Source organism: Dendrobates tinctorius, unplaced genomic scaffold (assembly GCF_039654945.1).
Source record: "Dendrobates tinctorius isolate UK_male_01 unplaced genomic scaffold, ASM3965494v1 ptg000116l, whole genome shotgun sequence".
In the NCBI taxonomy this organism is placed as follows: domain Eukaryota; kingdom Metazoa; phylum Chordata; class Amphibia; order Anura; family Dendrobatidae; genus Dendrobates; species Dendrobates tinctorius.
The window spans coordinates 25,838,026-25,982,204 of record NW_027361784.1 but is presented as its reverse complement, the minus strand read 5'-3'; the positions used below and the strand labels follow the sequence as shown (position 1 = coordinate 25,982,204).

The window sequence follows — 144,179 nt, the reverse complement described above, 5'->3', positions numbered from 1 at the left end:
ACCTGACTCTGCTACATTTCATTCGGTCGATAATGTTTTTTCTGCCCTCGGGCTCATTTACGATGACCCTGACCGACTGGCTCTAGCGGAATCTAAAATCCGCGCCCTCCGCCAGGGGGAGCGCTTGGCAGAAGACTATTGTTCGGAATTTCGCCGCTGGGCTGTAGACACACAGTGGAATGACCCAGCACTGCGGAGCCAGTTTATTCATGGGGTATCAGGGAGGGTGAAACAAGCCCTCCTGATGTATGAGACTCCGGCATCATTGGAGTCTGCCATGAGTTTGGTGATACGTATTGATCGCCGTTTTCGTCAGGGGGCACAGGAGACGCTACCTCTGGGGGAAAGCAGAGGTGCAAGTGTGGTTGAAGTAGATGAGTCCCCTGAACCTATGCAGATTGCTGGCGTGGCACAGGTTCAGCCTCGCGCTCCGGGAGTCCGGAAGTCCGGAGCATGTTTCTACTGTGGTAAAGGAGGTCATTATGTTAACATTTGCCCGGTACTACCTAAGAGGGTCACACCGGCGGAAAACTGTTAAGCTCAGAGGGTATGGAGGAGACCCAACTGAGCGTATGCATATCCTCCATGATGGTATCTCAATGTATGCTCCCTGCCAAGGTTATTGTCGCCGGCAGAGAGCTACCTATATCAGTGTTTGTGGATAGCGGTTCCGCCACCAATCTCATAGATGAGGAGTTTGCACACACCGCCGGGTTTAAGATTGAAAAACTTCCTCACCCCATACAGGTGGTGACCATTAATGCTGTTCCCCTCCCTCAAGGGGAGATTACTGAGGTTGTGGCAGAGGTGAAACTCCACATTGGGGTCCTACATTCTGAGTCGGTTACATGTAGGGTCCTCCGTAATCTCCCAGCTCAAATGGTCCTGGGTTTTCCATGGCTGTCCAGGCACAACCCGGTAATTGATTGGAAAACTCAGGACATAGTACAATGGAGTGGTTTCTGCCAAGACAATTGCTTGGCCACATGTGTGTCCGCCGTGACGCCCAGCCTGCCGGAGGCTTTGCAGGATTTCGCGGATGTTTTCTCTGAGAAGGGTTGCTCAGAACTGCCTCCACATAGAGCCTATGACTGTGCTATTAGGTTAAAACCCGGGGCCAAATTACCTAAGGCCAGGATGTTTAATATTTCTGGTCCTGAGAGACAAGCTCTGAAAGACTACATCGCGGAGAGTCTGAGCAAAGGTCACATCCGGCCTTCGTCCTCGCCTGTAGCCGCGGGGTTTTTCTTCATTAAGAAGAAAGATGGGGGGTTACGCCCGTGTCTGGATTTCCGAGAGTTAAACCAGATTACTATCCGTGATCCCTACCCAATGCCGTTGATCCCGGATTTGTTCAACCAGGTAGCGGGGGCGAAATGGTTTTCCAAGCTGGACCTCAGGGGGGCGTATAACCTCATAAGGGTCCGTCAGGGGGATGAGTGGAAGACGGCGTTTAACACTCCTGAGGGTCATTTTGAGAGTCTGGTTATGCCGTTTGGGTTGACCACCGCGCCTGCCGTTTTCCAACATTTTATTAATGATGTCTTTGCTCATGTCCTGGGGAGATTTGTGATTGTATACCTGGATGATATCCTCATTTATTCTAGCGATAGGGACACTCATTTGCAGCATGTTAGGCAGGTGTTACAGTTGCTCCGGGAGAACCAGCTCTATGCTAAGCTGGAAAAATGTTTATTTTTTGTCCAGGAGTTGCCCTTTTTGGGATATATTGTGTCCGCAGCTGGTTTTAAAATGGACACCGCTAAGGTGCAAGCGGTGTTGCAATGGGAGAGGCCGGAGAGTCTGAAAGCACTCCAGCGGTTCCTTGGGTTTGCGAATTATTATAGGAAATTTATAAAACACTTTTCGACTGTCGCCAAACCGCTCACGGACATGACAAAAAAGGGTGCCGATCTGGCGAACTGGCCTGAGGTGGCTATACGTGCATTTGAGCGTCTGAAGAATAGTTTTGCTTCAGCCCCCATTCTGGTGCAACCAGACGTGTCTAAACCTTTTGTGGTAGAGGTTGATGCGTCGGAGGTGGGAGTGGGGGCAGTACTGTCTCAAGGCTCGTCCTTGAGCGAGATGCATCCATGCGCCTACTTCTCCAAGAAGTTGTCGCCGGCCGAACGGAATTATGATATCGGCAACAGGGAGTTGTTGGCCATCAAACTGGCTTTTGAGGAATGGCGACACTTCTTGGAGGGGGCGGCTCACCAGGTCACAGTTATCACCGACCATAAGAATCTGCTCTACCTGGAGTCGGCCAAGCGTCTGTCTCCTAGGCAGGCTCGCTGGGCATTGTTTTTTACTCGTTTCAATTTTCTTGTGACGTACCGTCCCGGGGCTAAAAACACCAAGGCGGATGCTTTGTCTAGGTGTTTTCCGGGGGGAGAACCTCGGGAAGAGCCGGTACCCATCCTCCAGAAAGGGGTAGTGGTCTCGGCTCTCACGACTGAGGTAGAGGCGGAGATTGCCGAGGCCCAAGAGGAGGTACCACCAGGACTTCCCGCCAACAAATCATTTGTACCCCTGCATCTTCGGCCTAAGGTGTTGAAGGAACACCACGATTCGGTACTGGCTGGTCACCCAGGGGTGAAGGGCACCTTAGAGCTGGTATCGCGTCGTTTCTGGTGGCCCAAAATCCGGCAGGACGTGGTCTCGTACGTGGCAGCTTGCATCACGTGCGCTAGGGCTAAGTCACCCCGAACCCGTCCTGCTGGCACGCTACAGCCTCTGGGGGTACCCAATAGGCCATGGACAGAAATCTCCATGGATTTTATCACTGACTTGCCAGCCTCGGCAGGGAACACGGTCATCCTGGTGGTGGTTGACCGTTTTTCAAAGATGGCGCATTTTGTGGCGTTGTCCTCTTTGCCCAATGCTAAGACGTTGGCTCAGGTATTTGTGAAGGAGGTGGTCAGACTCCACGGAGTACCGTCTGACATAGTATCTGATAGGGGTACGCAATTTGTGGCGAGGTTTTGGAAAGCTTTTTGCTCAAGGTTGGGGATCAAGTTGTCACATTCATCGGCGTTTCATCCACAGTCTAATGGACAAACTGAGCGCATGAACCAAAATCTAGAACAGTATTTACGATGCTTTGTGTCCGACAACCAGGAGGAGTGGTCTACTTTCCTTCCTCTGGCCGAATTCGCATTAAATAATCACCGCCAAGAGTCATCAGGAGAGTCTCCATTCTTTTGTGTGTACGGTCAACATCCTCAGTTTTGTACCTTACGTCAGGGTGACTCCGGGGGTGTCCCGGAGGAGGATCAGCTAGGAGCCCAATTGTCATCAGTCTGGAGGCGGGTGAAACAGCGTTTGTTGAGCATGAGTGCCAGGTACAAACGGGTGGCTGACAGTAGACGCGTGCCAGGTCCGGACCTGTGTGTGGGTGAATGGGTGTGGTTAGCTACGAAGAACATAAAACTCAAAATCCCTTCTTTAAAACTGGGTCCAAGGTTTATTGGGCCTTTTAGGATTTCTGCCATCATTAACCCAGTAGCTTATCGGTTGGAACTTCCCGCGGTGTACAAGATACACAATGTGTTTCACAGGGCTTTATTGAAAAAGGTGGTAGGCTTGGTGGACACGACGCCGATGCCACCTCCAGTCATGGTGGATGGCGAGTTAGAGTTCGAGGTCGCCAAGGTAGTGGACTCTCGAGTAGTACGCCGTACTCTTCAGTATTTGGTGCACTGGCGGGGGTATGGTCCAGAGGAGAGGTCTTGGGTTCCAGCCTCAGACATACATGCGGATCGGCTGGTCAGTTCTTTTCACCGTCGTCATCCGGACAAGCCGGGTCCTATGAGTCTTGAGGGCCCTGGGGTCCCTCGTAGAAGACGGGGTACTGTCATGTCGGACGCTGTTCACACCACAGCATCCGGCAGGCAGAGGTAGTTCCACCTCCAGCCACTATAGCCTCAGTGGCGCCGGCCTGATCTTCAGGCTCTCGGGGGTTAATCCTGCTGGAGACCAGGTTGGATGGTTAGTCACGCCCACGGTCTTTAAATAGTCATGCTGGCCTATGGGCGTCGCCGATTATAGCTTGTGTTTCATACCAAGTGGTTCCGGTCTGGAGTGGAGGTGTTCAAGAGAGAGAGATTCATATCTGGTGTCGTATGATCCGTCGTTATCCTTTCTCCTTCCCATATTTGTGTTTAGTTGTGCCCTGTTCACATTACTGTTTATTCCTGTGTGTGTGCGGCGCAGTGCAGTTTAAGTTCTCCCTGTCTGTCATTATTTGTGTGGGAGCTTTGGTGGTGACTTCTCACTGGGTGGAGGGTGGAGGGTTAAGTGCAGGGCTGAGCAGGAGATAAGGAAAGGTCGGAGGCTCAGGCATTTGCACCTTCAGCAAAAACCCTGGGTTGAGGGTCAGACAGGGTTTCCCCTAGTAAAGGGACACCACAGGGGCCCCGGGTATTTCAGCCTTAGTTGAACTAAGCCCCCGTGACACTGAGAGATCTTAGTGATCATTATGATTTGGTCTTGGCAGGACATCCCAGTAATAATGCTACCACAGATCATCTTACTCTGCTTTTTTTGTGGTCAGGAGTACATCAGGATGTTCGGGAGTATGTACCCGCCTGCAGTGTCTGTGTGCGTTCTATAACCTGTCATACTCTTCTTTCTGGGTCTCTCCAACCACTGGCGAATCCTAGTAGACCTTGGAGTCATTTATCAGTCAATGTTATCACTGATCTTCCCAAGTCGGCAGGTAATACTGTAATTTTGGCAGTGGTGGACAGATTCAGTAAAATATCACATTTCATTGCGCTACCCGCTTTACCTAACAAAAAGATCTTGGTGTAATATATCCCAGTTTGTATTACCTTGTTAGTCTGATTGATGCATTACGGTACACAACTACTCCCCTGTTCCCTGGGTGGGGGATTGGTACAGACTGAAGGCGGATTCAGGAGCTAAGGCGAGGTATGTGGCCCCAGTGTCTTCACCATCAGAGGTAATCCGGAGAACAGGGCGAGCTAGGACGCCCATAGCTTTTAGGACAGTAAAGGAGCCCCTGGTCCCGGGTCACCCGATAACAGAGTCATGACAATTATACTCCAGAGCTGCAATCACTATTCTGCTGGTGCAGTCACTGTGTACATGCAGTACATTACTGATCTTGAGTTACATCCTGTATTATACTCCAGAGCCACACTCACTATTCTGCTGGTGCAGTCACTGTGTATATACATTACATTACTGATCTTGAGTTACATCCTGTATTATACTCCAGAGCTGCACTCACTATTCTGCTGGTGCAGTCACTGTGTATATACATTACATTGCTGATCCTGTACTTGTGGCGCTCCCAGGAGTATGGCCGCCACAGTGGCTTTGCCTTCCTCCAGAGAGGGTAATGCCAGGCTTGGAAACAGTGAAGGGTCTCTCTTGCAGTTAACCTATACATGCAACACAGTTCCACTCCAGGCCAGCAGGGGGGACTCTGAACCGGATTTGAAGGGAGGAGTGCTCTCTGAGGGCCAAGAGGAAGGAGTGGTTAGTTAGTGTGAGGAGGTCCATGGGTCGCCCTCCCAGGGCTGTGGGGTACTCGTGCCAGGCCGGTGTCAGGGGAACGTGTCACAGCAGCGGTGACCCGGTCCGTGGCCCCGGGCGCCCAAATCAATGGTGGTTTGTAGTTAATGGAATGGAATAGTTTGTGACGCCACCTGTGGTGTTTGGCAAGCAAGATGTTAAGCCAACGCTGCGTACAGATCCTCTGGGGCTGATGGTGTGTTGCAGCATAGATGGTGTAGCTCCCCACAGGTGAAGCTGTAACCCCAGGGCAGTGTAATTGCAATAGATGAGAATAGGCGCAGGTGGTGTGAGGAATGTTGGTACCCAGATGTAGCAGTGCTGACGGTGTTAGCGCACAAATGAATGGAAGACACCAGGGCTTGCAGTTCCAAAGCTTTACTCACAGTTTGTGGTACACACTGGTGTTCGCTTCCATGCCGTGTCCTCCAGGGCAGAGACTCAATCAACCTCCCGGGCAAGTCAGGATTCTCCTCTCCAACACTGCCAACATGTACCATTCCTGAATGACTCCTCTATTGTGCCTTAAGGTGTGAAGAGCTCCAGTACCGTGGTACTCTGGAGTTCCTCCTGTCAGATGTTCCTAACAACTCTACTCGTATGGCAGACAGCTGTAGCCTCTCTCGGGGACTCCCTTCTCCGGAGTCCTGGCTCTCTATTCAGTTGCTGTTGTGCCCCAAGTCTTAGATGGGAGTAGTGGATTTACAGCCAACTACTCCGCCGGTGTCTGCTGCAGAACCATAAGTGTCCATACAACCTCGGGGACCGGGCCCCGGCCTTGCGTTGAGAACCTATAGGCAGGGTTCCTCTTCCAACCCACGTCTCCTCTTTGCTCTCTACTCCTTCGTTCCGTACTGATCTTTCTCTCTCTTATGGAAGCTTAGGTTGCAGTTCTACGTCTTTCTCCTTCTGTTCCTTTCCCGTGCCAGCTGGCTCAGATCACTGAGGCAGCTGCAGCACTCCTTCTTCTCTCCCTCTTCTAGGGATCTCCTTCCTCTCGGACCCGTCCTCAGACTCTCCTGACTGACTGTCCTTCTCTCGCCTGACCTCCCGCCAGACTAAACCTGTAATTCTAAACCTTCCCCACCTTTTATATGGATCTCAACTTCACACACCTCCCAGCACATCCAGTGTTCCATGCAGGGAACCACCAGAGGTGCTCTGCTCTCTAAGCACTGAGCCGCAATGTGGTTGTGCAGAACTACCCTGTTGTGTGGGGTGCGAGTGTTGGAGTGTGGAAAGGAGCTCCCAACTTACCTAGGCGGTGGGACACTACACCTTAGGAGAAGGTGCAGTACCTCTGTGGCGAATGAGCCTCAGGGGCGCCACATCCACGTGTGCAGACGTGTGGAGAGAAACTGGAGGTTGAGCTGAGGAAAGAGAGCTCCCTCCCAGTGAGAGGAGAGCGCATGAACTGGAGCCTGGTCTCCACGGTTGTACGCATACTAATGGTCCTGCAACAGACACCAGAGGAGTAGGAGGCTGTAAATGCCCTACTCCCATCTAAGACTCGGAGGCACAACAGCACGGAGTGAGCCAAGAGAGGAATAGTGGCTACAGCTGTCTGCCATACGAGGAGTGCTAGTAGAAGAGAATTAGGAGGAACTTCAGTGTAACTCAGTACTGGGAGTACTTCATTCATATAAGCGCTAAGAAGGAGACTGCACAGCCCATCTGCTGAGAGAGAATCCTGAGCTGCTTCCAGGCTAGCCTGCTCCGGTACCATCTGTAATCAGGACCCTGGACTGCATTTATCAAGTAAAGGTACAGAAATTGCACCCCGCTGTGTCTTTGTCTGCTTCCTACCCTTCCAGCACTGCTACATCCCCGTGCCGACCACATCTACACTGCCCTGGGACTACAGCTCCACCTGTGGGGAGCTTTTACATCTTTGCTGCACCATACCATCAGTCCCAGTAGATCTGCATGCAGTGTCGGCTTAACATCTCACTTGCCGAACACCACAGGTGGCGTCACGAACTATTCCATTAACTACATTCCACCATTCAAACTTCCCCTATTAATTGGGCGCCCAGGGCCACGGACTGGGTCACCGCTGCTGTGACACATCCCGCTTACACCGGCCCGGTACCGAGTACCCCACAGCCCTGGGAGGGCGACCCATACTGATCCTGAGTTACATCCTGTATTATACTCCAGAGCTGCACTCACCATTCTACTGGTGCAGTCAATAAGAAACATCTGCTGCGTACTCATGTGGCATGGCCAGGAGTAGATGCAGTGGTCATATGCAGGTGACGCATGAGAGATAAAGTCCGTCAGAAAGTCCTAGATTAATTGTTCTTTATGGTTCTTGAGGCGTTGGTCCAATTACATGATGTACGTGTTTGATATGTCTACATTATGTTGATGGTACTCACACAGAAATCAATAAATTGTTATCTAGTGATCAGTAAAGTCCCAGGTAATGGACTCCAGAATCACAACTGGAGTAATAGGAAATCTTCACTGTAAAGCCGGCGTCACACTAGAGAGGAATACGGACGAGTGAGAGGCGTTAAAAAAACGCATTGCACACGGACCAATGATTCTCTATGGGGCAGCTCCCTACAGCCGTATTTTTGTCGTGTATTTTATATGGTCCATGCCAATCGCAGCATGCTGCGATTGTCAGCGTACTACGATCGTAGTACGCCAATGCAAGTCTATGGGTGCGCAAAAAATACGCATTACACACGGACCACACGTGTGACTTGCGAGAAATACGCAGGACTTCTCCTGGTGACAGGAAATGTTCCAAGCAATTATCATGAAGCTTAGACATGCTAATTAGCGCAAAAAGCGCTCCAGACATACAGGAAGTACGCCTCCACGGAGTACAGCATCATGGCACCCTACCTGAATCTGAATGTGGAGATGCTAATTGTTCTTGTGCAGGATCTCCCGGAATTATGGGACCAACGGGATGCACATTATGCCGACCGGGCAAGAAAGGAGGCTGCATGGAGACGCATATGTCGCCAAATGTTCCCTGATTTTGGTGATCGGCCACGTGAGGAGCAGCAGCACATAATAAGTGCCCATAAATTATGTATGTCAAATTACCTGCCATCAAAAAATTATTTTACAAGTAGGCCCCCCCACATCCTGTGCTTCTGATATTGGGCTCTTGTGGCTTGTATATTATTTTTGGACCCACTGTTTGACCCTGAGAGAATGTTACCCTGTCCCCAAGCTCCTCATGATGCCGAGCAAAAACAGTTTAAAGAGTTGCTACTCGCCACATGAGCTACTGTGACCCTGTGCATCTGGCCTGGTTGCACCAATGCTATATGCCACCCTGGGTAGAACTCACACCCTAGTAGGCCACATGACTTTGATACTAGTTAAAAAAAACTTGTTTTAGGCAAATTGTAATTTTTCATTGTTTTATGTCACATTGCAGTCGAAGATGTGATGAGACGCTGGCGCAGCATCCGTGACCAGTATCGCCGTGAGCGCCAGCAGCCGGCAAGAAGTGGTTCTGTGGCCCACACAAAGCGGAAATATATTTATTTCGACCGCCTCTCGTTCCTCGCTCCAATTATGGATCTCAGACCATAAGTATACCAAAAACACCACATGACACAAATGCTTTATAGGGCCTGATCCAAATTTTCCTTTTTCTACATGTTATATTTAATCACAGAACTCAGTCTAACATCACTGAAAGGGAGACAGGGTCTGATTCAGAGGCCATCCTCGATCCTGTAGGTGGAGGGGTTGAGGTGTCTGGCCCATCTTGTGACCGTCCAAGGAGCCAGGCCCAAGTGACTTCTCCTGCTCAACCTGATCCTGCCCTAGAACCTGGGCCGCCACCAGAAACACCATCACCAGGAACAGAGCCACAACAAGGACCGTCAGCTGCAGCCCCACCCGATATCGAGGATGAACAGGGCAACAGCAGCAGCCCAACTGTTCGGCTAGAGGGCTCCCCCCAGCCTGCTGTGCCATACCGGCGAGGTAGACGAAGGCGCCATATCCCTGCCACTGATACCAGGACCAATGTGGATACAGGGGACCAAAATTATCTTACCAGAGTTGCCACTGATGATGGGGAGGAGGAGTACTCACGCAGCCTTGCCCATTATCTTCATTCCCTTCCCCGTGAGGTGCGGCTACATGTGCGAGGATCCATTCAGATCCTAATTGACGCAAGCACACCCCCCAATACCCCTTATGAGGTGTTTGAGTTTCTGGAGAGGTGGCAGCTGTCACCCAGGAATCTCATGCGTCTTAACCCACACCCCCAAGTGCTTGCTCAATCAGGGTCTGAGGATCCTCCTACACGTGGGCCTACACCTCACCCCCATCCTCCCCCCTACCAAACATTGGCAACATCATTCCCAAATGTCAGGGTATAACCCAGCACACCAATATGGACACTTGTTCCCAGCCAATGTTGGAGGCTGGTCCCAATCTGGTTGAGGACGACATGGCCATTTTGATGGTTTAGACTCACGGCCCTACCAGCCCCAACAGGAGAGTCGTCTCCAATATCATAGTGCCCAGTATCCACCTCAAGCCCATGAGCCGGCCCACTACCTCCACCATGGGCAAGAGTATACCCTCACACAGGCCGAGGGACAAGTTGGCCAAACTAGCCATCAGGCAACACAGGCTGGGCTGCCGCCTTCTCCCCCCCTACATACTACAATTTATAAATTTGTGGGTTTTTTGTGGTTAATGCTGTATTGTAACATTTTATCTTTTTTTTTTGTTCTAAGGCCAATTATGGCCATTTTGCTAAATAACATATGGCTCGAATATGGTTTCACAAGGCCTTGAAAAAAAGGATACACAAAAAGTTTTAACTTTCAATTGTTGTTGTCTTTATCAATGATGCACTTACATCACGACATGCTGCCATATGCTTACACAGTGATTTAGAAACAGAGAAAAGACATAAGGGGGTGTAATATATCTACTTTCCCAAAGGCCAAAAAGAAAAATTTACAACATAGACACAGCATGCTCTTGCCAAGAAGTTTCCCCCTCATGTGACAAAGTAATTTGTGAAAATATCACACACTTTGAGACCAGAGAGCGGTCTACGTTGAGGGTTGATAGGTGGTCTCGCCCTACGTACATTGTCTGACCCACGCACAACACCAGAAGAGGAGGAACAATCATGTATCCTGGTGAAGTTATGAAGAACCACACAGGCTTTACCTACTTCATTAACATTTTGTTCACTCAGCTGAATGGCAGACTGGAGGAGCCACTATTTGGCCCAAAGAATGCCAAAGGAACACTCCACCAGTCGCCGAGCATGTGATAGGCGCAAGTTAAAAATTCTGCGCCGGTGGTCAAGGTTGCGCCGGGGATATGGCCTCATGACATTGCGCGTTAACTGAAACTCCTCATCTGCCACAAGGACATAAGGGACTGATTCTTGAGTGGATCCTGGTAGCTGGCGTGATGGTGGTAGATCCAACTGGTTGGTGCGTAGCCGCCGACCCATAATGGAAATACTGAAGACTCTAGAGTCTCCCGTCCTTCCATAGGCCCCAATGTCAACAATTATAAACTTGTATTGAGGGTCGGCCATAGCCAACAATACAACAGAAAAGTATTGCTTATAATTGAAGAATTGGGAGCCAGAGTTCGGAGGCTTACGCACCCGGATATGTTTCCCATCAAGTGCCCCAATACAATTAGGAAACTGGCATTCCTCCTCAAAGTCCCTTGATATCCTCAACCAGTCTTCCATCCTGGGCTCGGGCATGACGACTTGATGTAGTCTTGACCAGATTTCACTACATGTCGACCTGACTATGCCAGAAATGGTAGATCTTCCAATCAGAAACTCATGGTGGAGGGCGGCATAAAACAGGCCAGTGGACAGGAAGCTGAAGAACAACAGAAATGGAACATTTTAGAATGCACAAAATAACATAACACCACGTACATACATACCAAACTTGTTAGTGATTCAGATCTTCTAACACACATATATTTGGTCGCACAATCACTATGTGATATTCAGCACATATTACACATAACATTCTGGTCTGTAAGTTTATATATATCTGGAATAAGATGAGGGCATTAAACTTAGTAAAAAAAAAAAAATACATACTTTGGGCAACACATCATGAACATAGAGAATGTGGTTGTGTAGTACATATCGTAAAGTGAGTAGAAGTCGCTCCTCTGCAGATATAGCTTTGCGCATCCTTGTGTCCTGAAAGGTTATCCCAGGGCGCACTGTCTCCAAGAGTAGATCAAATGTTGCAAGGCTCATGCGACAGTATTGGTAAAGTTTTTCCGGATAATCCCGCAAAGAATAATAGAGGCAGTGAAAATGACCTCTTGTGAGTCGTTGCCTCAAAAGTGGATGCACCCACATGCGTCTCCTCCGCGGATCCACAATCACTGGGAATGGCTGGCCAAAGCGGCGTGACAAAAGCCAGTTGAAGAGAACACGGTCAGTTGGGGTGAACTGAAGTGTGTCTGACATGTTTGCTACCAACCACCAAGACACCAACACAAACAGAGCACCAAAATGGGCAGATTGGAGGCTGCCACCTGATGTTGAGGGAATAAATAGGGTTGGTGCTGATGATTTAAATTATGTGCAGGCCTCAAAACCGTTAAATGTCCGTTTGCAAGGTTGCGAGAAAAAAACGCTATACGGATCACATACGGATTACATACAGATGCTTACAAGAGAAAATACGCGACCACACCCTGACAACGGATGACATACGGAGCACTGTTTAGGAACCATTTATGCGTATTACGGCCTTACAATACGGTCCGTACTTTTCTACGTTGTGTGTGACTCCAGCCTAAAGAGGAATATGTCTATCACTGCGGTACAAGGTCTGATCTCAGCTTATCACAGGTATCTTCTCCATTGATGTCCCAGGAAACTATGACCTACAGAAGGGGAATTCTCGTCAACAATCGGCCCTTACTCCGCCGCTCAGCTCCAGGTGTGCAATCTACATCAAAGCACCTGCCTCACCTACCCAGCACTGTAGTGTCTGTACCTCACCCTCTGTCTATCTTATCTTATATCCAGAATATCTATAATTCCTTTAATTCCGTTCTTCTTCCTGTTTAAGGATGTCATCAGTGCACATAATGCTAAGTTCACACCTGCATATAAAAAAATAGGTCTCTTTTCCACCAGAAAAAAAACGGGTGATTTTTTATCTGCATTGTCATCCGTACGGCAACCACATTTATACATCAGCAATGAATACAATTTACAAAACCAGAACAGTTTACTATATTAAGCATTCCAAAGACATACTGATAGGGAATTTAGATTGTGAGCCCCATCAGGGACAGTGATGATAATGTGTGCAAACTGTAAAGCGCTGCGGAATATGTTGGCGCTATATAAATAATGATAATTATTATTATTAAGGCTACTTTCACACATCAGGTTTTTGACGTCAGGCGCGACCCGTCTATTTTTTGAAAAACCGGACCGGCGAAATGTAATGTCAGATCCGTTTTTTTTCCCCATTGACTTGTATTAGCGCCAGATCGCGCCACATGGCCTTGCGTTTTGTCAGTTTTTTGCCGGATCCGGCTAAACTTTGCATTCCGGCATCTGGAAAAAACGGCAACAGTAACGTTTTTTGTCTCTGGCGAAAAAGCCCGAAACTCCGGATCCGGCGATTCCAGCTTTTTTCAACAATGGAAGTCTAAGGACGCCTCAATGCACCGGACAGTGGTGGATTAAGTGGACCATGGGCCCGGGGCTGTTCATAAAACCTGGGCCCCAGTACCCCCCTTCCCAGGAAAACATTTTCTGTCAAAATTTTGTGGCTCTTCTCACAAAAACACTGCATATGCTGATTTTTAGGTATACAAATTGTAACATTTATTAGACCATAAAAATAAAGAAAAATTACTTTTTTCTCACAAGAAATTGTATTGTATGGTCAAACAATATAAATAATATTAAATATTCCTCAAAATCAACAGTCCAAATATATAATGTGGTATATACTGGCCTGTATTTCTTCATACAAGGTAAACATAAGGCTACATTCACCGTACCATATGTAAGTGCAAATAAGAACATGTAAACATAATATTAAACAATAATTCAACATAATTATTTATATATACAGATGTATATCTGTGTGGGTGGTAGCCTAACAGGAAAAGTGCAATGAGCACAGGCAACAATTTCTTAATGGACTAGAAACTCGGATTTTTTTTGACACTGAAGATCAAACTGCTCACAGACTTTTTCGGCGAGATTTTTTGGTGCTAAAGTCGTCGATGATTTCTGAGAGGTCTAGACTCTTCAAAAGCTCTTGTTCAATGCTCATTAAAAAGAGATGATTGAGTCTGTCTTGTCCCATTTGACTCCTCAACTCATTTTTAATTCGTTTAAGTTTTGAAAAGGATCTCTCACCTGTGCAGTTTGAAACCATCATGCATAAATACAGCTAGCTGAGCGCTGCGGTCCCCGTGCGGGAATTGACAGCCGTACGGACCGCAGCACTTGGTTTGCTGCGGGTCCGTACGGAAAACCCGCCACCATTCCGCCACGTGTGGACATGGCCTAAAAAGACGTTGCACATAAGCTGTAGGCCTACGGCCAATACGCACAAAATCGCCCAACGTAAACCTGGTCATAGGGGACGTGATGTGAGGACCTGAATGGGTTACGTTACATAATGCGTGCAGTGCACTGCTCACTGGTCCGAGGCTGTTCCTAAAGTCAGGACACCCGGCACCCCTCTTGACCAAGGCCCCCCCCTGCCCACCCCCCCATGCCCCCCACATCCACATAAAGTAGGTGAGAGAAAGATGTGGTAGGCAACTAAGGGCTAAAACACGTGTGCCGGCGATCAAGGACGGAGGCCCAGATGTTATGCGGTGTACTCTTAGAGGGTAATCATCAATAGGCAGGAAATGTACATTCAGTTTATAATATTTAATGAGCAATCAACATAGGGCTAAAATACATGTATAACAAAGAGTGTTTTTCCCCACATCCACATGAGTCAGTCATGACATACCTCCGCCCCACCCTGCTGCGACTTACCCCCAAGTTCGGAGAGGTGAGGAACAGGCAGTGCTGCTGCTGCTGCTGCAACACTGTCCACCAGGCACCAGAGAGTTCTTCTTCCTCCTGTGATACACGGCGTCGGCTGGGCTGTCAGTTGCCGGGCCCCGCTGTATCTATGGACACCAACGAAGGGGAGGGAACAGAGGAGCCGCTGCCAGAGTGTGAGTGGCCAGCGTCACTCTGATGCAGCCACGTGATGCCAGTTGCTGGCCGGAATGAGCGTGGACGCTGCGGAGAGGGGAGGAGGATCAGGTGACTGAGCCAGCCATTCAGCGCAGCGCAGCCGCCGACAATTGCCGCGACACGCGACTAATGGGGAAGCCAAAATTGTGCTGCGGCGGCTCCGGATTGGCCCCTGGGCCCCCAAAAAACCTTGGGCCCGGGGCGACCGCCCCATCCGCCCCTATTAAGATCCGCCACTGGCACCGGATCCGGAAAAAGAAGGATCCGGTGGCCGGATCCTGTTTTTACGTCTGAGCATGCTTAGAAGTTGGCCAGCCCTCAGGAAACATTTAAGACCATGCCAGTGAGGCCCTCAGCCATTACCATGCAGACTGCCAAGCAGAGAGGAGCAGCAAGGTGATCAAGGCATCAGCCTTCAGCCAAGCAGCTGCAGACGCCGCCCAGCAGCAAACGCCGCCAGCAGCAGCAGATGCCGGCCAGCAGCAGCAGATGCCGGCCAGCAGCAGCAGACGCCGGCCAGCAGCAGGAGACGCTGCCAGCAGCAGCAGCAGATGCCGGCCAGCAGCAGCAGACGCCGCCAGCAGCAGACGCCGGCCAGCAGCAGGAGACACCGCCAGCAGCAGCAGCAGACGCCACCAGCAGCAGCTGACATGTCTTCTTCTTCTGGGAGCCCTCCCTCGCATCGTCAGCGCTTAGAGGTAAAAAATTTTTTTTTTTTAGGTATTTCACAATCGATCTCTGATATGCCATCTCTGAGCATCGTAGTGCATCTGCTATCTGGCACAATAGCAGTGCTTCATTTTGTGTCCACCCATATTTGTGCCATTAATGGCCCCCTAGAAATTCTTAATGCCCTGTGCAAGCTCCCTAGAAAACTGTGACCAGATTTAACCCCTACAAAGTAATGATGCCCTGTGTATTATTTGGATGGTCACATAAGTGCTCTTCTATGGCCCCCTGTAAATGTGTATGTAAGTATATATAGGTAAATCTAATAATCATTTTTTTTTTTAAATAACAGGAATCTGAAGCTGAAGAGGTGCTCTCAGAAGAAGAAGGAAGGGGTGGAGAGATACCCGGAGTGGGCTCGCAATTAGTAAGTTTCTTGCATCCATCACAGAAACACAACTTCACAGTACACACAACACATAGAAAACAATTTAGTACAGAAATCACACTGCAGACAACACATAACAAGAGAACATTGTGGGTCGCCCTCACACCCAGGGCTGTGGGGTACTCGGTACCGGGCCCGATGAGCTTCAATGGGAGATGTCACGGCAGCTGGGACCCGGCCCGTGGCCCTGGGCGCCCATTGTAAAAGGGGTTGTTTCAGTGTGCTGATGGTAGTGAAAGTTTATAAGTGATTCGTGACGCCACCTGTGGTATTCAGCAATAGAGATGTAAGCCGACGCTGCAGACAGATCCTCTGGAACAGATGGTGTGGTGCAGCAGTGATGTTATAGCCCTCCACAGGCAGGGCTGTAGTCCCAGGGCAGTGGAGGTGAAGTGACACGTAGATGGTGTAGTGTCAGGCGCAAGGGATGTAGCGGTACTGGGCAGGTTGGCGCAGGAATAAGTTTAGGACACCAGGGCATGTAGTTCCAAAGCTTTACTCACAGTCTGTTGTGCAAACAGGTGCCCGCATCCGTGCCGTGTCCTCCGGGTCAGGGACTCAGTCAACTTCCAGGCCAGATGGAATACTTCTTTCCAACACTCCGCCAACATATATGCCTTTTCTGAACGTCTCCTCTTATAGCGCCTTTGAGTGAAGTACTCCTAGTACTGAGTTACACTGGAGTTCCTCCTGTCAGATGTTCCTATGAACTCTACTTGTACGGCAGACAGCTGTAGCCTGCTTCGGGGACTCCTTACTACCTAGTCCCGGCTCACTATCGTTGCTTTTGTGCCCCCAAGTCTTGTGTGGGAATAAAGTGGTCACTACTTCTATTCCTCCGATGTCTGCTGCAGGACCATTAGTATCCATACAACCTCAGGGACCGGACCCCGGCCTTGCGCTTAGAACTTGAAAAGGGTTCTCCTCTAACCCTGGTCCTTGTTCTCTTATTCTCTTCACGTTCTGTGCTAATCCTTCTTGCCAATGGAGAATCCAGCTTCCTTCCTCTGTCTCTTTCCTGTGCCAGCAGACCCAGATCACTGTGGCCTGCTGCAGCACTTCCTTCTTCCATCCCTCTCCCGGGGATCTTCTCTGTCTCACACTCTGTCCTTCTACATCCTTACTCACTGACTGAATGAAAGACTGACTGACTGACTCAACTCTTCCCGCTCTTTTTGGTGGGAACTAAACTCCACCCACCTCCCAGCACATTCCGTGTTCCAAGCAGGGAGCCACCAATGGGTGCTTTGCTACACTCCAAGCATGGAGCCGCCGAAGGTGCTTTGCTACACCACTTTGTGGTGTGGTGTGCAGGTGTTGGAGTGTGGTCAGGTGTTTCCACCTTACCTGGATAGTGGGGTACCACACCTCAGGAGGAGGTGCAGTACCTCTGTGGCGACTGAGCCTCAGGGGCGCCACAATTGCAGATATCACACTGCACACAGCACATATGCCTACATCCAAGCACAAATTTATTTATTTTTTTTATTTATTATAGCCTTCTGAATCTGGTGCTCGTTCAAGAGGTCCTCGAAGCGCCTCCCAGGGTAGTCGGCATGAGCAACACGGTGGTCTCCATCGTGTAAGTACCTTTTTTTTTGTTTTGTCTTCTCCCTTTTTTATTTTTTATTTTACATTTTGTTTGTAAGCATTTTTTTTCTTTTGTATTTTGTTTATAATGTTTTTGTTTTATTTAATTTTTTTGGCTTGTTTTGCGTCTAATGGTTTTTTTTTTCTTTTTTTCTTTAACAGGCTTCACAGTGTGCTCCTGACTCGGACGGTGAGGCGGGGAGGCTGGACATTGACCTCCTCATCGATCTGATCCGAGAAAGGGAGCCGCTGTGGAACATGGGGGACCGCCGCCATGCCGATCTAATAGTGACCCGTAAGCTCTGGGAGGAAATCTGTGCACAACTTGTGTACCACTGGGAGGACCTTGATGCTCGAGCCAAGATTCAAACGCGTAAGTATACACAGTTCAGTTGTGTTGCTGGATGTAAAGCAGTGATTCCAAAACTTCCGTCCTCGTGGCTCCCACGGGTCATGTTTTCAGGATTTCATTTGTATTGCGCAGATGGTGGAAGTATCATCAAGGCATCAGTGATTCTCTCACCTGTGCAACACTATGGAAATCCTGTAAACATGACCCGTGGGGGACATGAAGACTGGAGTTTGGGAAACCCTGATGTTGTATACTAACCAGTTTGTGCTTTCTCTTTTCAGGGGTGAGAGGTGGCGGTCTATCAGGGATCGCTTCAAGAAGGAGTTCAACAAAGAAATGTGGGCCCCGAGTGGCTCTGGAGGACGCAGGAGCATGTACAAGTATGCGCACGCCCTGTCGTTCCTCCAGGCAACAATGGTGACCAGAAGGTAAATATTACACACCCCATTAAAAAAAATGTTAACATGTCTAACAAATTTTTGTGTTTCAGCAATATCAATATAGTAATTGTATTTTTTTTTCTCTTTATTCCACAGCAGCACTCGGAAGCCTGCACAGTTGGACCCTTCTGGGGCGATCCCTCAGGAGTCTGCCACTGAGGGACACTTCGACTGCCCTGGCCCATCTGCAACTTCCCAGCCTTCCCTCCCATCTGATCCCTCTGTCCCATCCACTAGCACTGGAGTATCGTGGCCGACTCCATTGCATGAATCTGCTGGTGAGGATATAGCTTTCCCTTTACCCCACCCTTCTGCCTCTGCCACCTCTAGTACACCTGCGGGTACTGGGCGGCAGTGGCAGAGGGGTCAGGAAAAGAGCTATGCCCCAGAGTTCTTGCATCTGAATGCATCTTTCCAAAACTGTCTTAAAGTCTTGTCTGAGCAAATTGCCAGAGGATTTAATATGCTCAACACCAGCATTCTGGAGGTCAAAACACTTCTGCAAAGCATGCATTCAGATGCAAGTAGAACTCCAAACCACACCTTTTTCTGGTCTGTAGTCGAGCGCATAGATACGCTATCTCCTGACCAGCAGATGCATGTAATGCATTCGTGCCATGCTGCTCTAGCGCAGGTTACCTCCCAAGCTCCTCCACCCACCCCGGTAGTTCCTCCCACACCTGCCCTCCCTCCAGCCACTCTCCCTCCTCCCCCTCCTATTCATTCAGTACCAGCAACCTCACCAGTACCAGCAAGTGTCATCCAAAATCTGGAAGACAATAGTGTGTGCTAAGATATTTTTTTTAAAGTGGACATTTGGTCTGTGTGAAAAAAAGTCACTTGAAAAGCACTAGTGAATAATGTTGGTCCGAGTGCTGTCTGGGTCCTGCCCGGGTGCTGTCTGAGTGCTGATCGATTGCTATCCGTGTGCTGTCTGAGTGCTGTCAAGGTGCTGTCCAAGTGCTGTCTGGTTGTTATCCGGGTACTGTCCAAGTGCTTTCCGAGTGCTGTTCGGCTGCTGTCCAGGTGAGATCAGGTTTTTCCATGGATAGCACTGAGACCAAACATATTATTATTTATTACTATAGCGCCATTTATTCCATGGCGCTTTACATGTGAGGAGGGGTATACATAATACATACAAGTACAGTAATCTAATACAAGTCACGACTGGTACAGGATGAGAGAGGACCCTGCCCGCGAGGGCTCACAATCTACAAGGGATGGGTGAGGATACAGTAGGTGAGGGTAGAGCTGGTCGTGCAGCGGTTTGGTGGATAGGTGGTTACTGCAAGTTATAGGCTTGTCGGAAGAGGTAGGTCTTCAGGCTCTTTTTGAAGGTTTCGATGGTAGGCGAGAGTCTGATATGTTGTGGTAGAGAGTTCCAGTGTAGGGGTGATGCGCGGGAGAAATCTTGTATGCGATTGTGGGAAGAGGAGATAAGACGAGTAGAGAAGGAGATCTTGTGAGGATCTGAGGTTTCGTGCAGGTAAGTACCGGGAGACGTGGTCACAGATGTATGGAGGACTCAGATTGTGGATGGTTTTGTATGACATGGTTAGGGTTTTGAACTTGGGTCTTTGGGTAATGAGTAACCAGTGCAGAGATTGATATAGGGGAGAGGCCGGGGAGTAGCGGGAGGACAGGTGGATTAGTCGAGCAGCAGAGTTTAGAATAGACTGGACGGGTGCGAGAGTGTTAGAGAGGAGGCCACAGAGCTGGAGGTTGCAGTAGTCAAGGCGGGAGATGATGAGGGCATGGACTAGGGTTTTATCAGATTCTTGGTTGAGAAATGTACGGATCCGTGAAATATTGTTGAGTTGAAGTCGGCAGGAAGTGGATAGGGCTTGGATATGTGGCTTGAAAGAGAGATCAGTGTCAAGGATAACCCTGAGGCAGTGAGCTTGTGGGACTGGAGAGAGTGGGCAGCCGTTTACTTTAATGGATAGGTCCGTTGGGGGGTCGCGTGAGATGGGAGAAAGATGATTAATTCTGTTTTGTTCATATTAAGTTTTAGAAATCTAGTGGAGAAGAAGGATGAAATAGCAGACAGACAAGGAGGGATTCTGGTTAGTAGGGAGGTGATATCTGGTCCAGAGATGAAGATCTGTGTGTCATCAGCATAGAGGTGATATGACAAGGCTGTGAATGCAGCCTTGGATGTAAGTTTACATTAACAAGTGTGGTGCAGTGACCACTCTGACAGCTAGGGGTCGCTTTATTGGTCATGCACATTATGGCAATAGAGATAGGATGAGCGGCAGGATGCTAAATGACCGTTATGTATCCCAAGATGTGTGGCCTTGTGTTGATCAGCAGAGATACTGCTGAAGTTCTGTTACAGTGTGTCAGGGAAGCCTTCAGGAGGCTGGTGAGATGGGCGGGACCAGTCACCTACAGACCCACCCAGGGGCGTGTGTCTAAACGCCCATAGTAAAGCCTATGTGTGTATGGTTGTAGGACCTGCGATGAGGTCATAGCCATGTGATCCGGTGGGCGTGGGTACAGACCATACATGGTGACCAGGGAAGGTCACAAGAGAGAATGCCTGGATCTGATTGGTCCTGAAGTGCACATGTGGAGGCTGTGTATAATGGCTGCATGTGTCTGACGGTTCCCAGGAGAGGGAATGAGCGTTTGAAGTGTGAAGCAGCTATGAGGTAACCCGGTCAGGGGAAAATAACTGAGAGACTGTATAGCCTGATGGCTGGATAAAGCAAAGCCTGTGTGACCACAGGGTTAACAGAGCGGAGCTCTGTCATGAACATTATGCTGTGCTGTTTTGATATGAAAAGCCTGTTGCTGTTTATGGTTTATGCTGCCTAATAAACCACATGGACTGATTTATGTTTAGAAACCCATGCCGGATCTGGTTAATCGGCTGCCAAGCGAGTGTCCCCAACCTGAGTAACAAGCGCTACCTTACACAAGTTAAACAGTTTTGGGTATGTGAGGAGGCTGTGGATGAGGTTGTGACTCCTTAAATATAAGATACACTGACTCTGGTGGCGCAATGGTTATCCTACTTAGGGAGAGTGGAAGAAACACAGATGAACCCAAGAGATAATTCAGTAAGAACTTCACTCAGAAGAGGCAACAAATTTGGTTACAAAACACTTTATGGGACCTGCTAGCAACTGTGGCGCAACTAGGGTCCTATGGACCCCTGTGCAAAATTTGGACCAGGCTCCCCGTCCATCCTGTTCTATATATACAGTATGTGTGCCCTACATCCTGGTATATATATCTCACATCCTGGTATATATATCCCTTATCTTGGGCACCATCCTGGTATATGTCCCTTATCCTGGGTCCCATCCTGGCATATACTCCATCTTGGTATATGTCCTGTGACAAAGTCACTGGTAACGTACTGGCGCTTAATGGCGTCAGTGATGTAAAACCAAGAGTATTTCCCTCCAGCGCACTATGTGCTGATGTTTAAGCTAAGTTGCATAATGGGCTGGTTTTTATGTAGACATCTATACAGTGGGTGGGAGGATGTCCACCTTATCTCCACCTGCAGAGCCGGCAACCCGTGTGCTGACAGGACCTGTGTGATGTCACAGTCGTGTGATCAGTCACATGGGTAGGAGTCACATGGTCTGGGGATTACAGCGCTGGCAAAAATTAAGAGACCACCACATCAAAACCCTGTCATGGGCAGCCCATTCTCCAGACCTGAACCCCATTGAAAACCTCTGGAATGTAATCAAGAATAGGATGGATAGTTACAAGCCATCAAACAAAGAAGACCTGCTTACATTTCTGCATCAGAAGCAGTGTGAAAGACAGGTGGAGAGCAGCCAAGACGCATGAAAGCTGTCTTTAAAAATCATGGTTATTCCACAGAATATTGATTTCTGAACTCTTCCAGAGCTAAAACATGAGTATTGTTTTTTCTAAATGATTATGAACTCGTTTTCTTTGCATTTGACGTCTGAAAGCATTGGTTCTTTTATTTAATTTTGACCATTTCTAATTTTTAGAAAAAAAATACAAATTTTATTGCTTGGAAATTCGGAGACATGTTGTCAGTAGTTTATAGAATAAAAGAACAATTTACATTTTACTCAAAAAATATATAAAGAGAAAAATCAGACAAACTGAACATTTGGAAGTGGTCTCTTAATTTTTGCCAGCGCTGTATATAGCTGGGCTCCAGAGGCAGTCTTTGTTCTGGCAGGCTGGAGTGAGGAGTCTTCAGGGGTTTGTGTCCTGACGATGAAAGAGTGAATGAATCTGTAGTGCTGCAGATCGTTCAGCTCCCCGCAAACATATGGACTGTGTACATTTTTGTTTTATTTGTTGTTTTGCCCAGAGGGCCGTGTTTATTTTCCCAGCTTGACTTATGCTGCTTTTAATAAACCAAGCACATTCTTAAAGAGACAGTGATCCGTTACTACCTCTGTGTCAAGCCGAGTGAGCCGCTCTACCGCAGTCCCTTTTCCTATGCCCCATCCTGGTAAATATATATCCCCCATCCTAGTATATTTGTCCCTTATCCTGGACCCCCTCCATGTATTGTATATATATCCCCCATGCTGGTACACATCTCTTATCCTGGACCTTATCCTGGTATATATATCCCCCATCCTGATATATTTCCCCCTTTCTGCCACTGTTCTTCAATGCATAGAAAAAATAAACAATTATACTCACCTCCCCTGCGACATCCTCTTCTGACTGCAGCGTGCAAGTGACAGGAGCACATGACGTCACTGCCGTGCACCCAAGCCCCGTGCACGCCAACGTCAGCTGCTGGCCTCTGATTAGCTGAGGTGTGTATCGCTGCACACGGACCTGACGGGTCTGTGCGCTGCAATAAACTTCACCTGAATATGCCCTTATGCCCCTGGCTAGCATTCTCTTCTCTTGCTCTTAAGCCGGTTTCACATTTGCGTTACAGGCTGCAGCGCCGGCCTGCGCACGGCCGCCGCTAAGCCCCGCCCCTGCCGCGCCTCCGGCGGTAGCTCCGCCTCTGGGCGCATGACGCTGCATGCGTCATGTGTCCCCTATCTTTTTCACTGAGAACGCAGGTCGTGCGCAGTATGCGTTTGGCGGCGCCTGCGTCCTTTTGATGGTGCGCCGACCAGCGCCAAACGCAACCTGTTGCAATTTGGTTGCGCTCGGCGCACCGTCAAAAGGACGCAGGCGCCGCCAAACGCATACTGCACACGACCTGCGTCCTCAGTGATAAAGATAGGGGACGCATGGCGCATGCAGCGGCATGTGCCCGGAGGAGGAGCTACCGCCGGAGGCGCGGCAGGGGGCGGGGCTTAGCGGCGGCCGTGCGCAGGCCGGCGCTGCGGCCTGTAACGCAAATGTGAAACCGGCCTTACTCTGGTCCCTGTCTCACTCTCAATTCGTTACTTTCCGTACCAGTGTTTGGTTCTACCCCCTCTTTTGGACATTTACTAGAATGGAGAGAATCACGTTAAGTGGGCTGCGTGATCATGTTAGGTGGGCTGTGCTGTGGGAAATGAAGAGACTTGGAGCATCAGAAAAGGTTTTTATTAGTACCAATGCGTTTCAACACTGGACTGGCATCTTTTTCAAGGTCAAAAAACCAAATGACTCTTTTAGACATTAATGCACTACAGTAGCTGCTCTGACAATATTGCCCATTCCTTCTTGCACAGATACTTATTGAGCACCAGGCTCCTCACCGTTTCTGACATGGCATGCTTTTCACAGTAAGGCATCAGCATACATGCTCCCTCTTGCCATTCCCTTCTAGGCTAACATCTGCATCCCAGTAGGTCGACTGTAGCCTCCATTGGGCATGAGTCACGCACAATCAATATTGCTTTACCTCTAGAGATAAGAGAATCGATTCACTGGGCTCTGGCCCAGAGGGCAGGTCAGTATTTTATGGCTGCCGGATGGGAGCCCTGCAAACCGCCCCTAATTCCAGCTCTTCTTTTGATACTATACGGCACTGTAGGGTATACTGTAGGACCGTCCACCATAGCGGGAGGCCGACTTCCACAGAATATATCGAACAGTATATCATAAAATACTTGCCATAGATGATTCCCGTGTACCACTCTGCAGTCCGTGTACACTGAGTGCAACCCTCCACAAGGTTGGAGCAATACAGAGAAATCCAGGAACTAGGGTTCCAGACGTCCTCCTTTTGGCAACTTTATTTTTGCAGAAAAATCACAACGTTTTGGTCAAGCGGGGCCTTTATCAAGCCACAGAACTCTTTTTCTATGGCTTGATAAAGGCCATATGTGCCTGAAATGTTGTGATTTTTTTGCACTAATATAGTTACCAAAATGAGGACATCTGAAGCCCTGGTTCCTGGATTTCTCAATGTATCATGCATTGTAAGGCTGGCCCTGGACATGTTGTACCACAATCCACGATGCAATTTACGATCTGGAAAATTGCATTTTTTAATATTTAGTAAAATAAAAAAAAATTAGAAAAGCTGATGAATTATGTGTGCCATCACCTGGTTGGAGCTGAAGCACTGAGGACAGTTTATTCGTGGACTGGGGAGTGGTCTGATATGACCGAGTTGCCATATCTGATAGGAAAACGACTATATGACCCTTATCAGGCTGAGCAAACAGACAGTACCAGGTAACCGGCTGTACTTTGTGACTGTTGCCATGACGGTGGATTCCCCCCTTGGGTTCTGAGTAATATAACATAGCTTAGCCGTGGCGGACCTTTCTCACATATTGTTCATAGTGACTGAGATCACAGGTATTTAGGTTCAGGACGTCCTTATCGCATCTTTCTATTATACATTATGTGATAATCTACTGCCTCTGCTTCATCGGGGCAAAGGTTCAGTTTGCTGCCCTAGCCCTGTATCTATATACCAGGACCAAGGCTAGGTAGCTTGCTGGCGCCCCTTCTGGCTCTACTAGGTACACACCTGGTGCAGCGTGACCTCTGGGAGCTACATACATATTGCTAAGGGCTCACCCGCTGAGGTGGATTCTCTAAGACATAGGTCAAGGTGAGCAGCACGGGCAAGAGAAGATGATACAGAGGAGCTAGACTTGTCAGACAGTGTAGATTGGCAAGGACCATGACAGCAGGGCCTGCAGTATGGGTCAGATGGGAGCACAAATTGAAGTACTAGATCCAGCATAGACAGATTTTCGGATTTTACCAGTCCAATCCCGAGTAACAAATTGTCTCCAAAAGTCACATAGTTAGTAAAACGAGTCCACCTGGGTGTAATTTATTCTCAGTGTATAACCTCAGCTGTTCTGTGAAGGCCTCAGAGATTTGTTTCAGAACAGCATTATGAAAACTAAGGAGCACACCAGACAGGTCAGGGATAAAGTTGTGGAGAAGACTAAAACAGGGTTAGGTTATAAAAATATAGCCCAAGCTCTGAACATGTCATGGAGCACTAAATTCATTATCCAAAAATGGGGGAGTATGGCACAACTGTAAACCTACCAAGACATGGCCGTCCACCTAATCTGACATCACAAGCAAAGGTAGCACTAAATAGAGAAGCAGCCAAGAGTCCCATGGTCTCTCTGGAGGAGCTGCAGAGATCCACAGCTAAGGTGGGAGAATCTGTCCACATGACAACTATTAGTCATACTAGATGGAGGCCCGATGCTATCGCATCGGGAGGGCGGTAATGTCATGATGGGGGAAGCTTAGCAGTGTTGAGAATCTCTCCCCCCCATGTGCTCACCCACCTACCCACTCTCTCTTTCCCCATTTGCTGACTTCTTCTGTCTGTGCTCTCTTCTTTGACCTGTCCACCCCATGTGCTATCCCCCTTATCTGCTGTGTCTCTCCTTCCTGTGCTGTGTTCTCCCCTCATGTGCTGTCCAGTTTGTGCTGTCTCCCCTCTGTGCCCTGTCTCTCTCACCCCTGTGTCTGACCATGTACAGAACATACCACAGCTCCTGGGCAGGGGAGGAAGCAAAAGACAATACTGACATTACAGCAGGAGGTCGCAGAGGATACATTTTGTGAAGTAAAATATTGTTTAAAAACAGTCAGTGAAATATTTTACCTCACAGAATGAATCCTCTGTGATCCCCTGCTGTAATGTTAGTATTGTCTTTTGCTTCCTCCCCTGCCCAGGAGATGTGGTATGCTCCATACACGGTCAGACACAGACAATTTTTAAAATGAACTTTGGTTCGTGGGAAAACCCCTTTAATGTGACCAGCATCCTCTGCCTGTAGACACATCACGCATCTGCCACCGGGATCAGCTGAATGATTCACTGTGCCTGCGTGGAATTCGCGCAGGCGCAGTGCGACGGTGTTCCGCTGGGGGTACTGTGCAAGAGGCTGCGTGAGTGTGAGAGTGTGTGTGTGAGTGTGGGGTGCGTACAGAGTTTAAAGTGTGTGTATGGTGCGACGGTGTTCCGCTGGTGGTACCGCGCAATAGGTTGGTACCAGCAGCAGTTTCCATATTGAGACGGGTGTCCCAATATGGTGGTCAGTGAACTTCCTCCGCTTGGCATTCTGGGATACGGTGACATCTGGACAGATCAGGAAATGAAAACATTACAAGGCAATTATATAAATAGATACTTCACAAATCTGACCTTCATGGCGGAGTGGCAGGAAGAAACACGTTTTTAAAAGCAATGCATAAGTCCTGTTGGCAGCTTGCTATAAGCTATGTAGAGGACACAGGTAGTATGTGGTAGGAGGGGCTCAGGTCAAATGAGACCAAAGTAGACCTTTTTGGGCTAAATGCAAAACTTTATGTATGGAGGAAAAAAAAACTAACACTGCACATCACTCTGAAAACACCATCCTCACCGTCACACATGGTGGTGGCAGCATCATGCTTTGGGGAGGCTTGTCTTCAGCAGGAGCATTGAAGCTGGTCAGAGATGATGGGAAGATGGATGGTGATAAAAACAGTGCAATCCGGTAGGAAATCCTGTTAGAGACAGTAAAAGACTTGCGACTGGGACGTAGGTTCACCTTCCAGCAGGAAAACGACCCTAAACATCCTGCGCTAGCTACAATGGATGGTTTAGATCAAAGCCTAGTCATGTGTTTGAACAGCCCAGTCACAGTCCAGATCTAAAGCCCATTGACAATCTGCGGCAAGACATGAAAATTGATGTTCACAAATGTCTCCATTCAATCTCACTGAGCTAGAGCGAGCGTGCAAAGAAGAATGGGCAAAGGCGTCACCTCTAGATGTGCAAGCTGGTAGAGACATACCCCAAAAGAGCTCAGCAGGAATTGCAGCAAAAGAAGTAAATATATATAAACTTGGCACACACCAAAGGTTTCTGATGCAGAAAGGTGATTTTTAATTATACAACAGTACATACATACACAGACGTTTCGGTCTAGGACCTTCATCAATGTACGATATATTGTACTGTGAGATTCTTAGTGTCCCGGAACACAGCGAAATACTTCCGGGACATAGTGTACCGGCGCATGCGCAGTAATGATTTTCGGCTTTGCCCGCAGTTGGGCAAAGCATACTGCGCGTGCGCGAAGCAAGATTGCTTTGTGCACGCGCGAACGATGGAGAAGAATACCGGAGAAGAGCGCGGACGGGGGCCAAGGATGGGGTGGAGAAAAAAGAAGAAACACTGCCCATCGGACCTGACCGAGGCCATTTACATAGGCCTGCAACTTCCGGTGACAGATTCCCTTTAAAACACCACTTTTGGCAAGTCCCAAACAATGTACACTGCAAACACCCCCCAAGTCCTGCTTGGAGGCAGCATGTGCCGTCAGTCCGGGCAAAGCTCAGTGATTGGCTGCAGCACTGTCGAGAGGCCGCCAAGGTGGAGTAGAGACTTACTGACCATGCAATGCTCCTTGGGAAATAAAATAAGCAAATACCATTTTGACAGAGGAAGAAAGAGGGTCTCTAGTGACGCCCGTTCTCTTACTTTGGGCTATTTTCAGAAGAACAGATGCCATGCAGAAGCAAGGACGAGGTCTGAATGGACGGAGAACAAAAGGAATTATGACTGGATAAGGCTAGTTTCACATTAGCGTTTAAACGACGCGCGCACGGCGCCGCTAAGCCACGCCCCCTGCCGGCTCCCTGCCCACCCCTTCCTGTTATCGCCTCCTCCGAGCGCAGAGGGCTGCATGCGTTATGCGTACCCTATCTTTAGCATAGGGTGCGCAGGCCGTGCGCAACTATGAATATAGCGTGCGCTGCGCATTTTTGAATGTGCGCCGTGCGCGCCAAAATGCAACATGCTGCGTTCGGCGCGCACGGCGCACCTCCAAAAATGCGCAGCGCACGCTATATTCATAGTTGCGCACGGCCTGCGCACCCTATGCTAAAGATAGGGTGCGCATAACGCATGCAGCCCTCTGCGCTCGGAGGAGGCGATAACAGGAAGGGGCGGGCAGGGAGCCGGCAGGGGGCGTGGCTTGGCGGCGCCGTGCGCGCGTCGTTTAAACGCTAGTGTGAAACTAGCCTAACAAATGGACCATGAATGGCAGATACGTCATTACTGGGCTCAGGGATATTTTTTTGTTTTTGGGAACACACGAACGAAGAATATTAATGGGGCTGCGTCTGGTCCTCCATGGCTTTGGAAGCGTATAATCCCCCCATGATCCCAATGATAAAAGGTGTATGAAGGTTCAAGGAAGGTTCCGCCATTTTTAGGCCACCCAATATAAGTATATGGTTCTGTACATTGAATAGGGGTCGGCCACCTTCGAACGCCCACTCATCTGACTGAGGCAGCTGAATTCCACCTGGATCAGAAATGATGCCGCGTTAGAGACCAGAGAGAAGACTACGGAGCTTTATTTTCTCAGTACCATGAGGACAAAATAAACCAACATGGAGGAAACTGCAAAATAAGAGCAACGTCGGCCTCTACAGACCGGGAAAGGAAATAACAGGTTGAATGATTTCATCTTTGGATGTGTCCACACGGGGGCGCTATAGCGCGGCGATCACCTGATTTCCTCCTGCCATTGTCTTAAATGTCTCATGCCTATTTCTGAAGAGTTTTTACAGTGACATGAGATTTTCACAGGTGATGCAGACTGAAACACTGAGCTCTGACTGTACAAGTCAGATGAAACCGTATCTATGTTTGAACGCATTTTTGTTCTACAGTTAGATGCAGGGGCTTCACGATGGTCACACCGCCTGCGGGCCCGTGCTGGAGGGAGATCAGCCGACACAAGCGCCTATTTCAGCTGCATGTGTTCCTCAGCGGAGGAGTATTGTGGTGCAGGGACCCACCGGCTACCTGCACCGCAATACATGCCACCGGTCAATCAGAGGACGACAGCTGACCTCAGTGTGCCCGTTACGAGCATCGCATGGCAATGACGTCATGCACCAGGCATTAACTGCAGGTTATAGAAGAGGACGCTGCACGTCGTGGGAGCACAGGAAGGTAAGAATTGTTTTTAATGTGTTGTAAAAGAATGGCAGAACGGAAAAGTCCAGGATGGGGGCCATTGTTATAGGATGGACGACATTATACCAGGAAGGGGCCGATGATGGGGACATTATACCAGGAAGGGACCCAGTATGTAGGTCATTATACCAGGAAAGGGCCCAGGATAGGGGCCATTTCAATAAGATGTGGGACATTATACCAGGAAGGGGCCAATGATGGGGAAATTATACCAGGAAGGGGCCCAGGATGGCGACCATTGTTATAGGATGGACGACATTATACCATGAAGGGGCCGATGATGGGGACATTATACAGGAAGGGGCCCAGTATGTGGGACATTATACCAAGAAGGGGCGCAGGATGGGGGCCATGTTATAGGATGGGGGTAATATATCAGTAAGAGGCCCAGTATATGGGTCACTGTTATAGGATGGGGCATTATACCAGGAAGGGGCCCATGATGGGGACATTATAACAAGATGAGGGACATTATACCAAGAAAAGGCCCAGGATGGAATATATTATACCAACATGGGGGGACATTGTTATAGGAATGGGCCCAGGATAAGGGACATTATTACCGAAAGGGGCCAATAACAGGGGACATTATTTCAGGAAATGTCCAGGATGAGGAACATTATTACAAGAAAGAGCCAGGATGGAGAACATTATTACAGGAAGGAGCCAGGATGGGGACATTATTACAGGAAAGAGCCAGGATGGAGAACATTACTAGAGGAAGGAGTAAGGATGGGGAACTGTTATGATTGGGTCACCGAGGAGGAAAGCAAGACCAAGCTAAGCAACAGAAAACCAGAGAGCTTGGTAACTAAGCGGATTGCAGACCCCTGATCCTATCCACACAACTAGCAGTAGCTGTGGAGCGTACCTACAATGATTCTAGACGCCTCGACACAGCCGGAGAAATAAATAAGCCTAAAGCAAGAAAGGGAAAATCTAAACTGCCCCAGCGCATACCCCAAAGGAATAGACAGCCCCCAAACATATATTGTCGGTGAGACAAGGTGAAAACACAAACGCAGGTAGGAAAATAGGCTGAGCAAACGATGGGGCCCAAACTAACTAGACAGGACATGAAAGGAAAGACACTGTGCAATCACGCAAAAAACCCTGCAAAAAATGCCCAACACGTCTGATAGAAAAAATACTGAAGTCACTAGACTTCGCCCACTATATCAGCACTCTGGTATATTCTGAAAACAGAGCAAAGAGAGGCCAATCTAATAAGGGGCAAAAACAAACTGGCAAAAACAGTAACATAAGGATGGAAATTCAGCCCAGCCCCAGTCGGGGCTGGCTGACCACACAAAACTGAAATAGACAAAACCAAATCAAATGTGAACAATAGCAAAAGAACACTTAGCTTGAGCATGCAGGGACTGAGCTGGAAGCTAAGACCTCAGGAGGCAGGAAAAAGTCACCAGCAGGGATAGAGGGAGTCGGCTGTCTTAAATCCAGTCAGAAACCCCCAATGTCCAATCGTCCTCCTCATTATCAGGTGGCAAGCCTCTGTTAATTAGATCAGCTCCATTAACTCCTGCAACCACCAGAGGGAGCCTGGAAAGAGAACTCGCGACCCCTCCGTCAAGACAACCATCTCCACCACCTTCCCCAGCAACCAGAGGTAGGCCAGAAAGTGAATTCACAACAGTAGCCCCCCTTGAGGAGGGGTCACCGAACCCTCATCCACACCACCAGGCCGATCAGGATGGGCCCGGTGAAAAGCACGAACCAATCTATCGGCATGAATGTCAGAAGCAGAGACCCAAGAATTATCCTCCTGGCCATAACCCTTCCATTTGACCAAGTACTGGAGTCTCCGTCTAGCCAAACGAGAATCCAATATTTTCTCTACCTCATATTCCACAATGCCTTTAACCAATACAGGGTCAGGAGGTGCTTCCATAGGAACTACTGGCTCCACAAACCTCTTCAACAGAGATTTATGAAACACTTTATGGATCTTAAACGTAACTGGAAGAGCCAATCGAAAAGAAACAGGATTAAGAATCTCCAAAATCTTATAAGGTCCAATGAATCTTGGCTTGAACTTTGGAGACGCAACCTTCATGGGAATATTCTTTGACGACAACCAAACCATATCACCCACTTTAAACCGGGGACCAATGGTCCTATGCTGGTTGGAAAACCGTTGGGCTTTTTCCTGAGAGAGGGACAACTTATCCACCACTTGGTCCTAAATCTGCTGCATTCTCTCTACCACAGTGTCCACACTTGGGCAGGTCGAAGATTCCACTTGCCCTGAAGAAAATTGAGGATGAAACCCAAAGTTACAGAAGAAGGGCGACATCAAAGTGGCAGAACTAGCTCTATTGTTTAGGGTGAATTCGGCCAAGGGCAAGAATGAGACCCAGTCATCATGATCAGCAGATATAAAACATTTCAAATTGGACTCCAAAGTCTGGTTTGATCTCTCAGTCTGCCCATTGGTCTGTGGATGAAACGCAGAGGAGAAAGATAACTGAATTCCCAGATTGGAACAAAAAGTTCTCTAAAATCTGGAAACAAACTGAACTCCTCTGTCTAACACAATGTTCTCAGGAATCCCATGCAACCGAACCACCTGTTGTAAAAACAAGGGCACCTGTCAGGGTCCAGACAGCGCCGGCGTACAGCCTCCGCTAAACAGGGACTCACCCGCACCGTAGGGACCCCTGGGGACAAGAACAGCCGGAAAATAAAGATGCACAGGACCTGAATGTAGAAGTTTAGCAAGCCGGCACAGGACCTATGGTCATGTGAACGGTCATGTGACTGCAAGGGGGCGGGGCTTAGCGTCCTGCTTTCAAAGAAGGTAGAAAACTCAAAGTCGGGCAAAGCGGAGATCATGCACAATACAGGCTAGCGAGATACAGGAGGGATAAACAGATGGGAGGTCAGACAAAGCCAAATGTCATACACAAGATATCAGTAAAGTACCAGGGATGAGACAAAACGGATAGTCAGGGCCAAGCAGAGATCAAAACCAAACAGACATAGAAGGTACCAGGCAGAATCCAAAGCAATGTCCAGAGAACAGATCGAGTCATACACAGAGAATCATGCAACCAGAGCACAGCACTAACACACTCAGGGGTCACCACACAATGCCAAGGGCGAAAGTATAACTGACGGGGGATGGGAGCTTCCTGAGGCTATAAGAAGCCTCCCCAGAACCAATGAGAGGCCACCATAATAGGTCCCAGGTGTGCAGGTGAGAGTCTGCACTGAGGTCAGAACATTAACCCCAGCAGTGCCGGTCACCCAGCACTGGTATCATGACAGTACCCCCCTCTCAACGGGGGGCCTCTGGACCCCCAGGCTTGCCCGGGTATCTAGCATGGAAAGCCGGAACCAGACGATCCGCATGCATCAACCGGGCCAGCACCCAGGTCCTGTCCTCCGGCCCATACCCCTTCCAATGAACTAGGTACTGTACTGACCGCCGTACCAACCTAGAATCTACGATGTGACCAATCTCATATTCCACATGTCCCTCAACCGAAACCGGAGGAGCAGCGGACTCGGGTTCTCCCCAGACTGCTTCAAACGGATTCAGTAGAGATCTATGGAAGACGTTAGGGATCTTGAAAGAGGGTGGAAGGCACAGCCTGTACGCTACTGGGTTGATTTTTTCCACAATCTTGTACGGGCCAATGAATTTGGGGCCCAACTTGGCTGACAGAATCTTTAACTTAATGTTTCGCGCGGAAAGCCAAACTTTCTCTCCAACCTGAAACATGGGACCAGGTGTTCGTTTCCTGTCCGCGAAAAACTTATACCTGCCTTGAGAGCTAGATATACGCTGCTGGACTTCTGCCCATGTATCTATTAACCACTGAACAGAGTCCTCAGCCCCGGGGCACCCCGTATCCAGACGAGAAAACTCACCAAAATGAGGACTGAACCCATAGTTGATCAAGAAAGGGGACATACCAGTGGATTGACTCACCCGACTATTGAAGGCATATTCAGCCAACGGCAGTATATCACACCAGTCATTCTGTCTAGCAGGTCAGACATCTGAGGATCTGTTCCAGAGACTGATTAGTGCGTTCCGTCTGACCATTACTCTCAGGATGGTATGCAGACGAAAAGGACAGAGATATCCCTAATTTTTTGAAGAAAGCACGCCAAAACTTAGCCACAAACTGCACACCACAATCAGACACCACATTCAGGGGTACCCCATGCAAGCGGACCACATGCTGCACAAACAATCTGGATAAGGTCTCAGGCAGGCTGAGGCAGAAGGTAATGCAGACAGGGGTACAAAATGAGCCTGCTTTGAAAATCTGTCCACCACTACCCATACCACCGTATTACCCCTGGAAGAGGGAAGATTGGTAATAAAATCCATGGACAGATGGGTCCACGGTCTTTCGGGAACTTCCAAGGGCATCAGCTCCCCCGCCGGCCACCTATGGGAGCTTTTAGAACGAGCGCAGACCCCACAACCAGAAATGAATTTCTTTATATCAGAACCAAGAGTAGGCCACCAGAAGATCCTAGCCACCGCCAGTCGCGTGACTGATATACCAGGGTGAGCACACAACTTGGATTCGTGGAACTCTTGCAAGAGTTTAAGGCGAAGTTGCTCTGGGACAAACAACTTGCCCCCTGGCTTGGCCGCAGGAGCCAGCGACTGGGCCCCCTCAATTTCCCATTCCAATTCAGACAAGATCCCTGCTAACACCACCTCAGGGTGCAGGATGGAGGACGGTGGCTCAGGGGCAGACACAGGGTGAAAACTACGAGATAAGGCGTCAGCCTTGACATTCTTTGACCCTGGATGGAATGTAATAGTAAACTGGAAAAGAGAAAAAAAAAGTGACCAACGGGCCTGTCTGGGCTTTAATCTTTTAGCAGACTCAATGTATGACAAATTTTTGTGATCAGCGATCACAGTAACCGGGTGACTGGCCCCCTCCAAAAAGTGCCTCCATTCCTCAAACGCCAACTTGACCGCAAGAAGCTCTCTATTGCCTACATCATAATTTCTTTCAGCAGCAGAGAACTTCCTGGAAAAGAAAGCACATGGCCTGAGGTTGGTTAGAGTGGCAGACCCTTGGGATAACACTGCCCCCACCCCCACCTCGGAGGCATCCACCTCCACCACAAATGGTTTGGAAGGATCTGGCTGTACCAAGACAGGAGCAGACATAAAACATTTTTTCAGCGTCGTAAAGGCCTCTTTTGCGAGTGAGGACCAATTTCTCACATCCGCACCTTTGCATGTTAGATCCGTGAGAGGTTTGACCACTTGCGAAACCCCCCGGATAAATTTGCGGTAATAATTGGCGAACCCCAAGAAGCGCTGAAGACCCTTAAGATCTCGGGGTTGCACCCAATCCGCAATGGCCTGCACCTTCTTGGGGTCCATGTAAAAACCCTCACCGCATACAATTAATCCCAAAAACGACAATTCTTGCACACAGAATACACATTTCTCCAATTTGGCATACAGATTATTTTCTCTCAGTCTTTGGAGAACAGTTCGTATATGTTCCAAATGAGAATGCTTGTCGGAGGAGTATATCAAAATATCATCTAAGTAGATAACGACAAAACGACCAATGAGATCCGAGAATACCACGTTGATGAAATTCTGAAATATGGCGGGGACGTTGGTAAGACCAAACGGCATGACTAAATTTTCAAACAGTCCCTTGGTCGTGAGGAATGCGGTTTTCCATTCATCCCCCTCTCGGACCCTTATCAAATTATATGCCCCCCGAAGATCCAGTTTAGAAAACCACTTTGCCCCTGATAGTTGGTTACACAAATCGGGAATCAACGGAAGGGGGTACGTATTTCATACCGTAATCTGATTAAGCTCCCGAAAATCGAGACAGGGACGTAACCCGCCATCTTTTTTCTTTACAAAAAAGAAACCTGCCGCCACAGGTGAGACTGAAGGACGTATGTGTCCTTTGTGCAGACTTTCAGTAATATACTCCTTCATAGCCAAGCGCTCAGGACCGGAAAAATTCAACAGACGGGCTTTAGGTAATTTAGCCCCCCGGACCAGTTCAATAGCGCAGTCAAAGGGTCTATGTGGCGGTAACGTCTCGGCCTCGCTTTCGGAGAATACATCTTTGAAGTCCTTCAGGCATTCTGGAATACCTTCCAGCTCGACAGATGATACAGACACAGATTTAACAGGTTCAACCAGCAGTGCCGATTTATCACATACAGTGGGGCAAAAAGGTATTTAGTCAGTCAGCAGTAGTGCAAGTTCCACCACTTAAAAAGATGAGAGGCGTCTGTAATTTACATCATAGGTAGACCTCAACTATGGGAGACAAACTGAGAAAAAAAAATCCAGAAAATCACATTGTCTGTTTTTTTTTCATTTTATTTGCATATTATGGTGGAAAATAAGTATTTGGTCAGAAACAAAATTTCATCTCAATACTTTGTGATATATCCTTTGTTGGCAATGACAGAGGTCAAATGTTTTCTGTAAGTCTTCACAAGGTTGCCACACACTGTTGTTGGTATGTTGGCCCATTCCTCCATGCAGATCTCCTCTAGAGCAGTGATGTTTTTGGCTTTTTGCTTGGCAAGACTGGCTAGGCCACTCCAGGACCTTGAAATGCTTCTTACGAAGCCACTCCTTCGTTGCCCTGGCGGTGTGCTTTGGATCATTGTCATGTTGAAAGACCCAGCCACGTTTCATCTGCAATGCCCTTGCTGATGGAAGGAGGTTTGCACTCAAAATCTCACGATACGTGGCCCCATTCATTCTTTCATGTACCCGGATCAGTCGTCCTGGCCCCTTTGCAGAGAAACAGCCCCAAAGCATGATGTTTCCACCACCATGCTTTACAGTAGGTATGGTGTTTGATGGATGCAACTCAGTATTCTTTTTCCTCCAAACACGACAAGTTGTGTTTCTACCAAACAGTTCCAGTTTGGTTTCATCAGACCATAGGACATTCTCCCAAAACTCCTCTGGATCATCCAAATGCTCTCTAGCAAACTTCCGACGGGCCCGGACATGTACAGGCTTAAGCAGTGGGACACGTCTGGCACTGCAGGATCTGAGTCCATGGTGGCGTAGTGTGTTACTTATGGTAGGCCTTGTTACATTGGTCCCAGCTCTCTGCAGTTCATTCACTAGGTCCCCCCGCGTGGTTCTGGGATTTTTGCTCACCGTTCTTGTGATCATTCTGACCCCACGGGGTGGGATTTTGCGTAGAGCACCAGATCGAGGGAGATTATCAGTGGTCTTGTATGTCTTCCATTTTCTAATTATTGCTCCCACAGTTGATTTCTTCACTCCAAGCTGGTTGGCTATTGCAGATTCAGTCTTCCCAGCCTGGTGCAGGGCTACAATTTTGTTTCTGGTGTCCTTTGACAGCTCTTTGGTCTTCACCATAGTGGAGTTTGGAGTCAGACTGTTTGAGGGTGTGCACAGGTGTCTTTTTATACTGATAACAAGTTTAAACAGGTGCCATTACTACAGGTAATGAGTGGAGGAAAGAGGAGACTCTTAAAGAACAAGTTACAGGTCTGTGAGAGCCAGAAATCTTGATTGCTTGTTTCTGACCAAATACTTATTTTCCACCATAATATGCAAATAAAATGAAAAAAAAACAGACAATGTGATTTTCTGGATTTTTTTTCTCAGTTTGTCTCCCATAGTTGAGGTCTACCTATGATGTAAATTACAGACGCCTCTCATCTTTTTAAGTGGTGGAACTTGCACTATTGCTGACTGACTAAATACTTTTTTGCCCCACTGTAACTTAAAATCCTTAAACCCCCATTGAACAATCTCCCCCGTTTTCCAGTTAATAACTGGGTTATGACGTTGTAACCAGGGCATGCCCAACACCAACCCTGCAGGTAGATTGTCCAGAACAAAACAACTTAGGTTTTCCACATGAGTAGTGCCCACTCTGAGCGAAAACAAGTCAGACATAAAGAGAATTTCCTCCTTAGTGAGGGGAGAGGAGTCAATGGCCATCACCTTGATCAGAACCTTGAGCCTAACTGTCCCTATCTTACAGTGTGTGACCAATTGGGAGTCAATGAGGTTAATCGATGATCCGCAGTCCACGAAGGCTGTAGAGGAAAAAGAACTACCGTCCACAAACAGTTCCACATGCAGTAACACTTTAGAAAACGAGGAAAAGGGTACCTGAGGGTCTGAGTATTCTCCCCGTTGACTACCCAGACCTAGTCGTTTCCCGCCGACCGGGTTGAAGACGGGCAATCAGGACACTCCCTTTTCCAATGTCCCGTTTTACTGCAGTAAAAGCATAACTGCTTGTCCTTCCGGCGTTTCCTCTCCGTATCCTTCAGGGAGAGGGCGCCTACATCCATGAACTCAGGGGCAGTCTCTTTTCCACTGGGGAACAATGGAGTTTCCACCTGCATCACCCCTCTGGCCCACAGCCTGCGGTCCATCTGGACGGCCTGGGTCATGGCGTCCTCGAGAGAGTTAGGTGGGGGATGTAACGCCAAGGCATCCTGCAGCCGCTCGGACAAGTCTCTGTGAAAGAGTCCTCGGAGTGCGGCGTCGTTCCAAGAGACCTCTGCGGCCCAGCGGCGGAATTCAGAACAAAACCACTCAGCTGAGTGTTTCCCCTGACAGACGCTCATCACCATGTCCTCTGCCAATCGCACTCGGTCAGGCTCATCATAAATGTGCCCGAGGGCCTCAAAGAATGCATTCACAGACACTCTCTCAGGGGCAGTGGGAGGAAGGGAGAAAGCCCAAGCTTGTGGGGACCCTCTTAACAGAGACATAATGACCCCAACCTTCTGACTTTCGTCCCCAGAGGAACGTGGCCTCAAACTAAAGAAGAGTTTGCACCCCTCCATGAAGACCCTGAACTCCTTTTTGTTTCCAGAAAAAAAGTCAGGCAGTTTAACAGGTGGTTCTGGGGACACCAAAACAACATCACTCGCCCCAGCCCCCAGCAGCTAAAGCCCCCCCGCACTGTCTCAGAAACCTGCTGCTGAGAACGAGCCAGAGCTTGCTGCTCCAAAGATAAACCCTGAAACATCCGACTCAGACTTTTCATCTGGTCAGCCAGAGCCTGTATGGGATCCATAACTCTCTGCATAAAAACCCCCCCAAAAACTTAATGGTCAGTTATAATGTCAGGGTCCTGACAGCGCCAGCATACAGCCTCCGCTAAGCAGGGACTCACCCGCACCGTAGGGACCCCTGGGGACAAGAACAGCCGGAAAATAAAGATGCACAGGACCTGAATGTAGAAGTTTAGCAAGCCGGCACAGGACCTATGGTCATGTGAATGGTCATGTGACTGCAAGGGGGCGGGGCTTTGCATCCTGCTTTCAAAGAAGGTAGAAAACTCAAAGTTGGGCAAAGCGGAGGTCAGGCACAATACAGGCAAGCGAGGTACAGGAGGGATAAACAGACGGGAGGTCAGACAAAGCCAAAGGTCATACACAAGATATCAGTAAAGTACCAGGGATGAGACAGAACAGATAGTCAGGGCCAAGCAGAGATCAAAACCAAACAGACGTAGAAGGTACCAGGCAGAATCCAAAGCAATATCCAGAGAACAGACCGAGTCGTACACAGAGAATCAAGCAACCAGAACACAACACTAACACACGCAGGGGTCACCACACAATGCCAAGGGCGAAAGTATAACTGACGGGGAATGGGAGCTTCCTGAGGCTATAAGAAGCCTTCCCAGAACCAATGAGAGACCACCATAATAGGTCCCAGGTGTGCAGGTGAGAGTCTGCACTGAGATCAGAACATTATCCCCAGCAGTGCCGGTCACCCAGCACTGGAATCATGACAGCACCAACTCTGAAGAAGACGGCAACTTTGGGAGTGGTACAAGATGGATCATCTTAGAAAATCTATCACAAACCACCCAGATAACAGTCATTCTCTGAGAGACAGGAAGATCAGAAATAAAATCCATTGAGATATGGGTCCATGGCCTCTTGGGCACTGGCAGGGGCATCAACAACCCACTAGAACGAGAACAGGGTTTAGACCGAGAACAAGTCCCACAGGACTGCACAAAATTCCTGACATCACGAGATAAGGCAGGCCACCAAAAGGACCGACTCACCAAATCTCTGGTACCAAAAATACCTGGATGACCAGCCAATGCGGAGCAATGTACTTCCTCCACTGGTCAGGAACATACAATTTTCCTATAGGGCAACGCTCAGGTTTATCCTCCTGAAATTCCTCCAGGGCATGTCTCAAATCGGGTGAGATGGCGGAAAGAACTACCCCCTCACCTAGAATGACAGTAGGCTCGGTCACAATAAGGGAATCCGCAAAGAAACTCCTAGAAAGGGCGTCCGCCTTAACATTCTTAGCGCCCGGAAGAAAAGAGACCACAAAATTAAAACGCGTGAAAAAAAAGGCCCAACACGTCTGATAGAAAAAATACTGAAGTCACTAGACTTCGCCCACTATATCAGCACTCTGGTATATTCTGAAAACAGAGCAAAGAGAGGCCAATCTAATAAGGGGCAAAAACAAACTGGCACAAACAGTAACATAAGGATGGAAATTCAGCACAGCCCCAGTCGGGGCTGGCTGACCACACAAAACTTAAATAGACAAAACCAAATCAAATGTTAACAATAGCAAAAGAACACTTAGCTTGAGCATGCAGGGACTGAGCTGGAAGCTAAGACCTCAGGAGGCAGGAAAAAATCCAGAGCAGGGATAGAGGGAATCGGCTGTCTTAAATCCAGTCAGAAACTCCCAATGTCCAATCGTCCTCCTCATTATCAGGTGGCAGGTCTCTGTTAATTAGATCAGCTCCATTACCTCCTGCAACCACCAGAGGGAGCACGGAAAGAGAACTCGCGACCCCTCCGTCAACACAACCATCTCCACCACCTTCACCAGCAACCAGAGGTAGGCCAGAAAGTGAATTCACAACAGGGAACATTATTACAGGAAGGAGCCAGGATGGGGGAGGGTGAACACGTATGTCTATATAGGATCACGAATGCTACTGTCACGACACAGCTGTCGGGTGACCCAGGGGCTCCTTCCCTGTACCTATCTTTTGGGGGCACCCTAGCTCGCCCTATTCCCCGGGATACTTCTGAAGGTGAAGATGCCGGGGCATCCACCATTGCCCTGTCTCCTGAGTTAGCCCTCTATCTGTTCTCTTCCCCCACCCAGGGAAGAGGGGGCGCTATTGTGCACCGTAGTACACCAACAAGACAAACAAGGCAACACAAACAAGGGTTAACAGAAAACTCCCGACATACAAAATATTCACTCAAATATAACAGAGGAATGCACCGGGGCGTGGAGGTAGTGGAAAAAGACAAAAATAGAGAAAGGAAGGGAATTACTGTTAGGGACGGCGGAACGCACTAAATATTAAATGACAGAAAGTGCGTTTGCTGCCCGGGGTCCACCGTGCAGAGGTGTTAAACTGCTGCTATATAATGGCAGATGCGCTATATGGCGTTATAGCACATGCGGGTTATACGTCACCCGATGTGCGCTGGCGAGCTCTGTTAATCTCACAGAGACGCCTAAGGTATAAACATAAATGCCGAGCCTGTTGACCTCACAGGTCTCAGCGGTGTGCACACATGGTATACGGTCACAGGACTAGGCCCAAGACTCAGGGTCAATGTCCGTCTAGACCTACCGTGCGTGCGGCGTCGCTACCGCGGACGCCAACAAGTGCTGCTGACTGCAGCGCGGCGACCGACCCAGCCGCCACACGACAATGCCCAAGAGGGGGCGCACTGTCGGACGCTAGTGCTGTAAGATGTGAACTGTGGCCAGTAGCGCGCCACTGACTGGCGCTGACTCTATGACTAAGTCCCTATCCACACACATAATATCAGAGGGAGGGGATCTTAATGAGTCATTCGCAGGCACATACATTCATCATCATTCACACAGACAGCAATTAGAGTCTATACTAGCGCATGGCCGAGTGGCGCTAGCCGTGTGCTTCCAGGACCTTCCCGATCTCTGAGATGGACCAATCAGATCCGGAGAAGGACCTGAGCACGTGACTCCCGATCTCCAATGAGGGATCGTCTCGTGAGCATGCCCAGAGGCGCAATGCGAGGACTTAGCCTCTGGAGTGGCTTGCTGCAGGACAGCCTGCGTTGCTATTGCTGACCCAGAGGTGGCAGCAACAACCAGTCCTACAGAGCTGGTCCGAGCAGAGCGTCTGGGGCGCCAAGATTGCTGTGCAGACTCCTGAGTGGTCGGTGGAGAATGGGAGACCGCTGGATGCAAGGCTTTGGATTCCCGCTGTGCAGCTGCAGGAATCTGTTGCTTAACAATTACTACCCATTCAAAGCAAGTAACAGTCACTACTAGCTCCTCCAACTCTCCTTCTCATATGAACACCTCTCCCTCCTGAAGCCATGCAGCAAATGCTAACTCTGACAAGGATTTGTAACAGAGCCCAGATTATAAAGGGGAACGGAGTGGCGGAGCTCAGCTGTGAGAAGGGGCTCTCTAACATGGCTGATTAACCCCTGTTATGCCAGAAGAAATAAACAATGTAAAATGAAGGAGAAGTGCTTCTCAGTGCCGGGGTGGGAGCAATCACATGCCACAATCCTCTAGCTCCTCTCTGTTACAGAAGCCCTGTGGCAGCTACTAGGGCCTACACATCTGACCAACATGCAAGTGGGAGCCTAGGTCCAGATTTTGCACCAGTGCCCATGTGACTCAAGGCGTATACATGAATATTCCAATAGGCCCCACTCACCGAACGGAGGCCAAAGAGCGTCATGTAACCCATCCCCAGAGCATGAGATGTAAATAATGAAATTATGAAAAAGCAAATATATGCGTATATATAAACATATTTCTTGTCCCTGCATCCAGAACAGTCTGATCCACCAAACTATTAAATTATTTAACCCTGTAAATGCTGCAAAGCCAAACAAAATAAGTCAAACTGCCAAAATTATCAGTTTTTTAGTAGCTGCTTCGGCCTGTTTCACACTTCCGTTTTTTCAAATCCGTCAAAATCCGTTGTTTTCCGTAAAAAAACGGATCCGCCATTTTTTGCAGGATCCGGTTTTTTGTCCCATAGACTTCCATTACGGTTACCGCGGATCCGTCAAAAAAACGGATCCGTTTTTAAAAAAACGGATCCGTTTGCATCAGTTTCCGTCAAAAAAACGGAAACGGATCCGTTTGGCGGACACAAAAACGGAAGTGTGAAACAGGCCTTCTACTGCCAAAAATACAATTAAAAGCAATCAAAACTGTGTGTGTAAGAAGAAAAAGTACCAAGAAAAGCTACACACCGCTGCACTGAGGTAAAAATACAGAAGTTACAGGTCTCAGATCACTTCTGCTAATGCTGTAAGAATAAATACAAAACGGTGACAGCTCTGGGAGCCTCCAGTCATTAGTGTATGGGAATGGAGCCATGCCAAAGGAGAAAAAGAAGAAAGAGTCGGAGGATTTGGTCTTCGGAATCATGGCCGCCTCCGCAATAGCGGACATAATAACACCAACTAGAGGGGAATGTCTTTCTGCTGAGGGACAGAAGACTAATAACCTCTACCCACATCTACAGGGACGCGACATTCATCTTGGTGAGAACAATTATGAGAGCAAACACAATGACTATAACAGCTACGGAAACATGGCGGCCCCCGCGGCTGCAGACACTGACACGGTGACTGCTTTACATCAACGGTAAAGAAATGTTCGTGACGTAAATGCTGGATGCACCGCCCCTACCGGAAGTGACGTCACGTTCGTCGGTTTGGCCGCTGTCCAATGAGGAAGTAACTTGCTACCGAGAAGTTCCAGGAGGCAGAGAGGAGCGGGACAGCGCTCAGTGCCGGCAGCCGGAGTGATGAGGCGGTGACGGGCGATGTGCGGGCTCCGCGCCGAGGGGCGGTCACAGCGGGCACCATGAATATTGACGTGGAGTTCCACATCCGACAGAACTACCCATGGGCCAAGCTGCCGGCCAACGTCAAGCAGGTAATGCCGGTCACCTGCTGCCGGAGTGTCACCTGATCCTGCTGTCACCTGTCCCCCTGCCCGTATCCCCCCAGGCAGCCTAGCCTCCTGCGCCGTGCCCTCCCGACGACGGCATTCCCCCAGTGCCGTGCCCTCTCTACGACGGCATTCCCCCAGTGCCGTGCCCTCTCTACGACGGCATTCCCCCGGTGCCGTGCCCTCTCTACGACGGCATTCCCCCGGCGCCGTGCCCTCTCTACGACGGCATTCCCCCAGCGCCGTGCCCTCTCTACGACGGCATTCCCCCGGTGCCGTGCCCTCTCTACGACGGCATTCCCCCGGTGCCGTGCCCTCCCAACGACGGCATTCCCCCGGCGCCGTGCCCTCCCTGCGACGGCATTCCCCCGGCGCCGTGCCCTCCCTGCGACGGCATTCCCCCGGCGCCGTGCCATCCCTGCGACGGCATTCCCCCGGCGCCGTGGCCTCCCTGCGACGGCATTCCCCCGGCGCCGTGGCCTCCCTGCGACGGCATTCCCCCGGCGCCGTGGCCTCCCTGCGACGGCATTCCCCCGGCGCCGTGGCCTCCCGGCGACGGCATTCCCCCGGCGCCGTGGCCTCCCGGCGACGGCATTCCCCCGGCGCCGTGCCCTCCCGGCGACGGCATTCCCCCCGGCGCCGTGGCCTCCCGGCGACGGCATTCCCCCCGGCGCCGTGGCCTCCCGGCGACGGCATTCCCCCCGGCGCCGTGCCCTCCCGGCGACGGCATTCCCCCCGGCGCCGTGCCCTCCCGGCGACGGCATTCCCCCCGGCGCCGTGCCCTCCCGGCGACGGCATTCCCCCCGGCGCCGTGCCCTCCCGGCGACGGCATTCCCCCCGGCGCCGTGCCCTCCCGGCGACGGCATTCCCCCCGGCGCCGTGCCCTCCCGGCGACGGCATTCCCCCCGGCGCCGTGCCCTCCCGGCGACGGCATTTCCCCCTGCGCCGTGCCCTCCTCCCTCCCTGACTTCCCCCTGCGCCGTGCCCTCCCCCCTCCCTGACTTCCCCCGGCGCCGTGCCCTCCCCGCGACGGCATTCCCCCGGCGCCGTGCCCTCCCTGCGACGGCATTCCCCCGGCGCCGTGCCCTCCCCGCGACGGCATTCCCCCGGCGCCGTGCCCTCCCCGCGACGGCATTCCCCCGGCGCCGTGCCCTCCCCGCGACGGCATTCCCCCGGCGCCGTGCCCTCCCCGCGACGGCATTCCCCCGGCGCCGTGCCCTCCCTGCGACGGCATTCCCCCGGCGCCGTGCCCTCCCTGCGACGGCATTCCCCCGGCGCCGTGCCCTCTCTACGACGGCATTCCCCCTGTGCCGTGCCCTCCTGCACTTTGCCCTTCTTCCTTCCTTTGTGGCTGCACAGGACTAGACTGGAGATGGCATGAGGTGGTAAATGGTGACAGACGCCCGCAGGCGATTAAGTGCACGCACAGATGTCCTCTTTGCAGGACACGCACTACATGTCCCATCATCTCTTGCAGCGCTCAGCCTTGGGGCTCCTGCAGACACCAGTTCTGTCCCCTCTGTGACCTGGATCTCACCTTCCAGCCGTTGTTTTATTCTTGATACATAAATCTCGTCCTGTGATCCGCCGCTGTAATTCCTGTAAATTTTCTTCTTTTTAGAGTCTGGGAAACTCCCAGAAGGAATATGAGAAGCAGGTCGTACTGTACAGCATCCGGAACCAGCTGAGATACCGCAACAACCTGGGTAAGGAGACGCACGTACCAAGGCAGTGTTTGCAACTTGTAGTTCTCCAGCTGTTACAGCTTGTGTGCAGTACCACATACAACCTGTAAGCAGATGTGGCGCTGCTGATGATTAGCAGCCATATGTCATCAAAATCATTTTTATTTTATTTTTGTTCATCAACAAATGTCAAGTATTAATGTTTTAAAGAAAAAATGTTATTGTAATAGTATAAAAGATGAAAAGTTCTTTACAAAAATCTGTAATTTGTGGCAAAAAAATGATTTATAGCCCCATTGTCTGAGACCCTTAAGATGATGTGTTAGGCTACTTTCACACTTGCGTTTTTTTGCGCTGCGCACCGTGCGCAAACGTAAATAAACGCATCATGCGTTTGTGTGCAGTTTTTGCGGTTTTGCGCATTTAAAAAAAAAACTATTCTATAATGACTATATGATTAGACTATAATGGGTGTTTGGGTGAATTTTGTGCACATTGCGTGCGCATGCGTTTTTTTGGACAAGTCGGTCGCGCAAAAAATGCAACGGGATGCATTTTGTGCACCCGAGCTCACACTGCAAAAAAAACGCGTACAAACGCATGTGTATGCGCACCCATGTAAAGTATAGGGAAAAAAACGCATGCTTTTTTGGCGCAAAAAAAACACAAGTCTGAAACCAGCCTTATGGCCAGGTTTTTGCCATTAACCCCTTCATGACAAAGCCCTTTTTCGTTTTTGCGTTTGTTTTTTTCCTCCCCTTCTTCCCAGAGCCATAAGTTTTTTATTTTTCCAGCAATATGGCCATGTGAGGGCTTGTTTTTTGCGGGACGAGTTGTACTTTTGAACGCCACTATTGCTTTTACCATGTTGTGTACTCAACAATGGGAAAAAAAATTCCAAGTGCGGTGAAATTTAAAAAAAAAAAAATCCCACAGTTGTGTTTTTTTTTTTTTTTTGTCTTTTTTTACTAGGTTCACTAAATGCTAACACTGACCTGTCATTATGATTCTCCAGGTCATTACGAGTTCAAAGACACCAAACATGTCTATGTTCTTTTTTATGTTAATGGTGAAAAAAAAATCCAAACTTTGTTAAAAAAAAGAAAATTGCGCCACTTTCCGAGACTCGTAGCATCACCATTTTTTGTGATCTGGGGTAGGGTGAGGGCTTATTTTTTGTGTGCCGAGCTGACGTTTCTAATGATACCATTTTGGTGCAGATACGATCTTTTGATTGCCCTTTATTGCATTTAAATGCAATATCACGGCAACCAAAAAAATGTAATTCTGGCGTTTTTATTTTTTTTTTATCGCTACGCTGTTCAGCGATCAGGTTAATCTTTTTTTTTTTTTAATGATCGGGCGACTCTGAATTTTTTTTTTTTATTGATCGGGCGACTCTGAATGCGGCAATACCAAATATGTGTATGTTTTTTTTTTTTTTTTTTTAATTGTTTTATTTTGAATGGGGCAAAAGGGGGGTGATTTAAACTTTTATATTTTTAAAAACATTTTTTTTTTAAATTTTACTCTTGGCATGTTTCAATAGTCTCCATGGGAGACTAGAAGCTGCCATAACCCAATCGGCCCTGCTACATACAGGCGATGATCAGATCACCTGTATGTAGCTGAATTACTCACTTGCTATGAGCGCCAACCACTGGCCGGTGCTCACAGCAAGTCGGCAGTGACAACCATAGAGGTCTCCAGGAGACCTCTGGTTGTCATGTCAACAAACCAGTGAGTCGCGATCATGTGACGGGAGTCACCGGTGGGTGGTTTTCCGGCCTAATGGCCGGAAATGCGCGTTGAATGCTGCTGTCAGAGAATTCGACAGCGGCATTTGACGGGTTAATATCCGCGGGTGGATCACGATTCCACCTGCGACTATTGCGGGCACATGTCAGTTATTCAAAACAGCTGACATGTCCCGGGAAATATGTGGGCTCACCGCCAGAGCCCACATCAAAGAGGGGGACACAACATGCTGAAAGGTGAAATTCTTCTTTACCTTTTTAGCAGCGGCCTATAGTTTTTGTTGCAAAATTGACTGAATGATATTTAGAATTGTTCATAATTTCCTCCACCTTAACTAAAGCACCAGTTCAAGCTGCCTGAAAAACGGCCCCAAAGCACAATACTGCCTCCACCATGCTTCACTGTGAGTATGGTGATTTTTTTTTTTTTTTTGTCATGTGCAGTGTTGACTTTGCTCTAAATATAACTTTTAGAATTCTGGCCAAAAAATGGCAACCTTGATCTCATAAAACCATAACACATTTTCCCAAATGATTTTGGCAGACGTGATGTAGGTTTTGGCAAAGCATAGCCAGGCTTGGTTGTTTTTCTTTGTAAGAAAAGGCTTCTGTTTTGACACTTTACTGCACAGGTCGGACATATGAAGAATACAGGAGATTGATGTCACATGAAGTGCACAACCAATACTTGCCAATAATTCCTGCAGTTCTTATTTTTTTTCTTGTCTTTTCATATATATTTAGATATGTTCAACTGCTACTACTTGTATCTGTTCCTAGGAAAGCTGGGTGGCTCCGGACCCAGGACTTGGGGCCTCTGCTCGCTCACCACTAATTACAGCAATCGCTGCTGCCGACAATGATATGGTTGCTCTGCTCTGATCACTGTATGTAATGGCGACAGAGGGAAATTGTAGCCCAGCGCATAGCACTGGGCTACATTAGAGTGGTGTCAGGCTCTGCTTTTGGCTGTGAACTAGAAAACCGAGGAGGCGGTCACACTATAGGAGATGGGGTCGGACTCTGACCGCAGTTTCCTGTGCCCTGGGGCCGTCGAATTTGTGATACTCTTGACACACCAGCAAATAAAAATGACAGCACGGGAAAAAAAGATAAAAAATAAAATATTAAAACTTTTATACTGGTAAAAATAAACATTTTTTTTTTTTACATAAATATAATTAAAAAAAAAGGATAAATTCCCTTTAATGGGTTACGTGTGATCCTTCGTTTGAGCATTGGGGGCTGACTTAGGGTCCGGTTTTGCTGTATGGAGAGGAATTGCCTACAGCGGCCATGACCTGGACGTTCACATGAAGGAGACGCAGCTCCGTAGTAATGGTAAGTTTACTCAAGACTGAATCAACATGTTCAAGGGCAAACACCGTGGGCGTGCTGCACTCTGGACACCTCTCTAAATTCCTGCAGCTCTGTCCCTGTTTTAATACTAGTAACTGATGCCCACCCAAGAAGTGACACTGCTCTCCTAGAACTAGCAGCGGCATCTCCCCTTTTGCCCATCAGCGCCAGCGTTCCTGCCCCAGTGACTTGCGGGTATTACCAGGTCTCGATACTTAGGCTCCCAAGCTGTCTAGGACGTGTGCCCTGTGAGCTTCATGTAATGTGCCACCTGCCGGCGGATCAGGCTCTCCATCTGCCACCGCCCTCATGCACTGGGTAGGCAGCAAAAACGAAGGGAGTATGACAGCAGATTCAGATTACACAGGTCAGATCGATCCGCACTGGTGCTGCAGACACAAAACGGTAGGAGATGGTCATTAAAGGAGATGTCAAATCTAGTACACTGATTACCTAGCCTTCTGATAAGTGGGGGTCCGACACCCGGAATTGCTGTGTAACAACCTTTTTATAATCTCTCACCGATGCTGTGCTATCAGTGTCAGACTTGTAGGTCACCCCCTTGTATAGCTATCCTATAACTAAAGAATATATATTTTCTATGCAGTAAAGCACGTTAAAAAAGATGAGCGGAGATATTATGAGGACCTCCTGAAATACAGCCGGGACCATCTGATGCTGTACCCCTTCCACCTGTCCGACATCATGGTGAAAGGACTCCGGATAACCCCCTTTTCCTACTATGTCGGAATAATGGAGGTAAGAGGTATATAGCAGGGGGTTTATATACCGCAGGAGCTTTTTACAGATAGCGCCCCCTTTCCGGACCAGATTTCCTGCGATACACATCACTGCCTGGATACGTGCGTTGGGAACTTTGCCGATTCTGGGCTTTTACTGACACTATGCATTGTGCATACTGTGCAATCAGATGCATGCCCCCATAATGATGCCCGCCTCGCTGCCCTGCCCGTATGATCATGCCCGACTCACCTCACTGCCCCCATATTCGTGTCCGCCTCACTGCCCTGCCTGTATCCAGTTGACGGACAGGAGAGTGGAGACATTCATTATTGTTATCTGCCATAGTTTTGTGATGGACACATTGCTTGTTACAGTACAGTTATCAGTGCTGGGTGTTGTAGTTCACCTTCGTCTCCTCACGTGCGGGCCAAGACAGGTTTTATTATTTGAGGGTTCCTGTTTTCATGAAGCAGAGATCTAACAATTGATGTAGCCGGAATATTCAGCATGGTGTATTATTGCAATCGTTTTTTTTCTTCTTCTTCCAAAAGGACATAATGAATAGTGAAAAAAGCTACGACTCCCTGCCGAACTTCACCGCCGCAGACTGTGAGTATGGGAACTATTCAGCGGGGTGGTACCAGTGTGCACAATTACAGATGTTACCTTTCTCTCCCTCCCCCCAAAAAATGCAAAGCGGGGGCTGTAAAAGAATTCTGGCACGTCCCGGTCACATGGTGCGAGTCCACGTGTCTGAACATTCCGTGACTCCTTAGTTCGGGGAGTTCCGGAGAGGTCACATGATGCTTTTCTGAGCTGCTGACTGGCCCTAGAAAGTGACATGTGATGCACCATTAGGACAGATGAATAGTGTCTGATCGCTGAGACCCCACTGATCATTAGAATAGGGGTTTTAACCCCGTTATATCTCTTGCATTAAGATTTGAATAGAGTGTCATGGTCACATGTGAGCACTGATGTTATTCATTGGGAACCCCCTTTAACTATACAGATATTCAGTGTTCTACGATTTGCTCTTTTGAAGGCCTAAGACTCCTCGGTATCGGAAGGAACCAGTACATTGATCTGATGAACCAGTGTAGATCATCTAAGGTAAGGAGGAGGATGCTCAGGGGAATTTTACTGGTGCCATCCTCTTGTAGTGACTGTGCGAGATATCATCCTCCTTTGTATGGGTTGGAATAAAAAAAAATATATATTTCTTAAAGAGGTTGTTCTTAAATACACAATGTTTGTGATCTGTTTCTGAAACCTATAAAGGCGGTTAAACGTGTGCTGCTCACTCCATCCACGTGAGTGTGCAGCTGTCAGTAAGATTTTGTTTCCCCGCTTATTTCCCCTCCTATAGAAATTTTTCAGAAGGAAAACTGCGCGCGACTTACTGCCCGTGAAGCCGGTGGATATCACCATAGAGGCCTGGTGGGTGGTGCAGGCCGGGTACATCACTGAAGATGACATCAAGGTATCCATCCCAGCCCGGGACTGAAGACGGCCAACCTCTTCTAGTTCCTTCCCCCTTCCTTTCATCAAGAATTGTCAGGGAATAGAAATATTCGTTTGTTTATAGCTGAAGGATTTTCCTTTTCTTCCTTCTTTTTTTTAGATTTGCAGCAATGCCGAGAAAAGAACAATTGACAAAATCATTGATTCTGGTCCTCAGCTGGCGGGTTCTCTGGAGCGCAACGTCATCCATAGTAAGTAACGGTGCGTTAGGAGCGGGGTGTGACGTTGTCTTGTGCAGCGCTCGTTCGCACAGAGCAGATTTGCTGCAGGTTTTACAGTAGCGGCAAAGAAATCTGCAATGTAAATGTGGTGTCTTAACGTGAAGGCTTGTGCTATATTGTTTTTTACTTTTTGTTATTTTGAGAAACTTTGATTCCTCCTTTCTTTTTTTTAGATTGTGACACAACTTCAGTCTTTTTTTTTTTTTTTTTCTTCTTCTTTAGGCCTTTATAATAAAGGGTTTATATATCTGGACGTACCGATCTCCGATGACAGCTGCATATCGGGTATGTGAATATTTCTAGCAAAGAGCAAACAGCTGAACGGCATACTAGGGCACACAAATCACCACATTACCAGACGGAGCTATTTATCTGAAGTATTGCGGCATATAATTCAGTCAAAAAATGGAGGTGCTTGCATGAAAAAACATGAATAATTCAATGTGAAGCAAGGAAAGAAGAAATATGCAGCACTCACCGATGTAGCTGAAAAACTGTGAGTCTTTATTTCACATAATTTCCATCAAATGTGTGGACATGCAGGACGTAGATGGAAAATTATGATGGAAATTATGTGAAATAAAGACTCAGTTTTTCAGCTACATCGGTGAGTGCTGCATATTTCTTCTTTCCTTGCTTCACATTGAAATATGTGAATATTTCCACCATTTTCAGGTCAGGCAGAAAGCTAAGGGACAACCCTGAATAAAGACAGGATGCCATCAGGATTTCTTCCTTCCTTGATCATTTTTGGCATATTTGAGTTTAGCCTTCTCGAGTGATGAGACTTTTATATTGTGTGGATCGGATTTTATAGTAACTTTATCAGTTTCTAGCAGAAGATAATCCATTTTGCTTCTGTTCTCAGTGCCTCCCCTGGAAGGTTTCGTGATGAATCGGCTACAGGGAGATTATTTTGAAACGCTGCTGTACAAGATCTTTGTTTCTATAGATGAACACACCAATGTTGCAGAGGTAAATTGGGAAATTATCCAGGGTGATAGAACCTTCTGGATAATCCCTATTGGGTAGGGAAGAGCGAATCGATTCATATGCAGACACGATGGATATCTGCTTGTTATGAGTCACGTTTTGTGACAGTGTCGTTTCGGCTCCTCCAGTTCACAATAGGTGATGTCACAGCTCACCTCCTCCTCCTGTACAATGACTGATAACACCTCTATATGCAGTAGCTAACACAGGATCCACCAATCACAATAGGTGATGTCACTGCTCACCTCCCCCCCCCTCCTGTGTAATGTCTGATAACACCTCTACAGTGCCTACAAGTAGTATTCAACCCCCTGCAGATTTAGCAGGTTTGATAAGATGCAAATAAGTTAGAGCCTTCAAACTTCACACAAGAGCAGGATTTATTAACAGATGCATAAATCTTACAAACCAAAAAGTTATGTTGCTCAGTTAAATTTTAATCAATTTTAAACATAAAAGTGTGGGTCAATTATTATTCAACCCCTAGGTTTAATATTTTGTGGAATAACCCTTGTTTACAATTACAGCTAATAATCGTCTTTTATAAGACCTGATCAGGCCGGCACAGGTCTCTGGAGTTATCTTGGCCCACTCCTCCATGCAGATCTTCTCCAAGTTATCTAGGTTCTTTGGGTGTCTCATGTGGACTTTAATCTTGAGCTCCTTCCACAAGTTTTCAATTGGGTTAAGGTCAGGAGACTGACTAGGCCACTCCAACACCTTGATTTTTTCCCTCTTGAACCAGGCCTTGGTTTTCTTGGCTGTGTGCTTTGGGTCGTTGTCTTGTTGGAAGATGAAATGACGACCCATCTTAAGATCCTTGATGGAGGAGCGGAGGTTCTTGGCCAAAATCTCCAGGTAGGCCGTGCTATCCATCTTCCCATGGATGTGGACCAGATGGCCAGGCCCCTTGGCTGAGAAACAGCCCCACAGCATGATGCTGCCACCACCATGCTTGACTGTAGGGATGGTATTCTTGGGGTCGTATGCAGTGCCATCCAGTCTTCAAACGTCACGTGTGTGGTTGGCATCAAAGATCTCGATCTTGGCCTCATCAGACCAGAGAACCTTGAACCAGTCTGTCTCAGAGTCTTCCAAGTGATCATGAGCAAACTGTAGGCGAGCCTTGACATGACGCTTTGAAAGTAAAGGTACCTTACGGGCTCGTCTGGAACGGAGACCATTGCGGTGGAGTACGTTACTTATGGTATTGACTGAAACCAATGTCCCCACTGCCATGAGATCTTCCCGGAGCTCCTTCCTTGTTGTCCTTGGGTTAGCCTTGACTCTTCGGACAAGCCTGGCCTCGGCACGGGAGGAAACTTTCAAAGGCTGTCCAGGCCGTGGAAGGCTAACAGTAGTTCCATAAGCCTTCCACTTCCGGATGATGCTCCCAACAGTGGAGACAGGTAGGCCCAACTCCTTGGAAAGGGTTTTGTACCCTTTGCCAGCCTTGTGACCCTCCACGATCTTGTCTCTGATGGCCTTGGAATGCTCCTTTGTCTTTCCCATGTTGACCATGTATGAGTGCTGTTCACAAGTTTGGGGAAGGTCTTAAATAGTCAGAAAAGGCTGGAAAAAGAGATAATTAATCCAAACATGTGAAGCTCATTGTTCTTTGTGCCTGAAATACTTCTTAATACTTTAGGGGAACCAAACAGAATTCTGGTGGTTTGAGGGGTTGAATAATAAATGACCCTCTGAATAAACTTTTCACAATTTAAAAAAAAATTAAACAAAGAAATAACATTCTTTTTTGCTGCAGTGCATTTCACACTTCCAGGCTGATCTACAGTCCAAATGTCACAATGCCAAGTTAATTCCGAATGTGTAAACCTGCTAAATCTGCAGGGGGTTGAATACTACTTGTAGGCACTGCACTGTATATACAGTAGATAATACAGGATCCACCTATTCACAGTAGGTGAAAATTACAACAAATCACAAAAATGGAAAATTCTGGGAACAATCCTATAATAATGAAGAAAAAAAACAAACCTGGACTGATAAGAAAAGAAAAGTTATTTCGTGAAAATAATTTGTGCATGAAATGCCTCCTGGGTCCTGAACTGGTCTAATATTGTTTCTGATTTAGCCCATGATCCTGCCCGGTGGTCCACAGCCGCACTGATGACCCTATATCATGTCCATTATATGGCAGCCGGACCTGTCGCTACTATCCTACATCCCATAGATGCCTGATCTCTGCTGCACCCATCTTACCCTTTACTTTTCTTTTTCAGCTTGCCAGTGTCTTGGAGATCGACTTGTGTTTAGTAAAGGTAATTATAATATCAGCTCAGCGGGGGTCCGACTCTTTTAGTGCCTGGTTTTATAGCTCTTGTGAATGGAAGTGAACTGTAACACATCCGCAGCCAAGGGTACAGGAGACGCAGAGCTGTTACAGCTGCAGGTTGTGCTCCAGAGCTGCTCTTCCTGTTCTAACTTATGGAAAAGTGGTTTCAATCAGTGTCGTTGTTGGTGTGCACGGCCCTCAAGATCGGCTATCAGATGGATTCAACAGATGTGACATGTCCTTTTTTTTTCTTTTCATCTCCAGAACGCGGTGTCCATGTATTGCCGTCTGGGATTTGCCATTAAAAAGGGACAAGCGATGAATCCCGATCAGCTGCACCCATCGTGGAGGAACGTGCCATCTGTGAACCGACTGAAGTAATTCTTCTCAGACTTTTTATTTAAAGGGTCAACTTTTGCAGTACTTCTAAATATTGTGTCGGGTCTTTCATTCTGTGCTTGAAATTAAATGGTAAAATCCTGGCTTCCTGCAAGCTCCACTAGGTCAAACATTTATTATTTAACTAGGCGCTATATGACTCAATAGGTTTTGAGCTCACTCTAGTGGTGACTGCGGGAAGAAAAAGTTATATCATTTTAAAGGGGTTGTCCTGTGAAAACAATGTTATTACCCAGGTTGATAACTTAGTTTCGTGGAACAATCCCTTTTTTAACCATTTAAGGACATTTTTTTTTTTTTTTTCTTTTTCATTTCTTCCTCCATTTCTTTCAAAAGCCGTAACGCTCTTTTTTCCTGTCTCATATACGTTTCCTTGTTTTTTGTGGGCCGAGTTGTACTTTAGTATGGTGCCATTGATTTTACCATATAATGTATTGAAACGCGGAACAAAGACTCCAATTGTGGTGACATGGTGGAAAAAAATAAATCCAATTCCGCCATTTTTTTTTTTTTTTTTTTAACGGTGTAAAACTGGTACTAATATGTGCACTTTCTGACGTGAAGGAGTACATTGGATCCACAGAAAATGCTTCTTTCCTGGGAGAGCACAGAAAGAAAAAGCCCCGTACAAGATCTGGCGTCTTCAGCTACTGACACTGACACCAACAGCCAGGACGACGCAGGTAAGATGTCGCCTATATGGAAGGACGAAGTCTGTTATTATGTTACCTCTTAACACGTGTCACAACATATTGGTGGACCCCAATGGCTGGGTCCCCCCCGCTTCTAGACTCAAGGACCACATACTACCAGGGTCCTTCAAATGGGCTTTACTGGTCTCCTTTTCAATGGGGTGAGTCTTGAATAGATGGGGACACCCCAAAATAGTAACACCCGGTTGTCTTCCACTTAAAATTTCAGAGGAATGACACAATGCAGAATTTTAAGAAAGTTTTGAATTAAAAATGTGTGAAAAGTTGTGCAACTTCCTAGATCTTTTTTTTTTTTTTTTATTCTTAAATCTCTGCTATGTATCTGTGATTTGAAACATTCATCTTCACGTACAGAAGCTAAAAAAAAACCCCATATGACCAGGAAAACCAAGCAAGATATAGTTAATGATATGCCTTTATTGATCAGGTGGGAAAATGTATATAGCCAAGATAAAAACAATGTGCACGTAAGGGGACAACTTACATATATCCTAATAACTCCAGGGAGACAAGAAAAATATATCCTGGCAGCACAGCTTGAAACCAATTCGGCCGCATAGAATAAATAGACAATATGACCTAAAAAGGGGTTAAAAAATATTAAAAGAAATTAAAACCCAATAAAATTACAGTAGCTAAAAGATATTAAAAAATATTAAATACTTTAGACGTTTCTCTAAGCTACTGTAATTTTATTGGTTTTTATTGGTGCTGCCAGGATATATTTTTCTTACATTCTGTGACAGCTGCTAAATAATTAGCTTAACTTCAGTTGAATCTGGTTGGTTCTTGCACAGTTTAAATGCCTTATGAGTGTGAGAAGGTGCAGAGCCTTGAAAAAGATCTGTATAAGATCGAAACGCGTCGCTTGTACCATTGCATGCACGCTTCTATTGGAGTTTTTACCACACTGAAATATTTTTTGAAAAGCACCAATAAAATTTCTAGATTTTTAACCCCTTAATGTCCAATGACGGACAGAGTCCGTCATTGGACTTCTCCCCTGCTTTGATGAGGGCTCCGGCGCTGAGCCCGTATGAAAGTCGGGACATATCAGCTGTTTTGAACAGCTGACATGTGCCCGTAATAGGCGCAGGTGGAATCGCGATCCACCTGCACCTATTAACCCGTTAAACGCCGCTGTCAAACACTGACAACGGCGTTTAACAGGCGCTTCTGGCTGCCGGGCCGGAAATGAGGTCATCGCTGACCCCCGTCACGTGATCGGGGGTCAGTGATGCGTTGGCATAACAAACAGGTCTCTTGGAGACCTCTATGATTGTTGATGCCGCTTTGCTATGAGTGCCACCCAGTGGTCGGCGCTCATAGCAATGCAGTAATTCTGCTACATGTAGGCGATCAAAACCCCAGAATTACGTTTTTTTGATCTCTGTGACAATGCATTAAAATGCAATACCGGGCGATCAAAAGAACATGTCTGCATAAAAGTGGTATCATTAAAAATGTCAGCTCGGCACTCAAAAAATAAGCCCTCATCCAACTCCAGATCATGAAAAATGGAGAAGCAACGGGTCTCGGAAAATGATTTTTTTTTTTTTTTTTTTAGCAAACTTCGGAATTTTTTTTCACCACTTAGATAAAAAAAGAACCTAGACATGTTTGGTGTCTATGAACTCGTTATGACCTGGAGAATCATAATGGTGGGTCAGTTTTAGCATTTAATGAACCTAGCAAAAAAGCCAAGGAAAAAACAAGTGTGGGATTGCACTTTTCTTTATCGCCTTATTGGGGGACACAGATGACCATGGGTGTATGCTGCTGCTAGGAGGCTGACACTATGCAAAACAAGAAACTTAGCTCCTCCCCGGCAGTATACACCCACCGACAGGCACCAAGCACCTCAGTTTGTGCTTAGTGTCTGTAGGAGGCGGACCGGGATCTCCCCAGATCCGCATTTAATCATTTTCTTTTCATGTTTTTGTTGTGTTTTTTTAATGTTTTCCCCTTTATTTTCCAGATACAGCATCAGGAAACGGGATGTGAGTTCATCCTGCTTTTCCTTTTAATGCGGCTGAGCGAGCAATGTGGTAATGCGCACATCGCAACTCTCAGGCCCGCAGGCAGGACGCCATGGATGGACGGTCCTAGCCGATTCCCCTCCTCATCCCTCTCCTAGGACAGGGCTGAGAGGAAGACTGCGGTCGCCAGCGGTGACGTTTCCCCTGACACTGGGGTTGGAGCCGTCTTCTGCACCACACGGATGGTGCGGGTACTGAGGATCGCCTCTCCCAGCGGCCTGCGCTCTATCGTGGGCCCCTGCGGTCAGCCTCGTCAGGGACATCAGGTAAGCTTCTGAATGTTCCCTTCAGCTCTGCTCTCATAGACCTATCAAGGACTTCTGCAATCAAGTACAGCGAGTACCTCACGGGGGGCTCCTCCTTTGACACGGCGCTCTGACGCGCGGCCCTCCTGTCGCGGGGGGGGTTCGGCCGGGGGGGGGGCGCTGCCTCGGTCTGCGTCCCCTGTCCTCAGTATTCAGCCCAGAGGGAGTTCTCCTTTAACTGCGGTAGTAGGCATCCCGGGCGCGCCGTCGCTAGTGAAAGCAGAGGGAGCGCTTTCACTTTCATTTTCAAAGCGGTCCTCCCTCTCCCTGTGCGCGCGCTTTCTTCGCGCGCTTCTACAGCCTATCTCAGGGCTCCTTTCTCTTTAGCCCTGTCAGCCTTTCATTAACCACGCCCCCTCCCCGGGTCAAAGCCAATCGCGCAGTGCGGTGGCTAAGCTCCGCCCTCCGCCAGCGTTCTCTTCCTGGATTTCCGGAGCTTCTTCCTCCTTCTCTCTGGATTTTTGCCTGGGGGCCACAACGCTAGTGTGTCTGCTTCTAAACCTCGGTAGGCTCGACTCTGACTCTCCCTGACGCTTAACTTAGCTCCCCCCCCCGCAGTTTCTTTCAGGTAGTGTTTCTACCACTGAGACTTATGCCCAACCCGGCAAGGGCCTTCTGCTCCAGACCCACCGCTACTCACTACGCCTGCACGCGCTGTAAAAAGAAGTGGGCTTCGGGTCAGTCGTCTCCCCTCTGCCCGTCTTGCAGCCCTTCTGCCATGTCTGCCCCTCAGGAGCACTCCGAACCCCGGGTGGAGACCACCCCCACCCCCTGAATGGGCCGTGGCGATGTCTCAGTCAGTTTCTGATCTGACAAAAGTGTCTCAATCGCTGGTCCAGGTCTTAGAGCGGTTACCTCAGTTATCCGCAGTCACCTGTGCACCGACCGCCTCTCATAGTGAGTCGACAGCACCGGACCGTGGCCCTCAGACGGACAGACCAGGTAGGGGCTCTAGGAAGCGGGTCCTGTCTGGCTCTTCTTCCGGTTCGCAGGGTCCCTCCGCTTCTCTCAGGCTACGCTCCTCGTCTCCCTCATTGGCAGACGATCCTGGGTCAGACGAGGATTCACAATCTGGATCAGACTCAGAGGCGGGCGACATAGCTAGAACTCGGGAGATGGTAGATAGTCTCATATCGGCTATATACCAAACACACAAGATAAAGGAGGATAAGGCCCCCCCTCAGGAATGCTCTGTTTCCCTTAAGAAGGTGAGGCCTCCATCTCGAACCTTTCCTGATAAGGATTTCGACACTTCCTTAGCCAATCACTGGCAACATCCTGAGAAACGTTTCTCAGGCCGCAAGTACTTAGATGTACTTTATCCCTTCGATGCGGATCTAGTCGCGAAATGGACCAAAGCTCCCGAGGTAGATCCTCCAGTTTCTCGTATTTCCTCTAAGACGGTTCTTTCCTTTCCGGACGGAGCTTCTCTTAAGGACCCATCAGAAAGGCAAATAGAGTCGTTGGCTAAGTCTATCTTTGAGGCATCAGGGCAAAGGGATGCACCGATCTTCGCATCCGCTTGGGTGGCGAAAGCCATTTCGGCTTGGGCGAAAATTCTGCGCAGGGGCATTTCAGCGGCAGCTCCTCAGGATGAGCTGGCAGATTTAGCAGACCAAATTAATCACGCAGGCAAGTACCTTCTGGCCGCCGCCTTGGACGCGGCAGGGTGCGTAGCTAGAGCTAACAGCAACATTGTAGCCGTACGCCGCATTCTTTGGTTGAAGGCTTGGAATGCGGATACCACCTCAAAGAAGTCGCTCACCAACCTGGCATTTCACGGCACTAGGCTCTCTGGCGCCAAGCTGGATCAGATTATCTCGGATGCCACTGGTGGAAAGAGCACTTCCCTTCCCCAGTCCCGCCCTAAGAGGTTCTTTAACAAGAAGGTTTCTCGGCCTTTTAGGTCCTTTCGCCCCTTCTCCCCCACACACGGTTTATCCCAGCAGGACCGGAACACTGCTTCCAATGACCGGAGAAAGCCATCGTATAAGCCGGCCCCTCGCTGGAGATCCAGGGGTCAGCCTTCCAGGTCCTCAGGCTCTCGATCCGGAAGGTTTTCATCTAAGTGACGGGTCACCCCCACCTGGAAAGTTTTCCAGGGTGGGAGGCAGACTTTCCTTTTTCAAGGACGCGTGGCTATCCGTTGTCGACGACGCTTGGGTCAGGGAAATCATCACATCCGGATACAAAATCGAGTTTTCTTCCCTCCCAAACAGACGTTTCTGTCTGTCTCGAACCCCAAAACAGAAATCACAGGTTCCAGGGCTCCTTCAGGCTGTCTCCTCTCTCCTTTCCGCCGGGGTCATCGTTCCCGTTCCTACAAACGAGCGGTTTTTAGGGTTCTACTTGAATCTCTTTGTAGTCCCGAAAAAGGACGGCTCCCTTCGCCCAATTTTGGACCTCAAGCTGCTCAATCGCCACGTGAAGATCCGCCACTTCAAGATGGAGTCTCTGCGTTCGGTAATAGCCTCGATGGAGCCCGGAGAGTTTCTCTGCTCGGTGGACATACAGGATGCCTACCTCCACATCCCCATTTCTCGGCGGCATCAGAGATACCTCCGCTTTGCGATTCAGAACAATCATTATCAGTTTGCGGCCCTTCCCTTCGGCCTAGCCTCCGCCCCTCGTGTCTTCGCGAAGGTGATGGCAACAGTCATGGCCATCCTTCGATCCAGAGGGATTCTTATCATCCCTTACCTGGACGATCTCCTGATCAAGGGCTCGTCCCGCCAAGACTGTCTTCACAGTCTTCTCATAACCTTGGATGCCCTCAGACGCCTGGGATGGATAGTCAACAATGACAAGTCCACTCTGTGCCCTACCCAGCGTCTGACCTTTTTGGGCATGGAGTTCGATACGAATCTAGCCCGAGTGTTCCTACCGAGGGACAAGTTTTCAACCCTTCGCAAGGGGATCCAGTCCCTTCGGCGCTCGAGGATCATGTTCATTCGGTCGTGCATGAGAGTCCTGGGGAAGATGATAGCCTCTATGGAAGCAGTGCCATTTGCACAATTCCACTCTCGCCCTCTCCAACTGTTTCTCCTGTCAGTCTGGGACAAGACCTCGTTTTCTCTGGATCGCCCCATTCTTCTTCCGCTCAGAGTCAAACAATCGCTGACTTGGTGGACGTTGTCGGCGTCTCTTCTCCGCGGAAGATCCTTTCTCCCGCCTCGGTGGCAGGTCATCACCACCGATGCCAGTCTCCTAGGATGGGGGGCGGTCTACTATTAGAGAAGGGCCCAAGGGCGTTGGAGCCCCCAGGAGACTCTTCTGCCCATCAACCTTCTGGAGATCAGGGCAATCTTCCTCGCTCTCCTTCGTTGGCAGCATCTTCTCGTAGGCAAACCGGTCCGCATTCAGTCGGACAACGCCACGGCCGTGGCATACATAAACCACCAGGGTGGTACTCGCAGCAGGCAGGTGATGTCAGAAGTGGCAAGGATTCTCCGCTGGGCAGAGCGTCATGTGCCGGCAATTTCCGCCGTTCACATTCCAGGGGTGGAAAACTGGGCAGCCGACTTCTTGAGTCGCCAAGGTCTAGCGACAGGCGAATGGTCCCTTCATCCCACAGTCTTCAGTCAGATATGCCAGCGCTCGGGCACCCCGGACGTCGATCTCATGGCCTCTCGGATGAACAACAAGGTTCCTCACTTTGTAGCCAGGTCCAGGGATCCATTAGCCGTCGGTTACGACGCCCTAGTAATTCCGTAGTCCCAGTTCCACCTACCTTACCTGTTTCCTCCACTTGCCCTGATCCCAAGAGTGGTCAAAAAGATAAAGTCAGAGGGCATCCCGGTCATCTTAGTGGCTCCAGACTGGCCGAGACGCCCTTGGTATGCGGAGCTGGTGAACATGCTCACGGACGTCCCCTGGAGGCTTCCAGACCGTCCAGATCTTCTCTCGCAAGGCCCCCTTTACCACCAGAGTTCTCAGTCTCTGAGTTTAACGGCATGGCCGTTGAGGCCGCGATTCTGAAGGAATCAGGGTTTTCCAACCGGGTCATTCAGACCTTGATTAAGGCTTGGAAGCCGGCTTCCTCCCGCATTTACCATAGGTACTGGAAGGCCTTTTTTCTTGGTGTGACGAAAACGATGTTTTTCCACTATCATTCTCAATTCCTCCCATTCTTGGTTTCCTCCAATCCGGCTTGGATGCGGGCCTATCCCTCAATACTCTCAAAGGCCAGGTATCTGCCCTAGCAATCCTCTTCCAGAAGGATCTAGCTTCCTTACCGCAAGTGAAGACTTTTCTCCAAGGAGTCACCCATGTGGCTCCTCCTCATCGTTCTCCGATAGATCCATGGGATCTCAATCTTGTTCTTGGCGCTCTCCAGAAGGCGCCGTTCGAGCCGATTCAGGATATCCCTCTGTCTTTTCTTTCATGGAAGGTGGCTTTTCTAATCGCCATTACATCCATCAGGAGAGTTTCTGAGCTGGCGGCCTTATCCTGTCGTTCTCCTTACCTTATCCTCCACCAAGATAAGGTTGTTCTCAGGCCAGTTCCTTCTTTCCTTCCGAAAGTGGTATCCCCCTTTCACATTAACGAAGATATCGTCCTTCCATCGTTTTGTCCTGCGTCTGCTCATCCTCTGGAAAAGTCGCTCCACAACCTGGATGTAGTGAGAGCCTTGCGTGTTTACCTTGCCAGGACCGCTTCCTTTCGCCAATCTGATTCCTTGCTGGTCATTTCTGAGGGTCGCCGGAAAGGTCTTCCGGCTTCTAAATCCACAATTGCTTGTTGGATCTGGTCTACCATCCTGGAGGCCTACCGTCTTCAGGAGAAACGGCCCCCTCCGGGGGTGAAAGCCCACTCCACCCGGGCTGTAGGGGCTTCTTGGGCCGTGCGGCACCAGGCTTCGGCCTTACAACTTTGCAGGGCTGCGACCTGGTCGTCTTTGCACACTTTTGCGAGGTTCTACAGGGTTCATACCCAGGCCTGCTCTGATGCAGCTCTTGGTAGGAAGGTTCTGCAGGCGGCGGTGGCGCATCGGCCGACCTAAGCCCTTCCTTATTTCTTTCCTTTATTGCTGTTCCCACCCTCGGGACTGCTTTGGAACGTCCCATGGTCATCTGTGTCCCCCAATAAGGCGATAAAGAAAGAGGGATTTTGGGTTCTTACCGTAAAATCTCTTTCTTGGAGCCTTCATTGGGGGACACAGCACCCTCCCTGTTTAAGTAGTACCGTGTTGGGTCTGAGAGTCCCTTGTTGAGCTGGTACATATGTTATGGTTTTGGTTGCTTCTCCTACTGCTTTTTTCACCAACTGAGGTGCTTGGTGCCTGTCGGTGGGTGTATACTGCCGGGGAGGAGCTATGTTTCTTGTTTTGCATAGTGTCAGCCTCTTAGCAGCAGCAGCATACACCCATGGTCATCTGTGTCCCCCAATGAAAGCTCCAAGAAAGAGATTTTACGGTAAGAACCCAAAATCCCTCTTTTTTGCCATTTCACCGCACTTTGAATTTTTTTCCCGTTTTGTGGTACACAACATGATAAAATCAATGGTGTTGTTTAAAAGTACAACTCGTCCCGCAAAAAATAAGCCCTCACATGGCCATATTGACAGAAAAATAAAAGTTATGGCTCTGGGAAGAAAGGGAGCGAAAAACGAAAATAACCCCGGTCCTTAAGGAGTTAAGGAGCTGGAACTTTTTTTTTTTTCTTCACTATTGACAACTTACATAATTGTAAGAAGATATATAAAAGTAGACCCAATTATATACAATTTTTCCACATATTGCTCAAATGAATAGTAAAAAGCATAAAAATGTGTATATATAATATAGAAATAATCAGTGCAAAAAAGACATAATAATTAGTGTCCAATAAAGTGAGCATGTTGTTCTATCAATGGAGTCCTAATTTGACGGACCTTTGAACACTCTTAGGAAGTATGTGTTTGGAATTATTAGCCATAATTTTTTTTATATTTAAATACTTGTTTTATTTGGTTTGTTTATTTTCAGTTACTGTATATTGAGTTATGATAAATACAATTCTTGTCTGATATATATCATTTTGATGTACCGTATATATTTTTGTGCAATTTTTTTCATCAATTTTTTACTTATTTTGTACACATTAATTTATATAGTATGTTATATTATATATTTGTTACGTAATATTGTGTACAAAAAATAAATATTTGTCTATATTCACATTTCAAATTATATTTATCATTTATTCTATTTCTACTCGTTTTTCTATTTTATTTTTTATTCGTTAATTATTTATCTTATTTCATTATTTATTATTCATGATCCATTGCTTATATATTTTATCTTTTTCTTTGTATTTTTTATTTTTCTTTCATCATTTAATCCTTTTTTATTTTTTCTTATTTCCCTCTCCCATATTTTATTTATTACTAATTTTCCCCTATATGTTTCATCCCTCCATTGACCCTCTTAATTCATGAATTATAATCCACTCTGTCTATATGCAGACACTTTTTTTTAATCCTCGCCGCTCTGTCTCCTCTGAATACTGTGCCCCTGGTGGTGCGCATGCGCGCTCTGTGTCCCGACATCTTGGCTAGCTGCGTCCTCGTGTCCTTGGTAACGTCGGGCTTACATCCCGTGCGTTTCGGTCACATGGTCCGGCACTTGGACTTCCGGGTCCTCCTGACCGCGCACGCGCCGCTCCACAGATATCAGCGCCATTACTCTTATGATGTAAACCCCCCCGGATCTTACTGTAGCCATCCCTTGACGAAGGAAGTGCTCTGAAACGTGCGTCGGGGTGCGCGTTAAAGGGACATGGTGACCCTTAAAGGTATATCACCCATTTAACAATATTCCTCCCCTATTGCTCTAACCTTTATATTTTGGAATCGCAATATTTGCAAGTTTAATGTTCACTTGTTTTTCATTGCTCAAGGCATCATTTGAGATATTTCCTTGCTGGTTTTGCACATGTACACTTTATTGGACAATAACTGTCTTTTTTGCACTGATTATTTCTATATTATATATACATTTTTATGCTTTTTACTATTCATTTGAGGAATATGTGGAAAAATTGTATATAATAAGGTCTACTTTTATATACAGTCTCTTCTTACAATCATGTAAGTTCCCTTACGTGCACATTGTTTTTATCTTGGCTATATACATTTTGCCACCTGATCAATAAAGGCGTATCATTAACTATATCTTGCTTGGCTTTCCTGGTCATTTGGGTCTTTCAGTTGTTTTAGCAATTTTAGTGGTTCCACTGCTTTCACAGAACACTGGTGGTAGTATATAATTTTTATGGTCATTGAGACATAATTTTATTGATGCTTATAAAAACTTTTATAAAATATTATATATATTTTTTTTTATACATAAATACCATATCTGGTGCTCGTGTTTCTATCATGTCCAGAAGCTGAAAACCTTATCTGATGATAATCTACTTTCCACAAGTATCAATGTTGCATAGCCTTTCCCATTATGTCTGATGGTCACAGAGAAAAATGGTTGGTTTCATTCACTGGATGCAAGCAGAGATCTAGAGAAAAACAAACAAAAAGAAAAAGTGATGACATGTGATATTTAAATAGGGTGGCTGTCCCAGGTTATCTATCAGCTGTATATACTGAGTAAGTGATCATTTGCTGGGGGAGATTTTGTGATCATGGTGATTCATTGTCTATAGGACTGCCAGAGATTGAGAACAGTCCCATAGACAGTGAGTGGAGTTATTGCCACCGCTCACTTTTAATGTAACTTGGTATGGTTCCCAGCAGTCATGCCCCACCGATTTGAAAAGTTGGGGACAGCTCCTTTTAATTCTAAATTGGGAAATCTTCTTCCGTGACAGACTTCTCTATCTATAATTTTGCTCCCCCCATTTTTTTTTTTTTTTAATCTTGATAGCGGAGACATCCAGTGTGAGCAGCCTGAACCTAACGAGCGGTCACACCAAGCGCATCGCCTTCTTGTTTGACTCCACTCTCACAGCCTTCCTCATGATGGGGAATTTATCACCGGTAAGGCTAATGTGATAAAATAAAATTGTTTTATGTGCAACCCCTCCATCTTTGCTCTCAAAAAAAAAACCACAAAACAGTCACCTTACCTGCCGACGTCCTTCCTCCGCTTTGCCTGGCATTTTGCTCCTTCCAAGATGTCTCCTTGTGCCAATCCCACAACACAGCGAGGGCAGGAATGCTTTAGGCTCCACATTGTGCTCCCCATGCCACTGTGCAGGGGTGCGGGGCAGAGGAGCCGAACAGAGGCTAGAAAACTGCACCAAAGTCAGGACCAAAATGCTGCGGTTTTTTTCCCTTCAATTTTAACCCCTTCACCCCCAAGGGTGGTTTGCACGTTCATGACCGGGCCAATTTTTACAATTCTGACCACTGTACATTTATGAGGTCATAACTCTGGAACGCTTCCATGGATCCCGGTGATTCTGACATGTTTTCTCGTGACATATTGTACTTCATGTTAGTGGTAAAATTTCATTCAAATAACTTGCGTTTATTTGTGAGAAAAACGGAAATTTGGCGAAAATTTTGAAATTTCGCAATTTTCCAACTTTGAATTTTTTTGCCCTTAAATCACAGAGATACGGCACACACAAAACTTGATAACTAACATTTCCCACATGTTTACTTTACATCAGCACAATTTTGGAACCAAAATTTTTTTTTGTTAGGAAGTTATAAGGGTTAAAAGTTGACCAGCGATTTCTCATTTTTACAACACCATTTTATTTTTAGGACCACATCACATTTGAAGCCACTTTGAGGGGTCTATATGATAGAAAATACCCAAAAGTGACACCATTCTAAAAACTGCACCCCTTAAAGTGCTCAAAACCACATTCAAGAAGTTTATTAACCCTTTAGGTGCGTCACAGGAATTTTTTTGAATATTTTAAAAAAAATGAACATCTAACTTTTTTTCATAAAAAAAATACTTCAGGTTCAATTTTTTTTATTTTACCAAGGGTAACAGGAGAAATTGGACTGCAAAAGTTATTGTGCAATTTGTCCTGAGTACGCAGATACCTGATATGTGGGGGGGGAACGACTGTTTCGGCGCATGGCAGAGCTCAGAATGGAAGGAGCGCCGTTTGACTTTTTCAATGCAAAATTGGCTGGAATTCAGATTGGACGCCATGTCACGTTTGGAGAGTCCCTGATGTACCTAAACAGTGGAAACCCCCTACAAGTGACCCCATTTTGGAAACTACACCCCCCAAGGAACTTATCTAGATATGTGGTGAGAACTTTGAACCCACAAGGGCTTTACAGAAGTTTATAACGTACAGCGGTACAATTAAAAAATCATATTTTTTCCACAAAAATGATCTTTTCACCCTCAATTCTTATTTTTCAAAGGGTAACAGGACCGTAAAAGTTATTGTGCAATTTGTCCTGAGTACGCTGATACCCCACATGTGGGGGTAAACCACTATTTGGGCGCATGGCAGAGCTCGGAAGGGAAGCAGCGCCAATTGACGTTTTTGGCTGAATTGAGATCGGACACCATGTCGCGTTTGGAAAACTCCTGATGTACCAAAACAGTGGAAACCCCCCACAAATGACACCATTTTGGAAACTAGACCCCCTAAGGAACTTATCTAGATGTGTGGTGAGCACTTTGACCCCCCCAGTGCTTCACAGAAGTTTATAATGCCCGGGCGTGAAAATAAAAAATTCGTATTTTTTCCACAAACATGATCTTTTAGTCACCATTTTTTTATTTTCCCAAGGGTACCAGGAGAAATTGGACCCCAAAAGTTGTTGTCCAATTTGTCCTGAGTATGCTGATACCCCATATGTGGGAGAAAACTACTGTATGGGCACACGTCGGGGCTCGGAAGGGAAGTAGTGACGTTTTAGAATGCAGACTTTGATGGAATGGTCTGCGGGTGTCATGTTGCCTTTGGAGAGCCCCTAATGTACCTAAACAGTGGAAACCCCCCCACAAATGACACCATTTTGTAAACTAGACCCCCCCAAGGAACTTATCTAGATGTGTGGTGAGCACTTTGAACCCCCCAGTGCTTCACAGAAGTTTATAACGCCCGGGCGTGAAAATAAAAAATTCGTATTTTTTCCACAAACATGATCTTTTAGTCACCATTTTTTTATTTTCCCAAGGGTACCAGGAGAAATTGGACCCCAAAAGTTGTTGTCCAATTTGTCCTGAGTATGCTGATACCCCATATGTGGGAGAAAACTACTGTATGGGCACACGTCGGGGCTCGGAAGGGAAGCAGTGACGTTTTGGAATGCAGACTTTGATGGAATGGTCTGCGGGTGTCATGTGCGTTTGGAGAGCCCCTGATGTACCTAAACTATTGAAACTCCCCACAAGTGACCCCATTTTGGACACTAGACCCCCCACGGAACTTATCTAGATGTGTGGTGAGCACTTTGAACCCCCAAGTGCTTCACAGAAGTTTATAACACTCGGACGTGAAAATAAAAAAATCATTTTTTTCCACAAAAATGATATTTTTGCCCCCAATTTTTTATTTTCCTAAGGGTAACAGGAGAAATTGGACCCCAGAATTGTTTTGCAATTTGTCCTGAGTAGGCTGATACCCTACATGTGGGGGTAAAACACTGTTTGGGCGCATGGCAGAGCTTGGAAGGGAAGGAGCACCATTTGACTTTTTCAACTCAGAATTGGCTGGAATTGAGATCAGACGCCATGTTGCATTTGGAGAGCCCCTGATGTGCCCAAACAGTGGAAACCCCCCAATTATAACTCCAACCCTAACCCCAACACACCCCTAACCCTAGCCCTAACCCTAGCCCTAACCCTAGCCCTAACCCTAGCCCTAACCCTAGCCGGAAAATGGAGATAAATACTTTTTTTTAAAATTTTATTATTTTTCCCTAACTAAGGGGGTGATATCGGGGGGTTTGATTTACTATTTATGGCGGTTTTTATATTTGGCAGCTGTCGCACGCTAAAAGACGCTTTTTATTGTAAAAATAGTTTCTCGTTCGCCTTATTGGGGGACACAGAGACCATGGGTGTATGCTGCTGCCACTAGGAGGCTGACACTATGCACAAAAAAGGTTAGCTCCTCCTCCGCCGTATACACCCCACCGACCGGCAGGAAATTCCTCAGTTTAGCTTAGTGTCAGTAGGAGGTGGACACGGGTCTTTTATTAGACCCAAATCTACCTCAGTGTGCGTCGTTTCTTTGCAGGTTCCGGAGGGATACGGAGTGAACAGTCACATCCGTACTCCCACAAAGAGACTGAGTACGGCGTGTATTGCCACCCCGTATCCTCATAGGTCTCCGGAGCAGGACCAGGAGCCTCGCACAAGTAGGTGCCAGCCGCACGGACGGTCCTTGCCCCCCGCCTCCCACCCTCTCGCCTACCAGAGCCTGAAGGTTGGATGAGGCGCGGATTTCATAGAGACAGACAGCGTGGGATTTTCAGGTACCTTTATTGTAAGGCCCCCTGCCTGGGTGAGTATGTCAGTCTTCCCCCGGCGTTTTCTCTTGGAGCGGTCGCCAGGGGGACCACGTTAGGGTCCCTGCACGCCCCGCATCCCCCCACGGTCACCGCATCCATGCAGGCCCCGGGTCTTCACGGGCCTCGTTCTGCGCTCCCCCCCCCCCCCCCTTTTTTCCATCTCGGCAGGGGTAGCGCTGGAGTCGGGCAGCTCTGGGCAGGGACGCGGCCCGGTGTTGCGACGCGTCTTCCGCGCCGACCCCCTGCTGACAGGCGGCCGCCGCAACTAATTTAGGCCCCGGCTTGTGTTCGGGCCTACCGCAGCGTCGCGGCCACGCCCCCCGCCCCTTTCTACTAAGCGGGCTTCACTCCCGCTCTCCCCAGGCTCTCCCCCCGCCTTTCCCTCTCCTGCCCAGCATATTATGGCTAGAGGGCAGCAATTATTAACCCTGCGAGGAGCTCCGCCCTTCCCCGGGACCCGCGCTTTTCTACAGGCAGGCGCCATCTTCACAGCCTGCCAGCCGGACGCAGCTGGAGAGGCTCCCCAGCCCCTGAGCAGTTTCTGCAAGCAGCTTTTTGCCTCTTTGGGACAGCCAGCCGGACTTCTCCCTGATATGCATCCCCGGACAGGTCGAGCAGCATCGCTTTTGGGGACACCGGACCGTGAGTAGCTCTGCACGGCAGACTGACCCTTCTCCGCCCTCTGTCCCCAACCTTCCGGCACTACCTCAGGTTTTTCACAATGTCTAAGGCTGATCGTACCCGCTCTTCGACCCTCCCCTGCACCCTAGTCAAGTTCTTCGCATGTTCTTCGTGCAACCGCAAACTTCCCTCAGGTCAGTCCTCTCCCCTCTGCCTGGACTGTAGCAATCCAATCCAGCCTGACGCCGCTCAGGAGCCATCCATAGCCCCAGGGGTGAGTGAGCCCCCCTTGCCGGGTTGGGCCTCCTCCCTATCACGGTCGGTGGCAGACCTCACCAAGGTGTCTCAGTCCCTAGTAGCCGTTCTGGATAAGTTGCCCTTGGGAGCTTCTGCGGGACCTAGCACGTCCCAGTACGTCCCATCTGAGCCAGCCAGTGTCAGTCGCAAGAGACCCAGGCAGGATCTCCAGGCGGAGTCCTCTCCTCGCCCTACCTCACCCCATAGTCTCCCTCTCGGGCCTCCTCTCCCGAGTCAGGTGAAGCGCTTTCGGAATCTGAAGGGGTCTTAGAGCTGGATTCGGATCAGGATGCGAACATGAAGGTTACGGTGCAGAACCTCATTGCCGCGATTCACCATACCTTCGACATCACTGACGCATCTGCGAAATCCTCAGATCAGGAGGTTTCGTTCAGACGGGCGGAAACACCTTCCATGGTGTTTCCCTTTCATTCCGAGTTTGGGAAGATTTTTACCAAGGAAAGGGAAGATCCGATTAGACGCTTTCAAAGAGGAAAGCGTCTCGGCGTGCTGTATCCGTTCGCTAAAGAGCTCACGGACAACTGGGCCGCTTCTCCTTCAGTGGACCTTCCCGTATCCAGACTCTCTAATAATACTGTTCTTCCGCTGTCAGGTGTAGCGTCTCTAAAAGATTCTAATGACAGAATCATAGAATCCCTAGCAAAGTCTGCCTTCGAGGCGGCATCTGCGGCGGTATGTCCAGTCTTTGCTTCATCTTGGGCAGCAAAGGCTATATCCGCTTGGGCAGAGGACCTTCGACAGGGCATTCTGGATAAGGCACAACCGGAGCATTTGGCCGATCTCGCCAATCAGATTTCCCATGCGGGGGATTATCTGCTTTCTGCTTCCTTGGATGCCGCATCTTGCGCGGTTCAGGCGTCAAGCAACATCGTGGCAATCCGACGTACAATTTGGCTCAAGGCCTGGCAGGCGGACTTGTCCTCTAAAAAGTCTCTGACTAATCTGCCTTTTCAAGGAGTGCGTCTCTTTGGGTCCCAATTGGACCAGATTATTAAGGACGCTACCGGAGGTACGAGTTCTCTTCTCCCCCAATCCAAGCCTCGCAGACCTCCTCCAAGGCGTCAGTTCCGTCCCTTTCGGTCTTTCCGCCGTTTCAATGCGGCGGAAAACCCTTCCAACCAGCAAAGGCCACAAGCACGTCAGGAAAGAAAGAAGGTCTCCTTCAGGCCCACTCCGTCCTGGTGGTCCCACTCTTCCCAGGGAAGACCACCCAGATCTAGATCTGGACGGTCTACGTCCGCATGACTATCATCGGTCTTCCGTGGGTCCCTTCCAATTGGGAGGTCGACTTCTTTTCTTCAGCGACGTCTGGTTCGCCTCAGTAGAGGACGCTTGGGTCAGAGAGGTTGTATCGACAGGATACAAAATAGAGTTCGTTTCTCTTCCACGGGATCGCTTCTTCCAATCCCGTCTGCCACGGGATCCTGCCTTGATCCCGGGGTTCGGTTCGGCCATCGCCTCTCTCCTCAGCTCCGGGGTGATTGTGCCCGTTCCCGAATCAGAACGATTCACAGGGTTTTATTCAAACCTGTTTGTGGTGCCGAAAAAGGACGGGGCGGTTCGACCCATCTTGGATCTCAAGTTACTCAACAAGAGAGTTCGCCTCCGCCACTTCCGGATGGAGTCGGTTCGCTCGGTGATTGCCTCCATGGAGGAGCAGGAATTCATGTGTTCCATAGACATCCAAGATGCCTATCTACACGTGCCCATATTTCCCGGACATCCGAAGTTCCTGTGGTTTGCGACTCACCACGAACATTATCAGTTCGTCGCGCTCCCTTTCGGGCTCGCCACCGCTCCCAGGGTCTTCACGAAGATTATGGCGGCGTTGATGGCCTTGTTGAGGATCAGAGGTCTTGTTCTTTTTCCGTATCTCGACGATATTCTGATCAAGGCTCCCTCCTTTCATCAGGCCCGCCTAAGTGTGGCGATCGTTCTAGACACCCTGTCCAGTTTTGGGTGTATCGTCAACCGGAAAAAGTCCTGTCTGATCCCTACTCAACGCCTTGTGTTTCTGGGCCTTCTTTTCGACACTCGTCGGTCAAGGGTATTTCTCCCACAAGACAAGATTCTTTCCCTGCAGCAGGGCGTCCGATCACTACAGATCGCACGGTTTTCATCTCTCAGGACAGCCATGAGGATTCTGGGGAAGATGGTGGCAGCAATAGAGGCAGTTCCCTTTGCCCAGTTTCACGCCAGGCCCCTCCAGCAGGCCATTTTGTCCAGGTGGAACAGGTCGGCTCTGTCTCTGGATCGTCCGGTTCGTCTTTCATGCCGGATCAAGCGGTCTCTCAACTGGTGGTTGACGTCTCCCCTCATTCTCTCGGGGCGGTCCTTTCTTCCCAGATTGTCACAACGGACGCCAGCCTCATCGGCTGGGGTGCAGTGTTCCGCAATCACACTGTTCAGGGTCGATGGTCGACTCGGGAATCAGCTCTGCAGATCAATGTCCTAGAGATACGAGCGATCCTTCTGGCTCTCGTCCACTGGGAACGGCGCCTCAAGGGCCTGCCTGTCAGGATTCAAACAGACAATGCCACAGCGGTGGCGTATATCAACCGACAAGGGGGGACACGGAGTGTCTCAGCCCTGGCGGAAGTGTCCAGAATTCTTCAATGGGCAGAGACCTTTGTTCCAACAATTTCCGCGGTTCACATTCCCGGCGTGGACAACTGGGCCGCCGATTTTCTAAGCCGCGAGGGTCTCGCGGCAGGGGAATGGTCCCTACATCCGGAGGTGTTTCATCTGCTCTGCCGTCGGTGGGGAACCCTGGACGTAGACCTCATGGCGTCTCGCCTCAAAAGGAAGGTACCACAATTCGTGTCCAGGTCTCGGGACCCCCTGGCAGTGGGCGCCGACGCTCTGGCCGTTCCTTGGTCACAGTTCGAGCTCCCCTACCTGTTCCCTCCCCTGCCTCTTCTTCCCAAGCTGTTGAAGAAAATCAAGGCAGAAGGGATTACAGTCGTCCTCATCGCCCCGAATTGGCCCAGAAGGTCTTGGTTCGCGGACATTGTCAACCTTCTCGCGGACGCCCCCTGGAAGCTTCCCGACAGGGCAGATCTGCTGTCGCAAGGCCCGATTTGCCACCCCAATTCTCGGTCGCTCAATATAACGGCGTGGCTGTTGAGACCGAGGTTTTGAAACGGGCAGGATTCTCTGATCGAGTGATTCATACCATGATCCGCGCCAGAAAGCCTTCCTCTTCCAAGATCTATTACCATACTTGGAAAGCCTATTTCTCCTGGTGTGAGGCCAATGACATCGCGGCCATGGTTTTTTCGCTTCCTTCTGTTCTGGCGTTTCTTCAGACAGGGCTGGATGCGGGGCTTGCTCTCAGTTCCTTGAAGGGTCAAGTTTCGGCACTGTCCATTTTATTTTAGAAGACGCTGGCCTCCCGGCCCCAGGTCAAAACCTTTCTTCAGGGTGTGGCTCACACGGTTCCTCCGTACCGAGCGCCCGTGGATCCTTGGGATCTTAATTTCGTTCTTGGGGTTCTGCAAGGTCCTCCTTTTGAACCTCTCAGGAATGTTTCCCTTGCCCTCCTTTCTTGGAAGGTGGCCTTTCTGGTGGCCATTACTTCCATCCGACGTGTGTCGGAATTAGCGGCCCTTTCTTGCCGCTCTCCCTTTTTGGTACTTCATCAGGACAAGGTAGTTCTGCGGCCTCCGCCCTCTTTCCTTCCGAAGGTGGTATCTTCGTTTCACCTCAATGAGGACATTGTTCTGCCATCCTTCTGCCCGAGCCCAGCTCATCCTCGGGAGCGATCCTTGAACAAGCTGGACCTGGTCAGGGCATTGAGAGTCTATCTAGCCAGGACATCTTCCTTGCGGAAGTCAGACTCTCTGTTTATCATTCCAGACGGTGCAAGGAAAGGTCACCCAGCCTCAAAGGCCACTATTGCTCGCTGGATCAGATCGGCAATTTTGGAGGCATACCGGGTCAAGCATCGTGCAGCTCCTTCAGGGATCAGAGCGCACTCTACCCGGGCGATGGGTGCCTCCTGGGCGGTGCGCCACAGAGCTTCCGCGCTGCAGCTTTGCAAAGCTGCAACGTGGTCTTCGGTTCACACTTTGTGAAATTCTACCAGGTCCACACCTACGCTTTGGCGGACGCCAGCCTAGGTAGAAGGATTCTGCAGGCCGCGGTGGCGAGTCCACTGGCCTGATGGAAGTTTGTTTCCCACCCCAGGGACTGCTTTGGGACGTCCCATGGTCTCTGTGTCCCCCAATAAGGCGAACGAGAAAACAGGATTTTATGGGTTGCTTACCGTAAAATCTGTTTCTCGGAGCCTTCATTGGGGGACACAGCACCCTCCCATGTTCTAAAACTCCTGTTCTTATGTTTGTCGATTGGTTACAGTTGAGTTGTTCGTTCTGTTTTCAATCTATTCCGTTACTTCTCCTACTGCTTTCTCACTAACTGAGGAATTTCCTGCCGGTCGGTGGGGTGTATACGGCGGAGGAGGAGCTATCCTTTTTTGTGCATAGTGTCAGCCTCCTAGTGGCAGCAGCATACACCCATGGTCTCTGTGTCCCCCAATGAAGGCTCCGAGAAACAGATTTTACGGTAAGCAACCCAAAAAATCCTGTTTTTTGCATCACCACATATTGAGAGCTATAATTTTTCCGTATTTTGACCCTCCGAGTCATGTGAGGTCTTATTTTTTGCGGGACGAGTTGACGTTTTTATTGGCACCATTTTCGGGCACGTGACATTTTTTGATCGCTTTTTATTCCTATTTTTGGGACGCAGAATGAACAAAAACCAGCGTTTCATGAATTTCTTTTGGGGGGGTGCGTTTACACCGTTCCGCGTGCGGTAAAATTGATAAAGCGGTTTTATTCTTCGGGTCAGTACGGTTACAGCGATACCTCATTTAGGTCGTTTTTTTATGTTTTTGTCGGTTTTATGCAATGAAAACTATTTTATATAAAAGATAATTATTTTTGCATCGCTTTATTCTGTGAGCTATAACTTTTTTATATTTTTGCTGATGATGCTGTGTGGTGGCTCGTTTTTTGCGGGACAAGATGACATTTTCAGCGGTACCATGGATATTTATATGCGTCTTTTTGATCGCGCGTTATTACACTTTGTTTGACGGTATGATAATAAATCATTATTTTTTGCTTCGTTTTTTATTTTTATTTTTTAAGGGGTTCGCTAAAGGAATTAACTAATGGAACAGTTTTATAGGGCGGGTCATTACGGACGCGGCGATACCTAATGTGTACTTTTATTATTTTTTTTTTTTTTTTTTTATTTCCAAAAAATGGATTTATTGGGGGAATATTTTTTTTTTTTTTTTTTTTTTTTTCTAATTTATTTGGCAATTTTTTTTTTAAATTATTTTAACACTTTTTTTTATTTTTTTTTTTACTTTATTAAATAGTCCCAGGTGGGACATCATTGTCCTGTGACAGATCGCTGATCTGTCACATCACAGATCACTGTGACAGATCAGCGATCTGACACAGGCACTGCAGAAGGCTTCCTCATGCCTGCGCTTTGCAGGCACTGAGGAAGCCAGCTTCCTCAGGCCCCCGAAGGCCCCCGTCGCCATCTTGGATTCGGGGGCCTGGAAGAAAGGAGCCCCCCGCAGCAGCGCTGCACATTGCGCTGCCGTGGGGGGCTCAGGGAAGCACGGAGGGAGCCCCCTCCCTGCCGATGCTTCCCTTTAACCCCCGGTACACCGCGATCATGTTTGATCGCGGTGTGCAAGGGGTTAACGTGTCGGGGGCGGTCCGTGACCGCCCCTGACACATTGTGCCGGGTGTCAGCTGTGATAATCAGCTGACACCCGGCCGCGATCAGCGGCGCTCACCACGTGGGCGCCGCTGATCGCGCCGACGTACTATCCCGTCCATGGGCATAGGGGACCAGGTCCCATGGACGGGATAGTACGTCGGATGGCAGAAAGGGGTTAAAGAAACCACGACATCAAAGAACCACAGAAGACGCCTCATGTAATCGCTGCATTAAAATCCATCCTTGTCCCCTCCCTTCCAATCATTTCATCATTATCTGGTTTTCTTGCACCTTTATTCTTCCCCTGCCTGCCCTGGGTATATTGGCTCTCGAATCACTAGGTATAATAGAATTATAAGTTTATATTATATACTTTTTTTTTTTTTTTTTTTTTTTTAAATAACAGGATTTTTGGGTTGTTTACCGTAAAATCTGTTTCTCAGAGCCTTCATTGGGGGACACAGAAACCATGGGTGTATGCTGCTGCCACTAGGAGGCTGACACTATGCACAAAAAAAGGTTAGCTCCTCCTCCGCAGTATACACCCCACCGACCGGCACTAATTTCCTCAGTTAGTGAGAAAGCAGTAGGAGAAGTAACAAAATAGATCAAGAACAGAACAGGCAACTCAACTGTAACCAACAAACAACATATGAACAGGAGTTGCAAAACATGGGAGGGTGCTGTGTCCCCCCAATGAAGGCTCCGAGAAACAGATTTTACGGTAAGCAACCCAAAAATCCTGTTTTCCCTATCGCTTCATTGGGGGACACAGGAACCATGGGACGTCCCAAAGCAGTCCCTGGGGAGGGAGAAGCAAACTTCCATTAGGTCTGAGAACTCACCACCGCCGCCGGCAAGATCCTTCTGCCAAGGCTGGCGTCCGCCGAAGCGTAGGTGTGGACCTTGTAAAATTTGGCAAACGTGTGGATCGAAGAACAGGTTGCAGCTTTGAAAAGCTGCAGCGCGGAGGCTCTGTGGCGCACCGCCCAGGAGGCACCCACTGCCCGGGTAGAGTGAGCTCTAATTCCAGAAGGGGGCACTCGATGCTTGACCCGGTAGGCTTCCAAAATTGCAGATCTGATCCAGCGAGCAATAGTAGCCTTGGAGGCCGGCTGACCTTTCGGCGCACCATCTGGAATGATGAAAAGTGAGTCTGTCTTCCTCAAGGGAGCTGTCCTAGCCAGGTAGACCTTCATCGCCCTGACCAGGTCTAGCTTGTTCAAGGAGCGCTCGAGCAGGTGGACTGGACCCGGACAAAAGGACGGGAGAACAATGTCCTCATTTGGGTGGAAAGTGGACACCACCTTAGGCAGGCAGGAAGGAAGGCGGGGGCCGCAGGACCACCTTATCCTGATGGAGCACTAAGAAAGGGGGGCGACAAGAAAGGGCCGCCAATTCTGACACGCGCCGGATGGAGGTGATGGTGACCAGAAAGGCTATCTTCCAGGAGAGAAGTGATAGGGAAACTTCCCTGAGAGGCTCAAAGGGTGAACCTTGTAGAGCCTCCAGAACCAGATTGAGATCCCATGGATCAACAGGAGCGCGGTACGGAGGTGCCGCATGAGCCACTCCCTGAAGAAAAGTCTTGACCTGCAGTCGGGAGGCCAACGTCTTCTGGAAAAGGATGGAAAGCGCCGAGACATGACCTTTTAAAGACCTGAAGGCAAGGCCCGCATCCAAGCCTGTCTGGAGGAACGCCAGGATAGAAGGGAGAGAAAAGGACATGGGCGGAATGTCATTGGCCTCGCACCAAGTGAAATAGGCCTTCCACGTGCGATAATACATTTTGGAAGACGATTGCCTTCTAGCCCGGATCATGAACCGCTGAACCGTGTCTCAACAGCCACGCCGTTAAATTGATCGGCAGAGAATTGGGGTGGCAGATTGGACCCTGAGACTGCAGATATGCTTCCAGGGGACATCCGCGAGAAGGTTGATGTCCGCGAACCAAGACCACCTGGGCCAATTCGGAGCGATGAGGATGACTGGAACCCCTTCTGCCTTGATTTTCTTCAGCAGCTTGGGCAGAAGAGGAAGGGGAGGAAACATAGGGGAAGTTGAACTGAGACCAGGGAATGGTCAGAGCATCGGCGCCCACTGCGAGAGGATCTCGGGCCCTGGATACTAACTGTGGGACCTTTCTGTTCAGGCGAGATGCTAGCAGATCTACGACCGGAGTCCCCCAACGATGGCAAAGTTGATGAAAGACGTCCAGATGTAAGGACCACTCTCCCGTCGCAAGACCCTCGCGGCTGAGAAAATCAGCGGCCCAGTTGTCCACGCCGGGAATGTGCACGGCGGATATCGCTGGGACTGATGCCTCTGCCCAGTGGAGAATCTTTGACACTTCCGCTAGAGCCGAGGGGCTCCGTGTCCCCCCCTTGGTGGTTGACATATGCCACCGCTGTGCCATTGTCTGTCTGAATCCGGATCGGCAGACCCCTGAGAAGCCTTTCCCAGTGAATGAGAGACAGAAAAATCGCCCGTATCTCGAGGACGTTGATCGGCAGAGTTGTCTCTTGAGTTGACCCTTAACAGTCTGATTGCAAAACACTGACCCCCAGCCGAGAAGACTGGCATCCGTTGTCACAATCTGCCAGTGAATCGGAAGGAATGACCGGCATAGAGAAATGAGGTGACGTCAGCCATCATTTGAGGGACTGTTTGACCTGGGACGAAAGGCGAATTGACGATCCAGGGAAAGAACAGACCTGTTCCACAGAGACAGGATGGCCTGTTGAAGCAGTCTTGAATGAAACTGAGCAAAGGGAATTGCTTTGGCCGTTGCCACCATCTTTCCCAAGACTCTCATGGCAGACCGGAAAGATGGAAGCTGTGAGCTCTTAAGCGCTCGTACATCTCGCCGCAGAGAGATCATCATCTCTTCTGGGAGAAAGACCCTCGACTGATGGGTGTCGAACAATAAGCCTAGAAACACAAGCCGTTGAGTCGGAACAAGGCAGGACTTCCTTTTGTTTACGAGCCACCTGAAATTGGCCAGGGTGTCGAGAACGATGGTAAGACTTTGGAGAGTCTGGTGAAAAGACGGAGCTTTGATTAGAATGTCGTCGAGGTACGGAAAGAGGACGAGGCCTCTGATCCTCATCAGGGCCATCAACGCCGCCAAGATTTTTGTAAACGCTCTGGGCGCTGTGGCGAGACCAAACGGCAGGGCGACAAACTGGTAGTGGTCCCGATGAATAGCGAAACGCAGGAATTTCTGATGCCAGGAAAAAGTGGGGACATGCAGATAGGCATCTTGAATGTCTATTGAGCGCATGAATTCCTGCGCCTCCATGGAAGCGATTACTGAACGAAGGGACTCCATCCTAAAATGTCGCAGGCGGACCTTTTTGTTCAGTAGTTTGAGGTCCAGAATGGGCCGAACCGCGCCGCCTTTTTTCGGCACTACAAACAGGTTTGAGTAAAACCCTGTGAATCGTTCTGTTTCGGGAACGGGCACAATCACCCCGGAGCTGAGAAGGGATGCGAAGGATGCAAAGAAACCTGGAACTAGGGCGGGGTCTTTTGAAGGTCGGGACTCGAAGAAGCGATCCCGGGGCCGAGAGACGAACTCTATCTTGTATCCTAAGGATACAACTTCTCTTACCCAAGCGTCTTCCACCGAGGCAAGCCAGACGTCCCTGAAAAAAAGGAGTCAGCCGCCCAGTTGGGAAGGTGCCTCGGGACTTTGATAGTCATGCCTATGTGGACCGTCCAGTTCTGGACCTGGAGGGTCTGCCCTGGGAGGAGTGAGATCGCCAGGAGGGAGTGGGCCTAAAGGAGACCTTCTTCCTATCCTGGCGTGCTTGCAGCCTTTGGTTGGAAAAAGGTTCTGCCGTAGCGAGTCGGCGGTAAGGCCGAAAGGGCCGAAACTGACACCTTGGAGGGAGTCTACGAAGTTTGGACTGAGGGAGAAAAGAACTTATGCCCCCGTGGCGTCCTTAATAATCTGGTCCAGCTGGGATCCGAACAGACGCGCTTCCTGAAAAGGCAGATTGGTAAGGGACTTTTTTGATGACAAATCAGCCTGCCAAGCCTTGAGCCAAACTGTACGCCGGATTGCAACTAAGTTGCTGGACGCTTGAGCTGCGCAAGACACGGCATCTAAGGAGGCAGAGACCAAATATTCCCCTGCGTGGGAAATCTGGTTGGCTAGCTCGGCCAGTCGCTCTGGTTGGGCTCCATCAAGAATGCCTTGGCGGAGATCCTCCGCCCAAGTAGCTATGGCCTTTGCTACCCAAGTGGAAGCAAAGGCCGGACTTAGCACCGTCGCAGCGCTTCGAATGCTGACTTTGCTAAGGATTCTATGATCCTGTCGTTAGAATGCTTCAAAGCCGCCACACCTGAAATCGGAAGGACCGTGTTGTTAGTCTAGACACGGGAGCGTCTACAGAGGGGGAAGCCGACCAGTTGTCGGTGAGCTCTTGAGAAAATGGATACAGCATGCCGAAACTCTTCCCTCTTTGAAAGCGCCTAGTCGGATTTTCTCTTTCCTTGGTGAGGAGCTTGCCAAACTCAGAGTGAGAAGCGAAAGCTCTGGAAGGCGCTTCTGCCCTTCTGAACAAAACCTCCTGATCTGAGGGTTTTGCAGGAGAGTCTGTAATCTCGAAAGTGTGGTTAATCGCTGCAATGAGGTTCTGTACCGTAACCTTCATGTCCGCGTCATGGTCCGAATCCAGCTCCAAAATCTCTTTGGATGGCGCATCTGAGAACGCTTCGCCTGACTCAGGTGAGGAGGCACGGGCAGGAGACTGCTGGGAAGGACTATGTGGTGAGATGGGGCGAGGAGAGGATTCCGGACGGAGATCCTGCCTGGGCCTTTTGCGGCTAATGCCGGCTGGCTCAGATGGAGCCTCTTGTGACCTCCTGGATCCTGCAGAAGTGTCCAGGGGCAACTTATCAAGAACGGCCACTAAGGACTGAGACACCCTGGTGAGATCCGCCACTGATTGAGATAGAGAAGAAGCCCAGTCAGGAATGGGGGATTCACTCCACAACAGGTGGCTCCTGGGCGGCGGGCTGAATGGGATTGCTGCAGTCAAGGCAGAGGGGAGTGGACTGACCTGAGTGAGTTTGCGTTTGCAAGAAGAACATGCAAAAAGCTTGATTAAAGTGCAAGTGGAAGAAGGGGCACGAGCACGATCAGGCTTAGAGTTAGACATAATGAGGAGTGCGGGAAGGTTAGGGGACAGGAGGCAGAGGAGAGTTTCAGTCTGCAGAGCTTGCTCACAGTCCGGTGTCCTGTAGATGCTTCCAGCAAACGCTTGCTGTGTCCCCCAATGCTGCTTCCCTGAGAAGACGGAGAAGGAGGGAGCGGGGCTGACCGCAGTAAGGAGGCGGTAGATGGCGCTGCCCATAGGCAGGCTAGGGGACTGAGCGCCGCCCCCGGAACGCAGAGAGCGGTGGGTGGGCCTAGAACGGGCGGGAGAGAAGCCCGACTAAGGAAGAAGGCGGGGCGTGGCCGCGAGGCCGAGGTAGGCCCAAACTGAAGCCGGGGCCTGTAGTAGATGCTGTAGCGACGATCGCTCCTCAATGGAGCCAAGCCTGTAGCCCGGCTGCTAACCAGCCCTGAGAAAAGTGCAGCCGGGGAGGAGGCGGTGAGCAGATTCAGGGAGAGGAGAAGGGGCTGTTGAGGGGAGCCGAAATACCTGGGGGGAAAAGGAGGCATGACTGCAGCCCGGCTGCTATGAGATAAGTGCAGCCGGGAATGCCACTCAGGGGTCCCATATTTACCCTCTACCTAGTCCTGTCGCTCTTCAGTGTCTTCTGTGTACCTGTGGATGAAGATGTACTTCTGTCATCCAGCCGAAGGATGTCCGCGTCTCTTCCTGACCGACAGGCTCTGGTGGGCGAGTGGGCGGGAGACGGGGGAAGAGGACCAGTTGGATTGCCTGACACGTGTCCGTGCTCGGGGCTCTTGGTCCTTCCGTGGAGAGCTATGAGGATATGGGGTGGCAGTACACGCCGTACTCATAGCCTCCTTGTGGGACTACAGATGTGACCAATCACTCTGTATCCCTCTGCAAAACCTGAAAAGAAAACGACGCACACTGAGGTAGATATGGGTCTAATGAAAGACCCGTGTCCACCTCCTACTGACACAAAGCTAAACTGGGGAAATTAGTGCCGGTCGGTGGGGTATATACTGCGGAGGAGGAGCTAACCTTTTTCTGTACATAGTGTCAGCCTCCTAGTGGCAGCAGCATACACCCCATGGTTCCTGTGTCCCCCAATGAAGCGATAGAGAAGTTTTTTTTCTTGGGTTGGCTGCACCTGGAAAAGTTTTTATTCTTTTTTGTTTTTGTTTTCTTCCCATTTACTGACGTGGAGATTGTTACATGAGTGTATTTAGCCTGGAGGCATCTAAAGTTTACTGTGGTGGTGCGGTGAGAGGTGGCACAGTGGTGTGTGGTAGGGAGGGCGGCACTGGGGTGCGGCAGGATATTCAGTGAGTCAGTAATGCTTTTGTCATTTACAGCATAATCCAGACCTCCCCTTTAATGCAGGCTTTGTTCATATAGCATCACTTACACTTTACTGCTCTTTCCTTTTCGTGCATTGCAGAATCTGAAGAGCCACGCGGTGACCATGTTTGAAGTGGGCAAGTTGTCAGACGAGACCCTGGACAGTTTCCTGGTGGAACTAGAAAAGGTGCGCTGCTCATATAGCTCATCCAGTTCTGTGTTATGGGTCTGGCTGTGTAGCAAAATCACCACCCGCCGAGATTCAACTGCTGATGTTACTCTGTGGTCAGATTTTGAGAAACCAAAGTGCGACGTAGTAAATATTAAAGCGTGTGTAGACGTGTAGACATTTGTAACCATTGTTTCCATACTCCCACCGCATCTACAATGCAAATAAATATCTGCTCCTCTTTTGTGTCTTCATCTCCCGCACAGACCGATGTGAAACCCCAGTGACAGTTTACAAGCCAGTGCAGTCTAATTCTGTAGTTGGGTGCGTTGTTCTCGTACCGCTCACTTATTTTTAGGCAGGGTCCGATAGAGAATAACAATGGACTCCAAGATGAGACTGCGCTGAGTAAATTATTGGTCTGAAGCCATCGGGGTGCATTGGAGCTGTATACACAAAACGCAGAATATTTTTAATCAAGGTTGTCGCATTTTGTAAAAAAATTTTTAATTTGGATACATTGCATCATATCCTGTCGATAATGCCGTTCTCTGTCTATTGCAGGTACAAAGCACGGGGGAAGGAGAGGCTCAGAGATACTTTGATCACGCACTCACTTTACGAAATACCATCCTCTTCCTGCGCCACAACAAGGAGCTCATTGCACTTCCTGAGCAATCGCCGGCAGGTAAGGAACGAGTCCTCTCTCCTCCACTCTCCCAAGGGTGTATGATCAGGTCCGCGATATTATACATTTCTAACTTTTGATTTGATATATACTTTAGCCGTGAAAGTAGGAGATCCTGCAGCATCCAAGGGTTTTCTTACCACTGGTATCTACACCGGCGTCTTAAAAAGACAGGCGGTCCTGAGGGTAAAGTGTTGAAAAGTATCATGAAATGATGGTTCTGTGTGCAGGTTTACCTTTGGATCTGCTACGATGTGAAAGTCTACTCGGCCTGGACCCCGCCACCTGCAGCCGAGTCCTAAACAAAAATTACTCGCTTCTGGTGTCAATGGCGCCCCTCACCAACGAGATTCGGCCGATCAGCAGCTGCACACCCCAGGTGGGATTTATGTATCTGTTGGCTCTTGGGAACTTGTTACCTTGGGGGAAAAAACAAACACTATTTACCTGCAGATATAGGGTTAATCTGCAGGTAAATGGCATTCGAATGAAGCCCGGCCGCTTACGGACGGTGCGACTATGAGGAGAAAATGAAACTTCAGCTACAGGAGCGGTTAGTCATGGCTCGCTGCACTTCACACTGTGCTGTGAGATGTGGCTGTAAGCATGGCGTGCCACGTCACAGCTTCACTACCGTGTCAGCTGTTAATCACAGCGCCAGAGCGTGCGTCCAGCCGTCGCCGCTCACAGTATGGGTAATGACTGCCATGCTTAAGAACCGAGGAGAGAGATGTTTTTTTGTCTTTTTTTTTATTTTTTATTAGACTACTTTGCAGGTAGCAATAGATTTTTAGTTTTTCTGAAAATCAGCACAAGAATTTAATAAACTCTGTAGAGACGCTGGGTCATTAGCGCTCCCGGCATATATAAAGGCAGACCTAACATGTTGTACATAGGGGGCTGTATAGTCACAGACTGGTCAGAGCACCAATGCTGACCCCTGTGCAAAAGTTAAAGTGTCTACAAAGGGCACATGAGCATCAGTAGTGGACCGAGGGTGAATGGAAGAAAGCGTCCTGGTCTGATGAATGACTTTTCATTTTCATCATGTGGACGGTGAGTCTGCGTCACTGACCCAGGCAAAATACGGCACCAAGTTGCACTATGGGAAGAAGATGAGCCGGCGGGGACTGTGTGATTGGAGCTTTATTTTAGAGGGAAACCTTGGGTCCTGGCATCAAGTACGCCACCATTGTACAGACCAAATACTACTTTTCATGGTAGCGGGATTCCCTAATCCCCCACCACATGGCAAATGCTGATCAGGAATAGTCCGAGTCACAACATTTTTATCATTTTCTATGTGGGGGATTTACCGCTCTGTGCTGGGAAATTAATGCTTAGCGCTCTAGAGATTTATTGAAGGGACCTGTCTGCAAAAAAAAAAAAAAAATATATATATATTTACCCACCGTATACATAATTTGTGTATATTTTTCTTTGTAGCACATCGGACCTGCCATCCCTGAGGTCAGCTCCATCTGGTTTAAGCTCTACATATACCACGTTTCTGGCTATGGACCACCATCGCTCTTGCTGTCTAAGGGAACCAGACTCCGCAAGTTACCAGATGTTTTCCTGGTGAGCATCAGATGTGAATCCACATCCAAAATAAAAGCTCTTGCTCCTCCCTGACGTTTTATCAGAGAGTGACACTCAGCCCCACACCTCCCCGTCTGTCGTGGCTCTGTGTGACTTCATCTGATCAGATATATTTTCTAGGCCTACGACCGGTTACTTATTACATCCTGGGGACATGATCCCGGCGTGGTCCCGACTTCTAACGTCCTGGTGATGCTGAATGATGCGCTGACGCACTCGGCTGTTCTCATTCAGGTACGTCTGCTGAGTTTTGCGCTCCTTATGACTCCACAGTAAACGACCACCCTTGTACAATTTATGGGAGCTCATCCCCCTTGGTATATGTACGTTTGGCAGGTATAGCAGTAGTAATTCGGGGTCTCCACTGACTTCCCGGCTAGTCTGATATTTTGGGGTTTATCTACAACAGCCAATCAGAAGAGGTAGAGCTACAGGGAGTGTGAACCAATGATGAGGCAGGAGGTGTGTCTTAGACTACCTCAGACTCCCTGTGGACGCTGTAGCTAGGATGTAGTCACAAATGGGCCGTTACAAAGTTTGACACCCCCCCCCCCCTCTTTATTTTTCCGTCCCTTGTTCAGGCCTTCCTCAATGTACATGTCATTGTCAGCGCTTTAGACGGTCTATGTTTGTGATATTGCCTACAATATAATGTAGATTGCTGGAAAGGGAAAATCAAGTAGCCTTAAAGGGAATCTGTCACCCCTTTTTTGAGATATCATATAATGATATCATTCAATTGTGTGTCATATAAGGATTTTCTTAGTACTTTTGCTTCCCCCTGACCCCGCACCTTTCATGCATAAATATCTTTTTTATATCGTTTCAGGTGTACGTAAACTGCCATGTTCCGGTCCGATGGGCGGGGCTTAGTCAAATTCTCCCTCCCTCCCTGTCTTGCTCTACACAAGAAGAAATGTGTAGAACAAGACAGGGAGGGGGGAGCAGGTGAATAAGCCCCGCCCAGCGGACTGGACCGTGGCAGTTTACATACCTTTTTTATATCGGTTCAGATGTTTGTAAACTGCCACGGTCCAGTCCGCTGGGCGGGGCTTATTCACCTGCTCCCCCCTCCCTGTCTTGTTCTACGCATTTCTTCTTGTGTAGAGCAAGGCAGGGAGGGGGGGAGAATTTCAAATTTCAATAAGCCCCGCCCATCGGACCAGATCGTGGCAGTTTACATACACCTGAAACGATATAAAAAAGGTATTTATGCATGAAAGGTGCGGGGTCAGGGGGAAGCAAAAGACACACAATTGAATGATATCATTATATGATATCTCAAAAAAGGGGTGACAGATTCCCTTTAATGGGCGTATACTGTATGCCACCCCAAATCCCCTTCACCTGACTGTAGATTTCTGTTTTACAGGGTCACGGGATGCATGGTATGGGAGAGACTGCACATGTTCCTTTCCCCTTTGATGAATCAGAACTACAAGCAGGTAACAACTTATTTATTTCCCTTTATGGCATTGCCAATGCCACACCATACTATAGTGTCAATACAGAAACAAAACTCATAAAAGAAAATCAATCCTCATCCATATTAATATGACTGTATATTCCTATATATATGTTTTATTCCATTCTCCACCCAGCTGGTCTGACTGACAGCTCCTCAGTGTTCCTCCTCCTTGCTGCTAAATGTCCTCCCACCTAGCCTTGTTGGCTACTCTTCGGTGTTCTTCCTCCCTGCTACTGAATCTCCTAACAAGCAAGCCTTATTGATAGCTCCTCTGTTGTGAACTCATTTTCTGGTCTGCCTCTGGTTTCTGGTGAGGGAGTTGTGAGTTCTCTTTCTGGGCTCCCTGTGGTGGTGGCAGGAGGTAGTGAAGCTGATCTAATTAACAGAGACCTGCCACCTGATAATGAGGAAGAGGATTGGACATCTGGAGTCTCAGAATGGATTTAAGACAGCCTACTCCCTATTCCCATGCTGGTGATTTTTTCCTGCCTCTTGAGGTCTTAGTTTCCAGCTCAGTTCCTGCCTTCTTAAGCGAAGTTGTCTTTGCTAATGTTCATATTTGATTTGGTTTGGTCTATTCAGTTTTTTGTGTGGTCAGCCAGCCCCGGCTGGGGCTGTGCTGAATTCTTATGTCACTGTTTGTGCCAGTTTGCTTTTTGTCCCTTATTAGATTGGCCTCTTTTTGCTCTGTTCTCAGAATATGCCAGAGTGCTGATATACTGGGAGAAGTCTAGTGACTTCAGGTTATTTTTTGCTATCAGAAGTGTTGGACATTTTTGCAGGGTTTTTTGGCGTGATTGCAGACAGTATCTTTCCTTTCCTGTCCTTTCTAGTTAGTGTGGGTTCCATCGTTTGCTCAGCCTATTTTCCTACCTGTGTTCGTATTTTTATCTTGTCTCACCGTCAGTACATGTGTGGGGGCTATCTATTCCTTTGGGATCTGCTCTGGGGCAGTTTAGATTTCCCCTTTCTTGCTTTAGGCTTATTTAGTCCTCCGGCTGTGATGAGGCGTCTAGGATCATCGTAGGTACGCTCCACGGCTGCTGTTAGTTGTGTGATTAGGATCAGGGGTCTGCAATCCACGTAGTTACCAACCTCTCTGGTTTTCTGTGACGTGGCTTGGTCTTGTTTTCCTCCTCGGTGACCCATTCATAACACTCCTCAGTGTTCCTCCTATCTGCTGCTGAATGTCCTCCCACCTAGTCTTATTGGCTGCTCTTCAGTGTTCCTCCTCCCTGCTGCTCATTCTCCTCCCACCTAGCCTGTCAGATACTCAGTGTCCCTCCTCCCTGCTGCCCTATTGATAGCTCCTCAGTGTTCATTTTCTCTGCTACTGTATCTCTTCCTGCCTTTCCTTATTGATAGCTCCTCAGTGTTCCTCCTCCCTGCTGCTGAAACCCCCCACTTAGTTTTATTGGCTTCTACTCCGTGTTCCTCCTCTCTGCTGCTGAATCTCCTGCCTAGCCTTATTGATAGCTCCTCGGTGTTCCTCCTGTCTGCTGCTGAATGTCCTCCCACCTAGTCTTATTGGCTGCTATTCAGTGTTCCTCCTCCCTGCTGCTCATTCTCCTCCCACCTAGCCTCCCACTCTTCAATGTCCCTCCTCCCTGCTGCTGCTGAGATTTGACACTGCTCAATACAAGCTGCAGCTTTTAGGCAGAGATGAGTACACTTGGACTCATGAGTTCTCTCACACTTTAACTGGACTCATAAAATTATCATCTTAATACCAGGATTCATACAGCCAGCCTGAAATAGTTTTTTTTATGTAAGTACAACAGCCCCAACCTTTGCCTTAGTAGTCCAGAGTCCTGGAAATATGTCCGCATAGAAAACTTTATCGGTTCATTGGGGGGGACAGGAAACCATGGTTGTATGCTGCTGCCACTTTGTGTGTGTGACGTCCAGTCGCTTCCCTCGGTGTACACTTCTGCGTCAGGCTTTGTCCTTGCCTTATTGTACATTAAACACTATATTCACCCGTTCAGTTACACTCTTTATTATCCCAATAAATCCGCTTTTTAATAATTCTGTCCTGTTTTATTTCTACAGCTCCAATGCAGACCTACGTGTCCCTATGGCAACAGATAACAAACAAGCTGTGAAGTCTGATATTGCGGTCACGCTCCTCTTTCGCCTCTGCTCCTGACCACATTACCCAATGTGCATTAGCACGAAGAAGAAATTAGGTGTCTGCAGGATCTGACTACAAAGCATGTGTGTTTGCTGTCTGTTACCATGGAGACACATGGCTCTGCCTAGGAGCTGTTGAAAGAAGAATTTTTTTTTCTCCAAATTAGATGCTTTGTGATGATTGGGTTTTAGAACCAAGTAAAGGTAGCCGACATCGCCTGATGGTTCCTGATAATTTTGTGATTTTAATCCAGTGCGGTCATAGTGGTAAAAGAAAATGTGTCGTCTCTTATCCGCAGAGTTCTCCAGTCACAGTATGGCCGCCCACAAAGCTTTACAGGTGTTACGGGAGAGGATTGACCTGGAGCACTTCTGTGGGTACGTCACGATGCTGAACCCCAGCATTCGTCACGCCAACCAGAGGCGACTGAGCAATGCCTCTGATGGGAAAGGTGAGCTGTGCTGCCAGCGACGGCCTGTCCCGATCTTATCTACATTCCCTCTGGAGCGGCGCTCTGTCCATGCTGGAAACCTATTAAATCCAACCATCATTCTCTGACAGCAGCAGTTAACACGCTGCAGCAATGGGGTGCGTTATTCCAACCACCCATCGGAGACACTGACAGGTGACCATCACAGCCGAGGGTCTGCTGGTGACCCTCATGCCTGTCATTACGATGATCCTGTGAAAGCCGGCATTTAGCCGGCGTTCATAGATTGTGATTTTCTCTATACATAGCAGTGCTGAAGCACACCACTATGTACAGTACAAGCGATCGGGTGATCGCAGCTACAAGTCCCCTAGGGGAACTATTAAAAACAGTAAAAGTGACAACAAAATACTCATACTGATCTGGAGAATCATATTGCCGGGTCAGTTTTACCGCATAGTGAATATGGTACCATATTTTTTGCTTTATAAGACGCTCCGGATTATAAGACGCATCACAAATTTTGAGGAGAAAAATAGGAAAAAACTTTTATTAATAAAATGGTGGTGCCTCTTATAATCCAGGTGCCTTATTGCTTATCGGGGGGTGGTGGCTGCGGTGAAGCGGGGTCCCAGGGTCGCTGCTGGAGGAGGCAGGAGTGGGGTGATACTGCAGGCCGCAGGAAGGGATGAGAGGGTGCTCCGATGTGCAGTGCGCTGCCAGGGGGGCTCGTGCTGCTATCAGGGGGGGCTTGTGCTGCTGCCAGGGGTCTGTGCTGCTATCAGGGGGGCTTTTGCTGCTGCCAGGGGGGTCTGTGCAGCAGCCCGGGGCTCTGCCGACACTTACCGGGTGTAGGCCGCAGGGGTGTCCGGGTGTCCGTCGGCGCTGTGGGTGTTGCCGGGTGCCCAGCCGTGTCTCCACGTGCCCAGCGGTGTCTCCGGTTCCCATCCCGGGGCTCTGCCGACATTTTGCGACAGGCCAGAGCCCCGGGGCTCCCTCTCAGTTCCCTCTGTATTGGCTGGCTCCGGCAACATGGCGGCCGCCGCCGGGGACGGCGCATGTGCTGATGGTATTCTCGGGACTGAGATCTCGAGGGATGAGATTTCAGCGCTGAAATCTCATCCCTCGAGATCTCAGTCCCGAGATCACCATCAGCACATGCGCCGTCCGCCATGTTGCCGGAGCCAGCCAATACAGAGGGAACTGAGAGGGAGCCCGGGGCTCTAGCCTGTCGCAAAATGTCAGCAGAGCCCCGGGATGGGAACCGGAGACACCGCTGGGCACGTGGAGACACCGACAGCGCCGACGGATACCCGGACACCCCTGCGGCCTACACCCGATAAGGTATATCCTCTTTGTAAGACGCACCCCCATTTTCCCCCCAAGTTTGGGGGGAAAAAAAGTGCGTCTTACAAAGCGGAAAATACGGTAATTTTTGCAATTTCATCACACTTGGATTTTTTTTTTCCCACATGATAAAATGAATTGATGTCATTCAAAAGTAGAACTCGTCCCACCCAAAAAACAAGCCCTCATACTGGGCCATATTAATGGAAAAATGGACAAGTTATGTCTCTTGGAAGAAGGAGAGGAAAAAATGAAAAGGGAAACTGGCCGCAGTGGGAAGAGGGGTTAAGATCCCATTTGGGCGACTTTCCTACTTAAGCGTATAATTCATCCAGGACTGATTGATTCGCTGTTCATTGCTCCGTACAGACGAGTCGTGTCTAGCATTGGGCACTGAAGTTAATGAAGTTAATGGCAGCACCGAGTCTTTTGAGCTCGTGGTTGAAGAATTTGCAGTGGAAGCGGGACAAAAAGCCAGCGAAGGTACAGTCCAGTCCGGTCACATTTATTTATTTATTTACCTCGGACCTTATCCCATAGTATTTTTTTTTTTTTTTTTAAATCAATTTTTGCTGTCCAAGCATGAGTTACAATGTGGGTCTTCTTACCCAAAATGTGACTGCTTCATCATAGGCATATTTGAAATTGCCGCGTTTGTGTCGGGAGACCCCGCGGCCAGGTCCGTGCACTGCAATCCGTGCTCAGACCGAGTTTCATGGACTTCTGCATGCACTCTTACTTAGACTACATTGCCCTGGAGTATGTGTTAACGTCCTGCCCTGTCTGTTACAGTGCCGTCGGTGGAGAAAGACTGGGTCCCCCTGGAACTTTGCTATGGTATCCCACTGTTCGGCTCTGAACTCAACCAGACCGTGTGCAAAAAAATCGCTGCCCATGGACTATGTGGAAAGGAGAGGTGATTACCCCCATAGCTGGCATCACTCTTCAGTAACGTCACAATTCCAGTTCTTTGAAAAGTTTTCAGCAGTCTCCTTATCAGAGGCAGGATTACAGTGACTGGTAACACCTGTATACAGTTAGGTCCATATATATTTGGACAGACAACATTTCTAATTTTGGTTCAAGACATTACCACAGTGAATTTTAAACAAAACAATTCAGATGCAGTTGAAGTTCAGACTTTCAGCTTTCATTTGAGGGTATCCACATTAAAATTGGATGAAGGGTTTAGGAGTTTCAGCTCCTTAACATGTGCCACCCTGTTTTTAAAGGGACCAAAAGTAATTGGACAGATTAAATAATTGTGAATAAAATGTTCATTTCTAGTACTTGGTTGAAAACCCTTTGTTGGCAATGACTGCCTGAAGTCTTGAACTCATGGACATCACCAGACGCTGTGTTTCCTCCTTTTTGATGCTCTGCCAGGCCTTCACTGCGGTGGTTTTCAGTTGCTGTTTGTTTGTGGGTCTTTCTGTCTGACGTTTAGTCTTTAACAAGTGAAATGCATGCTCAATTGGGTTGAGATCAGGTGACTGACTTGGCCATTCAAGAATATTCCACTTCTTTGCTTTAATAAACTCCTGGGTTGCTTTGGCTTTATGTTTTGGGTCATTGTCCATCTGCAGTGTGAAACGACGACCAATCAGTTTGGCTGTATTTGGATGGATCTGAGCACACAGTATGGCTCTGAATACCTCAGAATTCATCCGGCTGCTTCTGTCCTGTGTCACATCATCAATAAACACTAGTGACCCAGTGCCACTGGCAGCCATGCATGCCCAAGCCATCACACTGCCTCCGCCGTTTTACAGATGATGTGGTATGCTTTGGATCATGAGCTGTACCACGCCTTCGCCATACTTTTCTCTTTTCATCATTCTGGTAGAGGTTGATCTTGGTTTCATCTGTCCAAAGAATGTTCTTCCAGAACTGTGCTGGCTTTTGTAGATGTTTTTTAGCAAAGTCCAGTCTAGCCTTTTGATTCTTGATGCTTATGAGTGGCTTGCACCGTGCAGTGAACCCTCTGTATTTACTTTCATGCAGTCTTCTCTTTATGGTAGATTTGGATATTGATGCGCCTACCTCCTGGAGAGTGTTGTTCACTTGGTTGGCTGTTGTGAAGGGGTTTCTCTTCACCATGGAGATTATTCTGCGATCATCCACCACTGTTGTCTTCTGTGGGCGCCCAGGTCTTTTTGCATTGATGAGTTCACCAGTGCTTTCTTTCTTTCTCAGGATGTACCAAACTGTAGATTTTGCCACTCCTAATGATATAGCAATTTCTCGGATGGGTTTTTTCTGTTTTTGCAGCTTAAGGATGGCTTGTTTCACCTGCATGGAGAGCTCCTTTGACCGCATGTTTCCTTCACAGCAAAACCTTCCAAATGCAAGCACCACACCTCAAATCAACTCCAGGCCTTTTATCTGCTTAATTGAGAAGGGATTGCCCACACCTGTCCATGAAATAGCCTTGGAGTCAATTGTCCAATTACTTTTGGTCCCTTTAAAAACATGGTGGCACATGTTAAGGAGCTGAAACTCCTGAACCCTTTATCCAATTTTAATATGGATACCCTCAAATTAAAGCTGAATGTCTGAACTTCAACTGCATCTGAATTGTTTTGTTTAAAATTCATTGTGGTAATGTCTAAAACCAAAATTAAAAAAATGTTGTCTCTGTCCAAATATATATGGACCTAACTGTATATCGCTGGTAACTCACGATCCACCAATCACAATAGGTGATGTCACAGCTCACTTCCTCCTCCTCCCTCCTTTGCCCACCCTCATTAGATGCTTGAGTATAAAAGTTGGTCAGAAAATGTTCATTGCTGCTAATGTACATGTGCATTTCCTAAAACAAAAGGAATGGAGTCTTAACCAAAAAAAAAAAGTCTCGACGTGAAAATGTAAAAATTTCTAATTTAAAAAAAAAAATAAAAAAATAAAATCCATTACTTTATGGGGAATTTAAGCATTATGGATTATTTGTTTATTTTTTTCCTTGCTCAATTAAAAGAAAATGCACCCATCACGAGACACGTTACAATACTGTGAATTGTGTGTAAGTATCCGGCCGTAGAGGAGAAATACGGATGTGTGAATTTCACCATAGATTTACATTGCCTCCGTATTCGGGACCCAGTGAGTCTGTGTAGTGGATAATGGACCCAGAATACACACTTGGGTGAGCACAAACCCTTACTAACCAGTCACTCTCCATCTTCTCCGGTAGCCTTCATCATCTCCTGCACTCCAGCCGGAAGCTTTCCCTCCAGGTTCTCAGCTTTGTGCAATCATTCCAGGTAACGTTTCTGTAAATGCCGCTTTTCACAGTTCTCATTAGTGACGAGCAAACGTGCTGGGATAAGGTGTTATCTGAGCATGCTCGGGTGCTAACAGAGTGTGTCTTCGGCGTGCTCGAAGCATATGTTTGAGTCTCCGCAGCTGCATGTGACAAAACATATGCTCCATTGGCGTCACATTACTTTTTCAAATTATTACATTGCTTTAATTCGGCTGCATAAAAACAAACAAAAAAAAAAAAAACAAATTTGCAATTGCTTGCTTTTTCTATGTGCTCTCATTCTTCTGCGTTGAGAGCTTTCTTCTTATATAATGTACAGTTGGTTTCCATGGAGCTCAGAAACTAGGTTCTGCCAAGACCCTGGCTGATGGTGTGCAGTAGTTACATATCGGGAGAGGAGTTAACTCCTAAGATCCCAGCTGCTTCTCTCCAGCTCATTGATTTGCACACAGCAGATGTCTGCTCACCTTCCTTCCCCTTCTCAGCTCCTGACCAAGCTTCTCATCACTCCTGCATAATCACAATCCACTGCACTTTCCCCAGGCTGACAGTTTCCAGAGCAGTCTCTCCTAATCACTGCTATCACTTTCCTGAGTTGTGTGGGTGCTCAATTTCTCTGTTATCTCTATATGTAAATTAAAGGCCCCGTTACACATAACGATGTCCCAGCGATCCCACCAACGATCCGACATGATGGGATCGCTGGGACATCGTTAGGCTGATCGCTGGTGAGCTGTCACAAGACAGCCCCAGCGATCAGGACCAGCGACGCTGGTTTCTAATGTAAACATCGGGTATCTAAGAGCCGCGCGACTCCTGGATACCCGCTGTTTACCTTGGAAACCAGCGTCGCTGGTCAGCGGGAGACCAGCGATCGAAAAACTGCCCAGGCCGATCGAGCACGATCAGTGATAACTGGCAGGAGGGCCGGTCGCTGATCCCCGTCACACACAGCGATCTCGCTGGCGAGATCGCTGTGGCGTCACAAAATCAGCTATCTCGCTGTGTGTGACGGGGCCTATAGTGATAGCCCTGTAGTCTTCAAGAAAAATGACAGATGGGTATTATGTTGTAGTAGGACAAAGCTACTCACCAGAACACTCACTCAAGGAAGAGGTCATCCACAAGCAACCAGGAAGGTGACTGCAGACCTGTGAGCTACTCGAGACAACCCCTTTAAAAGCTACCATTACAGATTGACCGCAATCTTAAATGTTCAAACAGCAATGATTGGTGCTACCTGCTGCTGCTGGCGCCTGCCTTGTAGCAGAGGGCACAGCCCGCTAAATATACCAACAGTTAACATGGGACAGTAAATCCTATGTTGTGAAGGGGTTAAAGGCTGTAGACACATTTGCACTGATTTTTTTTTTTTACTATCTATTTTTAAATTTCAAATTGGGCAACTTTCTAAATAGTCTTCAATAGAAAGTCCTGTCATTGTGTTGTAGAGCCTGTGTAACGCCTTCACGTAGCTGACTGCACTGTTGAAGCTGAAATCGATCCAATGCCGCGCTGCTCCTCTCTGTATCGTGTGTGGCTCATGTAATCTTTCTCCCTCCCTACTTAGGTGGGGGGGCAGTATTTTTCGGGCAGGAACCTTCTCATGGAAAGTGGGTGGAGACATTAAAAGTGATATACTGGATGTAATTTTTTTTTCTTTTACTCTCTTGCTTATCTGTTTTAGGAAAGTAACGCTGCAGGCGAACACATGTTTGAAACCGGCATGTCGAGCGTGATGGCACAGCCTGGCTCTTCGGACATCGGGGTGCCTCTGCCTTCTAAGAACCTGATATTCCAAAATGGCCTCCTCTCTGAGTGGAACGGTCGGGTGCGGGTCTCCGCTCACCACGTGCACATAGCTAGCGATAAGGCCTGACACTGAGCAGCATGCAACCCAACTAACCCTGAGTCTCCTGCCCTGTCGGTGTTAGTATTTATTGCTGCTGTGTGGGTTATGTTTTAGCAGCGCGTCGAGTCCGTGGCTGCCGGTCACTCTTGTGTCCTGTGACAAATGCCCTGCATTTCTTCTACATTCCTACCGCGCCTGTCGTAGATTTTAGAGGCGAGCATAGCATTAAATCATCTGCGGAAAATAAAATAAGGACTTGTCCAGCTTTTTTTTTAAAAAGATCGTGAGCATGCAAGAAAAATGGTAGAAAAAAAAAAAAAAATCCCAGCAAATTTTTTCTTTTTTATGCTGTGATGCCTCTAGTCGTGTGACTGCACAGTGCCGAACGCCGCAGCGTACTTTGGCACTCTATCCCTTCGAACAGACACGGTCACGTGATAGTAAATACTACGGACACTCGTGTGGTCTCTTGCAGGTTTCTGGACGCTTTGCTAAATTTTTGGAGAAAATTAAAATAAAAAAAAATAAAATAACCACTTAGTTCAGTACATGGAACTTTATCTAGGACCAAAACTTTTTTTTCATCCCTCTCCAATCCCCCCCCCCATTAACTCTTGAAGATTTTGTGAAAATCTGAACTCGATGTTATTTATTGAAGGTGCAAAAAGTTCAGAAAGAAAATCATCTCTGCACAAAACAAAAGAAATCATCATCATGAATTCCACATTATTAGTATTAATATTTTTAGACATTGGGAAGCAAATCCTACAGTGTGAACGAGACCTCGGTGACCGGGTCTCTGACTTTGTAATTTTATTGCCAGTATTTGTGAGATTTCACCCCCCCCCACATACGGTTTTCTGTACATGACGTGACCTCTGCCAGACGCCGAGAATCACACCCACAAGGGGGCACATTTTTATTGAACGACACTGTAAATCTAAATGTGTAATAGTTTATTAAATTGACCCTGTATAAAGGAGGAATGATGGACTCGTGTGTTTCTGCTTTTTTTTTTTTCTCCAAATCTCCCTTAAAGCGCACCTGTTCCTTCATACAAAACCTATATCAAGAAACGGCTTATCCCCCACAGCTGCTCTGTGTGCACATGACAGTATGTGTCCAGGCTAGTGATGAGCGAGTGTACTCGTTGCTCGGGTTTTCCCGATCATGCTCGGGTGTCCTCCGAGTATTTTGGCGCACTCGGAGATTTAGATTTCGTCGCCTCAGCTGCATGACTTGCAACTTGCAGACAGGCTGAATACATGTGGGGATTCCCTAACAAACAGACATTCCTCACATTTAATCAGCCTGTCTTCAAGTCGCAAATCATGCAGCTGAGACGATGAAATCTAAATCTCCGAGCACACCAAAATACTCGGGAGACCACCCGAGCATGCTCGGGAAAACCCGGGCAACGAGTATACTCGCTCATCACTAGTGCACAGTTCATTGTCACAAACATTCTGTCAGCACTATAGGTGCTGAAACTTCCTTTCACTTGATTTCCCAGCTTCTATTGCCTTCCAATGCCCAGTGACTTGTCTGCCCTGAGCTGAAATCCCCTGCATACAAAGATGCTGGCTGAGAGGACAGAAGTAGAGTCAGAGACCCTCCCAGCCCCTGTGAAGCTGGGGGTCTGCCGCCCAGGCTTCCTGTAGTAATTTGGTGGTCCATCACCCAGGCTTCCTGTAGTGATTTGGGGGTACGCCACCCAGGCTTCCTGTAGTGATTTGGGGGTCCGCCACCCAGGCTTCCTGTGGTGAAGCGGGGATCCATCACCCAGGCTTCCTGTAGTAATTTGGTGGTCCATCACCCAGGCTTCCTGTAGTGATTTGGGGGTCCGCCACCCAGGCTTCCTGTAGTGATTTGGGGGTCCGCCACCCAGGCTTCCTGTAGTGATTTGGGGGTCCGCCACCCAGGCTTCCTGTAGTGATTTGGGGGTCCGCCACCCAGGCTTCCTGTAGTGATTTGGGGGTCCGCCACCCAGGCTTCCTGTAGTGATTTGGGGGTCCGCCACCCAGGCTTCCTGTGGTGAAGCGGGGATCCATCACCCAGGCTTCCTGTAGTGATTTGGTGGTCTGCCACCCAGGCTTCCTGTAGTGATTTGGGGGTCCGCCACCCAGGCTTCCTGTGGTGAAGCGGGGATCCATCACCCAGGCTTCCTGTAGTGATTTGGGGGTCCGCCACCCAGGCTTCCTGTAGTGATTTGGGGGTCCGCCACCCAGGCTTCCTGTAGTGATTTGGGGGTCCGCCACCCAGGCTTCCTGTGGTGAAGCGGGGATCCATCACCCAGGCTTCCTGTAGTGATTTGGTGGTCTGCCACCCAGGCTTCCTGTAGTGATTTGGGGGTCCGCCACCCAGGCTTCCTGTGGTGATTTGGGGGTCTGCCACCCAGGCTTCCTGTGGTGAAGCAGGGGTCTGCTACCCAGGCTTCCTGTGGTGAAGCGGGGGTCTGCCACCCAGGCTTCCTGTGATCCATCTGTGCCTGCTGCTAGAGAAGGATTACGCGTAACAGAAGGGGGGAGGCATCCAGTGGCCGGCACTTTTGTGGAGGAAGGGGAGATTTAGGCTGAAACTTTATTTTCCTAAAATAACGTTATTTTAGTTTTGTTAGTCATTGCAGTGTTCACAAATTGGTATAAGTTTCTTGAAATGTCAGTAACCCTTTAAGGGGTTAGGAGGGTGAACCTATCCCTAATACATGCAGCGTTAATATTCTTATACCTTAGGAGTAAATTCTACTTTTAAGAGTGGGGTCCTGTATTTTGGACAGAGGAGAGCAGCTAGAGTCACATTCTTCCTGCAGAATCCAGCAAGTGGATTCTTAATGCTTGATAGCCCCTGTGGTGGCGCTGGCTATTTGGGGCAGACGTAGATCTATAACAGAACGGTTGTCACTAGAGATTAATGAATTTGTTTGAAACATTGAATTTGTCTCGATTGTTATATGAAAAAAAAAACGGATTCTCCTGAATCCAGATCTTTATGAATTGCTTCATACGAGGTCGGGCCACCATTTTGATGAGAACGGGATTAGTCTTGTGCTGCGTCCCACTTTTTCATTCCTCCCTCCTCCGCTGTTCTGCATCCGTTTCTCTGATCTTCAGATTGATTAAGCCTTGGGCAGCGAACTACTCATCACACAATAAAGGTGACCTGACAACCCTATGCATAAAACAGATCTGTTACCACCTTCCACCATACACGAGGCATACATTGCCAAATAAATGTCTTACTCCTGATGAGGATGTGTACTTGCTTTGAAAAATCCATGTCAGATTAGCTTTATAATCCTGATATTAAAATGAGCATTTAATGCTATAGAACAGCAGGGAGGAGGGTCACTGAGGAGCAATTGATCAGGCTAGGAGGGTGGAGACTGCAGCAGGGAGGAGGGACACCGAGGAGCCATCAATCGGGCTAGGAGGGTAGAGACTGCAGCAGGGAGGAGGGACACTGAGGAGCCATCAATGAGGCTAGGAGGGTAGAGACTGCAGCAGGGAGGAGGGACACTGAGGAGTCATGCATCAAGCTAGGAGTGTGGAGACTGCAGCAGGGAGGAGGGACACTAAGGAGCCATCAATCGGGCTAGGAGGGTGGAGATTCAGCAGCACTGAGGAGCCATCAATGAGGCTAGGAGGGTGGAGGCTCAGCAGCAGGGAGGAGGACACTGGGGAGCCGTCAATCAGGCTAGGAGGGTGGAGACTCAGCAGCAGGGAGGAGGGACACTGAGGAGCTGTACAAGTATATGTGTTTTGAATATTTGTATGATAACGTCTATTTTATAATGTATGCAGTTTAGAGTGTGAAATCTGGTTATAGATTGAGTTGCTTGCAATTTTCAACCTGGGTCCAAAAGTTCAACACATCGGATTTTGTTAAAATATTTTATAGCGGCCTCATGTCATATGTTGTAATGCTGCCACATTCATAAACCTGATTCACAACCTTGCGGTCAGGGGCATAATGATAGAGGGTGCGACTATACGGGCCAGCACCTGATATTGGCGGGACGGTTACTGGCGGAGCATGACGTCTAGGCCAAGCGCCACCGCTCTGCACTGGCTATGGAGGAAAAAGAGGACACTTTGTTGTGAAAGCGGGAGCAGGCCAGAGGAATTTTTTTTGTGTGTTGCAAAAGAGCACCTGAATGGGGGACATTATTACAGGAGGGGGTTGGGATGAGGAACATTATTACATAACTGGGGCAGTGGGGACCATTATTGCAAGAAAGGGCAAGATGGAGGACATTATTACAGGAAAGGAAGCATTACAGGAATGGGCCAGGATGGGGGGCATGATTACAGGAAGGGGCCAGGACAGGAAGCATTATTATTAATAGGTGGGGCCAGGATGGGGGACACTATTACAGGAGGGAACCAGGATAGGTGGCATTATTACAGGAGGGAGTTGGGATGGGAGACACTATTATAGAAGGGCACAAGGATAAGGGGGTATTATTATAGAAGGGTGCCAGGGTAAGAGACGGCCATTATTACATGACTGGGGACACTATTACAGGAAGGGAAAAGGATCTGGGACATTATCACAGGAGGGGGCCCAGGATTGAGGATATTATTACAAGGAGAGGCCAGGATGGGGGACATTATTACAAAACAGCCAGGAAGAAGCAAGGATCTGGGGTATACACGAAGGCACCAGAATGGATGGTGACTGTATTAACAAAAGGGACCAGGATGGGGACATTATTGCAAGATGGTGATAAAATTACTGTTTGGGGACCAGAATTAGAAGCATACATTATTTATAATGGCAAGTGGGGGCCATTATTACTGTACACAGCCTATTGGGGACAATTTTACTGCATGGAGCCCAAAGAAGGGGACACTCTTACTTCTGAATGGGGGACATTAATATTATTTCCCATTGTGACCTATACAATACACAGATCTTCCCACAAAAATATTTTTTCAGGTGCTGAGGTGTTAATGGTTATTTTGAGGATGCTGAATTAAAAAATCCTGTGACTTGTTGAATTGGTTCTAGTTTTTGGGACAATTCATCCATGAATATAATGCATTCCCCCAATGACTGACATCCTGGGGGGACACGTGTCTCTGTAGGATCTCCGACATTACAGGGGCCGGGTCCATATTCTGCACTGGGGCCACAGGCCTCTAGTTGTGCCCTTATGGCGGCTGGGTGACGGTCGGAGTGGCTCGGTGTCACTCCCAGTGAGCTCCATAGTTTGCGGCTATCACGGCCCTATATAACTCCATACACTCAATGGCTGGAGGACGCAGCGACAAGCTCCAGGGGGGCGGAGGGAGCGGAGCCGCCCCGGACCTGGCGCCTGCGGTGGTTCTAACACACAAATACGGAAACCAATAAATGTAACAGATCTGTGTAGAGGCCCCTGAGGAAGTCGCAGTGTGGCGAAACGCGTTGGTCTCTCCCTCCCCGCCCTTCTATAGTAGCGGATTTATGAATACACAGGTCTCCGGTAGCTCTGTGCCGACACCACCACCTGCAGGCCAGAGCCAGCCGAGACACCACACCTGCAGGCCAGAGACAGCTGAGACACCAGAAATGACCGTACAAATAAGCGAGGGGGAGGCGTGTGTTTATATGTAAAATCATCCTTAAAACCCATCCTTCGTGATAATATATATGAATCTAATGAAAATGTAGAGTCCCTGTGGGTAGAGATAAGGGGAGGGGGGAAAAATAATAAATTACTGATAGGGGTTTGTTATAAATCTCCAAAAATAATGGAAGCAACAGAGAATATCCTCATAAAGCAAATAGATGAAGCAGCGACTCAAGGAGAAGTCATTATTATGGGGGACTTCAACTACCCTGAAATACATTGGGGAACCGAAACCTGCAGTTCCAGCAAACGTGATAGGTGTCTGACAACTATGAGAGACCATTACCTTTCACAACTGGTTCAGGACCCAACAAGAGGGGGGGCACTGCTAGACCTAATATTAACCAACAGGCCAGACCGCATATCAAATGTAAGGGTTGAGGGTCACTTGGGTAATAGTGATCACAAATTAATAAGTTTTCATGTATCCTTTAATAAGATGTGTAGTAGAGGGGTTACAAGGACACTAAACTTCAGGAAGGCAAATTTCCAACGGATGAGAGATGATCTTGGTGCAATTAAATGGGACGATATCCTGAGACATAAAAATACACAAAGAAAATGGGAGACGTTTATTAGCATCCTGAATAGGACCTGTGCACAATATATACCGTATGGGAATAAACATGCGAGAAATAGGAGGAAACCACTATAGCTAAATAGAGCTGTAAGGGGCGCAATAAGAGATAAAAATAAAGCATTTAGAGAATTAAAGCAAGTAGGTAGTGATGAGGCATTAACTAAATACAGAAGATTAAATAAATTCTGTAAAAAGCAAATCAAAACAGCAAAGATTGAGACAGAGAGACTCATTGCCAGAGAAAGTAAAAATAATCCCAAAATATTCTTTAACTACATAAATAGTAAGAAGCTAAAAAATGATAGTGTTGGCTCCCTTAAAAATAGTCTGGATGAAATGGTGGATGAGGATGAGGAAAAAGCCAATATGCTAAATGACTTTTTTTCAACAGTATTTACACAAGAAAATCCCATGACGGATAACATGATCAGGGATAAAAATTCTCCATTAAATGTCACCTGCTTAACCCAGCAGGAAGTACGGCGGCGTCTACAAATCACTAAAATTGACAAATCCCCGGGCCCAGATGGGATACACCCCCGAGTACTGCAGGAATTAAGCACAGTAATAGATAGACCACTATTTTTAATCTTTAAAGATTCCATAATAACAGGGTCTGTACCACAGGACTGGCGTATAGCAAATGTGGTGCCAATATTCAAAAAGGGGACAAAAACTGAACTTGGAAATTATAGGCCAGTAAGTTTAACCTCAACTGTGGGTAAAATCCTGGAGGGTTTTCTAAGAGATACTATACTGGAGTATCTGAAGAAGAATAACCTCATGACCCAATATCAACATGGGTTTACAAGGGACCGTTCCTGTCAGACTAATCTGATAAGCTTTTATGAAGAGGTAAGTTCCGGACTAGACCAAGGGAATGCAGTGGACGTGGTGTACATGGACTTTTCAAAAGCTTTTGATACGGTGCCACACAAAAGGTTGATACATAAAATGAGAACAATGGGGATAGGGGAAAATATGTGTAGGTGGGTTAAGAGCTGGCTCAGGGATAGGAAACAAAGGGTGGTTATTAATGGAGCACACTCGGACTGGGTCACGGTTAGCAGTGGGGTACCACAGGGGTCAGTTTTGGGCCCGCTTCTTTTTAACATATTTATTAATGACCTTGTAGGGGGCATAGAGAGTAGAATTTCAATATTTGCAGATGACACTAAACTCTGCAGGGTAATTAATACAGAGGAGGACAATTTTATATTACAGGAGGATTTATGTAAACTAGAAGCTTGGGCTGATAAATGGCAAATGAGCTTTAATGGGGATAAATGTAAGGTCATGCACTTGGGTAGAACAAACAAGTTGTATAATTATGTGCTTAATTGTAAAACACTGGGCAAAACAGTCTCTGAAAAAGACCTGGGTGTATGGGTGGACGACAAACTCACATTTAGTGGCCAGTGTCAGGCAGCTGCTGCAAAGGCAAATAAAATAATGGGATTCATTAAAAGAGGCATAGATGCTCATGAGGAGAACATAATTTTACCTCTATATAAGTCACTAGTGCGACCACACTTAGAATACTGTGTACAGTTCTGGTCTCCGGTGTATAAGAAAGACATAGCTGAACTGGAGCGGATGCAGAGAAGAGCGACCAAGGTTATTAGGGAACTAGGGGGTCTGCAATACCAAGACAGGTTATTACACTTGGGGTTATTTAGTTTGGAGAATCGAAGGCTTAGGGGTGATCTTATTACAATGTATAAATATATGCGGGGACAATACAAAGACCTTTCTAATGATCTTTTTACTCTTAGACCTGTGACGGGGACAAGGGGGCATCCTCTACGTCTGGAGGAAAGAAGGTTTAAGCATACTCACAGATGCGGATTCTTTACTGTAAGAGCAGTGAGACTATGGAACTCTCTGCCATATGATGTTGTAATGAGTGATTCACTACTAAAATTTAAGAAGGGACTGGATGCCTTTCTTAAAAAGTATAATATTACAGGGTATATACACTAGTCTCCTTAATATTGCTAGTCTGATTGCCGTATGTGGAGTCGGGAAGGAATTTTTTTCCCCAATGTGAAGCTTACTGTTGCCACATGGGTTTTTTTTGCCTTCCTCTGGATCAACATATTAGGGCAAGTTAGGATAGGATATGGGTTGAACTAGATGGACTTAAAGTCTCCCTTCAACCTTAATTAATAACTATGTTACCACACCGGCAGGCCAGAGACAGCTGAGGCACCACACCTGCAGGCCAGAGACAGCTGAGGCACCACACCGGCAGGCCAGAGACAGCTGAGGCACCACACCGGCAGGCCAGAGACATCTGAGACACCACACCTGCAGGCCAGAGACAGCTGAGGCACCACACCTGCAGGCCAGAGACAGCTGAGACACCACACCTGCAGGCCAGACACATCTGAGACACCACACCTGCAGGCCAGACACATCTGAGGCACCACACCTGCAGGCCAGAGACAGCTGAGACACCACACCGGCAGGCCAGAGACAGCTGAGGCACCACACCGGCAGGCCAGAGACAGCTGAGGCACCACACCTGCAGGCCAGATACAGCTGAGGCACCACACCTGCAGGCCAGAGACAGCTGAGGCACCACACTTGCAGGCCAGAGACAGCTGAGGCACCACACCTGCAGGCCAGAGACAGCTGAGACACCACACCGGCAGGCCAGAGACAGATGAGACACCACACCGGCAGGCCAGAGACAGCTGAGGCACCACACCTGCAGACCAGAGACATCTGGGACACCACACCGGCAGGCCAGAGACAGCTGAGGCACCACACCTGCAGGCCAGAGACAGCTGAGACACCACACCGGCAGGCCAGAGACAGCTGAGGCACCACACCTGCAGGCAGGACACAGCTGAGACACCACACCTGCAGGCCGGAGACATCTGAGACACCACACCTGCAGGCCGGAGACATCTGAGACACCACACCTGCAGGCCAGAGACATCTGAGGCACCACACCTGCAGGCCAGAGACAGCTGAGGCACCACACCGGCAGGCCGGAGACAGCTGAGGCACCACACCGGCAGGCCGGAGACAGCTGAGGCACCACACCGGCAGGCCGGAGACAGCTGAGGCACCACACCGGCAGGCCAGAGGCAGCTGAGGCACCACACCTGCAGGCAGGAGACAGCTGAGACACCACACCTGCAGGCCAGAGACAGCGCCACACCTGCAGACCAGAGACATCTGAGACGCCACACCGGCAGGCCAGAGACATCTGAGGCGCCACACCGGCAGACCAGAGACATCTGAGACGCCACACCTGCAGGCCAGAGACAGCTGAGGCACCACACCGGCAGGCCAGAGACAGCTGAGACACCACACCGGCAGGCCAGAGACAGCTGAGACACCACACCGGCAGGCCAGAGACAGCTGAGGCACCACACCGGCAGGCCAGAGACAGCTGAGGCACCACACCGGCAGGCCAGAGACAGCTGAGGCACCACACCGGCAGGCCAGAGACAGCTGAGGCACCACACCGGCAGGCCAGAGACATCTGAGGCACCGCACCGGCAGGCCAGAGACATCTGAGGCACCGCACCGGCAGGCCAGAGACATCTGAGGCACCGCACCGGCAGGCCAGAGACATCTGAGGCACCGCACCGGCAGGCCAGAGACATCTGAGGCACCGCACCGGCAGGCCAGAGACATCTGAGGCACCGCACCGGCAGGCCAGAGACATCTGAGGCACCGCACCGGCAGGCCAGAGACATCTGAGGCGGCGCACCTGCAGACCAGAGACATCTGAGACGCCGCACCGGCAGGCCAGAGACATCTGAGGCGCCGCACCTGCAGACCAGAGACATCTGAGACGCCGCACCTGCAGGCCAGAGACAGCTGAGGCACCGCACCGGCAGGCCAGAGACATCTGAGACACCGCACCGGCAGGCCAGAGACAGCTGAGGCACCACACCGGCAGGCCAGAGACAGCTGAGGCACCACACCGGCAGACCAGAGACATCTGAGACACCACACCGGCAGGCCAGAGACAGCTGAGGCACCGCACCGGCAGGCCAGAGACATCTGAGGCACCGCACCGGCAGGCCAGAGACATCTGAGGCACCGCACCGGCAGGCCAGAGGCAGCTGAGGCACCGCACCGGCAGGCCAGAGGCAGCTGAGGCACCGCACCGGCAGGCCAGAGACAGCTGAGGCACCGCACCTGCAGACCAGAGACATCTGAGGCACCACACCGGCAGGCCAGAGACAGCTGAGGCACCACACCTGCAGGCCAGAGACAGCTGAGGCACCACACCTGCAGACCAGAGACATCTGAGACACCACACCGGCAGACCAGAGGCAGCTGAGGCACCACACCTGCAGGCAGGAGACAGCTGAGACGCCACACCTGCAGGCCAGAGACATCTGAGGCGCCACACCTGCAGGCCAGAGACATCTGAGGCGCCACACCTGCAGACCAGAGACATCTGAGACACCACACCGGCAGGCCAGAGACATCTGAGGCGCCACACCTGCAGACCAGAGACATCTGAGGCGCCACACCTGCAGGCCAGAGACATCTGAGGCGCCACACCAGCAGGCCAGAGACAGCTGAGGCACCACACCTGCAGACCAGAGACAGCTGAGGCACCACACCTGCAGACCAGAGACAGCTGAGACACCACACCTGCAGGCCAGAGAAAGCTGAGGCACCACACCTGCAAGCCAGAGACAGCTGAGACACCACACCTGCAGACCAGAGACATCTGAGACACCACACCTGCAGGCCAGAGACATCTGAGACACCACACCGGCAGGCCAGAGACATCTGAGACACCACACCGGCAGACCAGAGACAGCTGAGGCACCACACCTGCAGACCAGAGACAGCTGAGGCACCACACCTGCAGACCAGAGACAGCTGAGACACCACACCTGCAGGCCAGAGACAGCTGAGGCACCACACCTGCAAGCCAGAGACAGCTGAGGCACCACACCTGCAGACCAGAGACATCTGAGACACCACACCTGCAGACCAGAGACAGCTGAGGCACCACACCGGCAGGCCAGAGACAGCTGAGGCACCACACCTGCAGACCAGAGACATCTGAGACACCACACCGGCAGGCCAGAGACATCTGAGACACCACACCGGCAGGCCAGAGACATCTGAGACACCACACCTGCAGGCAGGAGACAGCTGAGACACCACACCTGCAGGCCAGAGACATCTGAGACACCACACCTGCAGGCAGGAGACAGCTGAGGCACCACACCTGCAGACCAGAGACATCTGAGACACCACACCTGCAGGCCAGAGACAGCTGAGGCACCACACCGGCAGGCCAGAGACAGCTGAGGCACCACACCGGCAGACCAGAGACAGCTGAGACACCACACCGGCAGACCAGAGACAGCTGAGACACCACACCTGCAGACCAGAGACAGCTGAGGCACCACACCTGCAGACCAGAGACAGCTGAGACACCACACCTGCAGGCCAGAGAAAGCTGAGGCACCACACCTGCAAGCCAGAGACAGCTGAGACACCACACCTGCAGACCAGAGACATCTGAGACACCACACCTGCAGGCCAGAGACAGCTGAGGCACCACACCGGCAGGCCAGAGACAGCTGAGACACCACACCTGCAGGCCAGAGACAGCTGAGACACCACACCTGCAGACCAGAGACATCTGAGACACCACACCTGCAGGCCAGAGAAAGCTGAGACACCACACCTGCAGGCCAGAGAAAGCTGAGACACCACACCTGCAGACCAGAGACAGCTGAGACACCACACCTGCAGGCCAGAGACAGCTGAGGCACCACACCGGCAGGCCAGAGACAGCTGAGACACCACACCTGCAGGCCAGAGACAGCTGAGACACCACACCTGCAGGCCAGAGACAGCTGAGACACCACACCTGCAGACCAGAGACATCTGAGACACCACACCTGCAGGCCAGAGAAAGCTGAGACACCACACCGGCAGGCCAGAGACAGCTGAGGCACCACACCGGCAGACCAGAGACAGCTGAGGCACCACACCGGCAGACCAGAGACAGCTGAGACACCACACCTGCAGACCAGAGACAGCTGAGGCACCACACCTGCAGACCAGAGACAGCTGAGACACCACACCTGCAGGCCAGAGAAAGCTGAGGCACCACAACTGCAAGCCAGAGACAGCTGAGACACCACACCTGCAGACCAGAGACATCTGAGACACCACACCTGCAGGCCAGAGACAGCTGAGGCACCACACCGGCAGGCCAGAGACAGCTGAGACACCACACCTGCAGGCCAGAGACAGCTGAGACACCACACCTGCAGACCAGAGACATCTGAGACACCACACCTGCAGGCCAGAGACATCTGAGACACCACACCTGCAGACCAGAGACAGCTGAGACACCACACCTGCAGACCAGAGACATCTGAGACACCACACCTGCAGGCCAGAGACAGCTGAGGCACCACACCGGCAGGCCAGAGACAGCTGAGGCACCACACCGGCAGGCCAGAGACAGCTGAGACACCACACCTGCAGGCAAGAGACAGCTGAGACACCACACCGGCAGGCCAGAGACATCTGAGACACCACACCTGCAGGCCAGAGACATCTGAGACACCACACCTGCAGGCCAGAGAAAGCTGAGACACCACACCTGCAGACCAGAGACAGCTGAGACACCACACCTGCAGACCAGAGACATCTGAGACACCACACCTGCAGGCCAGAGACAGCTGAGGCACCACACCGGCAGGCCAGAGACAGCTGAGACACCACACCTGCAGGCCAGAGACAGCTGAGACACCACACCTGCAGGCCAGAGACAGCTGAGACACCACACCTGCAGACCAGAGACATCTGAGACACCACACCTGCAGGCCAGAGAAAGCTGAGACACCACACCGGCAGGCCAGAGACAGCTGAGGCACCACACCGGCAGACCAGAGACAGCTGAGACACCACACCTGCAGACCAGAGACAGCTGAGGCACCACACCTGCAGACCAGAGACAGCTGAGACACCACACCTGCAGGCCAGAGAAAGCTGAGGCACCACACCTGCAAGCCAGAGACAGCTGAGACACCACACCTGCAGACCAGAGACATCTGAGACACCACACCTGCAGGCCAGAGACAGCTGAGGCACCACACCGGCAGGCCAGAGACAGCTGAGACACCACACCTGCAGGCCAGAGACAGCTGAGACACCACACCTGCAGACCAGAGACATCTGAGACACCACACCTGCAGGCCAGAGAAAGCTGAGACACCACACCTGCAGACCAGAGACAGCTGAGACACCACACCTGCAGACCAGAGACATCTGAGGCACCACACCTGCAGGCCAGAGACAGCTGAGGCACCACACCGGCAGGCCAGAGACAGCTGAGACACCACACCTGCAGGCCAGAGACAGCTGAGACACCACACCTGCAGGCCAGAGACAGCTGAGACACCACACCTGCAGGCCAGAGACAGCTGAGACACCACACCTGCAGGCCAGAGAAAGCTGAGGCACCACACCTGCAGACCAGAGACATCTGAGACACCACACCTGCAGGCCAGAGACATCTGAGACACCACACCTGCAGGCCAGAGACAGCTGAGACACCACACCTGCAGGCCAGAGACATCTGAGACACCACACCTGCAGGCAGGAGACAGCTGAGGCACCACACCGGCAGGCCAGAGACATCTGAGACACCACACCTGCAGACCAGAGACATCTGAGACACCACACCTGCAGGCCAGAGAAAGCTGAGGCACCACACCTGCAGACCAGAGACATCTGAGACACCACATCTGCAGGCCAGAGACATCTGAGACACCACACCTGCAGGCCAGAGACATCTGAGACACCACACCTGCAGGCCGGAGACATCTGAGGCACCACACCGGCAGGCCAGAGACATCTGAGAAGTAATAATAATAATAAACTACAACTCCCAGCAGGCCCCGCAACCAGAAAGTATCACGTGACTCTTGCTTTCTGATCTCGTCACGTGAGGGGCCGGAACACACCACGTGACTTGCCCCGCCCCCTCCCCAGAAAGCCTGTTTGGGCGTGGCCTGGCGATGACAGCTGACAGGAAGCGGCGGTGACGTCACTCGGCAGGCGAACTCTGAGCGGACACGTCAGTGCTGGGGGCGCAGGTACCGGACCCGGTGTCTCTGCTGCCGCCGCCGTTCTCACCATGTCGGACCTCGGGGACTGGTTCCGGAGCATCCCGCTCATCACCCGGTACTGGTTCGCCAGCTCCATAGCTGTTCCCTTACTGGGGAAGCTCGGCCTCATCAACCCCATGTACCTGATCCTGTGGCCGGAGTATTTCCTGCACAAGTTCCAGGTAACGTCCCCGCCGCTGCCGCCGCCTACAGTGACCGGTGGGAACTACACCTCCCAGCATGCCCTGGGTGAGTGGCTGCTCCCCCCGCTGTGTGCAGTGGCCATGGTGGTCTCTCTCCCCCGGACTGTGTGTCCATCATCACTTGGACACATCTGCGGTTTCCATGGAAACCCTAGGTCACATGGATTCATTTCCAGGGGTCTCTCCGTCCCCATAAGCTTCTGGTAATAAACACGAGCGCTTTCACCATTTCCTCCTTAGCGTTTCCAGCTGCTTCTTGAGGCGTCGACTCTTTCGTTTTGTTTACGGCTCGTTGCCATGGAGACCGACCACCACCTGTAGGTGGCAGAACGTGAGCCGCTCGGTTACCTCCTAATCCCGGCCAGTCTCTGCTGCGGTGCTCACAAGCTGGATGGCAGCGGTGGTCGGTCTCCATGGCAACGAGCTATGAAGAAATGTGTTACCGTCTCAAGAACGGAGCAAATGTTAATATGTAGTAAATGCAAAAAGTGCAGCTAGTAGAGATGTGTGAGCTTCTGGCCGCTGGTGGTCCGGGTGCCGAGGGCGATGAACGCACGGCGCAGACTGAGGGCGCCCTCCATAGACTTCCTGTTGAGCCCGTCCGTGTCAGTCATGTGAATAATAGAGTTTTAAAGGGGGGATGATCCAGGGAGTATAAACTGACAGTGATCTTTAGCCGGGGGGATCGAGCAGCGGTGCTGGCTGCGTTGTACAGGGGCCAGTGCCACTTTAAGGGTGTGTGCACACGCTGCGGATCCGCAGCGGATTTGGCCCTGCGGATCCGCAGCAGTTTTTGCTGCAGTGTACAGTACCTTTTATTTTCTATGGAAAACAAAAACTGCAGTGCAGATTTTTCCGCGGTTTCAAAACCGCAGCATGCCACTTCTTTGTACGGATTCCGCAGCGGTTTCACACCTGCTCCATAGTAGAGGTGTCAAACCGCAGGTCTTTTGACCTAAGGATTTACATGCGGATTTTGCAAAATCTGCAGCGTGTGCACTAAAGTGACCGGATCTCTAATGGGGGGGAAAAAAATGTCGGAATCTTGTTCGTCTGGACCCCACAAAACGATTACCCTTTCCAGATATTGAGAGAGCCAAAATTTGAGCTTGATCAAATGACGTTAACCCGTGCTGATCGTCGCTCAAAGTTTGAAAAAATCCAAATTTTTGGCCTTTTTTCAAACTGTGAGTGACGAGCGGCACGGGTTAACGTCGTTTGATCGAGCTCAAATTTTGGCTATCTCAATATCTGGAAAGGGGAATCGTTTTGTGGGGTCCAGACGAACAAGATTCCGACATTTTATTCCCCCATTAGAGATCCGGTCACTCTAGTGTGCACACAGCGTAACAGTCGCAATCAGAGTTTCCTCCAATCGCTGCTGTTTAACCATTTAAATGCCAACGTCGTTCGCTTACAGCAGCATTACCGTGTCGCCATCCTACCCGGGCATCCTTCAGGGTGCTTATCACCACCAGCCCGCAGAGTGATAACATGGGTTGACATGGCAGCCAGAAGCAAGTTGGCTCCTTCTAGATGCTTCATAGGAGACCATAATCTTTATTAGACCCATGTGTTAAGAGCTGCAGATGAGCAAATGGATTCTCAGGATCTAGTGGACAGATCGGTGCCCTGTGGCTACCAGATGAGATCCCTGCGCGAGCCGCCGCCTTCTCCTTCCTGCCGGCGTCCTCTTTTGATTTTCCGGCCTGTCACAGTGTGTTGCGTGCTTTGCGCCAAAACAATGACTGTGCCAGGCCGACTAATCAAGAGGCGCCGAGGATTCCAGCAGGTGAATCGCAGGGCTCCTGTCACATAACAGCGCGGCCTCTGGACCAGGCGTCTGCAGAGCCTTCTACTCATCCCTTGCAAACGCCGTAGAAAAACAATCGAAACCTCAGTATTGCCGTGGTCGGTCACCATGCCGCCCCAAAAAATGCAATGGAAAACAATAAAAACATCTGCTCGACAACAAGCCCTCGACAGAAAAGTACCGTAAGGCCTCTTTCACACATCAGGTTTTCGCCGTCAGGCGCGATCCGGCGCTTTTGACAGAAACCGGATCCGGCGAAATGCAATGCCGGATCCGTTTTCCCCCCCATTGACTTGCATTTGCGACGGATCGCGCCGGATGGCCATGCGTTTCATCCGGTTTTCGCCGGATCCGGCAATGTGTCGCGATCCGGCGTCTGGAAAAAACGGTGACTGTAACGTTTTTTGTCTCCGTCGAAAAAGCCGGACACGCCGGATCCGGCGCGTCCGGCTTTTTCACACAATGAAAGCCTATGAGCGCCGCAATGCGCCGGATCCGGCGAAAGCCGGATCCGTCGGCCGGATCCGGTTTTTTGGTCTGAGCATGCTCAGTAGCTCTGCCCACAAGACATATATAAAAGCAAGACAGTGGGACCCACAGCCACACCCAACATGCCACCCAAGACAGCAACCAGGCGCAGGAGAAGGCAGGAGACCACTGCAGCACCATCCGCACCACCACCACCCCAAATGGAGCAGCAAATAGAACATGCTGAGGAGGGGAGGCCAGCAGCAGATGAGAGACGGTAATTATCAAATCCCCCATTCCTCCAAACTAGGGCTATTGAATATCAAGATATTCATTGGCCCTTTGTTTCTCTTTATTCAACAGCCGCCCAAGAGATGCAGCAGCAGCAGCAGCACTGGCTTCACTGGCAGCAGCTGTAACACCACCCACAGCCATGGAGTCTGGCCAGCAAGAGGACAGCACATCTTCTGGGAGCCCTCCCTCGCATCGTCAGCGTTTGACGGTAAGTTTTTATTTCCAAAATCCATCATCTCTGTAATATATGTCTATTCATTGCCTTTTATTTCAAAACAGGAATCACAAGATGAAGAGGAGCTCCCAGAAGAAGAAGGAAGGGGTGGACAGACGCTTGGAGTGGGCTCACAATTGGTAAGTTTTTTGCATCAAACGCAGAAACACAACATCACACTACACATAGAAAACAATGTTCTGCAGACCACACACAGCAAACAAATGCCTACATCCAAAGACATAACTTTTTTTGTTTTCTTCTCTAGTCTTCCCAATCTGGTGCTTGGCCAAGAGGTCCTCGCAGTGCCTCCCAGGGTCGTCGGCGACAGCAACGTGGCGGTCACCAGCGTGTAAGTATAAATATTTTTGCTTTGTTTTTTTGCACTTTTTATTTCATTTCTTTTGTGGAGGCTAATTATGTTATTTTTGTCTTTTTATTTAACAGCCTTCACAGCGTGCTCCCGACTCTGACGGTGAGGATGGAGGGATTGATGTGGACCGCCTCATCGATCTCGTCAGAGAAAGGGAGCCGCTCTGGAATATGGCTGACCGCCGCCACGCTGACCTGATTGTTACCCGACGACTCTGGGAGGAAATCTGTTCTCTCCTTGTGGGCCGCTGGGAGGACCTCGAAGCTCGGGCCCAGATTAAAGAGCGTAAGTATATACAGTACCGGTTGCTTGATGTAAACCAGTGTTTCCCGAACTCCAGTCCTCGTGGTCCCCACGGATCATGTGTTCAGGATTTCTATTTACTATAGAAATCATGAAAACATGACCCCTGGGGACCATGAGGACTGGAGTTTGGGAAACACTGATGTTGTATACTAACCACTCCTTTCTTGTTTCAGGGAACAGAATTGTGAATCGGTGGCGGTCTGTGAGGGATCGTTTCAAGAAGGAGTTCAATAAAGAGATGCGGGCCCCGAGTGGATCTGGAGGACGCAGGAGCAAGTACAAGTACGCACAAGCCCTGTCGTTCCTCCGGGAAACAATGTTCACCAGAAGGATTACACACCACATGTGAAAAAAAATGTTATATGTAAAAAAAATTTTCAGCCAGGGCCATACCATGTCAGTATTTTAATTGTTTTTTTTTCTCTTTATTCCACAGCACGGTGAGCAGCACTCGGGAGCCGGCACGATTGGACCCTTCTGAGGCGATCCCTGAGGAGACCGGCACCGAGGGACACTTCGACCGCCCCGGTACATCTGCACCTTCCCAGCCTTCCCACACATTCGACCCATCTGTCCCATCCACCAGCACAGGAGCATCGTGGCCGCCTACATTACATGAAGCTGCTGGTGAGGAGATCGCTTTCCCTTTACCCCACCCTTCTGCCCCTGCCACCTCTAGTACACCTGCGGGTACTGGGCGGCAGCGGCAGAGGGGTCAGGAAAAGACTTATGCGCCAGAGTTCTTGCATCTGAATGCATCTTTCCAGAACTGTCTAAAAGTCTTGTCAGAGCAAATCTCTGCAGGCTATCAGCAGATCAACTCCAGCATTCTGGAGGTGAAGACACTTCTGCAAACCATGCATTCAGAAGCAAGATCTTCGCCAAACCACACCTTTTTCAGGTCTGTTGTGGAGCGCATGGAAACGCTCTCTCCTGCCCAGCAGATGCATGTAATGCATTCATGCCACGCTGCTCTCCAGCAAGTTACCTCCCAACCTCCTCCTCCTCCCACCACAGTAGTTCCTCCACCTTCACCCCCTCCAGCCACTTTCCATCCTCCCCCTCCTATTACATACCATCCACCTCCAGCCACTTTCCATCCTCCCCCTCCTATTACATACCATCCACCTCCCCAGCACCATCCACCTCCCCAGCACCATCCACCTCCCCAGCACCTGCAAACTCCCCAGTACCAGCAACCTCCCCAGTACCAGACATCTCCCCACTTCCAGCAACCTGCCCCGTACCAGACATCTCCCCACTTCCAGCAACCTGCCCCGTACCAGACATCTCCCCACTTCCAGCAACCTGCCCCGTACCAGACATCTCCCCACTTCCAGCAACCTGCCCCGTACCAGACATCTCCCCACTTCCAGCAACCTGCCCCGTACCAGACATCTCCCCACTTCCAGCAACCTGCCCCGTACCAAACTCCTTCCCCATACAACTTGCCATCAACATCATCTGCTCCTACAGTCCCTGCCCAACCCTCCACTCCACCACCCACCACCTCTTCTGCTTCCCACATGTCCACCCATTCTGTAGTTTTTTCCACACCTTCACCTCTAACTGTTCCTTCCCCACCACGATCCCAGTCCTCTCTCCACACTCCCAGTGTCGAAGTGTCCCGCAGCCCCTACAGCAGTATTTCCACCACACACTACACAGAATTATAATGTGTGTATTTAAATAAAAATGACCAGTTTTATGGTTTCAGTTTTATAGTTTCAAAGTTTTATTAAACAAGTTTATTAAAATTTTAAAAAAGTTTACTAAAAAAAACATTTTTCAATAAAAGTTAAATTATTTTACACTGGTTGTCTGTCATTTCTTTCTGCGGTGAAAATGGTTAAATACAGGGTATTTAAAAGGTGAAATGGTATTCAAAACTAGGTATATAACTGTGGGTAAATTTTAGCTTTTTGCCACAGTTGTGTTCCTGGTTGTGTTTGAAGCAAAGTATTTCACCTAAAAAGTTGTGTTTATTGTTGGTGATTTCCTAACAATGTACACAACTTTTGTTAAAAGGTGAAATACTTTGCATAAAACACAACCAGGTACACACCTGTGGCCTAAAGCTAAAAATAGAGACCATGACAAGATAGCCAACTTTGGTTGGCAAAGGTATATACTGTTGGTCCAGAAGGTACACAAGTTTGGTTGGGCACAAATCTTTCACACTCTGTCATCCTGCCAGTGTACTCTGCCTTGAGGTGACATAAAGTATAGTGCAAAATTGTCCCTCATTACTGAAACTGTCACAGAACTTCTAGTGGTAATGTCATGGTAATCTTGCAAGGTGGTTTCTTCAGAGGTGTCCTCAATGGAAATGGGTTCCTTGCAGATAACAAAATTGTGGAGTACCACGCAAGCTTTGATCACCTCGTCCACAGTTTCTGTCTTGAGGTTGATCGCAGTCAATAGGACCCGCCATTTGGCTGTCAGAATACCAAAGGTACATTCAACCATTCTTCTTGCTCTTGTGAGGCGGTAATTAAAAATGCGTTTTGTTCTTGTCAATCCTCTGCTAGAGTACGGTTTCAAAAGGTGTTCTGACAGCTGGAAGGCTTCATCCCCTACACAGACAAATGGCATAGGTGGACCAGATGTTTGCGGCAGCGGTCTAGGTGGTGGGAACTCGAAGGTGTTTCCATACAGTTTACGCCCCATGGCAGACAGTTTGAAAACTTGAGAGTCATTGGAGCGGCCATAGGCCCCAATATCAACAGCAATAAATTTGTATTCCGCGTCAGCGATGGCCATGAGGACAATTGAAAAATATTTCTTGTAATTGAAATATTCCGATCCCGATCCAGCTGGCTTTACAATGCGGATATGTTTCCCGTCCACAGCGCCCAAGCAGTTTGGAAACTGACATATCTGTTGAAACTTGTCAGCAATTTCAATCCACCTCTCTGTTGTGGGCTCTGGTAAAAACTCTTCAGCTAAGGAGTCCCACAGTGCACGGCATGTGTACTTCACAATTCCAGATATGGTGGAAATCCCGAGTCTGTACTGGAAATGCAGTGACGAAAGGGATTCTCCAGTTGCAAGAAATCTGTGGGGAATTAAAAAACAATAAATTAGTTTTAAATCACAGCATTACATACCAAAACTGAAATATAACACTTGGAGATACAAATTACCACCAACAAGATAGCAGTGAAAGTGTGCTCTGATGCGAGCATATCCAATAAATGTGGCTTACCTTAAAGTCACCATCAGACGCTCTGCGGGTGAAACAGAGAAGCGGCAATAGGTGTCCGCTTTTCTTATGAGGTGTGCAATGCGCTCCACCAAGTAATCAAAATTCTCCATTTTCATCCTAACATATCCAAAAAATTTATCCGGGTTTCGTCGAAGGTCCATGCATAGTGTAGAATAGACCCCACGCGTCATTCTCTTGGCTGTGATGGGGTGGATCCACAAACGTTGTCTACGATGCCTGATGCGCTGCTGTCTCGCTCTCTCCTTCTCCAGAACAATCACCCTCAAACGATTCGCCTCCGCTGTAAAATCCGCCAAATTCTTCAAAATATTTCCAATCACAACATCCATCTTCGCCAGTAACTTGCTCTTCTCTCCAACCTGCACTTTCTCCTCTACAACCTGTCAAAGAAGGGCTGTAGGAACACGCTATATATAGTTTTCCAGTAGCCAATCCCGTTCGGAAGGCCACAAGGGTCAATTTTAAAAACCGGATCCGGCGTAATCCGTCGAAAAAACGGATAGAAAAACGGATGAACCGGATGAGACGGATCCGGTTTTGTCTGTCCAGAAAAAGACGGATCCGGCAGAAAACCGGATCCGTCACATCCGGTTTTCAGAAACATTTGCCGGATCCGGCGTTCCGGCACGACGCCGGATCGCGCCTGACGCCGAAAACCTGAAGTGTGAAAGTAGCCTAAGTTATGGGTTTCAGGAAATGGCGACAACACAAACCAACATTTATTTATTTTTTTTAATTCTGATTTTTTTTGTCACTGAAATATTAAAAATAAACCCAAAATATACGAGTTTAGTATGGCCGTAGTCAGACTTACCTGGAGAATCGTGCTGACCTGTCAGTCTTGCCATATAATAAAAGTTGTAAATATTAACCCCCCCCACTAACATCCCTCCCCCAAAAAACTGTTTTTCTCATCATTTCAACACATTTGAAAATGTTTTCTGTTTTTCTAAGTCAATTATGTAATAAAATGGATGGGGTCATTCATTCCATAAAAAAAAAAAAGTTGGCTATAGTAAGGGAGGAATAAAAAAAAGTCTGCATCATTGAGGGGTTAAATATTCAGATTTTATACAGTTTCTTCACTATTTTGTTATTTCCCTATCCCATGTGACCAGGCGTCCGCAAATAAAAGTGTCCCGGTACCGTGTGACCAGGCGTCCGTAAATAAACGTGTTCCGGTGCCGTGTGACCCGGCGTCCGTGAATAAACGTGTCCCGGTGCCGTGTGACCCGGCGTCCGTGAATAAACGTGTCCCGGTGCCGTGTGACCCGGCGTCCGTGAATAAACGTGTCCCGGTGCCGTGTGACCCGGCGTCCGTGAATAAACGTGTCCCGGTGCCGTGTGACCCGGCGTCCGTGAATAAACGTGTCCCGGTGCCGTGTGACCCGGCGTCCGTGAATAAACGTGTCCCGGTGCCGTGTGACCCGGCGTCCGTGAATAAGCGTGTCCCGGTGCCGTGTGACCCGGCGTCCGTGAATAAGCGTGTCCCGGTGCCGTGTGACCCGGCGTCCGTCCAGGAGGACATGGACCAATCACATCCCTGTATTATAATTCCGGATACGAGAGCGTCTGCCGCTGTCCCTCCCCCGGTGATTTACATGTCAGGAAGCGTAACACGGGGACATGACTGCACCTGCCATGCTTCTCTCTGCACAGCTCCCAGGGGGGCGCAGAGCAGCAGGTGATCTGTCACTCACTGTACAATTAAAGTCATTTTTATTCTTTGTTTAAAGGAACACAATCATTTAAAAGTGACATCCATAAAAGAAAAAAAAAAAATTCACTGTTTTTGTGACAAATAATGAAGTGCAGTTTTCATCCTGGCCACTAGATGTCAGTCTGGCAAATAACACTTGTCTGCGGAAGTAAGACTTGCTTTACAACCTGTTGCGATCCCAACGTCCGATAGAATGAGGGGTCTTCTGTAGACACAGGAAGGTGACTTAGCTAAACTCTTAACAGTAATGATGATTTGGAAACTTATTAGTTACCCCTGCTCCCTACGCTGGAGGAGGTGGTAGTGGTGAAAGTTATCTAACTGTCCTGATACATTGTAGCAAACTGTCAGGTGTCAGGACTGGAAAGTGATTTGTGCTGATGTTGATCAGGATTCTCCAGACTGGCTGCAAGTGTACCAAACCTTCATCTGTGACAAACCAGGGTTTCTGGATGTAAATTCGAACGTTCTTCTTTGCTGACAGCAGAGAATTAATGCACAAATCTCGCGGTGATCTGCTGACTCTTCACATGGTGACTTTATTCTAGGAGTGGCTGTTCAGGGCCCTGATCGTCAGCGGTTGTTTCTGACAATAGACATCAGTGCAGGGAGCACAATACATCAGAGGGAGACCCTGCTGTGACTACTGGGGGTTGGTTTGGGATTTCTTGTTGTGACATCAAATATAGAGGCTGGGAAGGGTCCACAATCCTGCTTGATTTCTGGGGAAAGGGTAGTATGCGCTGACTCTTGAGGCTCTGGGGAAGCTGCAATGACTATGGGGAAATAAGAGAAAGACCTGCTGTGACTACTGGGGTAGAGGGGAGCTTCTGCTGTGACCAGTGAGGAGGAAGTTGTGGGGTTCTTCTGACTCTTCAGGGTGATGTGAAAAGTTGGAAAGTAGGCAGAGACCTGCTGTGATTATTGGGGGTAGTCGCCTGCTATGACTACTAAGGGAAATTAACTGATGGCAGATGTGGGGAGTTGCTGTGAACACTGGCAACAAGGGGAGAGGCCTGCTCTGATTACTGGGGCATGAAGGTGAGAGTTACTGTAAATTCTTGGGTGGGTGGGGGGGTGCCGACTGACTTTTAGGGTTGTCGTAGAGGATTGCTCAAATTAGTTGGGCTATTCATATTAGGCCTGCTTTCACTACTGGGGAGCTGCTGTGACTACTGGGAAAGTAGGGAGAGATGATCTGTGATTAATGGGGTACCAAATGAGCTCTTTTGTGACTGCTAGGGGGAGGACTGCGCTGATTCTGGTGGATGTGGGAATTGCTGTTCCTACTGGGGAAATAATGATGGGGCACATCCAAAGTCCTGCACTGGGGGGCACCACGTCACCGTTAGAGGGGCCGGCTTTACCAGTGGGAGCTCTGCTCTGACTCCTGGGGGTCTGTACAGGCTGTGTGTCCCGGGCCCCGTAGCGCGGTGTCGGTGGCTCTCGGGGAGCGGTGCACTCGGTGAGGCCTCTCCTGTAATCTCCTCTTTATATTTGCACAGATATGGAGACCGGTCAGCGCCACGTTTTATTTCCCGGTCGGCCCCGGCTCAGGATTCCTCTACATGGTGAACCTGTATTTCCTGTATCAGTATTCCAGCCGACTGGAAACGGGTAAGGCGCTCGTCCTGCTGGAGCGGGCACGTGACCCCGGAGCCGCGCTCTGGAATGGTGCCTCCCAGTAGAAATGTTATGGAATTGCTACTCCATGCGCTTTTCCGCTATAGCAGTAACTGTGATGTAGGAACTTCACCTCTTTTTTTTTTTCCACTTGTATTTTCCAGGTGCATTTGACGGGCGGCCCGCAGATTACGTGTTCATGCTCCTCTTCAACTGGATCTGTATTGTTGTATCCTTTAAAGGTGCAGTACCCCATTTGTGTCCGCACCCTCCGACGTGTCCTGGGTTGGGCACAGGCCTCTGCTTTTAGATAACCATGTCCTCGGCCCCATTGTTGGAGCTCCGCTGTTCCTGGGAGTAGGGAGTGGAAAGTGAGTAATCCCTATGAAACATGTTAAATGGCTTGTCCACTTTCTGAAAACTGCGCTATACTCCGTGGCAGTTATTAAAAACACATTGAGTATTAATCACCCTCCCCCGGTCCAGCCCTGAGTCTGCACAGGCAGAGCTGCTGAGCGGATCGATCGGCTTCAGCGCTGTAAACGTGGCATCGGCATTGTAGACAAACCAGGTCTGTGGCAGAGACTCTGCGCTGGACCTGGGGAGGGGGATTAATGATCAGCACAGACAAAGATTTTTAATTTACTAAAATGTATTTTTGGTTACTAGTAATGTTTGCAGTTTTCATCCAGAATTTTCGGTTATTTGGCTGCTGTAAAGTTACCACAGTACATGGCAGACTGTCGAATGAGTCACCAGGGAAACCCTCAGCGAGCTTGTCCGGATATCCCTTCTAAGTGGATTTATAACTGAAGTTGGACTTTCAGCTGCTCTTGAATCCGTAAATGATGCAGGCATTGAAGTAGAAGTAAATTCCCCAGAGGTGTCAATATCCTTGGAAAGGGGTTTTCTTCTGGTCGGCTGCCTTCTTTTCAAGAATAGGTTTCATTTAAAAGGGAAGTAACTGATGAAACTTTCTGTAAGAAGAATTTTCTTAACATTTGCTTTGGTAGATCACAGGAGTAATCATGGACATGCAGGTAAGATCAGAGCCTTACACTGTGTCTTTTAAGAAAATGTGTATATTATTTTTATTTAAATTTGTTTTTGTAATGTTTTTCTATTCACCTCATCTAAGAAAAGCAAAATAGTTTTTTTTTCTAAGTAAAGCGTAATTGTTTTTATAGTGATGAGTTCCGGTAACTTTCTTGTATACTTTGTGCTTGATTACTTTTTTTTTTTGTATAGAACCTTTGCTTGCTGTCAATAAATGGAAAGCTGCACGTAAATTGTGACCGTCCCCTTTTGCCTTTCAGCTGCTGATGATCCCCCTGATCATGTCCGTCCTGTACGTCTGGTCCCAGCTGAATCGGGATATGATCGTGTCTTTCTGGTTCGGCACAAGATTCAAGGTACGGGAGTTGCAGATCTTCTGTGTGCAGGCGGCTGTGTGATTAATGATCTGTGGCTGCCTTACGTTATAGATGTGATGATTCTGAATTCCGCCCTTCCCCTCCCCCGATATTAACCCCTTCCTGTGTAGGATGTTCCGGTGTGCGGGATTAGGAGATAAGTGGGCTACAGTTGCGTTATACAGCCGGCGCCGGCTCCAATCGCTGCCGTTTAGCCACCATCGGTCTCTGACAGAGGCTTTTTTTTTGGGGGGGGGGGCAGCATTTCATGCCCCTGTATTCCCCACCCTCCCATTCCAATGAGGGGCAGATGGGCTGCCATGACAGTTTTGCAGTAGTTACTACAAGCAATCAAATGATCGCCAATTAAAGTCCTCCAAAGAGAGGTAAAAATAAGAGAATTTAAAAAAAAAAAAAAACAGTCTGAATCCCCTCTGCTCTTTTCCAATGTGAAAATAAAGAAATGATAAACAATAAAAAATAAAAAAAAAAGTTGAAACTTTATTTAGAATTTGATCAAAAAAAATTATTAAATTAACCCTTTTGGTAAATGGCGTAAAGAAAAAATAATAATAATAAATTTTATTTTTATAGCGCCGACATATTCCGCAGCACTTTACATTTCAGAGGGGATTTGTACAGACAATAGACATTACAGCATAACAATAATCACATACAGTAGATTATAACAAATACCAAGAGGAATGAGGGCCCTGCTCGCAAGCTTACAGTCTATGAGGAAAGAGGTAGACACGAAAGGTGGGTGGTAACAGTTGCTCTGATTGTATGGACCAGCCATAATGTTAAGTGTGTAACAGTACAGACACAGAGGGCTAATGGATGCATAAAGCATGTGGGAACATGATGCGGGGAACCTGGTTATGGTAAAACTTTTGGCTCTGCCACACAGGGATAGGTTAGGTTAATGTGTTGAGGCGATAGGCCAGTCTGAATAAATGCGTTTTCAGGACACGCTTAAAATTGTGGGGATTGGGGACTAATCGTATTGACCTGGGAAGTGCATTGCAAAGAATTGGCGCGGCACGTGTAAAGTCTTGGAGACGGGAGTGGGAGGTTCTGACTATTGAGGATACTAACCTCAGGTCATCAGCAGAACGGAGGGCGCGGGTAGGGTGGTATACTGAAACAAGGGAGGAGATGTAGGGTGGTGCTGAGCCATGGAGGGCTTTGTGGGTGAGGGTAATAAGTTTATACTGAATTCTGGAGTGGATGGGTAGCCAGTGTAATGACTGGCACAAGGTAGAGGCGTCGGTGTAACGATTGGTGAGGAATATGATCCTGGCTGCAGCATTTAAGACAGATTGGAGAGGGGAGAGTTTGGTAAGAGAGAGACCGATTAGAAGAGAGTTACAATAGTCGAGACGAGAATGAATAAGAGAAACAGTAAGAGTTTTTGCAGAGTCAAAAGTAAGAAAAGGTCGAATTCTAGAAATGTTTTTGAGGTGCAGATGACAAGAGCGAGCCAGTGATCGAATGTGGGGGGCAAAGGAAAGCTCGGAATCAAGTATGACCCCAAGACAGCGGGCATGTTGCTGGGGAGTAATAGTGGAACCACACACAGAAATAGCAATGTCGGGTATAGGTACATTAGTAGCGGGAGGAAACACCAGGAGTTCAGTCTTTGACAGGTTCAGTTTCAGATATAGTGAGGACATGATATTAGACACAGCGTTTAGACAATCGCCAGTGTTTTCTAGAAAGGCTGGCGTGATGTCAGGAGAAGAAGCGTATAATTGCGTGTCATCAGCATAGAGATGGTACTGGAAACCAAATCTACTGATTGTTTGACCAATAGGGGCAGTGTACAAGGAGAAGAGGAGGGGGCCTAGAACCGATCCTTGAGGAACCCCAACAGTAAGGGGAAGGTGAGAGGAGGAGGAACCGGCAAAAGAAACAGTAAAGGAGCGGTCAGAGAGATAGGAGGAGAACCAGGAGAGAACGGTGTCCTTGAGGCCAATGGAATGGAGCATAGTGAGGAGGAGCTGATGATCCACAGTGTCGAATGCTGCAGAGAGATCCAAGAGAATTAGCATGACCATTTGATTTAGCTGTTAGCAGATCATTAGAGACTTTAGTGAGGGCAGTTTCAGTGGAGTGTAAAGAGCGGAAACCGGATTGGAGAGGGTCGAGAACAGAGTTTTCTGAGAGATAGCGGATAAGACGGGAGTGGACCAGGCGTTCCCGGAGTTTAGAGATGAAGGGAAGATTAGAGACAGGTCTATAGTTAGCAGCACAGTTTTGGTCGAGGGATGGTTTTTTAAGTAGTGGATGTATGATGGCATGCTTAAATGAGGAGGGAAAAATACCAGAAGAGAGAGGTTAAATATTTTAGTTAGGTGAGGGGTGACAGCAGGGGAAAGGGACTGGAGGAGATGTGACGGAAATGGGTCACTGGTGCAAGTAGTTGGGCGAGAAGATGCAAGGAGCCTGCTTACTTCTTCTTCTGTGACTGGTTCAAAATCAGAGAGTGAGTTAGATGCAGTGGGGGAGGGAGGACAGTGCATGGTATGAGGGGATTTGGAGATAATTTCCTGTCGCATCTGGTCAATTTTTTCTTTGAAGTAATTGGCCAGATCGTCAGCTCGGAGCTCCGTGGTTGGGGCCTGTACTCTTGGATTGAGTAGAGAATGAAAAGTGTCAAAGAGACGTTTCGGGTTATTGGACAGTGAGGTGATGAGGGTGTTGAAATAGGTTTGTTTGGAGAGGTGAAGGGCAGTGTTGTATGTTCTAAGCATAAACTTAAAATGGATGAAATCTTCGTGTAGATTGGATTTTCTCCACAGACGTTCGGCGCACCTGGAGCACCGCTGCAGGAAACGTGTTTGCACCGTGTGCCAGGGTTGTCGCCATCTGTGTTATGGTGTTCTATTTATAGGGGGTGCAAATTCATCCAGGGCACTTTGAAGTGTTTCATTGTAATGCTTCAATGCAGAATCAGGACATGAGAGGGAGGAGATAGGGGCCAATGAAGACTGCAAGTTCTTCAGAAGTTTCTGGGTGTTAATGGCCTGTATGTTTCTATAAGTCAGGACAGTGGGGGTGACCTGAGCAGCCTGGCAGTTCTTTATAGAGAATGAAAGAAGATTGTGGTCAGAGAGCGGGAGAGAGGAGTTTGCAAAATCATCCACCGCACAAAGCCGAGAGAAAACCAAGTCGAGGGAGTTTCCGTCTTCATGCGTTGGAGAATTAGTAAGCTGCGAAAGGCCAAATGAGGAGGTTAGAGATAAAAGGTGAGTAGCAGATGGGGAGAGGGGAAGAGCAATGGGGATGTTGAAATCTCCCATGATGAGGGTAGGGATGTCACAGGAGAGAAAATGTGGAAGCCAAGTGGCAAAATGATCCAGGAACTGATGGGAGGGGCCGGGATGATGATATACCACCGCCACTTGCATAGAGAAGGGGGTGTAGAGTCTGACGGCATGGACCTCAAAAGAAGGGAAGACAAGTGAGGATACTTGAGGGATAACCTGAAAGGTACATTTTGGTGATAGGAGCAGACCAACGCCTCCACCAGCTCTATTGTCTGATCTTGGGGTATGAGAGAAGTGTAGCCCCCCGTATGAAAGAGCAGCAGCAGCGGTAGTGTCTGACTGCTGGATCCAGGTTTCAGTAAGAGCCAGGAGGTTAAGAGAATTAGAAAGGAAGAAGTCATGAATGAAGGAGAGTTTGTTACACACTGAGCGAGAATTCCAAAGTGCACAATTAAGAGAGACAGATGGCATGCAGGGAATATTAATAAGATTAGAGGGGTTTCTGAGTGTAGCAGTGGGGGGGTTTGACTTTCTATAACATGGGGGACCAGGGTTGGGAGCAATGTCTCCTGCGACTAGGAGAAGGAGGATAGAAAGAGTGAGCAGATGGTTAAGTGATTTGTGAGAGCGTCTCTGGTGTTGAATGGTGGGACTGCCTGGATCTGTGCAATTTAACAATGTGAAAAGAGCGTGAGTGCTATACATAGGAGAGGAAAGAAGCGAGGGGCCAATATGGATGGAGTGTGGAGAGTTAATGCCAGGGCGGTGGATGTGTGTGAATGCAGCGGCCAGGATATAAATTACACAAATGCATATGGTATATATTTGTTGTACTCCAAATGTACAGGGAGTAGATGTATATAAATGTCTTGCCTGTCTCCTGCCCAACTGCCATGTTATAACTGCCAGAAGTACTTTGATACATGTACTTCGATTACATGTGCATAAATGCCACCCCTGCATAAATGCTCCCCCTAGCTATGTCTGAATATATAGGAGGTTAAGGCTAAGTTTTTTTTTTTTTTTGGCTCTCTCTTCTCGTTAATCAATTACACTAAATTGAGACACCAGGACCCAATAAAATGTTGTGGTCAAATAAACACATGTCCAGCACTACATGGATCATAAAGCACTTTGAAAAGTTTCTTGACCTCACAACATAAGGGGACAAGCAGAGTAAGTTGAAAAAAACTATATACCAGATATAAGTTTGCAGAGTTGAAAACACATAGATAGCATTCAGGATTAACTGCTTGCTGACATTGAATGGAGACACAGGAGTGGATTCAGAGCAGAGATTGGAAAAGCTGGTTACCTGTATGAAGAGAATAGAGATGCGTGTCACATTCATCCATGTTATAACTGCCAGAAGTACTTTGATACATGTACTTCGATTACATGTGCATAAAAAAAAAAAAAAATCCAACTGCTGGAATTGCAGTTTTTTAATTACCTCTTCGTCCTGCCCCCTTACCCAAAGAAAATGCAACAAACAGCGATCACAACACATAATATAGCCTGGAGAATAACGTTATCAGGAAATGTTTTTACTGCGCAATGAACACTGTAAAGTGAAGCTCAAAAGAGTTAATTGCTGGAGTTATATATTTATTTATTTTTTTTGTCACCATTTCATGAGTTCAGACCCCCCCCCCCAAATGTGGTGACCCCCAAATGACGCCCTCTAAATAAATACAGACCCATGAATTCAGAGGCTTCAATAATAAATGAGACCCCCTAAACATACAGACCACAACCTTAAGAGTTAGGTCTTCTAATTTAAAAAAAGAAAAAAGCAAACAAAAATGATCCAAATAAAAATGTATAAAAGAATCCTCCTTCTTGGTGTCTATGTTGTGCCCATTATCCTCTCTTATATGGTAAAGATAGCGACAAAATCAAATGTAGATGTAATGGAGGGATCTCACCGCGCTGCTCACTCTGTGTCTCTGTACCTTAGGCATGCTATCTACCCTGGGTCATACTTGGATTCAACTACATTATTGGAGGATCGTAAGTATCACACTGTGCTCTCCTGGTCTGTAAAGGAAACTAATTATATATGGACACCGTGTTCCTCTGATGATGCTCACTCACCCCCAGACCTAAATGTTCAGGAGGACTTGTTAGATGTGGCAGGGAGGTCCTAGATGTTAAACGACAAGAGATGGGCGAACCCGAACAGTAAAGTTCCGTGTCCGTACCAAACACCATGGACTCCGAACACGGACTTTACAAGGAAGTTCATGTTACTGTTTGCCTCTGATCGACCGGTAAAATAATTACCGGCAGTTAGACAGCCATGGTTCCCACACTCTCAGATGACAGCATGAGCCTGCAGCTGTAGTTGGAGGTAAAAAGTTTACCTCCGGTCACTGGCGTCGGCTCACATCAGCCAAAGCCTGCTGCCGCTATTAACAGCGAGAACAGGTGGCAACTGATGGAGTATTCATCAGCCGGCACCTGCACTCTAAATAATAAAAAAAAACAAAACAAAAAAAAAAACGGATTGGGTTCCCCGTATTTTTGATATCTAGCCAGGCAAAACTCACAGCTGGGGGCTGAAACCTTCAGCTGTCAGCTTTAGCAAGGTTGGTCATCAAGAATGGAGGGTTCCCAACACAGTTATTTTTAACCAGCCTTGTTAAAGCTGACAGCTGGGGGCTGATATTCTCATGCTGGTAAGGAGCCATGGATATTCCTCCCCCCCGGCCTAAAAATAGCAGCCCGCAGCCGCCCAGAAAAGGCTCATCTATTAGATGCTCTGATTCTGCTGCTTTGCCCAACTCTTCCTTCTTGCCCTTCAATGGAATTGGGTGTTGGGTGAGTATAACTATTAGCCGCAGCAGGTGTAGGCTGGTGGGAGCAGTAGTCCCATGAGCTTGACGCCAGTGGTAAACTGTTTACCTCTGATCACAGCTGCGGCCTCAAGCTGTCATTTGACATCGTGGGAACTGCAGATCTCCGACCAGCAGTAATTATTTTACCACCGATCAGAGGCAGTGTTTGCTGTGCTGTCATTCATGGACATGACAGCGTGGCAAAAACTGGATGTTCGGAACCTCCATTCAAGTGAATGGGATCCAGGTACTGTTCTGGTTCCCGAACCAGAACTTTTTTTTTTTTTTACTGTTTGACCGAACTTACCGGACCCAAACGTCTAGGTGTCCGCCCATCTCTAGAAAAGGCCATAATGAAGTGCAGCTCCTAGTAACAAGAATCGGTCGTTTTTCCTTCTCTGTTTCAGGATCATCAATGAACTGATCGGTAATTTGGTCGGACACCTTTACTTCTTCTTAATGTTCAAATATCCAATGGACCTTGGGGGCAGGAGCTTCCTCTCCACACCACAGTTTTTGTGAGTTAACTCGCTACCTTCACCTAGAATTCAACATTCATTAATTATCCTCCAAAAATGTTTTTTCTCATTCTGAAAGTAGAAGCGTAATCTTTCTTAACCCCTTAGCGCCCAATTTGGGATATATCCGTCCCCATGATCTTGTGAGTACTGGCCACTGTACTCGTAAGATCGTGGATTGCACACACAGACTGTAGGCAGTGGAGTGACTCCTGATGCCTGCTGGTTTAACCCTTCAAATGCAAATTGTGCATACAAAATAATTTTTTGGGTAGAGGTATGACATAGCGCCACAATTGTCACAACTCGTAGATCAAAGTTATATTGCTGATTATCTCAGACGGCAGATTCCTACTCTCGTGTGGTGCAGTATCGGAGCGTCGTCCCTGCTCGTGCCGTCACAGCCGCCGTTTCCACGCCGTCGGGATCCAGAGGGTCTGTGATTGACAGCCACATTGCACATTGCAGGATGAGCAATATTTTTCTTTTCTTTCAGATACCGTTGGTTCCCCAGTCGGAGAGCCGGAGTATCAGGATTCGGCGTTCCACCAGCAAGTGCCAGACGAGCTGCAGACGAACAAGCAGGAGGCGGGGGACGGCACAACTGGGGTCAAGGATTTCGGTTGGGCGACCAATGAGGTCCCCATGCGATACTGAACTTTTTTTTTTCTTTTTTTAAAATCTTTTCTTTATAACTTTATGAACTGTGAACTTTTACAGAAAATCCGAAAACACGGGAGAGGTAGAGAGAGAAACTACCGACAACGGCACCGCTGCCTCCACTCTGCCGCTTCCATCTCCTCTCAAAGCTTGTAATCTCCCTGCCGAAAGGGGAAGCGACATCAGCAAAGTGTTCTTAAGGGGCTGCGATGATTTACATTTTGGCTACTGATACTTCACTTGGGCACAAGGCGGACTCACTCCTGTGCGATGCTCTGCAGGCTCCTGTGTCAGCAGGTGGGACGGACTGCAGATTACAAAATTGTTCCTTCCAACGTTGTTAAGGAATAAAAAAGAAAAAACAACCTGAGATTTGTTTATTAAAAAGGTTTTAAGTGGACTCTCTGGTACCTTCCGGCCTCTGCGGACTGCAGATGATCACCGCCATGCAGCAGTTGTATTGTTGATTTTTTTTTTTTTTTTTATTTTCCCCATAGAAAGGAACATTGGAGATGGTGTCACATATTGATGTTGCCTTATATTGTGTCTCTAGTCACATCCAAAGCTGCAGATTCCGATTTTGCTTTGAATCGCTCGGCTTTACCGGCTCAATGCAGAGCTGTGGATGGATTCCTCCGGCACAGCTGTCAGTCGTGCCTCAGTGATCATGATCAGTCGTGTCTTGTGCCACGTCCAAAAACTAGTCACTATTTCCCCTTTCCTCCGTGGCCAGGTTTTTTTTTTTTTTCCCCTCTTCTTCCAAGAATCATAGCTCTGTATTTCTCCAACTACAAGGCTGTGTGCACACGTTACATTTTTTTAGTTTTCTGTGCAGTTCTGTCACCAAACCTGAAGGATTTCCCAGTACCAGCAAAGTGAATGAATGTGATTCCTGAAGTCCCATGCAAGCTTTTCTTACTTTTTTCCATGCAAATTCAAATGTTAATTCTATCTGTGTTTTTGCTGCAGATTTTACCAGAGAGTGGGCAAAAATCTGCACTAAGGCTACTTTCGGATTTGCGTTCGGAAGCACAGGGCTGCCGCTAAGCTCCGCCCGCGGCCGCGCATCCGGTCAGCTCCTATGATCGCATGTCACTGCATCCGATCAGCGTACCCTATATTTAGCGTTGGGTATGCTGGCCGAGCGCTGGTATGATTTTTGCCAGCGCTTGCGCCCTCTTGGCGCTGCGCCGAGCGCACAAAAATGCAACACGGTGCATTTGGCGCACGTCAGCGCAGCACCAAAAGGGCGCAAGCGCAGGCAAAATCATACCAGCGCACGACCAGCATACCCAACGCTAAATATAGGGTACGCTGGTTGCATGCAGCGTCATGTGATCATAGGAGGAGCTGACCGGAGGAGGTGCGGCCGGGGGTGGAGCTTAGTGGCGGCCCTGCGCCTCCGAACGCAAATCTGAAAGTAGCCTTAAAACGCACGTCTTTTACTTGGCACTTTTTTCTGCCTAGAGATGCTTAAATTTCTGCTGCAAATGCATCACGTGTGCACATAGCCAAACTGTTTTGTTTGATTTTATTTATTTTATTTTTTACATTACATTGAAGTTTTTAATTTACCAAATTTACAAAATCCTGTATTGAAATGCAGAAAATGAATTCTTTGTGGGGTGGAATTGAAAAAAAAAAATTAAAACCAGTTTTTTAATCATTCTTTTGTTTGTCTTTTTTTTCCTACCACCTGATATTCTGAGGCAATACCAAATTTTAGTTTGTTTTAGGCCGTGTTCCCGCATTTTTTACTTTGAGTTCTTCAGCATATTTTTCATGTGCTGTAAAACGCAGCAGAAAAATGTTAACAAATGTGAAGGATTGGGGGGTCTTCACTAGACCCCCAGCTGCGATGACATCCCATCAACACCTCTTTATTCAGATTGGGGGGTTGGCTTTGACGCCACTGCTGCTACGGGCTGAGCCCCTATTGCGGTACTGTCATGAGACGCAACGGTCGCCCACCGTATCGGCTCTTGAGCCCCCCCTTTGCACTAAACGAGACGCGTCAGGAATCTGATCTTCTCATACGTCGCTTTCTGCTACTAAGTGATGGATGTGAATGGAGAGTAAGAGAATAAACCCGATTCTGCGCCGCTCTCCTGGCCTTGTGTACATCGATCATTGACTATCTCGTGCCAATGGCTCCTGTCCGTGAGCAGAACTTCTGTCGTCACTTCTTCAGTTTGATGTGTCGAAACCTGGAAAAATGAGCAAGTGTCAGGATTTGAGCGTCTAACGAGATGTGATGGCTGGATCAGAGTTGTACAGCCGTCCTGGCTAGTGCCTTCCAAAAGTGGTCTGAGGAAGGTCAACTGGTGACCGGACAGTCATGGCGTCGGTGTCCACAGCGAGGACTAACCTGTCTGGTCTAAATCCACAGAAAAGCTACTGTCGCCGAAATTGCTGAAACTGTTACTGCAGTGTTTGATAGAAAGGTGTCAGAAGTAGAACACGCAGCGTATCGCACCCTGCTGTTATCGGCCGAAGGTGCCTATAATGGGCACCAGACCTGGACCATGGAGGAGTAGGAGGCAGCCTGGTCTGATGAATCATGTTTTTCTTATGGGGTTGGCCGGTGTGCATCCATGACCTTGTGAACAGATGGCACCAGGATGCAGTATGAGAAGAAGACATTGCCGTTGGTGGAAGAGTGATGTCAGCATTTTGCGGTGAAACCTTGTGTCCTGGCATCATGTGGATGTGACATGTACCACCTATGTGACCAGGCAATCCACGAAGTCGCTAATGGCAGTGCCCATTCAGCAAGATGCTGTCCCCTGGCCACATTGCAAAAACTGCCCGGGAACCTGACCGATCGGATTGAGAGCTGGGAATTTGGAGACCTTGATCTGTGTCATCTGTGGGATGTGTTGGGAAGACGCGTCCGATCCATGGAGGCCGCACTGATCAACTTACCGCGTCTGCTGCGAAGGTCTTGTATCTGATACCGCTGGGTGCCTCCCGCAGGTCTCGTGGTGTCCACATCTCTGATTAAAGGCTGTAAGGTTTTAAAGTTCTGGGTGCTGATATGGAACTGTATCATTAAACCATATATATCCACATGCTAAATGTGTGACTGCTGGGGGGGGGGGGGGGGTCCAGCTGGTGAGACCCTTCTCCCACAAATTTTGAGAATGAAGGCCCACATCCTCCTATGTGAAAGGGGTGGTAGTGATTCTGGACGCCCTGCGTTCCTACACCCGGAGCAGTGGTCGCACGTGCTCGCTACGGCTCTGTTCACTACGGACTTTCAAAGGATCGATGCACACAACAGTATGGATGGTAAAAAAAGGGATAAACCATGTGCAGCTCAGCCGCAGCCACATGAATAACGACGCGCAAGTAATCGTGAATATCACACACGACTTAGAGTGACTGACGCAAAAATGAATAACCCTGTAGGAAATTGGGTTCCTTAAATAGGTGCGTGTAGGGAGCATGTCCTATGACTCCTCAGGCAAGAGTCTCCGCCTCCATGACTCCAACTAGGTCATTTGCATACTAAAATGGTATCAATAAAAATGTCGGCTCAGGGCGCAAAAAAAAAAAACGTCGCACAGCCCCAGATCCCAAAAATTAAAAACATTATGGGTCTCAGAAAATGGCAAAAGAAACAAAAAAAGTGTGTTTTTTTTTTAACAAATTTTCTAAAAAAAATTTCCACCATTTTAAAAAAACACATTTGATATCTGCAAAATTGTCCTGACATGGAGAATCAGTTTTACTGCATAGTGAACATAAATAATAATTTTAAAAAAGATGGAATTGTACTTTTTGCAATTTTGCCAGGCTTTGGAATTTTTTTTCCCCATTTTCCAGTCCGTCACATGATAAAATGAATGGAGTCATTCCAAAGTACAACTTGCCCCTTGAAAAAACAACCTCGTTTCGCTATGTGGATATAAAAATAAAAAAAATGTATGGCTCTTGCAAGAAGGGGAGGAAAAAAATAGAACCTGGCTGCAGCGGGAAAGGATTAAAAAAAAGTGTTTTAATCTTCTGTCTTGAGGAGCACATTGATCCTCTGCCCCCCCCCCCCCCCCCCCGTCTTCCCGGTGGCTGGAGCGATGTGCTCCTGAAGATTAACCATTTACACTGCTGCGCCCCACCCCCACCCCCCGCCAAAAAAAAAAAAAAAAATTCCAATTCTGTTTTGACTACTTTTTACGATCATTACATGGGTTAATTAATTTTCTATTTCGATAGTTTGGGCATGGTCAATGGACAGGTCAGTTCGAAGTATACTACTTTTGTGTTAATTTATTTGTAAAGTGAAAAAGGAGGGTGGGGGATTCCAATTTCTCTATATTTAAAACCTTTTTTTTTTTTTTTGCCTCCTTAGGAGAATGTGTACCTACGATTGACAAAGAACCATGCAGGGCTAAAAAGTGTTGACACAAGACCATGCAGGGCTGAAACGTGTTGGCAAAGGACCATGCAGGTCTGAAACGTGTTGGAAAAGGTTTATGCAGGTCTGAAACGTGTTGACACAGGTCCATGCAGGTCTGAAGCGTGTTGACACAGGTCCATGCAGGTCTGAAGCGTGTTGACACAGGTCCATGCAGGTCTGAAACGTGTTGACACAGGTCCATGCAGGTCTGAAGCGTGTTGGAAAAGGTTTATGCAGGTCTGAAACGTGTTGACACAGGTCCATGCAGGTCTGAAGCGTGTTGACACAGGTCCATGCAGGTCTGAAGCATGTTGGCAAAGGTTTATGCAGGTCTGAAGCGTGTTGACACAGGTCCATGCAGGTCTGAAGCGTGTTGACACAGGTCCATGCAGGTCTGAAGCGTGTTGACACAGGTCCATGCAGGTCTGAAGCGTGTTGGCAAAGGTTTATGCAGGTCTGAAACGTGTTGACACAGGTCCATGCAGGTCTGAAGCGTGTTGACACAGGTCCATGCAGGTCTGAAACGTGTTGGCAAAGGTTTATGCAGGTCTGAAACGTGTTGACACAGGTCCATGCAGGTCTGAAACGTGTTGCCAAAGGTTTATGCAGGTCTGAAACGTGTTGACACAGGTCCATGCAGGTCTGAAGCGTGTTGACACAGGTCCATGCAGGTCTGAAGCGTGTTGGCAAAGGTTTATGCAGGTCTGAAACGTGTTGACACAGGTCCATGCAGGTCTGAAACGTGTTGGCAAAGGTTTATGCAGGTCTGAAACGTGTTGACACAGGTCCATGCAGGTCTGAAGCGTGTTGACACAGGTCCATGCAGGTCTGAAACGTGTTGGCAAAGGTTTATGCAGGTCTGAAACGTGTTGACACAGGTCCATGCAGGTCTGAAACGTGTTGGCAAAGGTTTATGCAGGTCTGAAACGTGTTGAGACAGGTCCATGCAGGTCTGAAGCGTGTTGACACAGGTCCATGCAGGTCTGAAACGTGTTGGCAAAGGTTTATGCAGGTCTGAAACGTGTTGACACAGGTCCATGCAGGTCTGAAACGTGTTGGCAAAGGTTTATGCAGGTCTGAAACGTGTTGACACAGGTCCATGCAGGTCTGAAACGTGTTGACACAGGTCCATGCAGGTCTGAAGCGTGTTGACACAGGTCCATGCAGATCTGAAGCGTGTTGGCAAAGGTTTATGCAGGTCTGAAACGTGTTGCCTGGGAACGCAGCACATATTTCTTTTCTGCCTTTTGAATTTTTGTGCCGTTGTGTTCCGACCATTTTTTGTGCCTTCTATACTACTGGATCAATAAAGCAATTCTTTTAAGGAGATGTGAGCGCTGGCTATTGTTTGGACTGTCATCACTGGAGTATTTTGCAGTTCCCCCGAAGCGGTGAGCCGATTGCTCTTTTTTCACATCGTCCTCTGCTAATAGTTTGTTCTGTTTGCATTTTACAGAGAATGAGCGGGACCTTGATGACCTCGAGTCCTGTGTGTTATAGTTTCTGCCTGATGTAACAGAATGAAAGTCATTGTGACTATTGTGTCGCAGGGATATTTTACTATTACACTTGGATTGCGCTAGTAGCAATGACGCAAGGAATATGTAATAGGAAAATATCCCTGCAATGAGTAATCGTCGGGGCTCGTGCAGACAACCGACGACCAAACATCAGATCGCAGTCGTACCAATGTTGTCCTATGGGGGCCACTATTTTATTTATTTATTTTTTTCCTCGTACATAACCGGTCTAAGGAAAAAAAAAATTGCAGCACGCCTGAGTTGGATCCAATTTCTGGATCACACTCAGCAATGCAAGTCAGAGTCCTTGGAAACAATCGGACTGCACTCGGATGATATCTGAGTGCAGTCCGATCTCCACAGACTAACAGGCTGGAGCCATTTTCTTCTCCACCTTTTCTTCATCCAAGAAAATTGAATTACACTATGATCAAACTCTCTGATCGGAGTGTCAATTGCATAACTGACCAAATATTCTTGAATGACAAAAAAAAAAAATACACTTGTGTGCACCGAGCCTTATAGAGGCCATTGCTGAAAGATGTCATGTGGACATGGCCCTCAAGACATAAAAAAGTGAGAAATCCAAGTTATAAACATCAGATATTGCGTTCAATTACTTAAAAAAGTAAAACAGGATGAGAAGGAGAGTGCAGGGTTCATGCAATTCTTTGTGACTATGGCTAGGGTCACACCAAACGTATTTTCGCTCATCCAAGAGAATTGGGTCGATTATGCTAATGACACTCTGATCAGAGTTTGGTCAGTGTGTGATACTCTTATATCTGATGCGGAGAAGATGGGGTGGGGGGGGAGAGAGTCTCCATTCTGTCAGTCTGTGGAAATCTGCCTGCACTCAGATGTCATCCGAGTGCAGTTCAATTTTTTTCCAAGGACTCATTGAATTGAATGTCCGAGTGCGATCCAAATATCCGCTGCAAATTGAGCATGCTGCGATTTTTTTTTTTTTTTCTTTGTGACGTGTGCACGGCCCCAAAGAACAACATTGGTCCAAGTGCTTTGTCTGATATGATTTAAATAATTTAAAAAACAGCGTGGGGACCCCTCTATTCTTGACAACCAGCCTCGCTGAAGCTGACAGCAGAGGGTTACAGTCCACAGCTGTGTGTTTTGCCTGACTGGTTATAGAAAATAGAGTGGAACCCACGCTGGGTTTTTTCATTCATTTATTTACAGCGCAGGCGCCGGGTGAGGAATACTCTCATCAGCCGCTGCCTGCTCTCACTGTTATTAGCAGCAGCAGGTGTAGGCTAATGGGAGTAATAGTCTCATCAGCCGCCGCCTGCTGTCATTGTTATCTCTTGAATACAACGCCCCTGCTCGTGCTGATTGCCAGCAGATAAGTGGAAGATCATGAGAGTAGTCTTCAGCACCCGGCGCCAGGAACAGAGCTTACTGTAGCGCTTCTTCCCTGCCCTGGTGCCAGTCTGTGTGGTACTGATGCGACACACTCTTGCCACACGTGTGTCACAAGTATTACACACAAGGACACTGACATCTCCGGTGCCGTTTTTTCGGGTACCGGAAATAACAGGACGTGTGAAACTGGCCTTATAGAAACAATGTCTACACTACCTGTATTACAACAAGGTGAGACTGTCCCCATCTGCCACCAGATTCCTAAGGAGGTAGGTGATCAAAACCTACCAAAGAGCTAGAGAAAACTTGGGAGCAGTAGAGGTTTCAGTTTGTACAGTAAGGTGCATACTAAATGCAGAAGTTCTCCATGTCCAAACGTCAAGACGTCACCTCTACTTACCGAAAAGCACAAGAAATGTCAGCTCCATACAGGATCAAAACGATATAAATAAGACAAGAAAGTTTGGTGATTTTTTTTCTGTGGAGTGCTGCAACAACACTGGTACTTCTCAGCCTTATGGCCCAGAGGTATGTCTGGAGGAGGAAGAATAGAGCATATACTGAAAAAAAAATCACCCTGCATACAGTGAAGCATGGTGGTGGCAGAGTGACACTTTCAGTGTTTGTTTCATGGTTTTATTGAAAATTATGCAAATTGTCTCTTCAGAGAGGAAGAGGACTAGAACTCTAGTGCCACCTATTGGAAATAGCAATCCTAAAAGTCAATGTTGACCCTTTAACGAGCCTTGTTACATGACTTGGGATAAAAGCCAAGCCAGAATCTCAATTTGCAGACAGTGTTTCGGGGTACTGACCCTCATCAGTGCAAAGTGCGAGATCTGGTTTGGCTGTGAGAGAGGCGTCTGACCGATATCCAAAAAGTACCGTATATACTCGAATATAAGCAGAGATTTTCAGCCCATTTTTTTGGGCTGAAAGTCCCCCTCTCGGCTTATATTCGAGTCATATACACCGGGGGGTCGGAGGGGGGGCGGGGGTGTCAGGTCATACTTACCCGTCCTGACGCTGTCTCTTGAGCCCCCAGCTTCTCCGCGCTCTCTTCCTGCCTTCAGCGGTCATATTCATGAGTTTTAATGAGCGGTATCACATGACCGCTGAACGCAGGAAGAGAGAGCGCGGAGAAGCTGGGGACTCAAGAGACAGCGTCAGGACTGGTAAGTATAGCGATACTCACCTGTCCTGCGTCCATGGCTGCTTGCTGCTGTCTGTAATTGGTCAGTGACTTCAGACAGCAGAGGGCGCGGTGACGTGATTAGTGCGCGCCGCGCACCCTGCAGTCTGAACGTCACTGACTGATGACGTGGCAGATAGCGGTAAGCAGCCATGGACGCAGGACAGGTGAGTATCTGACACCCAGCGACGGAGAGGTGAGTGTAATTTTTTTTTATTTTTTACATGCAGCAGCGGCAGCACATGGGGGAATAATCTAAGGAGCTTCTTATGGGGGCAGTATATGGGGGAATAATCTATGGAACTTCTTATGGGGTCAGCATATGGGGGAACAATCTATGGGGGTCAGCATATGGGGGAATAATCTATGGAGCTTCATATGGGGGAATAATCTATGGAGCTTCATATGGGGGAACATTCTATGGAGCTTCTTATGGGGTCAGCATATGGGAGAACAATCTATGGAGCTTCTTATGGGGGAACATTCTATGGAGCTTCTTATGGGGTCAGCATATGGGGGAACAATCTATGGAGCTTCTTATGGGGTCAGCATATGGGGGAATAATCTATGGAGCTTCATATGGGGGAACATTCTATGGAGCTTCTTATGGGGTCAGCATATGGGAGCACAATCTATGGAGCTTCTTATGGGGGAACATTCTATGGAGCTTCTTATGGGGTCAGCATATGGGGGAACAATCTATGGAGCTTCTTATGGGGTCAGCATATGGGGGAATAATCTATGGAGCTTCATATGGGGGAACATTCTATGGAGCTTCTTATGGGGTCAGCATATGGGGGAATAATCTATGGAGCTTCATATGGGGGAACATTCTATGGAGCTTCTTATGGGGTCAGCATATGGGGGAATAATCTATGGAGCTTCTTATGGGGTCAGCATATGGGGGAATAATCTATGGAGCATTTCCCACCCTAGGCTTATACTCGAGTCAATAAGTTTTCCCAGTTTTTTGTGGCAAAATTGGGGGGTCGGCTTATACTCGAGTATATACGGTATCATTTCTCCTTGCGGAGAATGACATGCTAAGCATGTCGAGATGAGGAGACTTAAAGCCACAATGCTCCTCTGGGAAATATGCTAATTTTGCAAATTGCCGCTTTGTCTCCTCATCTCGACATGCTTAGCATGTCATTCTCCGCAAGGAGGAATGATACTTTTTGGATATGGTTTTATTGAAAACAGAGGAAAGTTTATTAGTAAAATGTACAAACTGAATTTGCCATGAAAAACATTTCACTTAAAAAGGATCAAAAAGCCCATACCTGGTTACAAAGTCAATATACCGCAGGACCCAGTGGTATTTTGAAGGTAGATTTTATGCCCTATTCAATTAATTGCCTTAAATGTTAGTGTATTGCCTTGCTAGACAATGAGGACCTTTGATTTGCGGGTTGCAATCCTTGCAGGATGCATTCAGACCCTGTAAGCTTGGATGTTTTTGTGAGATACTTATAAAATGCAAAATCACCAATAGGCTGTAAAGCAATATGGTACTGTAGCGCACTACAACATGGGCTGGCTTACCCTGGAGGGGCGTAACTAAGTGACTGGAATTCACTAGAGCCTCTGATGGTGAGGATAGGCTTGGCCGCAGATGGTCACCAGGTACCAGGGCAGTCCCCGGGTCTACAACAGCTGATCGGAGGGTCAGAGACACGGATGTGAAGTACAGGTGGACAAAGGCTTAAACGTGGTCAGCCAATCCGAGGTCAGGGCAAGCAGCACAGGTTTAATATATGCAGCCGAGGTCAGGAGCGGACAAATCAGAATAAACGAGTAGGCTAGCCAGATCAGAAACCAAGCAAGACCATACAGGACCACACCTTACACTAGACAGGAACCTAACTTGAACCTAGATTAGGCATGGTGTGATGGGATGAGTACCCCAATAAACACCTTTCTGCTTGGGGATAGGCTGGGGAAGCTGTCTGCAGGACACAGTGAGTTTAAGTTCCTGCAGAATCTGACTGTGCCCCCCTATAGCCGAAGGAGGGTGCAGAAGTATTGGAAATGCAAGAGGGTGCTCAGCAAGACAGACCCAGACTAGGGAGAGCAGAGCGGTGACCGCAATCAGTAGGGCAACACTTACCACCTGTGCCAGTCATCGGCATGACACGCACTACAAGTATGTGTGACTAGCGCCCTATACAAGCCTTATCCAAGTGAATTCACAATATGAAGCAGCCTCCCCTCTAGCAGTGTGGATGCAGATTTCATTACTCCAATAAGGTGTTAGGCAATCCTTATCAGCGCTACAATTTGTGAACAATTAACTGTTAATCCTGCAGTGTCTGATATGGATTTTGAAGCAGGAATATTCCGATGGGGGCGTCTCTTCCCTTCGGCTACTTCTGCCTTGGACCTTCTTAATCACAACTCCATGAAAGTGACTGATAGTCTGCATAATAGTCCTTCCATAATGAGGAGACTAAAATACAAATGCCAGAATTGTTATTTGTCCGTACCTCCCTCAAGAGACAAGAAAAAGTGACCAAAAGATCATATGCACCCTTAATTTTTCTCTTTTACAACTTTGTAAAAATAATTTAACGCCGTAAAAAGAAAACCCACAAAATACTTTATTTGTTTTTTCCCCCATGATAGGTCATGATAGAAGGGAAGGAAAAAAAGAACTGAAAATTGCCCAGGAGGGAAGGGGCCAGTATTACATACCATACATGTCCATACGCTTTGAAAATAAATAAATTAAATAAATTGTGAAATACCATTGACAACAGCACCACCAAGTGATTACTTTAAGAACTACAGAAATCCTCCAGAAATAGAATCGGCAGGCACTAGATCACATTTTTTCCTAGTTTTAAGAAAACAGAAGAGGCCACGGCTTCATTTTCAGTTCCATAATCCAGAAGATACGTTTCCCATACGATGGCCCTTTCTGCTGTCCTCTGAGAGGATTTAATTTCAAGATGAAAAAATATACAAAATTTCTGCCTCCCCGTGACACTTGTAGATGGATGAAACCAGCCTAAAGGTATGTTTACACAGAACTGGGGTTTTTTGGTCTGAAAAATTAGAGCAAAAAGTTTTTTTGACACTATTTTTTAAAAAAGTTTTTTATTGTGTTTTTGAGGGTTTTTTCTGCTTTCATTAATTCAGAGGTTAGATCTGAACCTCTCAACCCCCCCCCCCCCCCCACAAGCAAAACTTCTCAAGGATTTATATGTTTCTTCTTTATACACATGGGATAAAAACTAATGGGTTTTACAAGAGGAATGTGCTTCAGGATTTAGGAAACTTTTTTTTCGCCGCTTCATGCGCCGTGATGTAACTGTCACCGATTGTGGCATCTAATGAACACGATATTCAGTGGGGTCAAGACCGGCCCCCCATTAGCCTAGGGCAACATGAACTTAAGGTGCCGGCGGAGGGGGCTGCTGACTTTATATACTGCAGTATTGCTGTAATAAGTTTCAGGTTGAATTTCCAGAACCTGAATTGAAGCAAAAAAGTAAAATAAAAACCTGATATTAGGCTTCTTTTACATTTACCGTGTTTTTGCGGCACCAATAGATTTCTATGGGGCCACAAAATCGACCTGCAAAAATTCCACGGTGCGCTGTGTACGCCACACGCTCGTGAGGGCCGCGATAAAAGATCGAGCCTGCTGATCTTTTTCACGGCGTACGGACACGGCCCCCCATTGAAAATCAATGGGGCCTCAAAAACAAACAGAAGGGGTTTTTTTTGCGGCGCACTGTGACTTCCAGTTTTGCAGAACGCTGTTCCCCCCCCCCCCCCCCCAAAACATAACGTATATTCCTGAACCGACATCGTTCCAGTGTAGTGTAGAAAATGTCACGGAAATGCCAGCACAACATCGCTAGAAATGGTGCCAATGCTGGAGGGGAGTGTGTTTGTTTGGTTTTTTCCCTTTTATTCTACAAAAAGGACTAAATATTTGAAAATGGTGCAGTTCAGGTTCTGGACAATCCCTTTAATTTATCAGCTGACTCTGTGGTAATCTGATTTGGCTAACCGGCAGACGGTCAGAGCAGTATGGCCGCCTGAACATGGCCTCCAGCTTAGCTGTAGAGCAGATGTAAGTCTTATGACCAGAACTAAGAGCAACAGAGACCCCTAGAGTGCTGTTAGTTCACGTCATTAGCCTGAGTCAAGCCCGGGCACAACAGTATGGCTGCTGCCTGGATGAGGCCTAAATCTGAAACACACTGTTGTAGCTGCACATAGCAACCAATCAGATCACTAATTTCATCTTTCAAAAGACCTTAGGAAAATAAAAGCTAGACTCTGATTGGTTGCTATGGACAACCAACTACTTTAGGCCTTCCCATGTATTGCAGGTGTTGAGGCCTCAGGTCTCTGTGTAGGCCCCGGTATTTGACAGTTGTCGCGCCGTCCCGATACAGGCCTCTATGGTCTCCATAAACTGATGAGAGGCTTCCATAGACATCCAAACACTGCACCATTACCTGAATGTCTCTCTCATGAAGCAAATAGAGATCTATTAACCCCTAACAGGACTTTTTTTTTTCTTGTTTATGGTCATAACTTTATAAAAAAAAAAGTTTTACCGCCAACGTAGCCAAATGATTTTTTTTTTATCTTTACTGGACAAGTCATAGTTGTCGTGCACAACAACATTTTTTAATGTGCTGAAAAAAAAAAATCCAAAGTGGGGTTAAAACGACCAAAATAAAGGCAATTCCATCACTGTTTTTTGGAGTTTGTTTTACCAGTTTGTGAGATAAAAATGGCCTGGTAACATAATTCTCCAAGTCAGCACGATTCCAGCAATACTCTTCTTATAAAAAAAAGTGAATGGTTAAAAGAAAAGAAAAAAAAAAAAATCAAATTTTGTAGACAAAAAAAAAAAAAGCCACCATTTTTCTAGGGCAGTGATAGCGAACCTTTTAGAGACTGAGTGCCCAAGATGTAACTCACAACCCACTTATTTTTTGCCAACACAGCAATTTAACCTGAAAAAACCCATGAGGGGGCAACAGAGAGAAGCAGGGGTGCCAGACTGCAGCTATAAAAGGACTATGCTTCCCATCCTGGTATCTGCACCCTCAGATGCCATATGTTCGCTACCACTGTCCTAAGTCTATTTTTTTTTCCATCTACAGCTGTATAGTAGTTTGTTTCTTTTGCTCGGTGAGCAGTCATTACTGGTATAATTTTTGGGTACAAAGTTTTGATTACTTTTTATTGCAATTTTCGGAACATGCAATGATCAACACACTTATTTTGGTTAGGGCAGTTTCACACGTCCAGATAATACCGGTACCGGAGCTATCCGTGTCTGTGTGCATACGTATGCTAGCCGTATGTCCGTGTGCTTTCCGTGTCCGTGTTTTTGAAAAATTATTTTTAATGTTAACCCTTTGACTTTTAAACACACACGGACAGCATCCGTGGGCGGTACGTGTTTACACGGACCCATTGACTTGTATTGGTCCGTGTGATCCGTGCTGTTGCACAAAAACGGACATGTCAGCGTGTTTTGCACACAGACACGGTCCGTGAAAACACGCTGACATCTGCATAGACACATTCATTCGAACGTGTCTACGTGTGTCAGTGTCTCCGGTACGTGAGAAAACGGTCACTACACGTACCGGAGCCACTGACGTGTGAAACTGCCCTTAATCTTATATTTTCTTATCATAGACACAATAATACCAAGTATGTTGGTTTTTCTTTAATTTTCCTATTAGAGTGATTTTTTTTTTGTTTTAAGCAAAGCATTTAATTTTTACTTTTTTTTATCCCAATATAGAACTTCAACATGTAATCGTCCGATCGATTGTTCGATAGACTGCAATACCACATTGAAGACCATGATGGCAGCAACAGGCCTGGCTGCTATAGCGCAGTGATCACATGACAGAAGGTGTTGGGTGTTAGCATGCACTGGATACCCTACCACTTAAATGCCACTCTTAGCAAAGGAGCTAATGCCAGTAGCTGCAGTTAAATGCACCGCTCCGGTATGAAGTGCTCAGCTCCCGACTCCCGCAGTGGTGCATGTCAGCAAGAAAACACTCGCTAGTGATGAGCAAAACTGTGTTTGATACAGTGTTACGCGCGGGTGCTAACCGCGTGTCTTCAGGATTTTCGAAAAATACGTTAAAGTTCCCGCGGCTGCATGTCTCGCGGCTCAACACATGCAGGGGATTGCCTAACAAGCATGTAATCCCTGCATGTGTTGCGGCTGTTGAACAGCAGCAAGACATGTAGCAGCAGGAATTTAAACTTTTTCGAGGACGACGCACGTTCGCTCATCACCATTTATCACCTAACCATAAAATCCCATGTGAACATAGCGTTGGCTGGTCCCGATGCAGTGAATGAAAAAGGTGGTCGAGCACTTGCATAGATCTGATCACACAGGAAACTTTGGGATCCCAGAATTTCATACTTTAGGGTAGGTTCACACTAGGCGTTTTTTTTACTGCAGGAAAACCTGATCTCTTGGCAGGAAAGCTGCTGCAGAAATACAAACAAAAAATAGATTTTCCATGCGTTTTTGGCATACTAGAGAGCTTTTTGGTGAAGCACATCATTCTACTGTTTACTAAAAACAGAATATGGTCTACAAAGAAGAGAACATAGCACCTACAGTCAAATATGGTAGAGGTTCAAAGAAGTTGTCTGGGTGCCTTGACTGTGTGCAAGGCATCATGAAACCTGAAGAATACCAAAGGATTTTGGTTTGCAATGTAGTGCCCAGTGTCAGAAAGCTGGGTTTGAGTCCTAGGTCATGGGGCTTCCAGTAAGACAATGACCCCAAAGTTACATCAACAAGCCCTCAGAAATGGATGGAAACAAAGTGATGGAGAGTTCTACTATTGGGATAAGATGCTTTCACATGAGAGACCCGGAGCAGTTTGCAAAAGAGTGCTTCCAAAATTCCAGTTGAGAGGAGTAAGAAGCTTGTGGATGGTTATAGGAAGCGACTGATTGCAGTTATTTATTCCAAAGGGTGTGCAACCAAATATTAAGTTGAGGGTGCCAATGATTTTGTCAGATTTGTCTTTTTTTTTGTTCTAATACACACAAAGGAAATATGCCAAGGATGCCAACATGTTCGGCCATGACTGTGCATACCAGGATGGAGGGCATTAAGTGTGAACATTACTATATTCTGTCACTACATAGGAGACTATAGTAATTGACAAGGGGTTGTCAGTTGTGGACAATCCCT

The 144,179-nt window shown here is 48.3% G+C and overlaps 2 protein-coding genes and 1 long non-coding RNA gene across 4 annotated transcripts; all 3 read left to right on the top strand.

Moving 5' to 3' along the window:
* Positions 1 to 17,656: 17,656 nt before the first annotated feature.
* On the top strand, positions 17,657 to 21,150 carry LOC141101384 (uncharacterized). The gene is made up of 3 exons (XR_012234960.1): positions 17,657 to 17,853; positions 18,114 to 18,260; positions 18,369 to 21,150. It is a non-coding gene; the product is annotated as an uncharacterized lncRNA (long non-coding RNA).
* A 22,209-nt stretch (positions 21,151 to 43,359) lies between these two features.
* On the top strand, positions 43,360 to 96,199 carry FAM91A1 (family with sequence similarity 91 member A1). Of its 2 annotated transcripts, XM_073590282.1 has the most exons (24): positions 43,361 to 43,612; positions 45,249 to 45,333; positions 49,036 to 49,187; positions 49,724 to 49,781; positions 50,218 to 50,285; positions 50,542 to 50,655; positions 50,797 to 50,887; positions 51,140 to 51,202; positions 51,786 to 51,892; positions 54,154 to 54,192; positions 54,471 to 54,583; positions 55,170 to 55,288; positions 65,524 to 65,636; positions 82,356 to 82,442; positions 82,989 to 83,112; positions 83,343 to 83,491; positions 84,559 to 84,693; positions 84,835 to 84,948; positions 86,087 to 86,159; positions 88,615 to 88,767; positions 90,463 to 90,576; positions 90,886 to 91,009; positions 93,290 to 93,359; positions 95,049 to 96,199. In XM_073590282.1, the coding sequence occupies exons 1-24, from the start codon at positions 43,541 to 43,543 to the stop codon at positions 95,238 to 95,240; spliced, it is 2,529 nt and encodes an 842-aa protein (XP_073446383.1). In that variant the 5' UTR covers positions 43,361 to 43,540; the 3' UTR covers positions 95,241 to 96,199. The 2 variants fall into 2 exon arrangements, with proteins under 2 accessions (XP_073446384.1, XP_073446383.1); XM_073590283.1 differs by lacking the exon at positions 93,290 to 93,359 and having other exon boundaries at positions 43,360 to 43,612; positions 95,049 to 95,232.
* Positions 96,200 to 109,160: 12,961 nt separating this feature from the next.
* On the top strand, positions 109,161 to 130,141 carry DERL1 (derlin 1). The gene is made up of 8 exons (XM_073590281.1): positions 109,161 to 109,712; positions 119,656 to 119,767; positions 119,938 to 120,002; positions 120,787 to 120,813; positions 121,090 to 121,185; positions 126,418 to 126,470; positions 127,705 to 127,815; positions 128,312 to 130,141. The coding sequence occupies exons 1-8, from the start codon at positions 109,560 to 109,562 to the stop codon at positions 128,451 to 128,453; spliced, it is 759 nt and encodes a 252-aa protein (XP_073446382.1). The 5' UTR covers positions 109,161 to 109,559; the 3' UTR covers positions 128,454 to 130,141.
* The last annotated feature ends 14,038 nt before the right edge of the window (positions 130,142 to 144,179 follow it).

Coding starts and splice junctions, on each gene's coding strand:
- DERL1 (XM_073590281.1), top strand. CDS start 109,560: ATGTCGGACCTCGGGGACTGGTTCCGGAGCATCCCGCTCATCACCCGG. Junction 109,713..119,655: donor ATTTCCTGCACAAGTTCCAG/GTAACGTCCCCG, acceptor ATATTTGCACAG/ATATGGAGACCGGTCAGCGC. Junction 120,003..120,786: donor TCAACTGGATCTGTATTGTT/GTATCCTTTAAA, acceptor TTGCTTTGGTAG/ATCACAGGAGTAATCATGGA.
- FAM91A1 (XM_073590282.1), top strand. CDS start 43,541: ATGAATATTGACGTGGAGTTCCACATCCGACAGAACTACCCATGGGCC. Junction 50,286..50,541: donor ACCAGTGTAGATCATCTAAG/GTAAGGAGGAGG, acceptor CCCCTCCTATAG/AAATTTTTCAGAAGGAAAAC. Junction 51,203..51,785: donor CGATGACAGCTGCATATCGG/GTATGTGAATAT, acceptor TTCTGTTCTCAG/TGCCTCCCCTGGAAGGTTTC.